Source organism: Heptranchias perlo, chromosome 22 (assembly GCF_035084215.1).
Source record: "Heptranchias perlo isolate sHepPer1 chromosome 22, sHepPer1.hap1, whole genome shotgun sequence".
Lineage (NCBI taxonomy): Eukaryota > Metazoa > Chordata > Chondrichthyes > Hexanchiformes > Hexanchidae > Heptranchias > Heptranchias perlo.
Genome location: NC_090346.1, coordinates 24,156,496 through 24,300,674, shown reverse-complemented (window position 1 = coordinate 24,300,674; position 144,179 = coordinate 24,156,496). Strand labels below are relative to the sequence as shown.

Sequence of the window (144,179 nt, the reverse complement as noted above, 5' to 3'; positions counted from 1 at the left end):
ACTCTACTTTTATGACATTGGGTCATATCAGCTGGCCGCTGGGGATCTCTGTAATACCAGCTAGGCTGCAGTACGGGCGTGTATTTGCCAGGTGATTGATGCCCTTTTCAGAAAAGCTGCCCAATTAATCAAGTTTGGCATCGCAGCAAGGCAGCAGTGTGATAGGGTGATCGAGTTTTCTGAGTTACTGGTTTTCCTAAGAGTCAAGGTGCAGTAGTTGGCAACCACATTGCTCTGCAAGCTCTTACAGTAACCCCCTCAACTTCCTCAACAGAAAGGAGTTCCACTCCCTGAAAGTCCAGCTTATGTGTGACAACATTCAAAGGATCACCCTGTTAAAGTGAAGGAAGGGGTTTTACAGTTTTGCACACAACTAAGTGCTGTTGGGGAAGATGGTGACACTTGCTGTAAGATCCCTAGTTAGTGCCCTCTTTAACTAGAGTAGTTCTTTTGCTGACCTTGTAAGTTCCTTAAATCTCATCCTGCATCAGAGAGGGGCTCTGGGAGTTAATGATTTGCCACTCACTAACTTCATTCCACATGCTCTTAACTGCTGTATTGGTGAGTCCTTTGCAACCCACACCCACTATTCCATCCCCACCCTCCATGCCTAATTCAGTTAGAATAATATTTATGTGACGCTCCAAGAAGCTTAATGCTCTCTTTATCCTAGTTCCTTTTCGATATATAGTTTCAAGTTGTTAGGTGCTGGTTCTGCTTTAAGAGCAGTCCAGCTTTAAATACAGCATACCTTAAGCATTTCTCCATGTCCCCCTGCCACATACTTTCCAGGCCATCCAGCAAAACTGGCCAATTGCTGGCAGCACATGCGCCTTTGTCCCACCCAGCCATGCTGAAATAGGCGAACCTCACGATTTCCAGTGAGGACAACGTCGGAGCAATTGGACAGACAGAAATCTTGTGTCACTGCACATATGGCGACGGATCGCAGGACTTGTAATTTTGGGGCCTTATGTTGGCAGGATCCCAGCTGAGTCTGACGCTCCCCTCATCTGACATACACATAGGCGAACTTCCAGCAGGAGTAACTGAACAGTGGTTAGGAGTGGGAACTCTGGTTGATTTTCCACCTCTCTAAGGGTGCCCAGCTGGAATCTATTAACTTATTGTGAACTGAGGATCAAACCTCCAACCTCTCTGGTCTGTTAGCTCAGCTACTCACAATGTCAACTGTTTGAGCCATCGGGGGCACTTTCTGAATTTGTTACAGATCTAACACTAGTGATGTTAATAGCAAGAACACTGTCAGTTAAAATATTCATTCATAACTTTCCTCTATAAATGCTTTCCTCTCTTAAGATTCCCGGGCAACATGATAAGCAGATAGCCTGCTCCCAATCCTCTGCCTAGGGCAGTCTTGAACCACACACTTGAAAGTGCACAGGTTGACCCGTGTTCAAGTTCTCTTTTCACTCCCATGGGGAAGCATTTCACCTCTACTCAGCAGCTGCCCCAGAAGGTGTAACTAAGATTAGGAGTTCACTGTGTGGGGAATCCAAACCCATGTACTGCCTGCCCAATCATCTCCCCCTATCCTCAGCACACCTTTTGTTACTATTATTTAAAATTCCTTTTCTGATTTTCAGTTTACCAGTTTCAACCAACCAGTGATCCCTCTACGCTGATGCGATCTTAATAAACTTCAGTAAAACATAACTTTTTTTAATAACGATGACAGAAATTTAAATTGGAACAGTACTGTTTTATTATTTGTTAAATAGTCATCTGCCCAGCAAAATGGGCTGCTCCATCTTTTGATAGATGCCACTTTGTAAAATCTTTTCTACATGCCAAAAAGCTCCCTTAGGTTATTCCCTCATCAGCAACAACAAGTCTTGTAAAAATATTCTATTGCTTCTGCTACAAACCTCAAAGGACATAATTAGAGATTTTTCACCCTTTTCATAGTAGACGTTCAACCTGGAAAATATTTTGTACATCACTTTTTATTAATGTGTTTTTTTAGCCTTTTTTTGGAGGGAGGGCATCTTATCTATTTCCAGCTGTAGTCTCATACCAGAGCCACACAATTATACGAGCAGACTCACAGACTGTACATTTCTCTGCAATATCTGCCATCTCCGGATCCTGCTGCTCGGGCATGTCAAAGGTTTGGTCCTTTCCAGCTATGGAAACTGCATGAAATTGCATTATCCCTTTTGCAACAATCTTTATAGTCAATTAAGTTTACTCCTATGTAATTCCTTATGGTGAATAACACAGACATAACTTACTTGTCTAGCTGCTTAGAGAAACGAGGCCCAGCCCTGAGAATCCATGATTCATGAACCAGGGGGCATAGATTTAAAGTAATTGGTAGAAAGATTAGAGGGGAGCTGAGGAGAAGTTTTTTCACCCGGAGGGTGGTAGGGGTCTGGAACTCACTGCCTGAAAGGGTTGCAGAGGTAGAAACCCTCAACTCATTTAAAAAGTACTTGGATGTGCACTTGAAGTGCCGTAACCTACAGGGCTACAGACCAAATGTTGGAAAGTGCGATTAAGCTGGATAGCTCTTTTTCGGCCAGTACGAACATGATGGGGCGAATGGCCTCCTTCTGTGCCATAGTTTTGTATGATTCTATGTGGTGGATTCAAAGTGCTATCAGGGCAAGTGGGGTGGATCTTGCATCTGTCCCCTTGTAGCCTAACGATATCCTAGAGGGTTCAAAGACTGAATCTATTTGGTTAGGGTTAAGGAACAGAAATGGAGCTGTTACATTGCTGGGTGTTTACTATAGACCTTCAAATAGTGAGAAGAAGATAGAGGAGAAAATCTGTCGGCAAATTTCAGAGAAATGTAAAAATAATAGAGCAGTATTAGTAGGGAACTTCAATTACCCTAATATAGACTGGCAAAAAAAGCAGTGTAAAGGGCAAGGAGAGGGAAGAATTCCAAAAATGTGTACAGGGGAACTTTCTTAATCAGTATGCTTCTAGCCTAACAAGGAAGGAAGCAGTGCTGGCTCTAGTTCTGGGGAATGAAGTAGGGCAAGTGGAGTGTGTTTCAGTGGGAGAACATCTGGATAATAGTGATCATAATATAATTAAGTTTAAAGTAGTTACAGAAAGGAACAAAGAAAAGTCAATGGTGAAAATACCCAACTAGAAGGGAGCCAATTTCAGTGATTTAAGAAGGGATCTAGCACAGGTGGACTGGAAATAAAGATTGGCCAAGAAAATAGAGCATGAGCAATGGCAGGCCTTCAAGGTGGAGATAGATCAGATACAAGCCAAGCATATTCCCATAAGGAGGAAAGATAGGGCATCCAAACCCAGAGCTCACTGGATGACAAAGGAAATAGAGGTTAAAATAAAACAGAAAAAGGTTTATGACAAATGTCAGGTACAGAATACAGTAGAAAACCAGGCAGAATACAGAGAGTGCAGGGGGAAAATTGAAAAACAATATAAGGACAGAGAGAGAGAATGGAAAAAGATTAGCGGAGAACATAAAAGGGAACCCAAAAATCTTTTATAAACGTATAAAAAGTAAAAGGATAGTTAAAGGAATGGGGGGCATTTAGGCACAAAGAAGGAAATCTTGTGGAGGCAGGGAGCATGACTGAGGCATTGAATAAGTACTTTGTATCTGTCTTCACAAAAGAAGAGGATGAAGTTAATCTCGCAGTAGAGGAGGAGGGAGTAGAGATATTGGATAGGATCAAAATAGATAGAAAGGAGGTGCTAAATAGGTTGGCATCACTCAAAGTTAACAAGTCATCCGGTCTAGATAGGATGCATCCTAGGTTGCTGAGGGAAGCAAGGGTGGAGATAGCAGAAGCTCTGACCACATTCTTTCAATCGTCCATGGATATGGGAGTGGTGCCAGAGGACTGGAGAATTACAAATGTTACATCCCTATTCAAAAAAGTGGAAAGGGATAAACCTGATAACTACAAGCCAACCAGGCTAATGTCAGTGGTGGGAAAACTTCTAGAAACCATTGTCAAGGACAAAATTAATTCTCACTTGGAGAAGCATAGGTTAATAAGGGATAGCCAGCACAGATTTGTTAAAGGCAAATCATGTCTGAATAACCTGAATGAGTTCTTTGATGAAGTATCAGAGAGGGTTGATGATTGTAGTGCAGTAAATGTTGTATATATGGACTTTCCAAAGGCATTTGATAAAGTACCACATAACAGACTTATTCAGAAAATAGAAGCACATAGTATTTAAGGGTCAGTGGTAACTTGGGTACGTAATTGGCTAAGGGATAGGAAGCAGAGAGTAGAGGCGAACAGATGTTTTTCTGACTGGAGAGAAGTATGCAGTGGGGTCCCCCAGGATCGGTATTAGGACCATTACTTTTCTTGTTATATATAAATGACCTGGACTATGGTATAGGGAGTACATTTTTGAAGTTTGCTGCGTTTCCTACATTACAACAGTGACTACACTTCAAAAGTACTTAATTAGCTGTAAAGCGCTTTGGGACATCCTGAGGTCGTGAAAGGTGGTATATAAATGCAAGTTCTTTCTTTTAGATAACTCAGCACAATCCAGTAATTGAACCTGGGACTTTTCTGATATGTATGATTCAGCTACTTGCTGCCTTTACTAATTGAATCTAAACTTGGCAATGTAGTAAATAGTGAGGAGGATAGTAGCAGACTTCAGGGGGACATAGACAGACTGCTGAAATGGGAAAACACATGGCAGATGCAATTTAATATTGATAAGTGGGAAGTGATGCATTTTGGGAGGAACAACATGGAGAGGCAGTATAATCTAAATGGTAATATTTTGAGGAGGGAGCAAGAGCAGAGAGACCTGGGGGTGCATATTCACAAATCTTTGAAGGTGGCAGGGCAAGTTGATAAGGCAGTTAAGAAAGCATATGAGATACATTGGCTTTGTAAATTGGTGCATTGAATACAAAAACAAGGAAGTTATGCTAAACCTTTATAAATCACTGGTTAGGCCTCAGCTGGAGTATTGTGTACAATTCTGGGCACCACAATTTAGGAAGGATGTCAAGACCTTGGAGAGGATACAGAAGTGGCTTACCAGCATGATACCAAGGATGAGGGACTTCAGTTATATGGAGAGATTGGAGAAGCTGGGAGTGTTCTCCTTAGAGAAGAGAAGGTTAAGAGGAGACCTAATAGAGGTATTCTAAATAATGAAGGGTTTTGATAGCGCAAATAGAGAGAAATTGTTTCCACTGGCAAGTGTGTCGGTAACCAGAGATCATAAATTTAAAATAATTGGCAAAAGAACTAGAGGGGAAATGAGGGGAAATTTTTTCAACAGAGAGTTGTTAAGATCTGAAACGCACTACCTGAAAGAGTAGTGGAAGCAGATTCCATAGGAACTTTCAAAAGGCAATTGGGTATGTACTTGAAGAGGACTAATTTGCAGGGTTATGGGGAAAAAGCTGGGGTGTGTGATTAAAATGGACATCTCTTCCAAAGAGCCGGCACAGGCATGACAAGCCAAATGGTCTCCTTCTGTGCTGTAAGATTCAATGCTTCTATTCTACGATTCTATGATGTCATAGATGGAGGTGGGATGACCTCACCTACTGGAACTTCCACTTGTCCTGCCTCCGGTGCCACAATGTACCCTATATGTGAGATGCAGGTGGGGAGTACTTTTATGTGGTGGAAATGGAGCACAGTAAAGTGGGAAAGGCTAGTTTCCTCACAGCAACTAGTAGTAAAACATTCGGCTGTTGTAAGGAAATTGAGTCCTTGGAAAGGGGCCTGTTTTTGTCAATTTCAGCAATCTTCTGTCAGATCTGTTGACTCTGTACCCAAGTGGATGCCCAAAGCCACAATTAGCTGCCCCCCCCCTTCACCCCACCCCACATAGTGAGTGCCTCAGCTGCACCAATACTGGAGCAGGTGCCCGCCCACTATGTGTTAATGGCCTGACTCTGGAATTTCAATCTAAGTCATTTTATTAACCACTGTACAACAGAGGAGGTTGAAGTAGGCAGGGTGTTACAACAGCCACCATATAGACATTGGCACTGTGGTGTGTGGCTGAGTTTTGTGTTCCATTGGCCTTTCAACCATAGATCCAAAACATGGCGCCTAACATGGCATGGAGCAGTAAGGTTTTGCATTGGCACAATAACCTTGTATGTCATGGCTCCTCACAGCATAGTTATCAGCAAGTATCCTGTTGCATAAAGTATACTTAATTATTTAAGGAAAAAATCTTCAAGAACGGTGCAGGAAAAGAAGCATCAACTTTAAATTCAATTCCGTCTTAGAAATCATTTTGTTTCTTAAAATTTGCGATTGTATTCTTAAACAGATTGAGGAAAAATAATAATCCAAGGCAAAAATATTTCATTGTAATATCTGATATGGCGTCAGTGTTATAATCCGGGAAATTCCTTGGAGCTGCCGGAAGTGGGGTGGACACCCTGTGTACACACTGCCGACGAAAGAGCACTGGTGGAACAGGAGCAGCTCTGAGAAATTTCCTGGCCCAAGATTTGTTAACGGGAGGCACACCTAGTACTCATCTCGTGTGTTGTTTTATTTCATATCTTGAGGCAACTATGAATTGTTGTTTTACTTCAGGTAAAGCATCATGTTGCAAGGGATTAAAGTCTGTGTCATGTGTGATTATTAAAAGCCCTCTTAACAGGTACAACCTTATAGGATTTTTTCACTTATGCCCAATGCACCAGTGAGACTTCTTAAATTAGACCAAATAATTATTAATTTGATTATTATATGCGCACAAAATAAATATTATCATGTTATTACATTAATCATATTAACTTGCTAGTAAAAGAGGATCCCAATGCCTGTTCTTGAATTGAATGAATCTGTGTGATCTGGACTGTTGATGCCTTTACACAATTATTTCCTACATTACAACAGCGACTAAACTATAACAGAGCACTTCATTGGCTGTAAAGTGCTCTAGGACGTCCTGAGGTCATGAAAGGCGCTATATAAATGAAAATCTTTTTTTCCTTTTATTTGAAGCACTGGCAACCAATGTCCCCATCTTCACCTTAGCACCTAATTTCGAAGCACTAATGCTACCATTGTGTTAATTCCCTGCTGATTTTTCTGATGTTTGTTGTCTGCCAGGCATGTTGTGTCTTTCTCTTCCACAAGTAGCCCAGTCTTAGCAATTTACCTACCAATAGTGCATAAGAGAAAGGTTACATTATTCATTTCAGTATGTTGTACACTTACGACATTATGTTTATATCTGGCTGTTTACCTCAATATGGAAATGCAGTCATATATCAAGGAAAGAATATTATTATAAATTATTCTGCTCTTCCTGAAGTATAAGGTCAGATTTCCACCTTGAGGTAAATTGTACCAACATAGGCCCAGAAATTCCTTATTTGTTTGGGAGATTAGGAGCGCAATGATAACCGAACAAAATTTTACAAGGTAACCATCTCTACCAATATTCCATCCATTTTTCTTTCCCCCTATATTTATGGCTTGGGTGTATGTCCCAATTGTTATGCCTGCCCCTTCACTGCCGCACACATGCAAATCACATGCATAACTCAAAGAGTCAGAGTTACCTTCGGTTATGCCCCTATTGAATATCATTTCTGTTGGGGTAACTTACACACAGGTAAATGAGGTGCAGTTTTCTCAGCAGTTGATCTGACTGCCACAAGTGAACCATTTAAAGCTCCTTAAAGCATGGAATATTTTTGCCTATATCTTACTTTTGCCTGCATCTTTTGAGAAAATTCTTTTCTGTTGTAGAGAGCTATTAAACTGCATTTCAAACTGCCAGAGTGAGACTCTCTATGGTCATCAGCACATTTTTAGCCCCACCCACTGGAGGGGATACCATACATCAGCATGGGATTCCCCATGGGGATACTCCTGTTTGTTACATTAAAGAAGGAGGATAAGAACTGGATGCAGCAAAGGAAAATGAGGCCAAACTGGATGGAACAAAGGAAAATGAGATAGCATCAAAGAAAAATGAGGCCAAATCACTATTATCCCCCACAATGAGTATGCAGGCTACATGGATCAGGACTGAGTGAGCAGCGCTGACGTTTGGTGACTTTGCTTCATTAATGTGGAGATGCCGGTGATGGACTGGGGTTGACAATTGTAAACAATTTTACAACACCAAGTTATAGTCCAGGAATTTAAAATAAAATTGCTGGACTATAACTTGGTGTTGTAAAATTGTTTACAATTGCTTCATTAAGGAAGAGCTAGACCACCTTCTGCTCGATGACCTGTAGCCTTGATCAAGTAACAGGACAGCTCTGTCTATGGCTGTCAAAGTCAGCACAGCTCTCAACTTTTATGCCATAGGAACTTTCCAAGCTGTGATCAGGGGCTTATGCAACATCAGTAAGGGTGCCAAGAGATCCTGCATATGCCAGGTCACCAATACCATCTTCCCGAGAGCTAGGGAATTCATCCATTTTGGGGTGACTCTTAGGCAGCTGCATGAAAAGGCTATTCAGTTCTATCAAGTTACTAGATTGCCCAGAGTACGGGGGACAATAGATGACACCCAGACTGTACTGCGGGCGCCTACTGTGGAGCCATTGGGGTAAATGATCAATTAAACAAAAATCAGATGGGTTCTTAAACCCTTAAAGCTAAACAAACAGTTTTAAGTAACTGTTAGGTAACATGGCAGGGCAGCTGGGGACTGTCGCATGCAGGTCCTGTGCCATGTGGGGACTCCAGAACACATCGTGCATCCTGGAAAGCCACTTCGACAGGGAGTGCCGCCAACTGCTTGAGCTCAGAGTTTCTGAGCTTGAGGGCCAGCTGGCATCACTTCAGTCCATACGGGAAGCTGAGAGTTTCGTGGATAGCACATTTCCGGAAGTGGTCACCCTGCAGCTACAGAGAGTTCAGGAGGAGAGGGTGTGGGTGACCACCAGGCAGACTAGGAGGAACAGGCAGGCAGTGCAGGAATCCCCTGGGAGTGTGGCACTCACAAACTGGTATTCAGTGTTGAATACCAGTGAGGGAGATGATACCTCGGGGGAAAGCATGTCAAAAGCAAATCCACGGCACCGTGGGGGATTCAACTGCACGGTGGGGGGGGCACAAGAAAGTGTAGAAATGCAGTTGTTATGGGGATTCGATAGTCGGGGGGATAGACAGGCATTTCTGCAACCGCAGAGGTAATCCCCGCATGGTGTGTTGCCTCCCTGATGCCAGGGTAAAGGACATCACTGAGAGGGTGCAGAACATTTTGAAGGGGGAAGGGGAACAGTCAGAAGTCGTGGACCATGTGGGAACCAATGACATAGGAAGGAAAAGGGTTGAGGACTGCGGTCAGAGTTTCAGGAGCTAGGGAGGCAGTTAAAAAGCAGGACCTCAAAGATAGTAATCTCTGGATCACTCCCAGTGCCAAACGCTAGTGATTATAGGAATAGTAGGATAAAACAGGTTAATACATGACTGGAGAAATGATGCAGGATGGAGGGCTTCAGATTTCTGGGGCATTGGGACCAGTTCTGGGGCAAGAGGGACCTATACAAGCCAGATGGGTTGCACCGCAACAAAGCTGGGACCAGTTTCCTCATGGAGAGGTTAACTAGTGCTGTGGGAGAGGGTTTAAACTAATTTGGCAGAGGAATGGGCACCAGGATGAAATATTAGAAAAGAGATACTAGGTGCACAGAGGAGTGAGAGAGACAAATAGCATTAGAGTAAAGAATAGTTCGGAAATAGGCTGGATCAAACAATGGGCAAATCTAAGATGAGATTGGAGTGCATGTGCATAAATGCACATAGCGGGGTAAATAAGGTTGGTGAGCTGCAGGCTCAAGTCGCCAAATGGGACAATGATATAATGGCAATAACAGAGAAGGGGAGGATTGGGTACTTAATGTTCCTGGCTACAAGGTATTCAGGAAAGATAGGGAAGGAAAGAAAGGCAGGGGGTGACAGTATTGATCAAAGAAATGATTATAGCACTGGAAAGGGATGATGTAGTTGAGGGTTTAAAGACAGAAACTACTTGGTTAGAATTAAGGAACAATAGAGGAGCTATTACACTACTGGGTGTAAACTTTGGCCACCAAATAGTGCGAAAGAGATAGAGGAGCAAATTTGCAGGAAAATTACAGAGAGATGCAAAAACTATAGAGTAGTAATAATGGGAGACTTCAATTATCCCAATATAGACTGGGATAGTAACAGTGTAAAGGGCAAAGAGAGGGAGGAATTCCTGAAATGTACACAATAGGACTTTCTTAATCAATGTGTTTTCAGCCCAACGAGGAAGGAAGCAGCGCTGGATCTAGTTCTGGGGAATGAAGTGGGGCAAGTGGAGCATGTTTCAGTGGGGGAGCATTTGGGGGACAGTGATTATGATATCATTAGGTTTAGAATAGTTGTGGAAAAGGACACGGTACAATCAAGTGTAAAAATACTTAACTGGAGGTCTAATTTCAGTGAGTTATAAAAGGATCTTGCCCTGGTGGATTGGAATCAAAAATTGGTGGGTGAAAGAGTAATTGAACAATGGGTGCCTTCAAGGAGGAGCTGGTTGTGGTACAGAGTAGACACATTCCCAAGAGGGGGAAAGGAAGGACATCCAAAGCTAGAGCTCCGTGGATGACTAAAGATATAGCGATTAAAATGAAACAGAAAAAGGAGGCTTATGACAAATGTAGGTTCATAATACAATAGAGGAGATCTGAAAAAAGGAATAAGAGGGGCAAAGAGAGAGTATGAGAATGGATTAGCGACTAACACAAAAGGAAACGAAAAAGTATTTTATAAACATATAAATAGTAAAGGGTAGTCAAAGGAAGCGTGGGGCCGATTAAGGACGAAAAAGAGGATATGCCTGAGGTACTAATTAATACTTTGCATCAGTCCCCACTAGAATGTAGCAATAAAGGAGGAGATGGAAGTGATATTGGATAGGATAAAAATAAAGAGGAGGTACTTATAAGGTTGTCAGTACTCAAAGTAGAAAAGTCAAGCGGTCCAGATGGGAAGCATCCTAGGTTACTGAGGGAAGAATCATTATCATAGTAGGTACAGCATAGGAGGAGGCCATTCAGCCCATTGTGTCTGTGCCAGCTCTTTGAAAGAGCTATCCAATTAGTCCCCTTACCCCGCTCTTTCCCCATAGCCCTGTAAATTTTTTCCCTTCAAGGTTTATCCAATTCCCTTATGAAAGTTACTATTGAATCTGCTTCCACCACCCTTTCAGGCATCATTACAACGTGCTGCATAAAAAAATGTTTCCTCATGTCGCCTCTGGCTCTTTTGCCAATCACCTTAAACCTGTGGCCTCTGGTTACCGACCGTTCTGCCACTGCAAACAGTTTCTCCTTATTTACACTGTCAAATCCGTTCATGATTTTGAACACCTCTATCAAATCTCCCCTTAACCTTCGCTGTTCTAAGGAGAACAACCCCAGCTTCTCCAGTCTCTCCACATAACTGAAGTCCCTCATCCCTGGCATCATTTTAGTGAATCTCTTCTGCACCCTCTCTAAGGCCTGGACATCCTTCCTAAAGTGTGGTGCCCAGAATTGAACATAGTACTCAAGTTGAGGCCTAACCAGTGTTTCATAAAGGTTTAGCATAATTTCCTTGCTTTTGTACTCTATGCCTCTTTCAATAAAGCCCAGGATCCCATATGTTTTTTTTTAACAGCCTTCTCGACTTGTCCTACCACCTTCAAATATTTGTGTACATAGACCCCCAGGTCTCCCTGTTCCCGCACCCCCTTTAAAATTGTATCATTTAGTTTATATTGCTTCTCCTAATTCTTCCTACCAAAATGTATCACTTCACACTTCTCTGCGGTAAATTTCATCTGCCATGTGTCTGCCCATTTCACCAGTCCGTCTATGTCCTCCTGAAGTCTGTTACTATCCTCCTCATTGTTTACTACATTTCCGAGATTTGTATCATCTGCAAACTTTGAAATTATACCCTCTATCTCTATACCCAAGTCCAGGTCATTAATATATATCAAAAAGAGCAGTGGTCCTAATACTGACCCCTGGGGGACACCACTGCACAGTTCCCCCAGTCTGAAAAACAAGCGTTCACCACTACTTTCTGCTTTCTGTCCCTTAGCCAGAGCAGAGGGCGTGGCTGAGGTACTAAATGAATACTTCGCATCCGTCTTCACTAGAGAAGAGGATGCTGTCATTGTAGCAGTAAAGGGAGAGGTAGTAGTGATATTGGATACAATAAAAATAGATAAAGAGGAGGTACTTAAAAGATTGGCAGTACTCAAAAGTAGAAAAGTCACCCGGTCCAGATGGGATACATCCTTGGTTACTGAGGGAAGTAAGGGTGGAAATTACGGAGGCTCTGACCACAATCTTCCAATCCTCTTTAGATATGGGAATAGCGACAGAGGACTGGAGGATTGCAAATGTTACATCCTGATTCAAGAAAGGAGAGGGGGGATAAACCCAGCCGTTACAGGACAGTCAGCCTAGCATCGGTGGTGCGGAAGCTTTTAGAGACAATAATCCAGGATAAAATTAATTGGCACTTGGAAAAGTTTGGGCTAATAAATGAAGGTCAGCACGGATTTGTTAAAGGAAAATTGTATTGGACTAACTTGATTCAGTTCTTTGATGAAACAACGGAGAGGGTTGATGAGGGTAGTGCAGTTGATGTTGTGTATATGGACTTTCAAAAGGGATTTGATAAAGTACAACATAATAGATTTGTTAGCAAAATTAAAGCTCATGGGATTAAAGGGACAGTGGCAGCATGGTTACAAAACTAGCTAAGGGAAAGAAAGCAGAGAGTAGTGATGAACAATTGTTTTTCAGATTGGAGGGAAGTACACAGTGGTGTCCCCAGGGGTCAGTATTAGGGCCACTGCTCTTTTTGCTATGTATTAATGACCTGGACTTGGGTATACGGGATATAATTTCAAAGTTTGTGGATGACACGAAACTCAGAAATGTAGTAAACAATGTGGTGGATAGTAACAGACTTCAGGAGGACATAGACAGACTGGTGAAATGGGCAAACACATGACAGATAAAATTTAACGCAGAGAAGTGTGAAGTGATACATTTTGGTAGGAAGAATGAGGAGAGGCAATATAAACAAAATAATACAATTTTAAAGAGGGTACAGGAACAGAGAAACCTGGGGGTATATGTACACAAATCAGTTATGTGGAGAGACTGGAGAAGCTGGGGCTGTTCTCCTTAGAGCAGAGAAAGTTAAGAGGAGATTTGATAGAGGTGTTCAAAATCATGAACGGTTTTGAAATAAATAAGGAGAAGCTGTTTCCATTGGCAGAAGGGTCAGTAACCAAAGGACACAAATTGAAGGTGATTGGCAAAAGAACCAGAGGCAACATGAGGAAACAGAGAGTTGTTATGATCTGGAATGCACTGCCTGAAAGAGTGGTAGAAGCAGATTCAAAAATAACTTTCAAAAGGGAATTGGATAAATACTTGAAGGGAAAAAATTTTAGAGGGCTATGGGGAATGAGTAGGGAAATGGGACTAATTGGATAGCTCTTTCAAAGAGCCGGCACAGGCACGATGGGACGAATGGCTCCCCCCGTGCTGTAACATACTATGATACCATGAAAGTGGGCAGATGATCCATTCCATCAGATTACTGCCCATGTGGTGCAGCTGAAAATTTACCTCATTGAATTTCCTCCCTCAATGTTCAAATAGTATGTGACAAACTATAACAAGTCCTGCAAGTTAATGCCAAATTTTCAGGGATTTGTTATAATGCATTCATTTTGAGGAACTCCAGCCTCCCAGCTTTATTCAGGGAAGACAGTGAAGTATCAGGATAAGCATCTGCAAAATCCTGGGCTTGCCTCCTTCTGCCTCCACTTGCCTGAGACCTTATACGAGCCACCGGATTGTGAAGTAGCAGCCAATACGAAGTCTCTTAAAATGTAGCAAGGAATCCTTTGATTAGAAATTACTGCCATTAAACATTCTGACAAAAGCTGGAGGAGACAACACACAACACTTAGCTGCCTCCAAAATCTGCTACCACTTTTAAAGCCTGGAGCAACAAGTTTCCTCCCACACCACCTCCCCTCCCAACCTCCAAATCATTTACCCGCGTGTTAACTGGGAGTGACCTGGCCTGTTATTGAATATTAAAATTAGAGGACCCCACAAATTCCTGCAGGGTCAACATTGCAAAACATCGGCTGGCAAGAGCCTCACCCTCTGGTGTAACTGGAGTGCAAATGTTAATGCAATTTTTTGGGGTCATAATGTTATAGGCCAGTGGATGCTTTCTCTTCTTTCAAGGGAAAAAAAGGCAAATCACTGCTGATAGCCATAGTCATACACTCCTGAATGCCTAACCTTCAGGTATTTACCCAAGCTGACAAATAATTCCTAACCAATATGTGAGAGAAGTCAGCAGTACTGTAAACAGAGTAGCATCTGTTGATCTGATGTATTTGAAGCTGCAAGTTGTGTCGTGGAAACATTACTATAGCTGAAGGGGCATTGTGGAAATAATTAGAATCATTTTAGGAAAGCAGGATGAAGTGCAACAAAGAAGATAATATACAAAACATTGAGGTTTGGTTTGACACAAAGCAAAATGCAGTAAATGTGACAAATGATCAGACACCGAGGGTGTCCTCATGTATCAACAGTTTGTCTGACTGAGGAATGGAGAAAAATTAAATGTTAACCATAAATAAAACTGAGAAATGTTCACACTGTTCCGGAAAATATGTATAAACACCGAAAAGTGAAAAGTGAAGTCCAGAGGGCACCAGGGTTTAGATGGAAACAGTGAAGAATTCAATTATTTTTTCCTTTTTCTCTCATTTTCCTTTAAGATAAATTTTACAGTGGGATGCCATAAAAGGCAGCGTGATGCATCAGGGGAGGTTTTCTTGGGTCAGCACGCAGATCCACTGGATTACCTGGCCACAGCAAATATTGAAAAACTAGGCAGGTCCAAGCGCACACCTGTAAAGGAACCCGCCCGATTTTACTCCCATTAAATTAATGGAAGGAAAATTGGGCAGGTTCCTTTGTAGACATGCACTCCAACCCACCCGATTATCTGACATTTCCTGCACCCAGATGAGCCGGTGAAAATCTCCCCATCATCTTTTTTTAAATTCACCCAAACCATATTTTTGTTGACAACAATAGCTGTAGTTTGAGAGACTTAAGCATATTGTTTATGGCTATGTCAAATATACTATTAGGGTTCAATTTATTTACACTCCTTAAAATCCTACATTCCTCAATCACAACTCCCCTGAGCCACCCTTTCTTCAGTGTAGCTCCTCCTTGTAGCTCCAGTGCCTAATCCAAGGTATCAATTACATTTCCCTTCACTGTGCTCTCTCCAATGCCAGGATGTCCCCACTGATGCCCAACATTGTCCATAGTATTCCAGGTGGTGAGGAAGGAATACTGGGATGAGTTGGTGGTTGTGCAAGTGGTAGGATGTGAGAAGAGAATGGTGTTAATGTGTGGTGTGAAGAGAACAAAGGAAGAAATGGGTGTGTTTGGAATGAGAAAGAGAGGTGTTGCAGTGTGCTTTTGTGATTGCATGCTGAAGGAGGTGATGGAGGGGAGGGAATTGTTGAGAGTGGTGGGGTAGGGGGTGAAAGGAGTGTTGTCAAGTACTTCAATTTATTTACATAAATTTTCAAGTGGTGTGGAAGTGCTTTCTCTGTTTGTTTTTGGATGTGATTGTTATTTCGGATTAATGCCTGATAACCGTGAGATTGATCGATCATGCCATATAGTTATAGAGCAATCAGAAAACCAGGAGGAAACTCTGCAGTCATTCACTCATACAGACGTATTATTACTAAGATGCAGAGTCCCACGAGGAAGTGAGATGGTACTTAACTGATCTGGTAATAGCAGCAACAGCAGATTTCAGCACATTTGAAAATGAGAAGGAATGAAAGACTTTAGATCCAAAAGGGTAAATTGTACCTTTATGCATTTCTGGCATGTTAAGTTTTGTTCTGGAAGCATTGAAGTTGACAATTTACCCCAACAAAACCAAATTAGGGTTCGGACATGAGAAAGTGAAGGAGTCCCCCTTTGAAAGAAACTTAGATACTACCATCAATCGATATGGTGTAGTGACTTTCACTGCAGTGTGTAAGGCTCACTTCCATTTAATTGAAATAATGAGTATGGAATGTAATATTTTGGCTCTCTTGCCATGATTTTTGAATTTTTTTAATATATTCATTTTCGGCATATGGGTGTCGCGGGCTAGGCCCGTCCCTAATTCCCCTTGAGAAGGTGGTTGTGGGCCTTCTTCTTGAACTGCTGCAGTCCATTTGGTGAAGATACTCCTACAATGCTGTTAGGTGGGGAGTTCCAGGATTTTGACCCAGCAATGATGAAGGAACAGCGATTTATGTCCAAGTCGGGATGGTGTGTGACTTGGAGGGGAACTTGGAGGCGATGGTGTTTCCAAGCAACTGCTGCCCTTGTCCACCTTCGTGGTGGAGGTTTCGAATTTGGGAGGTGCATAACATGGGAGGTCAGAGGTGACCAGATGGGAAAATTCTGTGATTTGGGTGTGTTGCTTACACCACAGACCTCCAGAGAAGCAAACTGGCCCAGAGACTAAGGATCAACAGTTTGTCTTTCTTGAAGACTAAAAGTAATAGCAGAACCCAGCTCATCTCTCAGTTCTGGTGCGGAGGCCGTTTGTAGCACCCTATTTGCATTCTGGCTGAAATCAGCTAACTCAACACAGGGCAGGAAAAAAACCCGAGACCTTCCTATTATGTATGGGTCAGGTGATGCGGATACCTACTGAGCCCTTCACTTATACTGATAATCAAACTGTTAGGGGATGAAATCTTGGCGAGGGTGCAGAGGAGATTTACTAGAATGGTACCAGGTATGAGGAATTTCAGTTATCTGGAGAGAAGGGAGAAGGTGGGGTTGTTCTCCTTGGGGCAGAGAAGGTTGAGGGGAGATTTAATAGAGCTGTTCAAAATTATGAGGGGTTTTGCTAGAGTAGATAGGGAGAAACTGTTTCCACTGGCCGGAGAGTCAAAGGACACATATTTAAAATAATTGGCAAAAAAGCAAGGGGGAGATGAGGAGATTTTTTTTTTACTCGGCAAGTTGTTATGATCTGGAATGCACTGCCTGAAAGGGTGGTAGAAGCAGATTCAATAATAACTTTCAAAAGGGAATTGGATCTCTACGTTAAAAGGAAAATTTTGCAGGGCTATGGGGAAAGAGCAGGACAGTGTTACATCGAGTTACATCGAAACTACAGCACAGAAACAGGCCATTTGGCCCAACTTCTCTATGCTGGCGTTTATGCTGCACACGAGCGTCCTCCTTCCATACTTGGAATCATAGAATCATAGAAAATTTACGGCACAGAAGGAGGCCATTCAGCCCATCGTGTCCACACCGGCCGAGAATGAGCCACCCAGCCTAATCCCACTTTCCAGCACTTGGTCCGTAGCCTTGTAGTTCACGGCACATCAGGTACATATCCAGGTACTTGATGAGATGAGGGTTTCTGCCTCTACCACCCTTTCAGACAGTGAGTCACTTTAAATCTATGCCCCCTGGTTATTGACCTCTCTGCTAAGGGAAATAGGTCCTTCCTATCCACTCTATCTCGGCTCCTCATAATTTTATACACCTCAATTAAATCTCCCCTCAGCCTCCTCGGTTCCAAAGAAAACAAACCCAACCTAACCAATCTTTCCTCATAGCTAAAATTCTCCAGTCCTGGCAACACACTTGTAAATCTCCTCTGTACCCTCTCTAGTGCAATTACATCCTTCCTGTAATGTGGTGACCAGAACTGTACGCAGTACTCAAGCTGTGATCTACCAAGTGTTTTCTACAGTTCTGGCATAACCTCTCTGCTCTTATATTCCATGCCTCGGCTAATAAAGGAAAGTATCCCGTATACCTTCTTAACTACCTTATCTATCTGTCCTGCTACCTTTAGGAATCTGTGGACATGCTCTCCAAGGTCCTCACTTCCTCTACACCTCTCAGTATCCTCCTATTTATTGTGTATTCCTTTGCCTTGTTTGCCCTCCCCAAATGCATTACCTCACACTTCTCCGGATTGAATTCCATTTGCCACTTTCCTGCCCACCTGACCAGTCCATTGATATCTTCCTGCAGTCTACAGCTTTCTTCCTCATTATTAACCACACTGCCAATTTTTGTATCATCTACAAACTTCGTAATCATGCCCCCTACATTTAAGTCCAAATCATTAATATATATCACAAAAAGCAAAGGACCTAGTTCTTCATCTAACCCTATCAGCATACCCTATTCCTATCTCCCTCATGTGCTTATCCAGCTTCCCTTTAAATGTATCGATGTTATTTGCCTCAACTACTCCTTGTGGTACCGCATTCCACATTCTTACCACTCTTAGGGTAAAGAAGTTTCTCCTGAATTCCCTATTGGATTTATTAGTGACCATTTTATATTTATGGCCTCTAGTTTTGGACTCCCCCACAAGTGGAAACATTTTCTCTACGTCTACCCTATCAAACCCTATTATTAACTTTAAAGACCTCTATCAGGCCACCCCTCAGCCTTTTCTTTTCTAGAGGAAAGAGCCCCAGCCTGTTCAGCCTTTTCTGGTAAGTACATACTCTCAGTTCTGGTATCATTCTGTGAATATTTGTTGCACCCTCTCTAATGTCTCTGCACCTTTTCTATAAAATGGATACCAGAATTGTGCACAATATTCCAGGTGTAGTCTAACCAAGGTTCTATACAATGGGACTAATTGGATAGCTCTTTCAGAGAGCTGGCACTTACACGATGGGCCGAATGGCCTCCTTCTGTGCTATTTGATTCTATGATTCTATTCTATTTCTGTGGAGGTTCTCATGTTTATCCACCATAACTTTGGCGAAAGATCCGCAGAGACCCCATTTTTCCCGAGGCTCTGCGACTCTTCCGATGAAGGTATGGTGGACATTTTTGGAAGTATAGTGATAGAACTGGACACCACACTCCATGTATGGTGCATGTATAAAAGTCTTTGTACAGTCTCCTAATTATATGTTTTGAATATGTTAATCTTAATTCAGCTACAGAAAGAAAATAACTTAGCCTCGACAATGCAGCCTATTTTCCTCCCCACGTACAGTTTCACATCAAGTGCACAAGTTGTAAAAAGAAGAGAATGCTTTAAGTTCAGCTACAGTTCATCAAAACAGTTTCAGGATCACAAATTTTCTATGAATGTGCAAAGTATTGACATACACACAGTCAGTTTCAGGAATGCCTTATAGTCTTTTCGTTAAACCATTAGTCAATAATGCTCAATCAATCAGCTACTGCTATGGTGAAGTGGAATGGGATAAAGATAACATTATTCCACTGTATTTGCAATCAGCCATCTGCTGCAATATCATATTGACTGTTAAAATTAGCTTGTTATTACCCTACTCCATTGAAACATGATTTTTTTTTAGACAGAAAAAATAGCAATGAAAATCGCCAGAAAGTATTTTGTTTTACAGTATTTGCATAAGCATACCTGAGCACCAAATCAGTGACATCTACAATGTTCACAGCTTATAAAATGCCACAGAAATTGTGCTATGGTACAATTGAAACTGGTGCCACCAACATAAACCAGTTCAGTAATTATATTCTGTGTATTAATGTGTATTTGCAACAATACAAAATAAAAATAAGTTTTCATTTCATAAACTGTAACAAGTATTATAAATCTCAACAATGTGTGTTTCTCTGTAAGGTGGACTTTTGTAATCCATTTACTTGTATTATTTTTACAATAATGTATTATTTATATATCCAACCTCTTTTTATCTTTGTTCATAAAAAAACAAAAGCTAATACAATAACTGAATGTGGCTAAAATTAAAATTAAATAATAGGAATCAACTGGAAATTGGAGCTGAATGCTTTTAAAACTAAAGCACTGAAAAGATAATCTTGTAGCAATGCAAAGACATGTCGCCCTGAGGCTGTCTGCTGTTGTGAGTATCTTCCTGATAATTTGTACTGAAGGGGAAGATTTTAAACAAATTAATCAGGGGAGTTATGTGATGCAGTGGTGGCTCCAGCATCATCAACTGGGTTAATGCAGTTCTTCCAAATGCTCTAATCTGAACAGCAATGTCAACTACAAAATTACTGGAATATATTTCTAAACATTTCTTAATCACAGACGAGGTTTAGATAGGAGGATAGATTTTCTGTGGGTTTAAAAAACCCTTTCAGCTGGGTTTATCTCCTGGCTTTCCCAAATTCAATACTAATTAAATATGCAGGCGAGCTCCCAACCCATATTGGGTCTTGCCCTGGGACCTTGCCAAAGGGAGTGGCAGGAAACTGTGGACAGCATCTGCCCCAAAAGGGCTCCTGGGAAAATTAAAGTGATGCAGCTACTTAAAGGTAATGCTGGTGTGGGGGTGGGGGCTAGGTTCTCAACCTTTCCCCCTCTCCATTCGCTCCTTATCGCCACTCCAAGTGATGCGCAGTGGCAATCTCTGGACTAGGGGCAGGAAGGCCCAGAGGTTTCTCAATGAAGGGAGAGGGGCTAGTACTGCCCTCCTCTCCCTCCGTTTCACCTCAATCTTGGTACCTACTGAAAGTCTCAGTCGAAGATTTACCACCATTGTCAAGGTTCTTCTGCCCCTTTAAGCATGCCCCCTCCCTCTTCAGGTGCTGCAGCATCAGCACCACCAGGATCTTCCATGGGGCCATGTTTGGTGGCAGCCATCCTGCCGTGAGCCTACCATGAACACATAATGACTCTCAACCCAGGAAACTGGACCAGGGCCATAGCAGAGTTGGGGCTGCAGGCAGAAGAGCCACCCCGACCCTGCAGGGGTGGAATAAGGAAAATTTTGCTTTATAAAATTTTGCTGTTGTACAGGATCTCAGTAAATACTTAGATTGCTGAGATCTAATTAAGCTTCAAAATAGTTTGATAATTGGCAATACATTGTTGCCACATGAAAGCTGCCTTACACATAGACGTAGCTCGTTGGAAACTGTTTAGCTATTAACCCTTACAATGCATAGAATATACCAATTGGGAACGTTTTACTGGCACAAGAAGAAACCATTATTTTACTGAGTGAGTAATTTTAACTTTGGGGCGATGGTGTAAAATAGGCAAAGAGAAAATCAGGAGCGGTGTAGAATGGAGAGCTAATTCGATATTGTCCACTTTACACCATTGGCCAAAGTTAAAATGACCCCCTGTTATCTTGTTCCTAAAAAATGCAGCCCTCACAAATGCACTCAAACTGAATTCCACTAAAACACAGGAAAGATCTGAGTTAACCTGAAGTGTACAAAGTTATATGACTACACAAGTTGCCATCTTATCAGATTGCTGCACTAACAAATAAGGACTATTGGCTAAGCATACTTTCAAAATGTCAAGCTATTTCATACTTTATCTATTCTCTAGAAAGTAACCTTACAAATTCTCTAAATGTGGCTTCTTGGTTACCCACAGCATTCCCTGCAATTCAGAGAATGATTTTTTACTTATCCTTAGAATATGAGCGTCGCTAGCAAGGCCGGCAATTATTGCTTATCCTTCTTGCCCTTGAGTTGGTGGTGATGGGTCTTCTTGAACTGCTGCAGTCCGTGTGGTGAAAGTGCTCCCAAAAATGTTGTTAGATAGGGAGTTCCAGGATTGTAACCCAGTGACAATGAAGGAACAGTGATATTTGTCCAGGTCAGGGTGGTGTGTGACTTGGAGGGGAACTTCGATGTGATGGTATTCCCATGCACCTGCTGCCCTTGTCCTTCTAGGTGGTGTAGGTCACGGGTTTGGGAGGTGCTGCCAAAGAAACCTTGATGAGTTGCTGCAGTGCATCCTGTAGATAGTACAAACTGCAGCCATTTTCACCGGTGTGGAGGGGGTGTTTCGGACCATGGGTGAAGTGATGACCAAGTGGACTGCTTAGTCCTGGATGGTGCCGAGCTTCTTGAGAATTGTGGTAGCTGCACCCACCCAGGCAAGTTGAGAATATTCGATCACACTCCTGATTTATGCTTTGTTGTTGGTGGAGAGGCTTAGGGGAGTCAGGAGGTGAGCCACCTACCGCAGAATACCCAGCCACAGTAGCCATGGCATATAGCTGGTTCAGTTGAATTTTTGATCAATGATGACCCCCAGGATTTTGATGGTGGAGAATTTGGCAATGGTAATAGCATTGAATGTCAAGAGGATGTGGTTAGGCTCCCTCTTGTTGGAGCTGGTCATTGCCTAGCATGTGTGTGGTGTGAATGTTACGTGCCACTTATCAGCCCAAGTCTGGATGAGTTCCAGATCTTGCTGCATACGGGCATGGACTGCTTCATTATCTGAGGAATTGCAAATGGAGCTGAACATTGTGCAATCATTAGCGAGCAGCCCCACTTCTGACCTTATAATGGAGGGAAGGTCATTGGTGAAGCAGCTGAAGATAGGCCTATTCATTTCTGTATTTAAAATATATTAGCAGTGCTAAAGTAACAATTAGACATCAGTCATTAGAAAGATTTTTTCAGTAGTTTATTTCATTTTCTTATTTTACAGACTTTTTTCATATCTAATCCTCCAATCAACCAATATTAGAATCATAGAATCATAGAATGATTACAGCACAGAAGGAGACCATTCAGCACGTTGAGCCTGTGCCAGCTCTCTGCAGGAGCAATCCAGCTAGTTCCACTCCCCCGTCCTTTCCACGTAACCCTACATAATTTTTCCCTTCAAGTACTTATCCAATTCCGTTTTGAAAGCCATGATTGAATCTGTCTCCACCGCCCTTTCAGGCATTGCATTCCAGATCACAACCACTCACTAAGTAAAAAAGTTTTTCCTCATGTCACCTTTGGTTCTTTTGCCAATCACCTTAAATCTGTGTCTTCTGGCTCTGGACCCTTCCGCCAATGGGAGCGATTTCTCTCTATCTACTCTGTCTAGACTCCTCATGATGTTCTATACCTCTATCTAATCTTCTCTCAACCTCCTCTGCTCTAAGGAGAACAACCACGTAACTGATGTCCCTCATCCCTGGAACCATTCCAGTAAATCTCTTCTGCACCCTCTCTAAGGCCTTCACATCCTTCCTAAAGTGCGGTGCCCAAAATTGGACACAATACTCCAGTTGTGGCCAAACCAGTGTTTTATAAAGGTTCAACATAACCTCCTTGCTTTTGTACTCTATGGGGGTGATTTTAACCCCCAGGAACAGGTGGGTTCGGGGGCAGGTGTGAGTTGAAAATAGTTGTTTTTTGGGCGGGGACCGCAACCCGGCTTTATTTCCAGGTTTAACTTGGGCGCGCAAAAGTACAGGCTTCCCACTGGGAATGCAAAGTCCGAAAATTTTGCAGTTGTGACCCAACAAAACAACTATTTTCATCTCCCACCCGCCCCCAACCCACCCATTCTTGGGGGTTGAAATCACCCCCTATGCCTCTATTTATAAAGCCCAGGATCCCGTATGCTTTTTTTAACAGCTTTCTCAACCTGTCCTGCCATCTTCATTGACCTGTGCACATATACCCTATTATTCTTAGGACTAAACATATAATACAATGTTTTAATATTAGTTATTCACCAACAGCTTTACCTCATAGTAATGCAAATAACCATTCGTCAGAGGTTGTGAGTACAAATTCAGCCTATACTGATGGGATGGAAGTGTCCTCTCATTGACTCCTCTAAGGGTCCTAAGTGAATTGAGTTCAGGAAGTCTCAACCTAGCTCTTAGTGGGCATATTTTTCATTTTGTTACTCAGGTGCGTTCCTAATCCATCGGGATCCATCATCTTCCAGATGTGCTAGAATGACAGATGTGATGATGTACATATTGTGTCTGTCATTCTCGCACCCAATATGGGTCAAACTGCAGGTTGGCAGTAGCACAGCTGTAGCCTGTAATAATAATAGTAAAAGACTATTACTATTACAATTAGTAAATATCTTCTATACCTTAATGAGACTGCGGTCCTTAATCATCTTCTTTCTAGATTGTAATGCTTTAAGCTTTTTTTAATCTATTCACAAAGCTCATCCCCTTTACATTTGGAATAATTATTGTTGCTTTTCTCTGCACACTTTCCAAAGCATGTACGTCCCTTTTGAAGTGCAGTGGCCAGGATTACACACAGTGAAGTCTGACCAGTGCATTATACTCAGCATAAACCTCTGTACATTTTACTTCACTGTTCTGGTTATGTATCTAACAAACTATTTGCCTTTTTAATTGCTTCTCCATATTGTCTCGACATGGAAAGCTACCGCCCTTTTCAAAGTCTCTCTGCGCTAATTCCTTCCCCCCATTGTATACCCACATTGTATTCTGATAGGCAATACTTTGCATTTGTCAGTATTAATTATATTAAAAAATCTATATCCTTATGTAAAGCCTTAACTGTAACTTTCATCCCTGCTGCATTCCCTATCTAATAATAAATAGGGTATAATAAATATAGCCTTTATGTAACTGATTCTCTATGATTACAATAAAACAGAGTCTGAATACCATCTGTAACTGTTACCATACCTCTTTTAAGATCTGTTCAGATGTGTTGGCACAACAGACACCACAACACAAGTGGAATTATACAGCACAAAATACATAAGATGTTTTTGCATAAAATAATTTTTCATCGTTGTTTCTTGATATTCATTTGGAATGATATTTAAATATATCAGTCCTGTCCTTCGTACAGGCCGCAATGTAAACTTATCATCAGTGCCTATTCCTATATGGTACGACGGTGGGGGTTCTTCCAAATAGCAAGAGATTTTACACATGGTGCATACTTCATGAAATATATATTTAAAATGAGGTAAATCCTAAAACAAGTGAATTTGTTGTTAATTTGATGAATTTTAACTTGTAGTCTGTTGACAAAACATTTTAGCACAAGACTAGAGATTTTATTTTAAACCTGTATGACAAATCCAGGACAAAATTAATAGTCACTTGGACAAGTGTGGATTAATAAAGGAAAGCCAGCATGGATTTGTTAAAGGAAAATTGTGTCTAACTAACATGATTGAGTTTTTTGATGAGGTAACAGAGAGGGTTGATGAGGGCAATGTGTTTGATGTTGTGTATATGGACTTTCAAAAGGCACTTGATAAAGTGCCACATAATAGGCTTGTCAATAAAATTGAAGCCCACGGAATAAAAGGATAAAACGGGCAGTGGCAGCATGGATACAAAATTGGCTAAGTGACAGGAAACAGAGAGTAGTGGTGAACGGTTGTTTTTCGGAAAGGAGGAAGATGTTCCCCAGAGGTCGGAACTAGGACCACTGCTTTTTTGATATATATTAATGACTTGGACTTGGGTGTACAGGGCACAATTTCAAAATTTGCAGATGACAAAGTGTAGTAAACAATGAGGAGGATAGTAAAAGACTTCAAGAGGAGATAGACGGACTGGTGGAATGAGCGGACGCATGGCAGATGATATTTAACGCAGAGAAGTGCAAAGTGATACATTTTGGTAGGAAGAATGTGGAGAGGCAAAATAATCTAAATGGTACAATTTTAAATGGGGTGCAGGAGCAGAGAGACCTGGGGGTATATATGCACAAATCTTTGAAGGTGGCAGGGCAGATTGAGAAAGCGGTTAAAAAAGCATACAAGATCCTGGGCTTTATAAATGGAGGCTTAGAGTACAAAAACAAGGAAGTTATGTTGAACCTTAATAAAACACTGGTTCGGCCAGAACTGGAGTATTGTGTCCAATTCTGGGCACCACACTTTAGGAAGGATATGAAGGCCTTAGAGAGGGTGCAGATAAGATTTACTAGAATGGTTCCAGGGATGAGGGACTTCAGTTACGTGGATAGACTGGAGAAGCTGGGGTTGTTCTCCTTAGAACAGAGAAGGTTGAGAGGAGATTTGATAGAAGTGTTCAAAATCATGAAGGGTTTAGATAACGTAAATAAAGAGAATCTGTTCCCATTGGCAGAAGGGTCGAGAACCAGAGGATGCAGATTTAAGGTGATTGGCAAAAGAACCAAAGGCGACATGAGGAAAAACTTTTTCATGCAGCGAGTAGGTATGATCTGGAATGGGTTGCCTGAAAGGGTGGTGGAGGCAGATTCAATCGTGGCTTTCAAAAAGGAATTGGATAAGTACTTGAAGGGAAAAAATTTGCAGGGCTACAGGGAAGAGCGGGGGAATGGGACTAACTGGATTGCTCTTACAAAGAGCCGGCACGGGCTCAATGGGCCGAATGGCCTCCTCCTGTACTGTAACCATTCTATGATTCTATGATTTAAATTATTTTTCCAAGCATCTCTAGCCACCTAGCATTCAATCTGTTCCATGCAACTTTAACAAGTTATTTAAATAAAGATATCCATAATTATTGCCATCAGTTAAGCTTTCCTAAAGGAAGTAGTTGTGAGTCATTCACACATGGTTCCATTGAGAGAGTATTCCCAGGAACAGGTGTTATTCTGCTGCATTTTTATGCCTGGAGGCTATGGTCTCAGTTCTTACTTTGTCTTGTAGTCAAGTGTAAATAATGCAGTGGCAGGTAAGGGAGAAACATGTGATATCTGAACACGATTTGCAATATTTATTCAAAAAGGAACACAACAGTTAAAGGCCCTTGGTATTGATCAGTCAATGGTCAAATCAAATTTATACTGAACCTTGGTGGCTCATTTACTTTTTGGAAAATATTTTTTATAGTTTTGTACTATCTGTACATTATGTGATATTTTAATGAAATTTCAGTGTATACATAATGAGCCACATTTTATTGTGAGGGGCGAACCGTTCGTTAGACTTGCACTTGCCCATTCACTTTCTATGGGGTTTTGCACGACAAGCTGCTTTTAGCCAAACATCCAAACAGTGCCGCACCCGCTACAGGGCATCTGGGACCTGTGTGAACAGGGCAAGCAACTGTGTATCTCCTTAACCAATCAGATTGAAGAATTGTTAATGAGCAGCACTGGGTTTGAACCAGGAAGTGTAAGTTGGAATAGTGAATTTATATCAATATGCAATCATATGTTGGGTTTTAAAAACAAAGTGCATTCACACAAATTTTTACAAAATAATATAATAGGAAATGTGGTTAAAATGCTATTGAGCGAGGCATTGAAGTTATCTCCCCAAAGACAGAAGTGCAGTGTCACTGAATTTGGCCTTGTATGTTCTCACAGTTAAATTGATATTTTAATTTTATTATTAACATACTGTATATAGCTCTCCTGGTGGCCTAGTGGGGAAAGGTACCACTCTGTATAGTAAACTGCACAAACCAGTAGGCCTCGAGTTTGATTGCTGCTCTATATCACCTTATTTGATGTTAGTTGGATACTACTTTTGGCCTCAGTGACTTAGGCTAGGAGAGTAAATTCAACTAAGAATCCTGACTGTCTAGGTTCACACATGAAGACTAGGCATTTGGGTGAGGCACCTAAATGATGTTTATGCTATTAGCAATGAATGTTTCTCAGAAAATGGATGTGTTCACTTTAACATTCACCAAAGAAGTACGTTTATGATAAATGAGGATAATGATTTGTCAAAAGTAATTTATTATAAAAGTTACAATCATAATTCCATTTAATAGCATGTTAAAGTGTGTTTTTTTATAAAACGGTTGAATTTGAGTGGATTAACTAGTTGTTTATTTACAGATTTTAGGTTCTGGAATGTATCCTTGGAAGGGCCAATAACAGAAGCATTCCATTGCCGATCAAATGTGTCTACCCAGACGCTGACATCAATTAAGCGGAAGCTGATTGCTGTGATACCATAAAGCAGACATATTTCTGCAGTATTCCATGAAAAAAATGTCCAAAGACGAGGTAACCTGCAAGTTTAGTGCAGTTTATAAACACAAGGAACGGAAGCCAAAGAAGCCTCATTATATTCCAAGACCATGGGGAAAACCATACAACTACAAATGCTTTCAATGTCCTTTTACCTGCATGGAGAAATCACACCTTTATAACCACATGAAGTACAGCTTATGTAAGAACTCCCTTTCACTGCTTATTGAATCTGATTGGCCATACAAGAAGAGCAACATTCTTAATTCCGATCTACGCTTGTTGCAAACTACGGCAGAGCGTGGACGAACTGGAAAAAATAGAGAAGAATTCGAAACCAGTGACACTGTTCCTGTTGTTGGGGATACGTCAATCAAAGTTACTGACAGGTGGGATGCCTGTAATACTAGTATTGAATTAAGCGCAGATGTGACCATTTTAGAAGGTTCCGATAAACAGACATGCTCTTTAAGAACAAGAGAGAAGTCGAGCTTTGCCACTGAAGAAGAAGTAATAGAGGACTGCGAGACAGTGCAGCTGCCAAGATGTTCACCTAACTCTGACATACAATCTCCCTCAAGAAGCAAAATGGCTAAACTAAGCAAAAAGGCTGAGACTGATTTCATTATAACTGATGTATTTTCCCTGAAGGATTCAGTCATGAAGAATAAGATCCTACCAGCTGCAGAACTGGAAGCCAAGCTGAAGCAGTACAAGCTTCCTAAAAACTGTGTGAGCAGCAATGGCATTCTCATGGAACAGTGGAGGCTGGTCACATCTGGGCAGAGAAAAAACACAGCTGACATTTCTCCACCATGTACAGATACAAATGTAATTCCATGCTATCCGCCACCAGCATATAGTGACTACCAAGAGCCGCAAGGACTAAATCTCTCTGTGCTTGGGGTTAATTACCCCATGAACCACAATCCGTTCTCTTACTTGAGTCCTGGAATCACTTCTAATGCAACAACACCTGCTCATATGGCTCAGCTGCCTTTTCTAGCCTCATCTGCTCAGCTAATTCACCCTCATTCTGGACATTTGCAATCTGCACATCTTCCAGAAAGAACTTCACTTCCATCTAGATTCTTCTACCCTCTGTTATTTGAACACACATTCAGCTCAGTAGAGAACAAAATGACAACAGGCAAGGAAGACCATGAACCAGCAAATTCAACAACTCCAAACATTCTTACATCAAGATCACTCGATGTTCCCAATAAAACACATTTACGTAAAGTTCCTGCCTTAAGGCCTCAAGTGAGCAACTGTTCTGGTCAGGTGGAAGTGTTTTTAGCTGATACCAATTACAAATCATTTTTATCACATGAAGAGCAAGAGAAACATTCAACACAATCCAGTGAAAATACCACAATAACTCACAAGAATAAGTTTGTCTATATGTCACCAACAGAAGCTTGTAAAAACTCAAGAGATACCAAAGATTTGTCCATTAAATCTCAAGCCATAAAAAGGCAAGAGCCGCACATGCCAATTTCTTCAGGAACAAACGATACTTCAATAAGCTTTGCAGAAAAAAAGACACAGTCATCAGTATTTTCACTGGACTCAAAAGCAAACCCGAGCGGATCAAAATTACTGTTAGGTCCTCTTTCAGCAGAAAAATTAAAGCGACCAAACAACAGGTTAGTTTCAACAATCTAATAAGATGTTCATCCTGGTGACAACTTGGGTGCCCCTGAGGTACTACTCTAACTGGATGGAATATGGTCCCTCCTATTCCTCATGTATACTCTATTTGGGTGGTGGAACCCATGCAATTAATAACTGACATTAAAGGGCTAAAACAAATTGGAGAACCAGCAGGTCATCAGGGCATGAGCTAAGATGAGTGAAAATCCCTGTTTCCCTCATTCTCCTTTACCCCAAAGTCAGAAGTAGTGAAGGCAGGAGGAAATGGAATCTGCCTAAAGAATGGTGGGAATAGAGGAAGATCTTAATTACAGTGGGGTTCTCTTGGAGCAGCAAGCAAATGAAAATTACAAGTGACATTTCTAAAGACCTCCTCACATATAACATCTCAAAGCACATCACAGGGTGGACACCAATGTGGACACCAAGCAGGAGAGGAGAGAAATGAGAAATTGGAGGAGGTGGAGCACAGTTGAAGAGAAGGATTTTTAGAAGGATTGTGATAGCAGAGAGGGAGGTGGCAAAGTGGAGGGATTTAGGGAAGCAGATCCAGAGGACAGAGATCCTCCATAAATGGAGCAAATGGAATGGGGAATGAAGAGCAGAGCAAATCATGAAATTTGCCAAGGAAAGGATATGTATGAAAGGTGGTTAACCAGCCTTATTTAAAAATTGTTCAATTTTAAATTAATTTTTAATGTTCTCTTGATAAATTGGATTCTGCTAGTGCAGCAAAAGTTACAGTATTTCAAAATGATTAATTCAGAACAACTATCTTTAATTACAAACATGGATGATAAAACTCACTTTGGGTGTGTGTATACTTATGCATTCAATATAAAATTGCCTTGATGAAAGTACAGACGTTTAAAGGTGGAAAAGCATTAAAAAATTAAAGCAGGAGAAGAAGGTAATCCTCACAACATTATGCCTATAGCCAGATTGATCAGGAATGATACAGCTTCTGGTACCAGGCACAATATGTGAGCAGGCAATTTCCTTCGGGGGGTTTCCCAATTGGCCACCACAGCTTCGGAAAATCAGAGCAAACCCGGGATATACTCCCAAAATAATTCCCAGTTCTTATGCTCGATGCTATTTATATTTTTAAAGTTAGGACTAGTCGATAATAATGTAAATAAATAATGTTCATAATAGTTTTTCATTGGTGAACTATGAAAATTGTTATAAGGTTGGTCATTTGCAAATGTAGCAGGCAGAATTTAATATTTTAGCATTTCTTTCTCTCTTCTTGAAATTTTTGAAATATTTTTTCAGCTATATGGGACGGGGAGAAAAAATCTCCAGAAAGGAGATTAGATCAAAAGACTGTGGGGTAGATTTTTGTCTTCACGGAATGGATAGTAATCTGGTGGGGAGGATTGTCCATCCTTTATAGAACCCACCTGATTTTAATTCCATTGAAATCAATTACTGCATGATGTATCATTTAAGATTTTTTTAGAAAAGTTTCATATGCACATTACAAGTTTAAGAAACATGCTGTAAGAAAGAACTTGCATTTATATAGCAATCATTCCCCATTCCATTTGCTCCATTTATGGAGGATCTCTGTCCTCTGGAACTGCTTCCCTAAATCCCTCCACCTTGCCACCTCCCTCTCTGCTATCACAATCCTTCTAAAAATCCTTCTCTTCAACTGTGCTCCACCTCCTCCAATTTCTCATTTCTCTCCTCTCCTGCTTGGTGTCCACATTGGTGTCCGCCCTGTGATGTAAGAACATAAGAACATAAGAAATAGGAGCAGGAGTAGGCCAATCAGCCCTACGAGCCTGCTCCGCCATTTAATAAGATCATGGCTGATCTGATCCTAACCTCAAATCTAAATTCATGTCCAATTTCCTGCCCGCTCCCCGTAACTCCTAATTCCCTTTACTTCTAGGAAACTGTCTATTTCTATTTGCTTTGAGATGTGCTTTGAGATGTAGGATATCCTTAGGATATCCCAAAGCATTTCACGGCCTATGAAGTATTTTTGAAGTGTAGTCACTGTTGTAATGCAAGCAAATGCTACAGCCAATTTGCACTCCAGGGGGTCCCACAAACAAAAATGAGAAAACTGACCAGATAATCTGTTTTAGTGACATTGGTTGAGGGATAAATAATAGCCAGTAGAAAACCCCCTACTCTTCTTCGAATAGTGCCATGGGATTGTTTACATCCACCTGAGAGGTCAGACAGGTCAGTTTAATGTCTAATCTTAAAGACGGCACCTCCACCAGCACAGCACTACTGTATTGTTGTGCCAGTCTAGGTTATATGCTCAAGTCTCTGGAGTGAGGCATGAATCCACAACCTTCCGACTTAGGGATAACAGTTCTACCACTGAGCAAAGGCTGACATTGAAGAATAATGTGAATCAGTTGAAACATTACCATTTTTGCAAAAACATTGGAAATTCTCTGGCTGGCTTAGTTCCTAAAGAACCGGGAATATTGTGCTTGGAAATGTTTGTGCTGCAGCCAAATCCACCTCTGTTGTAGCATGAGCTTTTCCATTGCACCCTTCCTATGCTTTTTATATTTAAATTTTTAGTGAAACCATAATCAAAATGTAATTATGGACACAATTTCCTCACCACATTACGCCAATGAGGGCAGTAGTGGATTGGCAGTCCGTTATACACCTCGCCTGATTTTTCTATCCATTAAAGGCAATTGAGATAAAAATGGTGGGAATTCTGACAGTTGGTGTTATCCTGCCAGACCTGCCTCTTTCCCTGTGTCCACTTGGAAGGGGGTTGATGGTAGAATTGCCCACCTCCACTTCCAGCAGAATTTTGAAATCGGCAGTAAAGGGGCTGAGACCCAGTGTAACCGGGTCCTGCTCCAAGTTCTGCTCCTGCCCACCCAGATACTGGCACTGATACATAACCATGGCCGGGATTTCATTCCTGAGGTTACTGATGAAGTGTGACTTTGAAGTAATACATTTTTTAATATGAATTAACAATATTGGGTATTCTCAGTGGAAGCTCTTGGCCAGCCTTACTGTAGAAATATGACTCTTTATAATAACTGTAACAGTGAAAGGCATGAATGGTTTAAGCAGTAGCTAAATTTGTAGAGCGATTTTATGAAGATGTGCAGTGCAGCTAAAATAATTCATAGTCATCTTACTCAGCAATGGGTTTTTATTAATAAGTGAATTACACTTACAAAGAAAATAATAATAAAAAATAAAGAGATGATGTCCATGTTGAAATTTCTATTGAACCAAAAATTTAATTTCTTTTGCATAACTATAATTCCAATTTTTCTTTCCAGTTTACAACCTTGCATTGAGAGTTTTTCTTCACCTCAGCAAAACACGTTTCCCCATTGGAACACAGAGCCTTGTGGGCTGCTGAAAGAAGATCAAAGAAACAGCCCAAAGTTTAGGCAATTATCCCCACCTGCATCTTCTCCAGGTAGTAACAGCATCGATATATCTGGTAAAATGTCGGACTGTCTTCAGGGAGGCGAAGAGAAAAATGACTCGACAGTGCTGATAGGTGATCTCTGTAAAGTGATATATGAATATCAAGACGTTGAAGAGCAACTTTGCCTCATGGACAATGAAGACACACCTGGGCAGAAACAATTGAGAGGTCAGCTCACAAAGATTAGAAAGGAACTGCTCCATATCCGGCAGGCATTGGAAGAGACATCCAAGCAGCATGAAGGACCCTTGGACCTCTCTGTCAAAAAGTCACTTGATGGGATTGTAAAAAATCATAAAAACAATGATGCCTCAGAAGAAATATTTGAAAATAATGGGGCACAGAATAAAAGCTTAGATGAAATGGAGCTAATGGATCACAAGTGTAAAGAAAGCAAGGTCAGTAAAGTCAGGGTATCACAAAACTGTTTTGCTGACACTGAAAACAAATCGTTAGATTTGTGTATGAAAGTACACAAGTTTGAAAGACTCAGAACCTGTACTGACATCGGCACAGGTACAACCAGTAAGGCAGATATTATTAAACCGAGCAGCCCTCAGCTGCCGAGAAGCATTTCAACAGAGATCACTTTTATAAACAGAACGACAAAATGTGAAGCTGACTCCAGTGTGCCTCTTAGCACTGATGGCAAATTTAATTCACAGCCAGGCCAGCTGCTTTCAGTGGCAGAGGACAGCAAAGGCAGGTGCGAGACCTTGAAAAGGTCACTATCTGATGATAGCCAGAATGAGGGGGAGAAACTGTGCACACTTAGCCCTTTTGTGGCGGAGAGGTTAGGATCGATAAAACAGAGCAAAATTATATGAACCCAGCGAGGTGAGAAAGAAAGCACTGTGAACAAGTTCTTGCTTAGACATATGAGACTAATTAATGCCCAGCACCGGAACAGATCTATACAATTTCTGACTGAATTGCAAATATTGTTGAAATTGGAATTTTATTAAAAAGGAAATGGTGGAGTCCTATTTGGTAATTAAAATAACAGCCTCAAGCTACTATATACTGCATGATTGGATATGTCCCATCCATCTCTTAACTCATCTACAATGTATATTCTACCTGTTAGTGTTGATACATCTACTTGCTCTGACCTTTTACTAAATACATAAATGTTTCTTATATACTATATCCAAGATATTTATCTCCAGTTTTTCCCAATTATTATAATAATAATTTGCAATGCTCTCACATCACAACATAAACATTTGTAATTTGCAATGCTCTCACATCACAACATAAACATTAGTTTCCCAAAATCTTCCCCGTCCAACATCTATTCTGTTGCACCTGTGATGTTGCACACTCATTGTTCTTTATTATTAACTGCCTCCTCATGTACGTAATCCACTTACTATAACAGCAGACCAGTCATATTTTAGGGGAAATGCATAGCAACATAGGAACAGGAGTAGGCCATTTAGCCCCTCAAGCCTGTTCTGCCATTCAACGAGATCATGGCTAATCTGTGACCTAACTCCATCTACCCGCCTTAGCCCCATATCCCTTAATACCTTTGGTTAACAAAAATCTATCATTATCAGATTTAAAATTAACAATTGAGCTAGCATCAACTGCCGTTTGCGGAAGAGAGTTCCAAATTTCTTCCATCCTTTGCGTGTAGAAATGTTTTCTAACTTCACTCCTGAAAGTCCTGGCTCTAATTTCCAGGCTATGTCCCCTAGTCCTAGGCTCCCCAAACAGCAGAAATAGTTTCTCTCTATCTACCCTATCAATTCCCCTTAATATCTTGAAAACTTCAATCAATTCACTCCTTAATCTTCTAAATTCCAGGGAATACAACCCTAGTTTGCGTAATCTCTCCTCATAATTTAACCTTTGGAGTCCAGGTATCATTCTAGTGAATCTACATTGCACTCCCTCCAAGGCCAATATATCCTTTCTAAGATGTGGTGCCCAGAACTGAACACAGTACTCCATGTGCGGTCTAACCAGGGCATTGTATAACTGTAGCATAACTATACAAAATAATAGATGATCAGGTGCTGAATGGAAGGTTGTTGATGGTGACTTGCAGCATATTAACTCAGAGCCACATAGTAGGCTGCAACCTACCCCAACAACCCATTATATAACAGTGTAGATAAGCTAATGTATTTCGTAAAAATTATATGGTAGAAATTGCAATGTGTCTCGCACGTTTTCGGGTTCCAAAACGGGCACCACAAAGTTGAATTCAGGAGCGCGACAGCAAAAGCACCAGAAGTGCATGCAACGCCATATTGGTCCAGGCGCTCGATAGGAGTCCCCGGCGGTTGCAGGCATCATTTAAATATTATAATCAAGGTCCACTGCCTGAATCAGGGCCCATTTCCTAAATTGATGTCCATGCGCCCCTGAAACGTTACTTCCTTAACCCGCCCAGCACATTATGGCGGGAACTGTCAGGAAGCAGTTTTCAGCCCTCCAGTAAGGTAAGTCTCTGGTTAGTTGTTTTAGGCTGCTAGCATGTTTTTGGGGCAGGTTTCTGGCTATATTGGCGACTGTTTGGTTGTTAAATAACTTTTAACAGAGTCCATTTGTGGAGGGCTACAACTGTTTTCCTGAATTTTCTTGTTCAGAATTGCTGAAAATGGGAATGCTGCTGGGCTTACACTTGATGCTCCCAAATGAGGAGGAGGAGGAGGAGCAGCAGCAAGGAAGGCAGCAAAAGCCTGCACCGACTGCAAGAAGAGGGTAAAGGAGGCAGGAGGCCTTACAGCATGAAGGTTTTCAGGAGCCGATCATCATACCTGAGCCTCACAGAGGAGCAGTGTTTAAGGTGGCTGCGTTTCAACAGCGAGACAGTCACGTACCTGGGCTGTCTGTTGGAGCAAGAATTGGAGGCCAACACCAGGGCATGCACTGCACTGCCTGTGGCAGTGAAGGTCACCACGGCTCTAAACTTTTATGCATCTGGCTCCTTCCATCTGGTTGCACCTTCTTTGAAATGTTTTCTTTAGATTTATTGTCAGGACCTATTAATGTTACATTAATAGGTCCTGACAATAAATCTAAATGGAGAAAATGATGGTTACGAACCCTGCAGGACTTGCCCTCCAGCCTCACCAGATGCCAAGCTCCTGTTACACCCCCCCCATCCATGATGTCAATGACCTGCTCGTCAAGTGGGGACAGCACATGATTGCCTATGGCTGCCTGCTCCCTGTTATATTGTGCAATGTACAAGTGAGGGTAGAATAGTGTTGCTGGTGTGTGCAAGATGGCAGAGGTGTGAGGCGATGAAGGAAGTAATAGTGAGGAGTTGCAGGTGCAGAGTGCTACAGTAGAAGCTGAAGGAGGCCGAGTGAAGTGTGCTGCAGTGATTGGAGGAGAATGCTGGTAATTGAGGGTGGGAAGGGTAGTGAGTGCTGGGGCAAGAGGTAGTGCAAGGCTAATCATAGAGTAGTGATTGATATGAGTTAGTAGGCTTATCTTAGCTATCCTCGTGAGGTCACTTAACTTCATCCTGCATTGCAGCCATATCCTAGGGGCGATCCTCCTCACACTGACGCGCTCTGCCACCTGTGCCCACTCGTGCCAGGCAGCTTGCTTGGAAATCTTCCTGCCACTTGATGGATAGAAGATGCCCCTTCTCCTGCCGACCTCCACCATCAAACCTCCAAAGCAGTGTCTGAAAATCGGGGGGGTGGGGCGGGAGGGCCTTGTAGCATCTCCTGCATCTTCCATTGTCCACAATCCTCTGTGAAAGATGTCTGCAGCCAAACTGCACCTCCCCTTTAAGAGGTGCAGGCTGTCTTTAGATCGTGTCAGGTTTGCACAAAATTGACGCCCTCCATCAGGCGAGCTGCCAATCAACAACGCGAGTAGCACTGGCAACCCGCCTATTTTATTTTAATTACACAAATTTGGGGTCTTTTTTGCAGTCACATGATTGGGCAGACGTCCAGTCTGAGCACGAAAATGCACTCAAAGCAATTTCTACGTGTTGGCATTAAAACATTCTGATTGTTTTTCTGTAATTTTCAACCTCCAGTATTTAACATATATTAAGATGTTGAAACTCTGATAGCCCACAGTGAACATATATCATTGTGAGCTAAGTAGTTGAGCCATCCCACAGCAAAGTTGGCCATTTCTCCACATGGCAGTTGTTCTGAAATCAACCTTCACAGCTATTACCTTTCATGCCAGTAGTGCAAAATAAACTAATGGAGAAGTTCATTGTGGGCCAGCGGTAACAAAAACCACATGGCTGCCTGTACAGTGGTGAGGGAGAGTGCTTGTAGTAGTCATGTTTTTGACTCCATCTGTCTCCAATGACAGCAAGCCTTGACGTTTACATTGGAGACATGGCTAAAAATCACTAGTTTTATTCTTAGGTACCACCCCGGATGTCAGCTCCGCTGCTGTATTTACATTAAGTGTACGTTGCTGGCATTAAACTCATTTTGTAAATGGGATACAAGACAGTTTCTGGACTGTAAGCAACTATTAAGATGCCCAATGATCAACTATTTAAATCAAACTAACCTATTTATTTGCATAAGGGGACAGTGGGAGCAGTACAATGGATTTGAACACTATCGTTTCACTATAGGGACCTAGGTTTGAAACATCTCTAGACTTATAGGATGAAAGTCCCCTATCTGACAGTAGTAAGGGTCCCAAGTTAAAAAGATTTGAACAGTCTAAACCAAGTTCCTTGTGGCCATGAAGCCACAATATGAAACCATCCATAATTCCATATTGGAAGATAATAAACTGGTTTTACCCTGCATCTAGCTCATGATATACCTGGTGCATCTTGCTGTGAAATCTGGATACAAAGGGTGGAAAATATTCCATTGTCCAGCTTAGACATTCCTCAACTCGATGAGCACACAAATCACCCAAAAATTAAATTGAAAATAATAAACTCAAACCTTCATATAATATGCCTAAATGCATTTAATGATGATAAGTTTATGACATGTCCCACACTGATCAAACATAGCGGAGTGATAATTAAGCAATTATGAGAACATAGAAGACCGCCACTGCCTAACTCCCAGCTAATAGGAGCGATATGGGGAATGGAATCACTTCCAACAGAAATAAAATAGCCACTTGGTGTGTGAGTGATGTTGCAATAGTTTTTTATATATGCTGTATTTTATAATGCTTCTGAATTTCATTCACTGATATGCTAATGGTGTAAAATATGGTTCTAATTGTATGTAAGATCTCATTTTTATGATCACCTCTTTTCCCACTAGTGTAGTCTTATAATTTAAATTATTTATTCTGTCCATAACCATTTATCATTTGGATAGTGCTAATGTTACATAAAAAACACCCTACTGTGATATAATAAAGAATATTCAAAACTGAACAGATTACAGGGACATAGTTTATGCTCCTTCTATATAAATTATTAGGATGTATCTCATACAGTATGTCATTGCAGAAACCAAAAAGGCACTTTAAGATTAAAATGTATAAAATGTTATTTATTCATGTAGTGTGTATTAAATTTGATGATTACAGGTTAATTTTGATTGATTAAGCATGCTCTAGACCTGTGTGATATAAGAATCTCAGTTCCTTTTGTCTCCTTTCACTTCTTTGATCAGTAGCAATTGTTCCGTGTGTCTTATTTAATGGATAGTTACTTCTTAATTTTGTGACTTTAGCATTGGTAAATAAATATGAGAAATGATGACAGCCCTAAACATTGGATGACGGTGCTTTAATCTTTGTACTTTTCAATAAGTGCATGTATTAAGTGATAACGGCCAGATCCCCATGGGAAGCTCAAGGAATATATCCGTAAATTCCACACACACATATCATGGAATCAGGAAGAAGCCCCAAGTGCTCTAAATTTGGCGATCCATAAATGTTTTAGTATTTTGGAGGCTGTGTAAGTGGGTTATTATGCCCCCTGATTTTGCTCAATCACATTTAATTCCACTTGATGAAGTCCATGAGTTTTTTTCACTCCTGCAGCACTTCTGGGCTGCCATGCTGTTCGCCTGAGAAATTGAATTCTTGGAAGCGCAGTTTCTGTATTATTGTTCTCACATTACTTTCTTCTGCTGTTTGCTGCTACATTGTTGCCACACAAACCTGTTGCTACTGCAGCAGCTGCAAACCTTAGCTGTGGCCACATTACTCAGCATCGATATTGCATTGGGCCATCCAGTGGATGATAAGGACTTGGAAGAGGAAGAGGATTTAGCTAGGATGAAGAAAGGCATGTGTGCTTGCACCTCAGGCACCTGGTGCCCACTAGGATTTGGGCACCCAAGTATCCAGGCACACCTACTTAACCAAGTCTGAGAAGAACTGCCTTCACCATCTATGCTTCACAAGGGAGGTTTTCACTGAGTTATACCACTTACTGGGGCCCAACCTGCAGATAAGATCTACCCATTGCTGTAAATGTCACAATAGCATTGAACTTGTACATGACTGTATTGCTTAAAGCAACCACTGGTGACATTTGCCACATTGATCGGACTTCAGTCCACCGATACGTCAAGCAGGAGTTAGGGGCCTTGTTTGTCCAGGGAAACACTTTTGTCCATTTCCCCGTGAAAAGGAGACAACAACAGGACAGGGCTTAGTACTTTTACCAGGTGGAAGCTCCCTTATAGTGCAGGCCTCATCGATGGTACACAAATAGCTATCAAGACCCCTAACAACAACCCATGTCATATAGGAAAGGCTTTTATTCCATCTACATATAGGTGGTGTCAGACTATAAGAACAGAATAATGCAGGTGAAATTGCAATACTCTGGCAGCAGTCTGTTGTGCCAAGCAGTATTTCAAAGAATGGGCAGACTGGGTGGATGATTGCTAGGACACCACAGCTACTCCCTGAAGCCCTGGATAGTAACACCAGTGAGGAACCTCCAAGTGGCTGTAAGTAAATACAATGAGGCTCATGCCTCCACCTGAATTCTGGTGGAACAAATTCTGCTGTCCAGACAGATCAGGTAGAGTACTGTGCTACAGTCCTGAGAAGGTGTTGAAAATTATCTGCGTCCGCAGTATCTTGCATAATTTTGCGATAGAGAGAGGGGAAACCCTTCAGCCAGAGGACTAGGAGGATCAGATTGCTTGTCCGACATCCAGTCCTGGAAGAGCAAAATTTCCTCCGATTAAACATTGGGAAAACCGAAGCCATTGTCTTCGGCCCTCACCACAAACTCCATTCTCTAGCCACCGATTCCATCTCCCTTCCTGGCCACTGTCTCAGGCTGAACCGTACTGTTCGCAGCCTCAGTATCCTATTTGACCCTGAGCTGAGCTTCAGACCCCACATCCTTTCCATAACCAAGACCGCCTATTTCCACCTCCATAATATTGCCTGTCTCCATCCCTGCCTCAGCTCCTCTGCTGCTGAAAGCCTCATCCATCCTTTTGTTACCTCCAGACTCGACTATTCCAATGCTTTCCTGGACTTTCATCTACCAACCTCATAAACTTGAGCTCACCCAAAGCTCTGCTGCCCGTATCCTAACTTGCACCAAGTCCCATTCACCCATCACCCCCATGATCGCTGATCTATATCGGCTCCCAGTCCCAAAACACCTCCATTTTAATATTGTCATCCTCATGTTCAAATCCTTCCGTGGCCTTGCCCCTCCCTATCTCTGTAACCTCCTCCAGCCCTACAACCCTCCAAGAACTCTGAGTTCCTCCAACTCTGGCCTCTTGTCCATCCCCCACTCTCTTCACCCCACCATTGGTGGTCGTGCCTTCAGCCATCTAGGCTTTAAACTCTGGAACTCCATCCCTAAACCTTTCCACCTCTCTTTCCTCCTTTAAGGCCCTCCTTAAAACTTAATTCTTTCACCTGTCCTAACGTCTACTTCTTTGGATTGGTGTCAGTTTTTGTTTGATTATGCTCCTGTGTAGTGCCTTGGGCATTTTACTGCATTACAGGTGCTATACCAATGCACGTTGTTGTTGCAATGTGCGATCAGTGGAAGCCTAAATAGGGGGGAAAAGAAAATAACATAAAAAGAGGATGTATTATACCCCCGTGGATAAAAAACTAAATGGATCAGTGAGAAAGGCAATGGCATTGTCAGTCATTTAAAATTATAAAATGCCAAGATTCATATTCTCAAAGACTGCCTTAACCAGTGAGAGTGCAAAGGTAGCTCACCTGAGCACCATGCCAGCACAATGAGTCCTAAATGATATTGTGAAGTTTAAATAATTAGGAAAAGTTCATTAGAATGTGTTTCCCCTGAACTATCTACAAAGTGTTATAATGCACATTTCCTAATTGTTTGAACTTCATATCAGTTAAGGCATGAAATTAATTATATTTTTCAGGCAAATATTTGAGACTTCAGCTGTCATACTGAGACACACAGATAAGAATTAATAACAAAGACAAAAGACAAGACAAAAGAATTCGCAAGTTCAGTGAAAACATCTGTCCACATTTCAAGCATAATGTCAGTGTTTACGGAAATTAAAGTGATTTATTGAAGGAATTATGTGATTTTACTTGTAATTGGGTGATCTCGTGGATGATATCATGTAAAACATTATCAATACACATTACAATATGGCAAAATAACAGGGGTTCTTCACTCCAGAAGGACATTTCATGGTCTCCAATCCATCAAAAATACTTCAGACACGAGCATATAAAGATTCAGACTGTTGTTCTTTAAAAAGTTTTAACACAAACTACCATAACACATAATAGGATCTACCAGTCCTGTAGTCAGGACATACCTCAGATATTTGGGGCTTTGTTTTCTTCTATCCACTATTTTTAACTAAGAAAGACACAAAAAGGGAAACAATTTTATAGTTGCGTCCATTATATGCTCCTCTACTTGTTTTACTAAAATTAATAAGGGATTCGGGTGCAGTGCTGGACTAGGTTTAAAAAATATCAGAATAACAAATGTGCAGTTTTCTTAATCCGCCCTGCAGCTTAAACACATTATTTCTATTATTTTAGATAAATTGGGCATGAAGATGGGAGGGAAGGGAGCATCAGCTCCGCCTGGCAATTGGGAGGGCCGGGAGGAGGTCGGTGATCGGGAGGGCTGGGGGGAAGTCGGCGATCGGGAGGGATGGGGGGAGGTCGGCGATCGGGAGGGATGGGGGGAGGTCGGCGATCGGGAGGGATGGGGGGAGGTCGGCGATCGGGAGGGATGGGGGGAGGTCGACGATCGGGAGGGATGGGGGGAGGTCGGCGATCGGGAGGAATGGGGGGAGGTCGACGATCGGGAGGGATGGGGGGAGGTCGGCGATCGGGAGGGACGGGGGGAGGTCGGCGATCGGGAGGGATGGGGGGAAGTCGGCGATCGGGAGGGACGGGGGGAGGTCGGCGATCGGGAGGGATGGGGGGAAGTCGGCGATCGGGAGGGACGGGGGGAGGTCGGCGATCGGGAGGGACGGGGGGAGGTCGGCGATCAGGAGGGACGGGGGGAGGTCGTGATTGGGAGGGATGGGGGGAAGTTGGCCATCGGGAGGGCTGGGGGGAGGTCGTGATTGGGAGGGCTGGGGGCAGGGACGAGGCCGAAAGGGGCTGAAGGCTTCCTTGAGGGGTCTGGGGGGAGCACTCTTGCTCCTCCTGGCCCACAGGGAGTGCTAGAAGAACCATTTACCTTGGGGAACCGGCAGCTCCTGCCTTGGATCAGATGCTGGGAATCCCACAGGAGGGGCCTCCCCCTCACTTACTATTAAATTAAAGTCGCGGCGCTAATGATGTCAACAGGCCACGACATTGATATGTTAACTAGGCCGCCACCTGCCTTAGGCGAGAGCCTCATCCAGGGCCTGATTTCTGCACTTTAAAATTTGAAGAGCCGGGAATGGTGTCGGGTTGGGCTCGGGTTTCCCAGTTTCGATATTTAAACCACACCCGCACCCCGACCCTCTCCCGCCCGTCGAGGGGGAGGGTTAAAATCGAGTCTGAGATATTGTATGCTCAAGACACCGTATGCCGGAGACACCGTATGCTTGAGACACCGTATGCTGGAGACACCGTATGCTTGAGACACCATATGCTCGAGACACTCAATGCCCGAGACACCGTATGCCCGAGACACCGTATGCCCGAGACACTGTATGCCCGAGACACCGTATGCCCGAGACACTCAATGCCCAAGACACTGTATGTCCGAGATACTGTATGCCCAAGACACCGTATGCCCAAGACACTCAATGCCCGAGATGCTGTATGACCGAAACACTCTATTCCCGAGACACACCGTTCCCGAGACACTCAATGCCCGGGACACACTATTCCCGAGACACTCTATGCGTCAGACACTGTACACCTGAGACACTCTATGCCCAAGACACTCTTCTTGAGAAACTCTATTCCCTAGACATTTATTGCACGAGACACTCTATGCACGAGACAATGTATGCCTGAGACACATAATGCACGAGACACTCCATTCCCGAGACATTCCATTCCCGAGACACTCCATTCCCGAGACACTCCATTCCCGAGACAATCTATTCCCGAAACACTCAATGCCCGGGATACTCTATTCCCAAGACACTCTATGCCTGAGACACTGTATGCCTGAGACACTGTATGTCCGAGACACTGTATGTCTGAGACACTGCATGCCTGAGACACTCTATGCATGAGTCACTTTATGCCCGGGACAGTCAATGCCCAAGGCACTGTATGCCTGAGACACTGAATGCCAGGACACTCAATGCCCGAGACACTGTATGCCCGAGACACTGTATGCCCGAGACACTGAATGCCAGGACACTCAATGCCCGAGACACTGTATGCCCGAGACACTGTATGCCTGAGACACTGAATGCCAGGACACTCAATGCCTGAGACACTGTATGCCTGAGACACTGTATGCCCGAGACACTGAATGCCAGGACACTCAATGCCCGAGACACTGTATGCCCGAGACACTGTATGCCTGAGACACTGTATGCCAGGACACTCAATGCCCGAGACACTGTATGCCCGAGACACTGTATGCCCGAGACACTGTATGCCTGAGACACTGTATGCCAGGACACTCAATGCCCGAGACACTGTATGCCCGAGACACTGTATGCCCGAGACACTGTATGCCTGAGACACTGAATGCCAGGACACTCAATGCCCGAGACACTGTATGCCCGAGACACTGTATGCCCGAGACACTGTATGCCTGAGACACTGTATGCCTGAGACACTGTATGCCTGAGACACTGAATGCCAGGACACTCAATGCCCGAGACACTGTATGCCCGAGACACTGTATGCCCGAGACACTGTATGCCTGAGACACTGAATGCCAGGACACTCAATGCCCGAGACACTGTATGCCCGAGACACTGTATGCCCGAGACACTGTATGACCGAGACACTGTATGCCTGAGACACTGTATGCCAGGACACTCAATGCCCGAGACACTCTATTCACGAGACACTCAATGCCTGAGACACTGTATGACCGAGACACTGTATGCCTGGGACACTGAACGCCCGAGACGCTGTGGCCCCGATATTTACAGGGAGGCTTGGAGGGAGTGGAGAGCGCAGGAGGCGGGAAATGCAGAAATGGGGAAGGCGGATGTCCTGCTGAATTTAACAGAAGGACCTCATTTGAATTTATTTTCTCTGTTTCCCGGCTGGCAGCCAGCTAGATTGAGATCTGGCTGGCCGTCAGGCGGGAAGGCCAGCGCTGGAGGGCCACAGCCGGGGACCGGAGAGGATGGAGGGATCGTGGTAGTGGTGGGAGTGGGGGGGAGACATCGCAGGTCGTGGGAGATCGCAAGGGACTTCGGATCATGGATCAAGGGGAAGATCATGGTTCGGCATAGAGATCGGGGGGGACCAGGTCCTGGGAGTGGTCAGCAGATCTGCGGGTTCAGCAGATTGTGGCAGGTTTGCTTGAGAGGCCGGAGGGGTCACTCCTGGTCCACAAGCAGTGCTGGAAAAGTATTTACCTGCTGGGTCCGGCCACTCTCACATCCCTTCAGTTGCCGGGTTCCAATTCCGGGAAACTAGCTGTTAAATGTACAAGTCTGTTAAAATCTGAGGCGTGTAGCCTCATAAACATAATTAAATTACTGACCCGCCTCTCAAAGCAGGTTACTCGCCCATGCCCCCAACCGCCTCCATTAATAGTGCATAGTGAGTACATTCCAGGTGGGTTGAAGTCGGGTTTCAGATTTTTCAGAATTTAACACCCTCCGCCTGTCCTGAGGGTTAAAACTCCCCCCTGTATGCCCGAGAGACTGAATGCACTGCTTTCGAAATGTATTACATGTGGTACATGATTGGCAATTAGCATTCACTCATCAATCATACTATCATCATAGAATCATAGTAGGTACAGCACAGGAGGAGGCCATTCAGCCCATCGTGCCTGTGCCGGCTCTTTGAAAGAGCTATCCATTTAGTCCCATAGCCCTGTAATTTTTTCCCTTCAAGTATTTATCCAATTCCCTTTTGAAAGTTACTATTGAATCTGCTTCCACCACCTTTTCAGGCAGCGCATTCCAGATCATTACAACTCGCTGCCTCTGGCTCTTTTGCCAATCACCTTAAATCTGTGTCCTCTGGTCACCGACCCGTCTGCCACTGGATACAGTTTCTCCTTATTTACTCTGTCAAAACGGTTCATGATTTTGAACACCTCTATTAAATCTCCCCTTAACCTTCTCTGTTCTAAGGAGAACAACCCCAACTTCTCCAGTCTCTCCACATAACTGAAGTCCCTCATCCCTGGTACCATTCTAGTAAATTTCTTCTGCACCCTCGCTAAAGCCTTGACATCCTTCCTAAAGTGTGGTGCCCAGAATTGAACACAATACTCCAGCTGAGACCTAATCAGTGTTTTATAAAGGTTTAGCATAACTTCCTTGTCTTTGCACTATGCCTCTATTTATAAAGCCCAGGGTTCCATATGCTTTTTTAACAGCCTTCCCAGCTTGTCCTACCACCTTCAAATATTTGTGTACGTGCACCCCTCTAAAATTGCACCATTTAGTTTATATTGCTTCTCCTCATTCTTCCTACCAAAATGTATCACTTCACACTTCTCTGCGTTAAATTTCATCTGCCATGTGTCTGCCCATTTCACCAGTCTGTCTATGTCCTCCTGAAATCTGTTACTATCCTCCACATTGTTTACTACATTTCCGAGTTTCATGTCATCTGCAAACTTTGAAATTATACCCTGTGTACCCAAGTCCAGGTCATTAATTTATATCAAAAATCAATCAAATCCGATTATTTTAATCAACATTTGACTGATATGAAATAGAGGTAAGTTACACATGCCTTTCTGGACTTTGCCTTCTAAAATTTTCCAGTCAATACATTATCCAATGTACAATCAGATTAAAGTTCAAGCTAAAAAGTTTAAGAGAAAATAAAAATTCAGAAGGCTCAAACAGTTACCTCACCATTTAATTAAATATATGGAAATTGAAATATTTAGACAGTTATCTCTCTCAGCCAATCTGACCGAAGGGTCAGATATAGAGCAGTTTATTTTATACAGTAATTTAACTGACCAAAAAAAAGTCAGCAGTCAGTGATTATTGCAGTTTTTGTTCGTGATAAGGATTATGATAGTCACAACCGGCTGATTTAGATGCTGAACTTAAACTTTCCCAGTGTTTATGAGAGGCTGCATGCCAAGGCAAATTCTTGCCTGCATTATCTGACTTTCATTAATCCAAAGGCACACATAGAGACTTCTCCTAACTTGTTTTTACGTTCAGACCTATGCGGTGGTAACTAATAAGGTGCATCAACCAGCGCTGAAACATCGGGACTGTGAAAGACTTTGGTCCCCAAAACCTACGATCTCGCTGCACTGCTGTAATAATGGCGGAGAAGACTTCCAATGCGCCAGAGAGTAAATTGCCTGACCCTGTTGGATTCCCCACGGTCAGGAAATTTGCATATTGTTGATGGGTAAAGCTGGGGCACCTGCTAGCTGGGGTGGGGGGTGGGGTGGGGGGGTTGGGGGTGGGTGCAGAAAAATGCAACACTGACCAGACGCTTGGGGGAACAGCCAGCAGATCGAGCTGAAGATTTAAGTCATTTGAAGGAATCGGCCACTTTGTAGAAAGACTGCTTATCAATGGGCCCCACTTCAGTCTTGTGTACCCCACTGCTGCCCTGTGAAGTGCTGTATGCCTGCTTCTTGAAGGCAGGCGTTGGGTGCATTGGCGGCGGGACTAGTGGGAATTATGGTAGGAGTTGACATTCCCCCCCGCCCAAGTTCTGCCTCCATTTCTGATATCAAGCTACTAGGGGATGGATGCAAGGACCATCTGCTGCCACCCCAACGCAATAGGACCAGATTATATTATAGTATTTGAGAGCCACCAAATTCTTGATGTAACAAAGAGGACTTCATAGCTCACAATCATTTTTAAGTGCCATGCTAGTTTGGTACTGTTCTTCCTCCCACTTATCTGACGGGCCCATCTCAGCTGAAAACTACCGCTCATGTCTGATCTTCAGAGAGTTAAGATCCCTCTCCTAATAAAGTGTTGAGGTCCTGCAGTCAGAGTTTCGGGAGCTAGGGAGGAAGATAAAAAGCAGGACCCCAAAGGTAATAATCTCTGGATTACTCCCAGTGCCATGCGCTAGTGAGTATAGGATTAGTAGGATAAGGCAGGTTAATGTGTGGCTGGAGAAATGGTGCAGGAGGGACGGCTTCAGATTCCTGGGGCATTGGGACCAGTTCTAGGCAGGAGGGATCTGTTCCAGATGGACGGGTTGCATCTCAACGGAGCTGGGACCAATGTCCTCGTGGGGAGGCTTTAAATTAATTTGGCAGGGGGATGGGCACCAGGATGAAGCGTTAGAGAGGAGAAACAAGGTTCACAGAGGACAGGGAGAGGCAAATAGCATTTAGTGTGGTAAATAAGGTTGATGAACTGCAGGCTCAAGTCACCACATGGGATTATGATATAGTGGCAATAACAGAGACCTGGCTCAAAGAAGGGGAAAATTAGGAATTTAATATTCCTGGCTATAAGGTATTCAGGAAAGATAGGGAAGGAAAGAAAGGAGAGAGGCGGTATTATTAATCAAAGAAACTATTGTGGCATTGGAGAGGGATGATGTAGTTGAACAAAGACAGGATCTATTTGGTTACAATTAAGGAATAATAGAGGAGCTATTACGCTACTGGGTGTATACTATAGGCCACCAAATAGTGGGAAGGAGATAGAGGAGCAAATTTGCAGGCAAATTATAGAAAGATGCAAGAACTATAAAGCAGTGATAAGGGGGTCTTCAATTATCCCAAAATAGACTGGGACAGTAACAGTGTAAAGGGCAAAGAGGGGGAGGAATTCCTAAAATGTGTACAAGAGAACTTTCTTGATTAGTGTGTTTCCAGCCTAACAAGGAAGGAAGCAGTGCTGGATCTAGTTCTGGGGAATGAAATGGGGCAAGTGGAGCATGATTCGGTGGGGGAGCATTTGAGGAAGTTATCATAATATCATCAGATTTAGAATAGTTATAGAAAAGGACAAGGAACAATCAAGCATAAAAATACTTAACTGGAGGAGGGCAAATTTCAGTGAGTTAAAAAGGTATCTTGCCCAGGTGGATTGGAATCACAAATTGTTAGGCAAAACAGTTATTGAACAATGGGAGGCCTTCAAGGAGGAGATGGTTTGGGTACAGAGTAGACACATTCCCACAAGGGGGAAAGGAAGGGCATCCACAGCTAGATCTTCCTGGATATCTAAAGATATACAGATTGAAATGCAACAGAAAAAGGAGGCATATGATAAATGTAAGATTCATAATATAGTAGAGAACCAAGCTAAATACAGAAAGTACAGAGGAGATCTGAAAAAGAAAATAAGAGGAGCAAAGATAGAGTGTGAGAATAGATTAGCAGCCAACATAAAAGGGAACCTAACAGTCTTTTATAAACATATAAATAGTAAAAGTAGTCAAAGGAAGGGTGGGGCCGATTGGGGACAAAAAAGGAGATCTTCTTCTGGAGGCAGAGGGTCTGGCTGAGGTAATAAATGAATACTTCGCAACGGTCCCCATTAGAGAAGAGGATGCTGCCAATGTAGCAATAAAGGAGGAAGTAGAAGCAATATTGGATATGATAAAAATAGATAAAGAGGAGGTACTTAAAAGGTTGGCAGTACTCAAAGTAGAAAAGTCACCCGGTCCAGATGGGATGCATCCTGAGGGAAGTAAGGGTGAAAATTACCGAGGCTCTGGCCACAATCTTCCAATCCTCCTTAGATATGGGCGTGGTGCCAGAGGACTGGAGGATTGCAAATGGCACACCTCTGTTCAAAAAAGGGGAGAGAGATAAATCTGGCAAATACAGGCCAGTCAGACTAATGTCGGTGGTGGGGAATCTTTTAGAGACAATAATCCTGGACAAAATTAATTGGAACTTGGAAAAGTTTGGGCTAATAAATGAAAGTCAGCACGGATTTAAGACCATAAGACCATAAGAAGTAGGAGCAGGAGTAGGCCATTTGGCCCTTTGAACCTGCTCTGCCATTTAATGAGATCATGGCTGATCTGATTTTTACCTCAACTCCACTTTCCCGCCTTTTCCCCATATCCTTTGACTCCTTTGCTGATTTGTTAAAGGAAAATCATGTTTGACTAACTTGATTGAGTTCCTTGATGAAGTAACGGAGAGGGTTGATGAGGGTAGAACGGTTGATGTTGTGTATATGGACTTTCAAAAGGCATTTGATAAAGTACCATGTAATAGACTTGTTAGCAAAATTAAAGCCCATGGGATTAAAGGGACAGTGGCAGCATGGATACAAAATTAGCTAAGGGAAAGAAAGCAGAGAGTAGTGGTGAATGGTTGTTTTTCAGACTGGAGGGAAGTATACAGTGGTGTTCCCCAGGGTTCGGTTTTAGGACCACTGCTCTTTTTGATATATATTAATGACCTAGATTTGAGTATAAAGGGCATAACTTCAAAATTTGCAGATGACAGGAAACTCAGAAATATAGTAAGCAGAGAGGAGGATAGTAGCAGACATCAGAAGACAGAGACAGACTAGTGAAATGGGCAGACACATGGTAGATGAAATTTAATGCAGAGAAGTGTGAAGTGGTGCATTTTGAAAGGAAGAATGAGGAGAGACAATATAAACTAAATGGTGCAATTTTAAAGGGGGTGCAGGAACAGAGAGACCCGGGGGTGTAGAATCATAGAATCATAGAAAGATTGCAGCACAGAAGGAGGCCATTCAACCCATTGAGCCTGTGCCGGTGCTTTGTAAGAGTAATCCAGTTAGTCCCATTCCCCCGCTCTTCCCCTGTAGCCCTGCAAATTTTTCCCTTCAAGTACTTTTCCAATTCGTTCTTAACAGCCATGATTGAATCTGCTTCCACCACCCTTTCAGTCAATGCATCCCAGATCATAACTAACTGCGTAAAAAAGTTTATCCTCGTGTCGCCTTTGGTTCTTTTGCCAATCACATTAAATCTATGTCCTCTGGTTCTAGACTCTTCCACCAATGGGAACAATTTCTTTTTATTTACTTTATCTAAACCCTTCATGATTTTGAACACTTCTATCAAATCTCCTCTCAACCTTCTCTGCTCTAAGGAGAACAACCCCACCTTCTCCAGTTTATCCACATAACTGAAGTCCCTCATCCCTGGAACCATCCTAGTAAATCTTTTCTGGACCTTCTCTAATGCCTTCACATCCTTCCTAAAGTGCAGTGCCCAGAATGGGACACAATACTCCAGTTGTGGCCGAACCAGTGTTTTATAAAGATTCATCATAACTTCCATGCTTTTGTACTCTGTGCCTCCATTTATAAAGCCCAGGATCCCGTATGTTTTTTTAACCGCTTTCTCAACCTGCCCTGCCACCGTCAAAGATTTGTGCACATATACCCCCAGGTCTCTCTGTTCCTGCAACCCCTTTAGAATTGTACCATTTAGTTTATATTGCCTCTCCTCATTCTTCCTGCCAAAATCATTCCGCAGTTCCCTGCGTTAAATTTCATCTGCCATGTGTCCGCCCATTCCACCAGCCTGTCGCTGTCCTCTTGGAGTCTATTACTATCCTCCTCACTGTTTACTACACTTCCAAGTTTTGTGTCATCTGCAAATTTTGAAATTGTGCCCTGTACACCCAAGTCCAAGTCATTAATATGTATCAAAAAAAGCAATGGTCCCAGTACCCTGGGGAACACCACTGTATACCTTCCTCCAGTCCGAAAAACAACTGTTCACCACTACTCTCTGTTTCCTGTCACTTAGCCAATTTCGTATCCATGTTGCCACTGCCCTTTTTATTCCATGGGCTTCAATTTTGCTGACAAGCCTATTGTACACAAATCTTCTGAAGGTGGCAGAACAAGTTGATATGCTATTTAAAGAAAGCATACGTGATCCTGGGATTTATAAATAGAGGCATAGAGTACAAAAGCAAGGAAGTTACGCTAAACCTTTATAAATCACTGGTTATGCTGCAGCTGGAGTATTGTGTCCAATTCGGGCCACTTTAGGAAAGATGTCAAGGCCTTGGAGAGGGTGCGGTGGAGATTTACTAGAATGATTGATTTCAGTCATGTGGAGAGACTAGAGAAGCTGCACTTGTTCTCCTTAGAGCGGAGAAGGTTATGGGGAGATTTAATAGAGGCGTTCAAAATTATGACAGGTTTTGACAGAGTAAGTGCGGCAAACTGTTTCTACCAGCTGGAGAATCGGTAACCAGAGGACACAGATTTAAGGTATTTGGCAAAAGAACCAGAAGGGAGATGAGAATTTTTTTTATGCAGCGTGTTATGATCCGGAATGCACTGCCTGAAAGAATGGTGGAAGCAGATTCAATAGTAACTTTCATAGGGAAATTAAGGTATATTTAAAAAGCAAAAAAATTGCTATGGGAAAAGAACAGGGGAATAGAACTAATTGAATAGTTCATTCAAAGATCTGTCCCAGGCATGATGGGCTGAATGGCCTCCTTCTGTGCTATTTCTTTGTGATCATAAAACCCAGCTTCAACTCCTGTGGATCGCAAAGTCCCCTTGACAAAATTATGTTGCATTTTCATAGTATGATACCATAGTAGTAGTATCATAGTATGGTAGAGCATAAAAGGAGGTTGTACATAGAAATCATAGAAATTTTCGGCACGGAAGAAGGCCATTTGGCCCGTCGTGTCTGTGCCAGCCAAAAAAGAGGTATCCAGCCTAATCCCACTTTCCATCATTTGGTCCATAGCCTTGTAGGTTATGGCTCTTCAAGTGCATATCCAAGTACTTTTTAAATGCGATGAGGGCTTCTGCCTCTACCACCCTTTCAGGCAGTGAGTTCCAGACCCCCACCACCCTCTGGGTGAAAATATTTCTCCTCAGGTCCCCTCTAATCCTTCTACTAATTACTTTAAATCTATGCCACCTGATTATTGACCTCTCTGCTAATGGAAATAGGTCCTTCCTATCCATTCTATCTAGGCCCCTCATAATTTTATACACCTCAATTATATCTCCCCTCAGCCTCCTCTGTTCCAAAGAAAACAACCCCAGCCTATCCAATCTTTCCTCATAACTAAAATTCTCCAGTCCTGGCAACAACCTCGTAAATCTCCTCTTTACCCTCTCTAGTGCAATCACATCTTTCCTGTAATGTGGTGACCAGAACTGTACGCTGTACTCCAGCTGTGGCCTAACTAATGCTTTATACAGTACTAGCATGACCTCCCTGCTCTTATATTGTATGCCTCGGCTAATAAAGGAAAGTATCCCATATGCCTTCATAACCACCTTATCTATCTGACCTGATACCTTCAGGGATCTGTGGACATGCACTCCTAGGTCCCTTTGTTCCTCTAGACCTCTCAGTATCCTCTCATTTATTGTGTATTCCTTTGTCTTGTTTGCCCTCCCTAAATGCATTACCTCATACTTCTCCAGATTGAATTCCATTTGCCACTTTTCTGCCCACCTGACCAGTCCATTGATATCTTCCTGCAGTCTACAGCTTTCCTCACTATCAATCACACGGCCAATTTTTGTATCGTCTGCAAACTTCTTAATCATGCCCCCTACATTTAAGTCTAAATCATTAATATATACCTCAAAAAGCAAGGGACCTAGTAATAAGTCCTGTGGAACCCCACTGGAAACAGCCTTCCAGTCACAAAAATATCCTTCAACCATTACCTTTTGCTTCCAGCCACTGAGCCAATTTTGGATCCAACTTGCCACTTTCCTTTGGATCCCATGGGCTTTTACTTTTTTGACAGTCTGCCATGTGGCACCTTGTCAAAAGCCTTGCTAAAATCTATGGAGATGACATCAAACATGCTCCACTCATCGACCCTCAAGTTAGTCAGATACGACATTCCCTTAACAAATCCATGCTGTCTGTCCTTGATTAATCCGTGCCTTTCTAAATGACGATTTATACTGTCCCTCAAAATTGTTTCCAATAATTTACCCACCACCAAGGTTAGGCTAACTGGCCTGTAATTACTCAGTCTATCCCTTTCTCCCTCTTTAAACAATGGAGCAACATTAGCAGTCCCCCAATCCTCCGGCACCATGCCTGTAGCCAGGGAGGATTGGAAAATGATGGCCAAAGCTTCCGCTATTTTCTCCATTCAACCCATCGTGCCTGTGGCGGCTCTTTGAGAAAACTATCCAATTAATCCTATTCCCCTGCTCTTTCCCCATAACCCTGCAAATTTTTTCCCTTCAAGTATTTATCCAATTCCTCTTTGAAAGTTACTACTGAATCTGTTTCCACCATTCTTTCAAGCAGTGCATTCCAGGTCATAACAACTCGCTGCGTAAAAATTCTTTTCCACGTGTTGCCTCTGGTTCTTGCCAATCACCTTAAATCTGTGTTCTCTGGTTACCACCCCTTCTTAATTTACTCTATCAAAGCCGTTCATGATTTTGAATACCTCTATTAAATCTCCTCTTAACTTTCTCTGCTCTAAGAAGAACAATCCCAGCTTCTCCAGTCTCTCCACATAACTGAAGTCTCTCATCCCTGGTACCATTCTAGTAAATCTCTTCTGCACCCTCTCTAAGGCTCTCCATCTAGAACTCAGCTGCACAGATTCTATCCCACACAAAACTCTTGTAACCCCAATCCTTGGTGATCTCCACTGGCGTCCTGTCCCTCAGTGCACCAATTTTAAAGTCTTTATTCTTGTCTTCAATTCCCTGCACAGCCTCACTCCTTCCTGTGTACTGTCCCCGAGCTTCACTCTGCCACTGGTGCCAGGGCCTTCAGCCATCTTGCTCCCACACTCTGGGACTTCCTTTTATCCTACCGACCACAACTTTGGCCATCTTCCCTAACTTCCCTACTTGGGTTAGACTCCTAACTGTGAAATGCCTTGGGCTGTTGTGCAAGATATATAAAAGCAAGTTGTTTTGTTGAACAAAAGTAGCCGAGCCAAATTAAATTTCCTAATATACAATAGTCAATTGAGCTTGTTTTAATTAAAACCTTACAGTTGTATATAATTTTCAAGAATAACAATCATAAAAATGACTGCTAAAAACATGTTGGAGTCCATGATGTTCCCAAGTTGAAGCCAAATGCTATATTACAGAGGGTAATAGTGGCATATCCCCCCTTTGACAGAGGATGCAAAGGTACTTATCTGTGAGGAAGCTCATTTTGTATCTTTAACCTGCAACCTTTAACTTTTATCATAGTTTTAAAATATTTGTATGGAAAGGGACAGTCAGTTATCATTTTAAAATAGCAATGAAACAGTAGATTTTAATATGTAAATTAAGGGCTGGATGTCCCTCTGTGATCCTGCCTGAAATGAGAAGGAAATAATGGTAAAATGGGGCTGTGAGGTTTATTGCTGCCTCTTTGCCCTGACCTGGATTTCCCTCCCCTCACCCAGAAGTGTGCCCCACCCCAATTATCAACTGCTGGCTGGCTATTATTCTGGTGAGAATCGGATGGTCATCAGTTGAAAATCACCCGTCCCAAGTCACATCTTGATGCTATGCAGTACACTAAATGAGCCCTCTGCTGTTGCAATACTGTGCATTGTAGGGAAGATGCATAAGACTATGATAATGTCCATATTGAAAAATGGGTTCACTGCTGAATGGTTTTTAGGTGTTCTTCATGTGACAGAGCTGTTTATTTTGCAATCTGTCCCTGGACTTCTGTCTTGAAGTTTCATGGGGAAATAGGTCAACCTTCTAAATATCACACAAAACAGTCACCAGTTCATGACTTTGGAGCAGTTGGACTTCATTTGAAATGAGGTTCTGAGCAAGTAAACAGGGAGAGCACTCAATGAATTGGTCCTGTAGTTCTGGTACCACATGGTCCAAAAGTGGATGAAGATATTTGTCCTACTGTAATCTGGTGGATTAGATCTAGTGATTTGCTGTGATGCATTTATCTGCTCATAGCACAGATTCTTTGCTGAATGAAGAATCTGCTAATTGTTTTACATCTACATGTATCAAAGCAAATTTTGGGCCGGCATCCTCCTTTATGTTTCTGAGAGCCTGGACAAATCCTGAATCAGGTTGACCTCCACACATTGTAGGTATAGATGGAGAGGCTTTGTCGATGCAAGAATGTGTTCCACCCATGCTAGAGCCACAGCAAAATTGAAGCCGGTGAGGAAACATAAAGAACTCTGCCTCAGTGCCAACTTTTGTGATTTTCTCCAATAAGCTGATAACAACAACATATTTGGCCTTGAGTGTGTGTAGTGAGTCTGCCTGCTTCACCCAGGGGGGCCGATTTTAAGTGCCTCCGCATGGCGTAAATGGGGTAGTAGCAGCCTAAAAATGGCGACGGTTCACTTACCACCCCATTTACGCTGGTGCTCCGGCTGCCGCCATTTTGGGTAGAATCCTGAAGGCAGCCGGACATAGGCAATTTTGTGGTACAAATGGCCAAAGTGTATGCTGTGGATGCTTCGCCCATTTGTGCTGTGGATGCTCCGCCTGTTTGTACTAATATTGAGCAGCTTATCCAGCCATATTTAAAGGGACCATTCAAAAAACAGCCAAACATGTTTTTAACTTTTATTTTGGTGGGACAAAGAGTAGCAAGAGTCCAATGTCCTGACCTCCCAACCAACGGGTTGCCTCAGAGCACCAATTTGGTGCCTGAAATTCGCTGACAGCATGCAAATGACGCCCAGGTCTCAAAATGACTCGAGCCTTATGGCATTGGGCTGGCAGGTGCACTCCACTCACTAGCTGCCCATTGTACACCTAAAATTAAAATCAGCCCAACCTAGTGTTTCCTGTTAAAAGTATTCCTGTCTTCTACCTCATCTTCATGGGATGTTTCGTGAGGCCTTTCAGTTCTACAAGATAAGCACTGTAGTTCACAGGGGAAGATGTAGGTGTTTCTATAAGCTTTCTAGAGCTGTCAAACATTTTTGACTCCTGCCACAATACACATGAATGCCACAATTGTAGGTACAGGATACAGCTTCAGGAACAACTGCATAGATTTATGCCTCAATTACATTGAACCTACTGCTCATATTGCAGCCTCTATCATAGGCTCATCCTCGCATAAATTGTTTGGCAATGCCCCATGCTGTCAATTGCTGCAGGAAAAGGTCTGTAAGGCTTCTCTCTGCTGTATTAACAGCTTCTTTAAAATCAATAAAGCCTTTATAAGTTTCTGCCTGTCCATTTTTATTCTGCTGTACATGTTGCACAGCAAGTATAATTTGTTTTTTATTGGCAACATCTCTTGCACCATCAGCTTTTTAACTGAAGAACTTTGCAGCTCGTTTCTTCGTATTTTTCCATTGAATCTGTTGTTCTATCAGCTTAATTAGCTAATTTTGGATCTGTGATCATGCGCACTTTGAATTACATCGTGCCAATTACATATGCTGCACCAATAAAGGATCCAAATTAACAGTACATTGAAGAAACAAACTGACATTGCCACTATTCGAAGCCTTCCTCTGAGTGCAAAGTTCTATTTGCCACAAAGGGTAATTACCAAAGGATCATTTTTCTCAATGCAAGCCTACGACTTTCTGTAAGCTATTCGACTCAGATGATGCCGAGTATATTGGCTACCTTTTTCCTTTATAGACATACTGGGGTAGATTGTCAGCTTCACCTTCTGGATGGTAAACTGCTAGAGCAGATTACCTGCCTTTAATAAAACCCATCTAATTTGAATTCCATTGAAATCAATGGAATAAAAATCAGACGGTTCCTATAAAGCACGGGTGATCCACTCCACCAGATTACTGCCCAGGTGATGAAGACGTAAATCTATCCTGTTCTTTCAATTTGCAGTATCTCTCAAGGATCTTTTTGGCATTTGACCAATCTGTCATAGGCACTAATACCAGAACAAGTTCTTTGCTATGATTGAAAATAAAACGAGGCATAAAAAATATCACATTCGGGCATTTAGAATACTGTGTAAACTTACATTGCACAAGAAGAGCTGGATTGAGTTAACTATTTATTTGGTTCTCTCGTGTTTGCATCTGTCTTCCAGGAATTTGAAAATCTGTTTTGCTAAAATCTCACATTTCTGCACATCAGAAGGATTGTGGCAATCATAGAAACCAATGTCACTTTCAACTAGGAGTTGCATGTTTTGCTTCAGGGGTATTTTTTCATTTGCAGTCGTTGGTCTCTGCTCTACAGCTGGTTCATTGACTTCTAATGATTCTTCTCAGTTGTATTGGCGAGTAAGATCTCAATAGATTCGATAGCATAAAATACCACCAAAGTAAACACTAGTTATAATGCAATGTTTTTTATTATTATTATTATAAACATGAAGCATTACTCAATAATCACACAGAAATAAAATAAGATTACCTTTTAAAAGTTATTGGCCCAGAATTTGCTGGAGTGGAGCATTGCCTGGTGAGCGCCTTGAGTTGGATATTTTTGGTGAATGACAGGACTAATAGTCTATCTCTTTAACCAATGAAATTTAAGGATACAGAAAGAAACAGCGGAACGACGGAGAAGGAAATAGGTTGAATTAGAGTCAAATTAGATACAGAAAGAGAAATAAAGAGAGAGAAAGAAAGATTGGATTAAAAGAAAGAGAAAAAATAGACAGAAAGGAAATGTCAAAAAAAATTAAAACATTTTAAATTTTAAATTTTAAAAACATCTAGGAATAATTTACTATCTGCAGGAATGAGACTCCACAGTTTCAATTGTTCCCTTTCTAGGCCGAAGAGGTTGAGTGGCATTGCAGGAACATAAATCTCATCATTAAAGGGGTCCTTATATCAAGATGTCCCCCATGGTAGCCAGGATGGATCTAGAGGCATAAAATTTGAGGGCGGTGGTTACTTCCATTGCCACTGGCATGGCATGGCCGCTCGGTCCAGCAGGCAGCAGGTCTTCTTCCAGGAGGCTGCATAGGTCCCCGATTACCTGCCTTGACAATCTCAGCCCAGAGGCACTGCTCCACAGACAGGTCATGGAACATTACCCTTGACCTATATACCCTGTGAGGTGGGTAAGGCCTTCTGCAGGTCCCATCACCTGCTGTCTTCTCTGAGGTTCCTCCTGCAGCCCCTACTTCTTGAGTCCTCTGCTGCTGCTGCACTTGCTGCTGCTCTTCTTACACCTCCTCCTCCTCCAACCAGTGTAGCCAAAGCAGCGTCCATGCTTAGTTTTTCTGGCTGCAGTTGGGTAGGGATGCAGAAAAAAGCACAAAAATCCAACAAAATGCAGAATAACAACAAGCTAACAGCCCAAAATGACCAGTCACAGCACCTGCAACTAATCTGAGTTGGTGGCGGTCGAGGTCCCTTTAAATCCGATAGCCTGTTAAGTGGAGAGCCAATCCCACCAGAGTTTCCCTGGCGGTCTTGACAATGGGCGGGAATTCTTTGTTCTGCAAGTTAAAATTACATCGGGGAGTAAACTGCATCATAGGACCCCGACTTACATAGTATTCATGAGGCTCCTGTCTGCCTGCAGCAAAAGCCTCATACCTGAAGACATTAAAATGCCATCGGATGGGAACAGAGCAAATTCGGGCTGCTAAGTACACTGGCCCCATTTTAACCCCTTTCCCAGCCGGCGGGGGTTTAAAAATGGGGCAATTGTTTCAGTAAGCAAGTGATAAAAATATGGAACTGAAAGTGTTGCATTCAAATGCAAATTGGATAGATTTCTTTAAGAAAATACTATTTTGGGATGCAGTACATGAGTAATTTGAGACATGACATGTGGTAAGTGCAGCATGCTTGGCAGGAACAAGTAACTTTGTACCTATGAGCCTAGAAATTAGATTGCGCCCGAAGTGGGACTCGATCTGGGTACCACCCACGCCGCATACACCTAAAATGGCTGGCGGCAGGAATACGGTTAATTGGGCCACTTGGCCTCATTTATATGTTACTGGTGAGTTGCAGGCGCCATTGTGGTCCCGGAAACTAGCACCAGTCGTTATCAAGATGTTCCAGACCTCCTAATCATTTATCTAACATGGTCCCAAAGGTGAACAGAAAATATTGGTGTTTAGGGTTAGCAAGACTGGTCCAGAAGGCTAGCAAGGTATAAAGGGCTATACTGCTATAACATGGATAACTAAGTCTCCACATAAAAACAATGATAAAGTTTAACCTAAATGTAAGCATGTGTAACCTGACCGAGAAACAAGACTGCTTCTGACCTCTACACTGACATGCACTCAGCTACATTTGCAGGATTTTAGTTTTAGACTTTTAACTATTGAGCTTAATATAAAATGGAACCTAATATTACATAGAATTGCATATAATGTAGAATTTACAGCACAGAAATAGGCCATTCACCTAACTGGTCGATGTTGGTGTTTATGCTCCATACGGGCCTCCTCCCACCCTACTTCATCTAACCCTATCAGCATATCCTTCTATTCCTTTTTCCCTCGTGTGTTTTTCTAGCTTCCCCTTAAATACTTCTACGCTATTCACCTCAACTACTCCATGTGGCAGCAAGTTCCACATTCTAACCACTCTCTGGGTAAAGAAGTTTCTCCTGAATTCCTTATTGGATTTATGAGTGACTACTTTATTTTTGTGACCCCTAGTTTTGGATTCCTGCACAAGTGGAATCATCTCCTCTGCGTCTACCCTATCAAACCACTTCATAATTTTAAAGACCTTTATAATTATATTTTAATATAAATGGATTCTTTTACTAGCTCTCGATTGTGATCTCTAACAGATCCACAATGCCAGTTTTACGCCAGGCTGCAAATTGAAAATCTGCCCCAGTGGCCCTTGTGTGTTCCTGCCATATATGTAGAGGTCTGGCTTAAGGGCTAACAAGTTTTGTGGTACTGCTCCATTCACAATCTTGCAATGGATTTACAGCCTCGCCATATTTCTTTGAGTTGAAGAGAATGGTGTCTGGCATGGAGTGGGCCATTTTCATCAAATGGTGAAGAATGGTGTCTGGCTTGGTGTCTGGCATGGAGTGGGCCATTTTCATCAAGTTGATTGACCTTCATGGCTTTTGAACTGGACTAAGTCCAGGAACAACAGGTCAATTTTCTGTGTAGCCTGCTAAGCAGCATCACACTATTCCTTCACTGGCCATATGTAGGTTTTGTACCACATTGAAGATGTTATCAGTGAGAAGGAACTTAAATCTAATGCCAAGTGATAAGTAAGTTTGCCTTGAGTAACTGAATAACAGTCACACCTCATCTGCAGGGCATCAAGTGTCTAAGTAATGTGGACAAAATTAGTTATTTCAAAGTGAGCCGCATAGATCCATGCCCCATTAAGCACAGTTCCCTTAAAGCAAGAATGCAATGTATTTGGTATCTGCCTACATATAAACAGTGTATCCATGAGCATTCTAGTCAAAATTGCCTTTTAACATCTTTTCACTCAGCTTCTTGTCACAAATGTGTGGGCTTGCTTGCTACATTTTTAATTGAAGAGCAGATGTTGTCTTTTGATTTTAAGGGCAAAATGATTTGTTTCAATGATTGATTGGTGGGGATTTGGTAAGTAATGTGAATCCTGCCCAATTTGCGTACTGTATTTATTTGTATATTTGTATGTAGTATTGTCAATTATATATCAGAATATAATATTAAGTTCATCTGAAAATCCTTAGTTCAAGATAATTAAGACATTATAAGCTGGAGTTTCAAACAGTTCAGGAACTCTTTTGGAGTTTTGTTACATGATCAAAGCATAGTGTTTCTTACTTTCCTCGAGTTGCTGTATTTCAATATGTATGATTTGATATCAATACCAAAGTGATTTGAGGAGATGAAATCTATTAAATTTTCCTTGCCAGAAGCTAGGAGTTTGATTTTGAATCGTCAGAATTTGTCATATTTCTTTAGTCTTACAAAGGGCAATTGACCCATTGCAGACTTTCCCACTATACCTTGCCCATTGCCAGCAAGAATTGAAAAATCATGAGCAGTATGTCTACAATTTTACACTGTGCGTTGGTGGCAGGCGAGACAGAACCAGAAAACCATGGAAGTTTACAGCACAGAAAGAGGTCATTCAGCTCATTGTGTCTATGTCAACTTTTTGCTACAACAATCCAAACTAATCCCACCAACCTACTCTCTTCCCAAAGCTGTGTATTGTCCTCTGCTTCAAATGTTTATTAAATTTTCCCTTAAAAGATGCAATGGTCGATGCCTCAACCATTCCCTGTGGCAAACCATTCCATGTTTCAACAAGCCATCAGCACAAACAGAAAAGTTAGCCCTCTACACATGTTCAAATAGATTGTAATTTTAGTATTTGCTGAACTTGTGTGCTTCATATTTCTATTTAATAATTATAAATAAATATATTAGTTACTTTGGTCTGCAGTCTATAAAACCTGGTCTATATTTATATCCACTATTCCAAAGTCACTGGAAACACAGCATAAGACCACATTAAATCCCATATTAGGTTTATTGTTGATGCTCAGGATAGGCACCTCAGCAGATAGGAAATTATCAAAAAGGTCAAGTTTCCAAATCATTGGAGAAAGGTCCATTTGCGGGAAGTGCTGTTAAACCATTCAGAAAAAAAATAGTTCTGTAAAAAGCCCAAAATGTTAACCCTTATCAATGTCTACAATAAATAGATTGATTTCTAATTACACAAAAATTATTTTTGTTTTATGAGTGATGCTCATTTATTGCTGTATTGGTGCCTGCTCAGCAATCTCTGAGGACCTACCATATTAGACACCGCAGCAAGTCTGTCCCACAGTGAGGCTATGGGACAGATTTTCCAGTTATTGAACCTGGATAGCTTGGGTGCAGCACATAGAGGCAAATCGGCTGCGGAGGATCACACAGCCATAAAGAAGCCCACCCAATGTTCCATCCATTAATTTAAATGGACAGAAAATCAGGCAGGCTCCATTACAGACATGACATCCTCTTTGCCCAGTTTTCCTCTATTCACTGCGTCCAGCCTATCCAATATGCCCAGAGGCAATAATGGGACATTCTGCCTCGATATTTGATATGGCACAAGCCTTTTCAATATGAAAAAGTTTTTAATCTCAACACTATAAGGTTCCAAAACTTCAAAGATGTAGAACTCTTTATTCTCTCAATATTTCCTTTCTCCTATAATATTTAGAGTTTTAGAACTCAAGCTTGGCATCATCATCATCATCATCATCGTCATCATCATCATCAACAACAACTTGCATTTATATAGTGCCTTTAACATAGTAAAACGTCCCAAGGCTCTTCATGGGAACGATTATCAAACAAAATTTTGACACCGAGCCACGTAAAGAGATATTAGGACAAGTGGCCACAGAAGTAGGTTTTAAGAAGTGTCTTAAAGGAGGAGAGGTAGAGAAGCAGAGAGGTTTAGGGAGGGAATTCCAGAGCTTTGGACCTTGGCAACTGAAGGCACGGCCACCAATGGCAGAGTGAAGAAAATCAGGGATACGCAAGAGGTCAGAATTGGAGGAGCGCAGAGGTCTTGGAGGGTTGTAGGACAGGAGGAGGTTACAGAGATAGGGAGGGGCGAGGATATGGAGAGATTTGAAAACAAGGATGAGAATTTTAAAATTGAGGCATTGCCAGACTGAGAGCCAATGTAGGTCACGAGCACAGGGGTGATGGGTGAACGGGACTTGGTGTGAGTTAGGATACGGGCTGCAGAATTTTGGAAGAGCTCAAGTTTACGGAGGGTGCAAGGTGGGAGGTCAGCCAGGAGAGCATTGGAATAGTTGATTCTGGTTCAATCTCAGATATGGCCAGGGATAGGGACGGAATCGGTGGCTAGGGAATGGAGTTTGTGGAGGAAATTTCTGCGTATCAAATGCTAGATGTCGAACAAGCAGCGTGACACATCAGAGGCAGTGGAGCAGTCAAGAGAGGTGTTGATGAGGTAGAGCTGGGTGTTGTCAGCGTACATGTGGAACCTGACGTTATGTTTTCCAATGATGTCGCCGAGGGGCAGCATGTAGATGAGAAATAGGAGGGAGCGAAGGCTAGATCCTTGGGGAACTCCAGAGGCACTGGTGTAGGAGCGGGAAGAGAAGCCATTGCAGGTGATTCTCTGGCTATGACTGGGTAGATAGGAATGGAACCAGCAGTCCCACCCAGCTGGACAATGGAGAAGAGGCGTTGGAGGAAGATGGTGAGGTCAAGCGTGTCAAAGGCTGCAGACAGGTCGAGAAGGATGAGGAGGGGTAGTTTACCATGGTCACAGTCACTTAGGATGTCATTTGTGACTTTGATAAGGGCTGTTTCAGTGCTGTGGCGGGCACAGAAACCTGATTGGAGGGGTTCAAACATGGAGTTGCGGGAAAGATGGGCACAGATTTGGAAGGCGACAACACATTCAAGGACTTTGGAGAGGAAAGTGAGGTTGGAGATGGGGCAGTAATTTGCAAGGACAGAGGGGTCAAGGGTGGGTTTTTTGAGGAGGGGGGTGATGACGGCAGATTTGAATGGGAGGGGGACAGTACTTGAGGAGAGGGAACCGTTTACAATGTTAGCTAACATGGTGGCCAGGAAGGGAAGTTGGATGATCAGCAGTTTGTTGGGAATAAGGTTGAAATAGCAGGAGGTAGGTCTCATGGACAAGACGAGGTTGGAGGAGGCATGAGGGGAGATAGGAGAGAAACTAGAGAAAGGTTCAAGTTCAATGTAATAAACTGGATAGCCAGGTGAAAGATAGAATACTAGAGCCCGGTCTTCAGTTGCTTCCAAGCCTTTATTTACAGAGATCCACATTACACCCACACCACACTCTAGATCAGCTCTCTTATAAATGGATACGAGAGTTCCCAATTGATACGCACCACCGAAATACAATTAACACAAATTAATATAAATCACATGGATACAATTAATATTCAGGGCTAGGACAGGGGCATCACCTACTTACTACATCCTGATTTACTTAGTCTGCTCATTTCACCCTTGGTGGTGTCCTGAGCTCAGGACTTTGGTCCTCCACCTATGTTTTGCAATAAAGAAGGGAGTGATAGTAACATCAGTACAGATATTGTAGATGTATATTGTTTGTAGTGCTGGATGGGAGTTGAATTGCTGGAAAAATGGGTGATTCCACTCCCATTTGCTATTATAAATATCTTGGCCCTTTAATTTGTGCAGGGCCATTCTGCAGGCAGGTGTAGATCCTATCCCAATTTCTGGGTATTGGGTGATTTTCATGGACATGGCAGACTGCTGGCACCTGCACAAGACATCAGCAGTGCCCAGTGTAGGTTAGTGTACCATGACAGGCTAAATGGCTTGGCATAGGCATAAAGCATGATAGGACTGTTAACATATAATGTGAAGGAACAAAGAGTGTACGTTAGTTGAACTCAGTTGACAGGGAGGCTGAGATAAAAGAGAACAAGACAGTTAGTGTAAAGTGTAGTGCAGATAATGATTGGGGAATGATTCAGCAGCATTGAGGACTGGTAAAGATAAGCATTGGGGCCCAACATATCACACAGTTTTGCTCCAAAACCAGTCACATGATATCTGCTGAGTCAGTATGATCGACAGTTGAAGACAAAGGAACAATACAAGTAGGTGTGTGTCAAGAAAAGGTATAAATATGTAATGAAAGCCTCTGTTAAGTGAACTCTGTATTAGGAACAGCTTGGATTGGATATGCTCCTAGCCCCCGATGAGAGTCTTATGGGTGAGTGTATAGATGTATCACTTGCTTGTATTACTTATGTGCTGTTCAATAAAATCTCTGTCAAGTTGAACTGACTCATGAGTTTCGAACCCTTATTCACGGAGTGCCAATCACTCCGACAAACTCTATCCCGATATCACCCTGAAAAATTGGAGCGGTGCCATTCCATTCCAACATTCAGAAGAGGAGGCCTGGAAAGGGCCCAACAACCAGGTAAGTTTCTTGCTCTTCAGATTAATTGGAGGCAACAGAGTAGTTTTTAAAGGTAATTGATCTCCTCTGGGATTGATTACCTTTGCTTGGTGAGGATTTTGGGCCTTTCAAAAGGCAATCAGTGGAACTCACATCAACTCTAAGCTGGCAAGAGTTCTGCTGAGGCCCTTTAAGGAATTACTGGACACAATTCTTGTAATAGCCTGGGAGCCCCCCAAAAACACTCCCTTGACATGGGGTGGTAGGCAGAAGATCGAATCACACCCTCCCTGCTGTAAAATGGTTGCATTGGCAAGTAGAACAAGCTGGAAAAAAGGGCAAAGTAAAGCTTAAGAAAAAATTACATGGGGATATTTAATTCCAGGGCGGAAAGCTGACAGGGCTCCCGCTTGGGAGCTGCATTGGGAGTCCCGATCCATTTTAATGGCTGGATCTCATTAAGATTCCTGGTCAGTTGCCTGTCTGAAATGGGCATTCGGAGGCAGCTTGCTGGCTTTGGGCCTGTGAACATCGGGCAGCCAGATGACACCAAGCCGGCAGTTAGGAAATCACAGAGAGAAGGAGGTTTCCATGGTTCAGATGGGGAGGGGGATCTTACGGCCCAGAGGTGCACTCTTGCACCTCCTGGGCCCACAAAGATAAGTTTCAAACTTATTTGACAAGCCCTCCACTGGGTGTCCATCAGGTTTTACTGAGCGGAGTATCCATGGTGGACGGTCTGCTCAGTCGACCGTTAAAATTGCATAGGGGTCCTAATGACATTATAGGAGCCCGATGTACATGTGTTCCTAAGGCTCCTGTCTGTGTTAGTGGCTGCCTCAAACACCCAAGAAAACAGCAGCTTTAAATGGCCAGGTGACAGGAAAAGAGAGGTAAATCCATCACTTGGATTTTAATTCCCTTTTCCCCCAGTTTCCATTGGGTGGATGGAGTTAAAATTTTCGCTTACATGATTCATCATGCACCTTGCATAGTAGAGCACACACGAAGGGTTGAATTCAATGTTGGCGAGGTTGGTATCTGAATGGAAGTCAATGAAAAGGAAATCGGGCAGGGTACATAACGAGCAGCCAATCCGCTACCACCTGTTTTGCACCTCCATCAAAGTTGAATTTCACCCACTGAGTTTTAAAAAACTCATTTTTGCCACATTCTTCATCGGCCTATTAAATTCCATCTAAAGTTCCCACAAAAAGTGCTGATTTTATAAAAACTGAGCTTGTTAAACATGATATGAAGAGAGCTTTACTATAATGCTCAGGAGCTTTCCCAATCGATTAGCTCCACTCTCTTGTCAAAGAAGGGGAAAATCACCTTTCTAAAAAAGAAAAATCTTTAATTAGACATTAAAAAATAATTGATTCATTTATCCTTAGAATAAAATGAATCTCAAAATATAAAGCACAAACACAGAAATAGTGAAATCATTTTAATAAACTTCATTTTCATTTTGGTCACTAAATATTCACAGACTCTATCAGCAATCTCCTAAGAAAAATGTGTTGGTGGAAAACTACAGTAATAGCTGGGGAAAAAAACAATATAATTTTTAACTGTTTGTTAACTTCAAAAACATCCAAGTAATTGTCAGGCTGATTAAAAATAGTCTCCCCAGTAAAAAGAGAGTTAATCATTTAATGTGTCTATAGCTAAGATGGGTGCCTTAAAATCTATAGTTGTGGGTAGTATACTTTAGAGTCTTATTATTATTTAAAGCAGTGTTGCTTTGCTGTACAAATACTCAACAGCATAAGCCAGTCTATACCTGTGAACTCTAAAGCGCTGCAGAGAAAAAAAATCAGATTCAAAAGATCGATCAGCTGAAGAAGTACAGAATAAAGAGATAAGAATATTTCCACCAGACATAGCCTGATTTCACAGGATAAGACACCCATGAACCACACTATCAAAACTCACATCAAATGCACAAAGGAATTTTTAGACCTCCCCGAAGCCAACCTCACATCACTGATAAGACTATGAAGTGCATTCACCTTTCAAGCCTGAGGCAATGTAATTTGCAGCCAGTTATACAAAACTCGCTTAGCAAAGAGCTACTTTGTACATATAATTAATGTATTGTAACCCTTAAAACACAATTAAATATGGTGAGATGATTGTTTAGAGTTTTTGAGCAGCATTTACATTTGATTTTTGTTCTTGACAAAATTAATTTTAATAAAAATCTGGAAATGTTTGCTGATACAAAAAATGCTAAAGTTTACACAATCAATAAACGCCTTTGAAACGGAACAGTTTTAAAGGAACAGATGCTCGAATGATGCTCGAGACTTATTGTGGATTTTGTGGTAACACCATTAGATCCCCAGTACCTCTGAAAATTTAAAACATCAAATTTTCTTTCATCTGCCATTATTATACACAAAATCTCCATCAGTAATAGCAGCCATGAGTGACCAAGTTGACCGGGAGGGCAATTATTGTTACGAAGTGACTATTCACATATTTCCTGGATCAGTTTGTTTCTAGTCACATAAGGAACGAAGCATAGCTTGATTTAGGAAATTAAGTAGGACAAATGATTGATATGAAAGTATAACAGTTGGGAAATGATGACCATGGCACAGTTAGGTTCAATGTAAGTACAGAAAAGAATAATGAAGAGTCAAAGATAAAGATGCTGACAAGTTATTAAAATAGGCAGACGAGTGGTAGATGCAATTTAAAATGGAAAAATGTGAAACATAATGTATTTTTGGACAAAAAACAATGAAAGGGAGTATACACTTAATGGAAAGTCACTGAAGGACATGGATGAACAGAAACCTTAGGGTTCAAATAAATAACTCCCTGAAAGTGAAAGTGCAGGTACATAAAGCCATAAAAAAGGTCAACAGAATTCTTGCTTTTATAAATAGGGACATAAATTATATACACTTTGACCTTGTCCAACAGGTACGAGGTACTTGCTACCTGTGTGGATGAGAACAAAGACTGCAGGGAGGATGGGCAATTTGACTGCGACACCATGGTACGGGAGGCCATTCAAGTGGGGGGAGTAAAGAGGAATGTGGTAGTGGTAGGAGATACTATAGTCAGGGGATATACACTGTTCTCTGCAGCTGTGACCAGGAGTCCCAAAGACTGCCCGGTGACAGGGTTAAGGATATCTCAGTGTGGCTGGAGAAGAACTTGGAGCATGAGGGGAAGGACCAGTTGTCATGGTCCAGGTAGGAACCAACGACAAAGGCAGAACTAGGAATGAGGTTCTGCTGAGGGAGTTTCAGGAGCTTGGGTCCAAATTAACAAGCAGAACCTCAAAGGTAACAATCTCTGGATTACTACCTGAGCCACATGCAAATTGGCACAGGGTCAAACAGATCAGAGAATTAAATGCGTGGCTCAATGAGTGGTGTGGGAGACAGAGATTTCAATTCATGGGGCACTGGCACCAGTACTGGGAAAAGAGGGAGCTGTTCCATTGGGACGGGCTCCACTTAAATCGGGCTAGGTGAATCGAATAACTAAGGCAGAAGTTAGGGCTTTAAAATAAAAAGCTGGTGGTGGGGGGGGTTGAGGTAAGGGTAAATTTATAAATCTAAAGAGAAAAGTCAAGGCCGTGGAGCAGTGTTGTGATAAGCAGAGTGTGTCAGGAAGAGACAGAGAGTTTAACGGTAATAGTACATCAGTGAGTAAGGCCAAATCAGGGAAAAATAGTAAAAAGTTAAAATTAAAGGCGCTTTGTCTCAATGCATGAAGCATTCATAACAAGACAGATGAATTAATGGCACAAGTAGAGATAAATGGGTTTGATGTAGTAGCCATTACTGAGATTTCAGGGTGACCAAGGTTCAGAACTAAATATTCCAGGGTACTTGACTTTTTGAAAAGACAGACAAAATGGAAAAGGAGGGAAGGGGGGGAGGGGTAGCCCTGATAATAAAGGATGACATAAAGACAATAGTGAGAAAGGCTCTTGGCTCAGAAGATCAGGAAATAGAAACTGTATGGGTGGAGATAAGAAATAACAAGGGGCAGAAAACATTGGTGGGAGTAATTTAAAGGCCCCCTAGCAATAGTTATACTGTTGGACAGAGTATTATTCAAGAAATAAGAAGAGCTTGTAACAAAGGTAATGCAATAATCATGGGACACTTTGATCTTCATATAGACTGGGCAAATCAAATTGTCAAAAGTAGTTTGGAGGACAAGTTCATGGAATGCATTTGAGATAGTTTCCTTGGACATTACATCGTGGAACCAATCATAGTAAGGGATCCTGTGGGGGAGAGTGATCATAATATGATAGAATTTCATATTGAGTTCAAGAGTGATGTACTTAAGTCCAAAACTAGATTCTTAAATTTAAACAAAGCCAATTGCTTAGGTATGAGGAGTGAGTTGGCTACAGTAGATTGGAAAATTAGATTAAAAGATATGATTGTAGATAAGCAATGGCGAACATTTAAAGAAATATTTTATAATGCTCAACAAATATTTTGTATCTGTCTTCACCGAAGAAGACACAAAAAACACACCAGAGATAGCAGAGAACCAAAGGTCTAATGAGAGTGAGGAACTTAAAGTACTTAAGATTGGTAAAGAAAAAGTACTGGAGAAATTAATGGGACTAAAAGCCGACAAATCCCCTGCACCAGGTGGCTACATCCTAAAAGAGGTGGCTACAGAGATAGTGGATCCATTGGTTGTGATCTTCCAAAGTTCCCTAGATTCTAGAACAGTCCCAGTGGTTTGGAAGGTAGCAAATGTAACACCGCTATTCAAGAAAGAGGGGAGAGAGAAAACAGGGAACTACAGGCCAGTTAGCCTGACATCGGTAGTCAGGAAAATGCTGGAATCCATTATTAAGGACATGGTAATGAGGCACTTAGGAAATCATATTAATGCCAATAAGGCAGAGTCAACATGGTTTTATGAAAGGGAAATCGTGTTTGACAAATCTAGTGGAGTTTTTTGAGGATGTAACTAGCAAGGTAGATAAAGGGGAACAAGTGGATTTTCAAAAAGCATTCGATAAGGTGCTCCACAAAAGGTTGTTACACAAGATAAGGGCTCATGGATTTGGGGGTAATATATTAGCATGGATAGAGAATTAGTTAAAGGACAGAAAACAGAGAGTAGGAATAAATGGATCATTTTCAGGTTGGCAGGCTGTAACTAGTGGGGTGCCACAAGGATCAGTTCTTGGGCCTCAACTATTTACAATCTATATTAATGACTTAGATGAAGGGGTCGAGTGTAATGTATCCAAATTTGCTGACAATACAAAGCTAGGTGGGAAAGTAAGCAGTAAGGAGGACAAAAAGAGTCTGCAAAGGGATATAGATAGGTTAGGAGAGTGGGCAAGAAGGTGGCAGATGAAGTATAATGTGGGGAAATGTGAGGTTATTCACTTTGGTGGGAAGAATAGAAAAACAGAATATTTTTTAAATGGTGAGAAACTATTAAATGTTGGTGTTCAGAGGGATTTGGGTGTCCTTGTACACGAAACACAGAAAGTTAACATGCAGGTATAGCAAGCAATTAGGAAGGCAAATGATATGTTAGCCTTTATTGAAGGGGGTTGGAGTCCAAAAGTAAAGAAGTCTTGCTGCAATTGTACAGGGCTTTGGTGAGACCACACCTGGAGTACTGTGTACAGTTTTGGCCTCTTTAGCTAAGGAAGGATATACTTGTCCAATGAAGGTTCACTAGATTGATTCCTGGGATGAGAGGGTTGTCCTATGAGGAGAGACTGAGTAGAATGGGCCTATGCTGTCTGGAGTTTAGAAAAATGAGAGGTGGTCTCATTGAAAAATATAAGGTTCTGAGAGAGCATGACAGGTTAAATGCTGAGAGGCTGTTTCCCCTGGCTGGAGAGTCTAGAACTAGGGGACATTTAGGACTAAGATGAGAAAGAATTTCTTCACTTAGAGGGTTGTGAATCTTTGGAATTCAGTACCCCAGAGGGCTGTGGATGCTCAGTCGTTGAATATATTCAAGAATGAGATGGATACATTTTTGGACTCTAAGGGAATCATGGGATATGGGGATTGGGCGGGAAAGTGGAATTGAGGTTGAAGATCAGCCATGATCTTATTCAATGGCGGAGCAGGCTCGAGGGGCCATATGGCCTACTCCTGGTCCCATTTCTTATATTCTTATGTTTTTAGACTATGGAGTAAAGAAGTATTGATGAATTTCTAGTAAACTTTGGTCAGGCCATAGTTAGAGTATTGTGTGCAGTTTTGGCACCCCCATTATAGAAAGGACATTAAAGCCATAGATAGGGTACAGCATAGATTCATGAGTATGATGCCAGGGAAGGGGAAAAAATTGTTATGAGGAGAAACTTGAGATACTGGGACTATTTCCACTGTAGCCGAGAAGGCTGAAGAGATTCAATGGAGATTTTTTAAATTATGAAGATAGAGTGAATAAGGAAAGACTATTTCCTCTGGTTGGGGAATTAGTAACAAGGGGTCACCAATTTTAAATTATCAAGAAGAGAGTAAGGAGAGAGGTTAGGAGTAATTTCTTTACACCGAGGATTGATGGAGCATGGAATGCTTTGTCACAGGGAGTGATTGAGGCAGACAGCATTTAAGGGAAAATTGGATAAATATTTGAAGCAGATGAAGATACAAGGGCTATGGATAGAATGGAGCAGTAGTTCTGGATTACACAAGCAATGAGCCAGTACAGACACGATGGGCTGAATGGCCTCCTTCTGTGCTATAAACTTTAATGATTCTATGATTCGATCTATGAAAAAATAGAATGGTGTAAGGAGAGTGAAAGGGATAAACAATTACAATTAGGTAGCAGTAACAACCAGGACATTGGGAATTCATTCAATAAATGTGTATCATTTGGCAGAGACTCATAATAAAATGTTACTTATAATAAAAACAAATGTTTCCCTTTAACTGAACAAGGTTCTTAATCAAATAACTTAAAAATCTGTTCACTGATCACCTTTGGTAACAATAAATGGTAGATTCCAGAATTAGTTCCCTAACTTGTCTCTAACAGTAACATTAAAGGGGGAATTTTATCTCCCTCTGCCTGGCAGAAACTGGAATGGGAGCTAAAATCTAAGCGGTGGACTTACCGCACTTTTCCCGCCCCACAATCATTTAACACCACTGTTTTTCTTGGGCGGTTGAGACGCCCACCTGACACAGGCAGGAGTCTCATGAATAAATGTAAATCAGGGTCCTACGATATTACTAGGACCCCAATACAATTTTAACCGCCTACTGACCAGAACATCCACTACGGACACCCAGCGGAGATCCTGTCAGGTAAATTTAAAGTTTATCTTTATGGGGCCAAATGTAAGGAATCTTACAACACCAAGTTATAGTCCAACAGTTGGACTATAACCTGGTGTTGTAAGATTCCTTACATTTATCCACCCCAGTCCATCACCGGCATCTCCACTTTATGGGGCCAGACAGAGCAGGAGTGAAAGTTTGCACCAGCACTGTGCTGTTCTGGGCACCCACTCTTCCCACCACCACCCAACTCCTGAAAACGTCCCGAACCCTGACTTGCCTGACTGGTGGCCTTCAGGCCGCTTGATCGTCAGAGGCCTCTGGATGCCCATTTTGGGTGGACAGCTGACCGGCAGACTGTTAATGGGCCCTGGCTGTTAAATGGACCTTTCTCCCACTGCAGCTCCAGGTGGGCGCGACCTGTGTGTCCAGCTTTCCGCCCAGGTGTTAAAATTTCCCCTTATATGCTAAAGGGACTTTAAACTAATCCATTGAGTTCTAGAGGACTAGGTGCATTGTAAAGCAGTAAGGATAGGTTATGCAAAATCAGGTGCTCATGCAGAAAAGACTTAATTAGGTACTTTCATAAACAAATTAGACTCAGTAGAAAGAATTGCATCACGTTTAGTTAACTACATACAAATTAAATTTTGATATGTCTAGATTATATTCATTTGCATTTCAAACAGAAGATAATTGTGGTAGATTATCCTGCTTCTGTGCCTTGGTGGATTGAATCACCTGGGCACAGCAAATCGAGGAAAATCGGGTTGAGAAGATTGCATGCCCGCGAGGGAGCCCACCCAAATTTCCATTCATTAACTTAAATGGATAGAAAATTAGACGGACTCCATTACAGGCGTGCAATCCTCCTTATCTGATTTTGCACCATTCTCTGCACCCAGGAGATCCAATACACCAAGGTGCAAAAACAGGACGATCTACCTGATATGTTTGCATGATAATGTGGTCAGATTTAATATCCATTTTAGAAACTAACCTTTGCAAATTCCTGAATTCTGAGGTAGCCCAAACTCACCGCTGATCTTGTATGCTACCTGGACTAATTTCGATTACAAATTGGGCTTCAGAGCTTAATCCTACAAAAAACAATGCCTCCTCCTCTCATTCACTCCCATTCTGCTGAAGGTGAAGGAAACTTGAATCAAAATAAAAGATTTTTTAAAAATACTGCATATATTTGCTTGCAGATGCACAGTTTGGGGATTTTTTTTAACTACTTAATTTATTTGAGATTTATTCAGGTAGCTCAAGTGAGGTAAGGGAAAAGCACTGCTTGAATTAGCATGCTGAGCATGGGGCGGCAGATGCGGTCATAGGCCAGAATAGCTGCCTGGCAGCCATGAAACCATGACAAGAACAAATGAGACATAAATAAGTAAAATCCAGAAGTTTCCCATTAGAATGTACAGAACATGAACCTGTGTCTGAGCAATTGTTCTATTTAACTGAATGTTCCCATTAAGTGGGTGTCCATTCATAGTCACATGGATGTCTACTCTTTAAATTTCATCATTACATATTACATAAAAGGACTAAATTACAGCATTAAAGGGAAACTTCAGAAATATCTTCAAAGACTTTAATAGCATCCAGCTGCTTACATTTTATTTTGCTTTCCAAAACATCTGTCATTTTCTGTGCATCAGACTCCATGCCAGGCATGAATGTCCAGATTGATTTAGAGATTGAAGGAAAAAATACATTATTGGTGCACAAGTTCAACAGCAGGAGTCTTACTAACCATCAGGAGTCTGGGTCACCTCACCCTACCCACAAAAAAAATGAGATACCTTAGTCATCAAACCCCCAAAGAATCTATTACAAAAATAGATATCACCCCTTGAACCATAGCACAAACAGAAATCCAGGACATTAACTACCGCCACCCCCCCTCAAACCATGACAGAAACAAATACCCCCGCTATCATCCTGAAACCATTGCAGAATCAGAAATCCAGGACATTAACCCCCAACCATGACAGAAACTAATACCTCAGATATTACCCCCAAACCATTGCAGAAACAGAAATCCAGGACTTTACCTCCCAAACCATGGCAGAAACAAATACCCCAAATAGTACTCCCAAGCTACTATAGAAACAGATAGCCCACGTGACATTGCCCAAAGCACCATGGAAACGGATGCTCCAGATGCCCACCACAGACATATAATCCCCGACAGCATGCAACCCCAAGCCACCACAGAAAAAGATATCCCAGTTATCACTCCAATCACTAAGGAATAGGGAATATGACACAGTGGATAAATGATTCTATTAGACCAGTATCGGAATGGTTGCCTGAGACACTAGAATGTTGTAACCATTCAAAGGATCTGACAATCTGAATGGTAACAATGCAAAATAAAACATATGAAAAACACACATACTTGACAGTTACTCCCTGCTGATGACTCTAAAATCGAGTGAAATGTAGAAACACACACATATTTTAGTTGCACTGTGAATCATCTAATGCCAAAGTGTGCTCAAGGTGCACTGTTCTAATGTAGCATAGATTGCAACTATGTTAGTGCAGCATCTAGTGTCAAATTGCTGCACTGCAACAACATACTGTATCGGTTTATTTTGTTGGCTCATTCATTTGATTCGGGTCTGGGTTGTGGTAGATACACAGGCCTTCCAACTTGAGAAAAATCTGATCAGGGGAAGACTTAGCCTGATGTCAAAGGCAGGATGTGTAGTCCAATATGATAGATATTCAGAGGCTGCTTTAAGCCCTTAAAAGTTGTTGGTTACCACAAGCCCTAATCTCTGGAATTCCCTCCCTAAACCTCTCCACCTCTCTACCTCACCCTCCTCCTTTATTTAACACGCTCACCTGACCTAATATCTCCTTATGTGGTTCAGTGTCAAATTTTGTTTGATAACGCTCCTGTGAAGCGCGTGGGACGTTTTACTACGTTAAAGGTGCTATATAAATGCACGTTGTAGTTGTGATACAAAATATACCAGTAAACCAAGCAACTGTGCATGCATATTAAAAATTGCAGGTGATTATTTAGAAATGAGGATGTTACCCTCCAAAACAGGGTGTGCTGGAAGATCTGAGAGCACCAACAAACACTGTGAGCAGCAGTTAATAAGGCTTGGTGTGCTCACTTAATTCTCACCCATTGAGATAGATTTTCATTTTTATCGCCTGGTTGTTAATCTAGCAGAGTTGATCGCCTGCAGTTTATAGATCCCAATCAATTTTCACTCCATTTATTTCAATATAACCTGAAATTAATGGACTGAAAATCGGATAGGTTCTATAAAGGGTGGGCGATCCGTTCCGCTAGATTACCACCCGGGCAGCGAAAGCAAAAATTTACCCCATGCACTACAAGGGAAACAAAACAGAAACTACATGATTCTGGGGGTAATTTTTAAGCTAACCCACTGGACGAGAAACTGATGAGATCAGATCATCTGCCTGTTTTATAGTCCATCCGAATTTACTCTCCATTGACTTCAGGGGAAAGTAAAATCAGGTGGGGTGTAAAACGGGCGGCCGATCTGATCGCCTATTTCCTGTCGGCTGGGTTAAGTTAAAATGGCCCTTCTGTTTGTTTCCAAATTAGAGACATCTGCGTTTATAAAAAAATTCCATTAATTAAACATTTTCCAATGCATAACTACTTTTTTATTACAGGAAACTTTATTTTTTTTGGACTATCAGCTTTTTGTGTTTATGATATCCTACTACATAGAATGTACAGCACAGAAACTGGCCATTCGGCCCAAGAGGTCCATGCCGGTCTTTATGCTCCACTCGAGCCTCTTCCCTCCCTATTTCTAAACCTATCAGCATATCCTTCTATTCCTTTCTCCCGCATGTGTTTATCTATCTTCCCCTTAAATGCATCAATGCTAGTCGCCTCAACTACTCCTTGTGGTAGCGAGTTCCACATTCTAATCACTCTCTGGGTAAAAAAGTTTCTCCTGAATTCCCTATTGGATTTATTAGTGACTACCTTATATTTGTGGCCCCTAGTTTAGGTCTCCCCCGCAAGTGGAAACATCTTCTCTACGTCTACCCTATCAAACCCTTTCATAATCTTAAAGACCTCTATCAGGTCACCTTTCAGTCTTCTCTTTTCTACAGAAAAGAGCCCCAGCCAGCTCAATCTTTCCTGACAGGTAAAACCTCTTAGTTCTGGTATCATCCTGGTAAATCTTTTTTGCACCTTCTCCATTGTTTCTATATCGTTTTTATAATATGGATACCAGAACTGTTCACAGTACTCCAAGTGTGGGTTAACCAAGGTTCTATACAAGTTTAACATAACTTCTCTGCTTTTCAATTCTATCCCTCCACCAATGAACCCCAATGCTTGGTTTGCTGTTTTTATGGCCTTATTAACCTACGTCGCTACTTTTAGTGATTTGTGTATCTGTACCCCCAGATCCCTTTCTCCTCTAACCCATTTGGACTCTTATTATCCAAGCAGTATGTGGCCCCCTTATTCTTCCTACCAAAATGTAATACCTCACACTAATCTATATTGAAATTCATTTGCCAATTACATGCCCATTCTGCAAGTTTATTAGTGTCTTCCTCCTTAGAAAACTGAGGTGATGGAGGCTATGGTTAAGTGGGATTGTGTGTCGGTCTAACAATGTACTAGGAAAATTGAGCCTCACAACATTGATTCCACACACGGTTCTGATCTTAATCAGGATTTTGCAATAGGTGAGAGAAAAGCAACAAATTGCTTCATTACAGGAAGGAGAGAGAGAGAGAGAAGAAATAGGGGAACAAGCCAACTTGCGCCACATGTACGCTCTTTTTCATGGCCAATTACATAGGATTATTGGTTGAAATGTTTGAGAAGGCTGCCTGCCCATTGCCTCATCTGGGAATGCTTTGCAGCATATGGGAACCAAAAGAATGAGTTTTCACTGACTTCTCAATCTCCGTTATGTTACCGTAGAGATTTGTTGCATGAAGGGCAGGTGTTTTCCATTGGGAAGAAAGATAAACTGGAGCAGGTCAGTTACCGGAAGTAGTCCTTGTGCACCTCCTAATGCCTGTAGATGGAGCCACATTTGCAAAAGTCTGGGGATGGGTCTGAACCTGATCTCTGGTTCAGGGGAACAGTATAATGATTGGAAATAGATCAGGAAATTAATATTAAAACCAAGTTAAATGCACACTTGCAACATATGAATTGGGAATATAACATCCCTGTCCTCGACATGTTCCCTGGCCGTCTTCGGCCTCCCCCACATCCCCATAAATATCGGGGCCATTATGTTGCAAGTTAGTGATTTATAGTCAAAATAGTTCCTAAAATAAATACACATCTGGTTGAATAGATGACATCATTATGAAATAGGTCTCTGGAGGGACAACAGAAATGAGAGTGCACTTTTTCCTCCACTTTTTCCTCTGGCTTTAGAAATTGTAGAAAAGTCGGGGTTGAAAATATGTTGCTATTTAAAATCCATTGCAAGAAGCAGTAGTGCAAAAAAAGAGAAGCCATGATTGTATTTGAAAACGAACATCTCAGTAATAAGAAACGTTAAGGAGGTCTACTGGACCAGTCCACAATAAATTGTTGTTGTAACTGGTTTAACAGTCATATTGTTCAACTCTAATGCCTAAAGTAAAAACTGAATTTCCTCAGCATTAAAACGAAACCAGTCTTCCATTTTTTCAACAAAGTGACAGATTCTTAAAGAGCCTTTGAATAAGTTGTGACACAAGCAAATCCAATAAAAGGTGAAGATCTCCCGTGAGCTAGGAATCTGCATATGTTTTTACCTGTACTCACATATTGCAGTAAAGGTCATTGCCTGCAGCAATATTCTATGACTATTGTCTTGTCTCGTCAAACACAGTCATTTCCAGTTGATAGAAAACCATGGGGTGAATGGGAAATTTCTTTAGTTCAAACTCAAGTGTATGCTCAGGTCACCACTGCAAATCATAGAATCATAGAAAGGTTACAGCACGGAAGGAGGCCATTTGGCCCAGCGAGTCCGTGCCAGCTCTATGCAAGAGCAATCCAGCTAGTCCCACTCCCCCGCTCTATCCCCGTAGCCCTGCAAATAAGAGATAAAAATAAATTGAATAAGGTTAAAAATGTTCATTTGAAGTATAAACACAGGAAGAATGTGCCAAAGTAAATTAAATAAGGTTAAAAATGTTCATTTAAAGTATAAACACAGAAAAAATGTACCAATTGAAAATTCAGCCCCTTGCATTATCCTGCGGAGAAATATAGGCAAGATGATGGGCAGTGAAACAGTAACTCGTTAACATGAGACAAACTTTTCTTGAGTAGAATTTCTCCCATTCATTACAAATAGATAGTCTATCACCCCAGTAATTATGATCAGTGCTTTGAGTGACTTTTCTTGATAAACAATGGTTTGATGATGTGCATTTTATTTATTTCTCATTGAGGCACCTCATAGACGGAAGCTAAAGAAACTATTTGTTAAAAAAAAATTGCTTGCCAAAGAAGCACAGTGGTCCAGCACATTGGAGCTTTATTTCACCTTTGCAGAAGATGGAAGTTATTTCTGCAGGAGCCCTACTTACAAATAAATAAAAATACAAGTTTGTGGAATTTGTTTGTAAGAAGAATTTGGTCACATTTACAAGAGACTGAGCATTAATTTTCCTCATAAGTGGCCAACATGGCACCTGGGAACTCAGCTTGTCAGTAAAGGAACAATTTTGTTGTGTTTAGTGCCCAAATAGTGCCTGGAAAATGGGTGCTATGAACAGGAAAAATGGGTACAGTCCTTTGCCCGATTTTGCACCTGAATAGCCCTGGCTTCTCAGGTGGTTACACATGACTGCATAAGTACTGGGTGCTCCCAAAGAAACTGGCACTTTAGCTTCCAGAGCTGAAATTGCTGCAGAATGCTGTAACTCTTTTTCGCTCACTGATGGATGCCGTGATTGGTACAATGATTCCCTCGCCCCTCTCCCACCCTTCCCCCCCCGCTTTTGCGAGATGCCATATTTGGAGTCAAAAGAGGAGCAACAGCCAAAAATTCCCCAGAGTCACTACCACCTGCTTTAATAGCAAAGGCAGGAATGCTGCTTCTACCTTTCCATACAATAACTCCATCGTACAAGCAATAAAAGGAGAATCCGCCCAGTCAAACCTGCACTCTTCTCCTATTCCCAAATCGTCACTGTGCACACCTACACTTGTTTTCCCTGTTCATCAACAGAAAAATGTACAAATAGAACAGTGATCGAGTTCCAACAGTGATTTGTTAAAAATAACGGTAGGTATATTCCTATCTACATTTTAGCACCACGATGCTTCCTTCTTACCCACTATTTGCGTTGTGGTGTTGCGGTTGCCTATCCTAATGCTTCTTCCAAGTAAACTCCCACTGGCAGGAGATTGCAGCTAGATGGTGTCTCTGGTATGTGGCTGGGTCCTATTACAGACTGTGAACTTTGCAGGGTTCATTTAATATATTTGTCCTTGGGATGTAGGTGACTGTATTCATTGCCCATCACTAGGTGCCCTGAGGGCATTAAGAGTAGTGTGGGACGGAAGTCAGGTAAGCCAGACCAGATAGGGGTAGCATGTCCCTTCCCTGAAGGACATTTGTGAACCATTTGAGTTTTACAACAGCGCAGCAGCTTTCATGATAACATTTTTTCTGATGCCAGCCTACAAATTAGTACTCCTAGAAAAACTGCGTAACAGTCCTTCTGTTAGGGTGTTATATTACATTGTCCTGGAAGGAGCCTTGAGATACTAACCCCTTGCTAGGACTTGCCCTTCAGCTTCTCCATCTCCCACAATTTTGCAGGATTCAGTGTCCTTTGATGGAGATGCCCTGCTCCTCCAATGTAGACTTCCCCACCTCCCATATCAGAGCACGGCCTTCTGTCGTGGCCTGCTTTCTCTGTAAAAAATAAAAAAAGGGATAAGGTTTATAAGATGCTGAGCACTGACATTAAAAAGCTCATGTCAGAGGAAGGCTGGTAAGAAGAAAATGTGTTTCATGCAGAAGAGGAGCCACAGAAGCTTGGTTCCTGTTAGCAATGGGCACGCTTGTGCTGTGAGAATGAGTGGTGCTGAAAGAAAATTTAGAGGAATAAAGACAGGACGCTCTCAGTAAAATGTGAAAAAGAAGAGATTGCAAGGGACAGAATGTATTGAGGTGCCCTAACACTAACCCTAACCCTAGCCCTAATGCACCCTAATGCAATCACCTTCTCCTTGGTGATAAGCTTCGCCATCCAGTGCCCTATCTTGCTCCTTCTGAAATGGCCAGTGAGCTTGCAGCACTGCCACTATGTGAGCCACTGTTTAGTTCCTCTGCTATCTATTGCTGCACATTGTACCCCGGTACTTTTGAGACTTTTTTGCTTGATGTGGGGTACAGCACTGTCCTCTGCCTCTCCATGGCCTGGAGCAACATTTCTGTGTTCAGCTCATCAAACTATGGAGCCTTCTGCCGTGTTACTTGTGCTGCCGCCACCCTATCCTGCCAGTGAAGCTGTAATATATTATCAAGGGATGGAATTTTAAAACCAGAAAAGTGCACTTACATTCCAAGGCAGTTTTTCCTGGAGACAGTGCTGGTCGGGACAATCGGTTGTGTGATTGAGGATGAGGACTATGCAGGACTATAAAGAATTGGCTGGATTTTTTTTCTGGGTTTGTGCAGCAGTACATGGAAAGCAAAGTCAGAAGAGCTAAGAATTCTGATCAGCATTAAGTCAAATTAGAAATCAAGACCTTAAAAACAAATGCAGTAGAAAAAACCTTGGAAAAGTGGGATTGTACAAATAAACAGCAGGAACTGTTTCTGACTACCATCATAATATTGGGCCCCTGAAGTCCTTATCTCTGCTCAGCAGAGCTGGGAGTGGACCTCAGCCTCCAACAAGCTCTCTCCTGGGCTATCCCTGCCACCATTTACCTGATGCTGCTCACTCGTGCTAGGTGTTTCTCTACGTGCAGGCCCCTCTGGCTCACTATCTAACCCACACAGAGTGCCAATGTTTGTGCTGGTCCTTTGGAGGGATGGAGTGCATGAAGGTGCATCCTCAGGAAGATTGTCCTTCTCCGAGGTGTCTTGTGCAGGAAGCTCGCTGCTGAGAAGGACTTAGAGGAAAAAGAAAAGGGACAAGAGTTAAGATGGCACCGAAAGGCTGGAGAATGCAGAATGAAGTTGTGAGGCTTGCTGAATATTTGCTGAGGTAACTGAAGGGTTACAAGTAATTTGCAGACTCCCTGCTCAGATAAGCCACCAGCTTCGCCTTCCCCACTGCTCATGGCATTACCCAGGCCACTAATCTCCAGGACTTGATTCTCCACTTGGGTTAGAGCTATGATGTTAGGTACTCCTCCTCTGGTCTTGCTTCTCTCCCTGGCATTAAATGCTGTCTTGTCCTGCAAAAAGAGAGGGTGAGAGTTAGTGAGTGGCTTTTGAAAAGGTAAATGGAGATGTGTAGCGCCTGTGCATATGGTGCATGTGCTGGGAGCTGGAGAAGAAGCAAGGTGGAATGAGGAGGGGGAGGTAATGAATGTAAAGCCAAGTGTGAGGAAGGAGTACTGGGAGGAGTTGGTGGTTGTGCAAGTCCTAGGATGTGAGAAGAGAATGGTGTTAGTGTGTGGTGTGAATGGAGCAAAGAGGTGAGTGTGTTTGAAATGAGAGAGGTGTTGCAGTGTGCACTTGTGAATATATGTTGAAAGATGTGTTGGAGGGGAGGAATTTTTTTTTTACAGTGCTGGGAGAGGGGGTGAAAGGAGTGTAGTCGGGTGTTGTTGAGAGAGATGGAGAGGTGAAGAGCTCTACTCACCCTTACTGTTCTTGTGAGGTCATTGAGCTTCTTCCTACACTGAAGACAGGTCCTGGAGGTGATGCTTCTGATATTAAACCAGTCAGCCACCTCTGTACAGGCCTGCTGGATTGTTGCTCTGGAGATGTTCCTGTGGTTCTGAGAAACTGCACATCTGTCCTCTCCCTGACTTCCTCCACCAGAATCTCCAGGGAGGCAGCAGAAATCCTGGGTGAAGATCTGCGACTCATTACCGCAAAGATAATTCTCTCCACACTGTTGCAAAAAAATCTGGCATCAGGGAATGCAACCTTAGTTTAAATAGGCCTCGGGAAACCCACTGGAAATTACATGGAGAAAATGGGTGGGCTGGCCATTTCCCGACATTGTCAGGTGAGCAGCCCATCAATCATATTAAAATGAGGGCCAGGAGTTAAAATCACCCAGGCCCCTTGCTGGTGATACTGCTCGCCCTGCCTCTTGATTCCCGGCCTGAGTTAAAATCTGGGCTTATGTATCCAATGTGTTCAGCTGTATATTAATTGAGAAATGAAACACATAATTATTATTCTAATTAGAACAATAATCATCAGTTTTGTTTATTTAGTCTTTTACAAACTGGAATAGGATGGTTCATTAAACATTGGTTTAAAAAGTGGGCAAACAGTGTGACCTGGACTTGTGCTGGGATGAGCATTAGAGGGATATGGGTTGACTCCTGCTCTGATTATTTTTTTCTTCATTCACTGTGGTAGAAATGCTGGCCTTGACTTTCTGCTTGAGTAAAATGGACTTCTCAGGCATAACTCAAACGCAGCATGCCAGGAAATTCTTTGTGAGCTCCTACACATTGTCCACCAGGAGTGACACTGGATGTAAAATACATCCATCCAACAAATGGGCAGCAATATTATAATTAAATGGAAACACTGGTGCATACCTAGCATCCAGTGCTGCTCGGACTGGTGGTGTTGGCAGGTTGGGGGGGGACGGGGTTTAAAAATGAAAGGGCTGGACAGCCGCTTTTTTTCAATCAAAATAACATATTATTACTTTGCCCTCTCCCCCCAGACTGCCAAACAGATTACACTGTGGCAGAAGGCAGAGACTTGCCACAGGCTTTCTGTTCACTTAAAGGCTCCCAGTCAAGGTCCTGGGCAGTGGACTGAAGAGACCGGCAAAATTATTTAAATTACCCTGACCCTGGCCAACCAGAAGATCACGGCTGTTTTTCTACTCAGTGCCTGCTCTGTCAGCCTTGATGTGATCAGGAACTTCTCACATGGGGAGTCATAAACGCACTCCCCTTTCGTAGAGCTGCTTCATTCAGTAACTCAGTGGGCCACTGTTCCTTCCGGGTTTCTGATGTTTGGTAGCCTGCAGCTACCAGATTGTCTCCATGGTGTTGCATATTCATTTATGTTATGTAATGGGTGTTGTTGTTATTTTATAGATCATATATATGACTAGTGTGTCTGCATATGATTGAAAGTATTGTAGCACACAAAACAATTTTCACATGAGTTATCAGTTACTCGGAAGTTCATTTTCATGTTTCAGCAAATTGCACATCTGTGTTCTCTTTGGGTAACACTTGGCATCAACTCTTCTATTTTCTTTTTGCGATCTCCTCCCCTTTAATACTTAATGAAGTTCTTATGTGCTCATAGTAAGCCAAGTGATTTATCATCCCATGACAAATCTCGGTGAATTTCTACATGTAGTACAATTTGCTGCACAATTCTGTATTAAGAAGTCCTGGAGGCAGTGAAAATGCTGATTTCTGATCGGATTGGAATGAAAGGCCACTTGCCACAACAAGTCAGCTTCCATACTGATAAGCAATGGAAAGAAGATTGCTCAGTTCCCTAATGTAGCATATTATGCTGCTTCCTTTAACAAATGAACAGCTTTTCTGGACCTTTAAGTAAGCATATAGACCCCGTCTCATTCTGCTGGTGGGAAACCCAGTGAAACCCGAAGGAAGCGGAGTAAACAGCTGAAAATAGCTGCTTACACCAATTCCTTGGGGGTCTTGATGGTTTCCAGCTGAAGTTACAGCACAAAACCAGTCGGACCCCTGCAGAAATTCAGGCCCATAAACAAGAACAATTATCTGAACCACACAGTACTTTATTAGATCTGTACAGAAGGTTACTCAGAGTAACAAATTAAGCTCTTTCCCCTTTATAGAAACAAATTGTAGTGCTATGTTAGTTTACCTTGTAACCAAAGGAACAGCTTAAGCAGCTAGCTGCTGTGTTCGCTTTGAACCGTAGTGATATGCAGTGTATGCTGCTGATGTAAATCAGTTTGAAAGCACTTTGGCAACTGTTGTTCTATCACTAACAACAAAAAACCAAAACTGCTCTCACTGACTGCTTCATTAGAACACATTAGTCGCAACATACCTGGATACTGGCCATTGCACTGAGAAACACCGATCAGGTAACACTTCTGGAGCTTCATATTGTAAGTACTACCTTTTGTGATGTTACCTTTTTGTTGAGTCAAATGTGAAGGCATTTAAAGAGTAAGGTCTGGATTTTCCTTAGCAAAACCATCCATTTTGGGTAGTTTGGAGGCAGTAAAAAGAGTAAAATCGAATGTTTGGGCTTATTGCCGCAATCCTGCCCCAAAAAATGGCGGACAAAATTTTCCTCCGAGAAAGCTGCCAGTTCCAATTGCTACCCGCCCCGCTGCATATAATCAGGGGCAGTTGGGCCTTGCCAAGTTATCCATATGATTTCCGCGTCTCTAACCCACTAACACATCAACGTCACTATAAAGGTGCTAGTATCAGCAGGAAGGTGGTATCCCAGAGGTGGATACTGTGTAGAGGAGACTGTTTTTGATGAACTTTGTGCATCTTTCTGGAACTTTCCCAAGACAGTAATTTTTGGTCCCTGCAGCTTCAGTGAAGAGTTTTTCTGCCATTTAAAGTGTGCTCCTAACAAAATTAAATGTTTTAGTGGGCAGATGAATTTCCCTTTGGGAATTTCCTTCTTTCTATGTTATAAAGAAGGGGAGGATGCGGACCGGGAAAAATAGAATTGAGGACATTGGAGTCAACACAGAAAAATGATTATCCCCATCCATAGATATCCACACCACAGTGATTACAGACCTTGAAGGTCTTCTTTAGAGTTCTTGGCCCATAGATGGCTCAGAAGGCTGAATTTCTCCCTGGAGGCTACTGGGGAGTTATGCCAGGTGCTGGCTGAAGTCCTGTAGCCCATGTCTACAAGGAGCACAGTGTTGTCTGTAGCAATGAAAGTAACCACTGCCTTGAATTTTTTTGCCACTGGATCTATCCAGGCAGCTTTAGGTCACTTTTGTCACATTAGTCAGTCTGCAGCTCACCACTATATAAAGCAAGTCATTGATACTCTTTTCAGGTGAGCCTCCTAATTTATTAATGGAACCCGCAAAACAAAGAGAGCAAGCAGTGCAATCCTGCACACTAGCAATGTTTCCACAGGTTCAGAGAGCAATTGACTGCATGTATGTGGCCTTGAAAGTTCCCTATGACAATCCCCTCAACTTCATTAATAGAAAGGGATTTTATTTGATTAACATCCACATAATATGTGAGTCCAATCACTATATCTTACTTTTTAACGCCCACCTCCCAGGAAGCTGGTGTGACATTTTTATTATGCGACAACCCACGATGCCAACCTTGATGAATCAAGTACACATATCGAGGTGGCTGATCAGTGATCAGGAATATCCTCTGCAGTCATGGCTGATGATTCCTGTACAGTATCCACAGTCAGAGGGGACAATAGATATAACATGACTTATGGGAATACAAGAGTTGTGACAAGTCAAACCACAGGCATACTAAAGTCTTGTTTCAAGTGCCTGGACAAATTTGGTGCAGCCCTACAGTACACCCTACCAAGAATTTTTGCTTGCCGCGTGTTGCATAATGTCATTATGAAGAAAGGTCTAATACTTCCCAAGCAGAAGACGATGAAGAATAAGGATAGGGTGAAGCCCCTCCATCCCCACATCATGAGGTTGCCCAAGAGAGAGAGGTGACAAAAGAAAGTAACTAGCCTGCAGCCAGAGAAAGGAGGCAGCAATGTATTTCTGACTGCTTTCAATGAATAAACCATGCGTGCCAAAATAAGAATCCCTGTCTCAGCTTGCTCCATCCTACCAATGGCTTCAATAAGATCTATGTTCCCAAAGGCTGCTGAATCTTGTATCAATAATAATTCTCACAGTTGAGGTATTTAGTCCACTAACTTGCTTACATACAGAAAAATGAACTGTGAAGTTCATTGTGGTGAAACAATTTTTACTTTCTTTAAAAATCCTTTCCAAATGGCACCATCAATTTCAAACAATCAAACTACATTTACTTCTTGCAACTGTGTCTGCCCCTTGTGCCTGCTAACTTAAATATTCATGCTACAAGGCATTCCTTGTGTGAAAAGAAGTTGTCCCTCAGAGACAGCAGCTTGACTGAGACGAGAGTTATCAGTGGAACTGTCCCAGCCACCGACCTCTCAACCTCAAAGTATACTGAAAATAATTTTTGCACAGTAACAAAATGCCTTGGTGTTCTTATTTGTATTCCTACATGATGAGTTCCCAGTTTCACAATGTCAGGCAAGGTGCCACTTGGAGATGGGGAGCTTTACCAGAGAAAGGAAAATCAAATGGAAGGTGGCATCAATATGGACCACTCTCACACATTATCCATCAGCCAGTCTTAGAATGTATCAACAGAGGCCTAGCAGCAGATTGCCTGAAAATACCCTTAGAAAGAATAGGAAATACAGGGAGAAATCACTTTTGTCGATATTATATTAAATAAAATGTGTACTTTTAAAGCCCTAAGTTGGCATAGCATGTGAACAATTTACTTGATTATTATAACCATTCTTACCCGAGCCTTGTGAAATATTAAAACAGATCCTTTTTATTTTTCAGGTATGAAAAAACTCAATTATAATGGACTATTCCTTAGAAACCTCAAAACGCAAAGAAAAGCTATTGCGAACAATGCACAACCTTCAAGTTAAGTCAGGGAACACTTTGCAAAAGACAAGTCCATTACTAAACTGTCACAGAGGAATGGGTATGGTAACAGTACAGCATGTGAATCATCTGTCACAAAAAGCGTCACAGATCTGTCAGGATCTTGAGAATATTGAAAATCTTGTTCGTTTTCGTCAGAATGAGCTCATGCATAAAATCGCAAACCCACATGGTGATAGTTCAAATGGTTTGAGTGGTATTCATTGTTGTCTAGATGGCACCACTTATATTGTCAGTGTCAGCTCTCCATGGGTCCACATATTAAATCGATCTGGTCAGGTATTCCAATCACTGCACTGTGTTCAGAACCAGGGACGAAGCAAAGAGCCCTTTCTACCAGAAGATGTAACTCTGACTAGGACTGGAATGGTGGCAGTTACTGATATGGTGGGTGGAGTCATTCGGATCTTCAATCCCCATTCCAAGTTCTCAGACGGTGAATGGATAAATGTTGGGAAAATTGATTGCCCCAAAGGCATTGGAGTAGACACTTCTGGGAAGCTCCTGGTGACTGATTATACAGTAGGCAAAGTTCATATTTTTGCCATAGACCACACCTTCAAGCTGCTGAATGTTCAAACCATCACAGGCCTAACAGGGCCCAGATATATATGTTCAACATATGATGGTGGAATAGTTGTAAGTGAAGAATGTGATGATGTGAAGGTATACGGAAGCAACCTAAAACTCATGTACTCACTCGGCACAAAATATTGCTACCAATTTGGTAATCCTGCTGGGATGTGCGTCGATACAGAAGGGAATATCATGGTAGTGGACGAACAGAAAAGAAATGTTGTGCTGTTTCCAAAGATTGGATCTCCTGTCTGCATTGTGTCTGCAGGTCTCAAGAAGCCTACAACTTTGGCTTGCTCTAGCAATGGTATAGTGTTTGTTATGGACACCGGAGACAACTGCATAAAAGTCTTCAAATACAGAGTAACTCCATATTATGGTTCATCGAAAAATGGACCATCTAGCCACAGTCCTCATATATCGCCAAAGGAAAAGGATGGGTAGACATCAGGAAGTTTTGGAAACTTTCAGAAACATATGAAATAAAATATTTCAGAGCTGGTTCCTGGAACTGTTTATTCCAGGCCAATATTAAAAGCCAACTGCGCCATTTAAAAAAAACTAATTTGAGATACAAATTAAAATACGAAACCAAATCTTATGTAAAACAAATATCAGTGAAAGTCTAGCAATCAACAAATCAATCAATCTTTGATAAAGTATTTTTTTTCCATATGAAGGGCTGCCTTTTCTTGATTTGCAAACTATGATCCTTGTGACACTTCGAACAACCTTTCTTGAAATGCCCATAGGCACATTACTTTCTCCAATTCTCAGGCCGCATTCAGTTAAATCACAAAGATAATTAGGTTCTTAGGTCAGTGTATGTTGATCTACAATCACACTTTAGGATGGTCTTTGTTGTACCATGAATATAAAATATTAATAGAATTCCCCACTGTTGCCTAAGAAAATAATATCACATATTACAAAAACTGGCAAGTCAGCTCCATAGTAATAATAGTATATCTCAAAAGAATTGACATACTGCACTGGATTCTGGACAGTCTTTTGATACACCATTATTGCCATGGAAAGAGCCTTTCATATGTGCCAGCATTTAATATTAGGTGATCAGGGTTAACCTTATTGTGTGGTCCATTAGTAAAGAAGCCTTACCATCGTATATCAAAGATTCACGATATCTCAACAATGCTTATCAATGGAGTATGTGAACAGCTCACCTGATGCCTTAGTTGGTTACGCTAGCAAGTAGCTGAGATATACAGACCAAGAAGGTCCCAAGTTCGATCCTAGTCTGCTATATTAATATCATCCAAAGCAGTGCAACTGTGCTACAATTATCATCAAAGCTCCTGATTTAGGGAGAGAAACATCAGCCAGTGTTCCAGTGCTCATCACTATCCAGTGACCTGCTGGAAGTGTATGTGGATATCAGGTGAGGACACATCAGGCTGGGCTGTGAAGCCTTCAGTCAAATGGCTTGATTCATTCTCAATGTACACACATGAACACCAGAGGGCAATCAGCACCTTGAGCTGTATCCAGTAAGGAGTCAACACCTTCAGGAAAGAAGGAGAAGGGAGAAAATTATCAACAAAAAGAAATTAAATAAAAACTACGAACACTGGAACAAAAACAGAAATGCTGGAACTGCACATCAGATCATCGAGCATCAGAAAAACAAAAAGATTTTAACATTTGAGTGGAGACCCTTCACTGCTTAGATTCACACATGAAGAATGGCCACTTGGATGAGGAGAAGAGTACCTGGTGGAATCCTACCCTAGAAAGGAGTCAACCCTCTTAGGAAAGGAAGAAGACAAGGGCAAAAGTTTTCTGAAAAAGTAAATAAATCCTAAATATAGTTGGATATAGTTAGCAGTGAATCAGTCACCTTATGAATGTAAATGTTGTTTGGTAAGGCAGGTTACTGGATAAACATATATTTATTAAAAAATTGGCACAAATGATTTTTATTCTCATACTGGATTGTCATGGCGACAAATTACTATTGTGCTGTTCAAAAAAGTCCATTGCAATTATTTACTGATGCAAGTTTGTAAATCATTATAATACAATAATAAACTCAGAATAAAGTAAAAGGGGTTCTTATTATGTGGCTGATTCTAGCAATTCTCTATATTTATTTACAATATGTTGGTCTACAAGGCAATTTTCTGGAACTAATAAAGTAAGAAAGAACTTGTATTTACATAGCGTCAATCACATCCTCAGGAAGTCCCAAAGTGCTTCACAGCTAGTGATTTACTTACTTTGACGTGTAGTCACTGTTGCATTTTAGGAAAATGCAGCAACCAACTGCACACTACAAGGTCCCACAAATCGCAATGAGATGAATGACCAATTAATCTATTTTGGTGGTGTTGGTTGAGGGATGGATGTTGTTCCAGGACACTGGAAGAATGCATTGCTATTCTTTAAAAAATGCCAAGGGATCTTTTACATCCTCCTGGAGAGACAGTTTGACGTCTCCCCAAAATACGGCATCTCCGACAATTCAGCGTTCCCTCAGTACTGCAATAAAGTGTCAGCCTAGATTAAGTTCTTTGGGACTGGACCCCACAACCTGCTGTCAACTTGGCTCACTCTCACCTTTGTGGTGAGTTCACATAATGTATGCTAATGGTTCCATGAGGTACTGAGAGAGTACTGCATTTGTTGGAGTTGCCATTTTTTGGCCTCATCTACCTAGTCAGATGGACATGAAAGATCCCATTGCGAAGTTTGAAGATGAGCAGGAGAGTCCTCCTGATGTTCTGGCCAACATTTATCCCTCAACCAACCACAGCAAAAGCAGATTTACTGGTCATTTATTTCATTGCAATTTGTGGGATCTTGCTGTGTACAAATTGGCTGTCATATTTGCCCACATAATAACAGGGACTGCACTTCAAAAGTAATTTATTGGCTGTGAAGCACTTTGGGATGTCCTGAGGACATGAAAGACACTATATAAACCCAAGTTCGTTCTTTCTGACAGAGGCAAGCTAACATTTACAAATAGTAATCAAAGCATACCACAGTAATAAGCATTTTCAAACTAAAATACATTTATATCAATAAATGATGCTATAAAAGTAATGTATAAAAAAGTAATGATATCTCAGCACCATCACGACCTGCCAGGATGTGAACAACAAAAACTGCGTGCTACAATGTGATAAACATTCCATTAGGTGGCAGTATTGATTTGCAAACATTAATGGGCCCAATCCACTTCTAATTTTATTAGGAGAGCAAAGTTTCTTTAATTCCCATTGTACAGGTAGAGAAAGTGTTCCAGCTCTGTTTACTCTTTTCTAGCTTCGAACATGATGCATTTCCTGGAATAGAAGGATTTTTCAGCATTTTGAAACTCTTGAACATCTTTTAAGGAACATGATTATTCATAATTTCCAATTAAATTTTCATTAAAACGTCTGCATTGAACGAATAAAGGCGTTTGTGATTTGTCCTGACTCATGCTAACATAGCAATGAGCATCTATATAAGTGAGTGGCACTGAAAGCTAATATTATCAGTTTGACCTTCTTGTTGTCCACACCCACAAACACCAGAAGAACATTCACATTAACTACAGCACCAAATAACCAGCTCAAAAGGTCAACTTAAAAATCTGCAAGAGGTTTTCATCTAAGTCAGTGGAGTTACATGGAAAGCATGTAAAATACAGTTAAACTTAAGTTAATATGTGGAGTTTTGGAAAGCTCAAGAATATGATAATACAACTTTGACAATCCTACCACTCCCTATTGTATCTTTTTACCATTTGCTGTTCGCCACGCAGTATCACACCCATCCTATCTACAGCCATCACTAACTGCACAATCATCGTAACTCTAAAGTTGTATACAAATGCAGAAATAATTTCCTGACAAGAAGACGCAGTGTGCTTGGTAAGTACAACTCTCTTTTCAAGCTGAGCTTCCTTCATTCACTAAAGATAATTGTACACTGCGATTTCTTTAGATTAAAGTCTTTTGGAAATGTATCAGAAACAAATGTTTGTGCAGCAGGAATGTTCTTTAAAATGTAAGTTTAAATTTGCCTCTGTTCATAATTAGATATTTTTCTTGAACTAACGACTGTACCAGGATCTGTGCAACGATTGGAGTCTTCTCACACTCACTTTTAGAGAACTATAAGGCACAAGCGATGACGTTGAATGATGAGTCCCTGAGTCAACTGCTGAATTAAAATAAAATCTCACTTTAACAGTATATTGCCTTCCCACAACAAGTTAGCGACACTGAAAAACTCAGTGTTGAAATTAGGGGAGCGGTGACATAATATCCAGCACAGTGCAGCATAACTTTCCAGCCCATGGCATTCCGAAAATGGCCACAGGAAAATTTCAACAGCAGCACAAATCTTGATACAGCAGACTGCCGTTGGTACTGGAATAAAAGCTAATTACAAACAGCCATAGGTTTAAATTCACATTTTTCTTCAGAAAAGGAACTTACAAGTGCTAGGATTAGGTTGGTGAACTTTGCCTGAAGTGATTCTTTAACTAGCAACGCATGTTAGATGGACTCTTCATTACTATTTAATTCTCTGATTTCATATTGGCCCAGAATTTGCTGAGCTGGGGCATACCAGTTAGTTGGACATTTTTCCTCACACTTCAGCTTGAATAATTTTTGTGCCGCAAATTGCTGGAAGTGCAAGCTGATAACGGTGCATCTGGGACCTCGGTGAACGACGGAACCAATAATCTATCACCTTAACCAATGAGATTTAAGGATTGAGAATGAAACAGAGGAACGAAAGAGAAGGAAATAGGGTGAATTAGAGTCAAATCAGGTACAAAAAGAGAAATAAAGAGAGGGAAAGAAAGATTGGATTAAGAGAGGGAGAAAAGACAGAAAGGAAAAGTAAGAAAAAAAATAAAACATTTTACATTTTAAAAATCTGTAAGAACAATTTACTACCAGCAGGAATGAGACTCCACAATCTCAATTGTTCCTTTTCTGGACCGGCAAGGTTGAGCGGCATTCAAGGAACATAAATCTCATCATTAAAAGCATCCTTATGCTGTTAGGTACCAGCCCTTTCTGCGGCGAGTTTAATTGGTAATTAATGCACAAATGCAGCAATTTCTTGAAACTCATGGGGAGATTGATGGCGACCTGCCATTTTCGCCAGGCTAACGTGGAGTGATGCAAATTGTCCAGAAATTTGTGGCGATTCGCAACTCGTGCGGTATCTCTTCCTCGCCACAAATTGCTGGTCGATTTACACATTAGTAGTGGCAAGTGCATTAAACGTGCTATTATTTTGCCAGCAAATTCTGGCCCATTACATTTATGGCAAATGCAGTTCAGCTGTTTTCTTATATATTTTGCATTGAAATATCTTTTTAGCTTGAAATATCAAATTATCTTGTGCACAAAGTAATGGCTTGAAGAAAGAAGAATTCCTCTTGGGGACCCCAGAAAGGAGAATGGAAAGATCCTATTCAGAGTAGGGGAGTGGAATACCGTCCTTTTGAGTGGCATGAGAATTCATGGATACTTTGTTGTGAGCATGCAGAGAGAGCCTTTTGAGGGTAGAAAATTGTGCTGAAGAAGGGGGAAGCACCCTGTAGATGAGGGAAGTACAGGACCTGCCCTGTTCTGTAAGGCATGAGGGAGGGATCTCTGACTCTGCTGATCGGGAGAGAGATTGTTGCTGTTGCAGCTTAATGGGTCCACATGATAAAACACAACCTCCTACGAGTAACCTCACCAGATCCACCATACAAATAGATTAATTCCACCAGAGATGGACATTCATTACATTCAACAGACTACCTTAGGAGCCAATACTGTGTTTCTTTAAATGTTAGATGCCCTTAATCAAATCACAAATAGAAATTCATTTCAAAGCAATAAAATTAATATAATTCAATATTAACAATAGTCAAAATAATGGTAAAAGGTAGGGAAAATCTTGAAATGTTGAAATGCTAAATAATAATAAAAGCTTTTCCAAATTGAAAACCAGTTACTCCATCCGCAATATCGCATATTCTAAACATGCTGTGTACCATAATGAATTAATGGATATTTGATTTATCATCTTAAAATCTAAGTGTACATACTAAATCAAGAATTATATTTATTCTCTGTTAGACCAAAATAATCGAGATATTGAAATGCAAATTTGGAAAGCTACAGTTTAAAAGTAACTGTATGTTTAGGCACATTTTGACGGTTTCCTCGGAATCTGTCGATTGCATAACTCGCAAACCAGCAGTAAATAAACTGTGTGCGAACCCGCCCAGTTACTCCGCCTGCAATTTCAGGGCGCATCTCAGCACATGCGCTAAATTGCTCGGGCCCCGTGTTTTCGGTCGGCTGTGCAGCCGGGCTCATTTGGAGGTTGCACCGTTTTTCCGCTCGGTGACACTTTTACCGGGGCCCCCGCGGGTGTTGTGTGACCGGGGTTCGGGGATTTAGTCGCCAAGAGTGTCCGTACACGGGTCGGTCCCGGCGTTCGGCATCTTTGTAACGAAAGCCCGTCGTGGGCCCGAGGGCAGGTTTGGTGTTTCCGTGCGTCATGCGGCATCGCGATCCGGCCTGGGCCGCTCCGTCTCCATAACAACCGGCCCATCCGCGACAAGGGCGGAGAGGGCAGAGCAGGCCCTTCACTCCGTAACCCGGGCCGCCGGGTCTCGGTTCACTGATCCCACTGAGTGCTGCACCGTAAACCTCACAGGACGCAGGACACATTTTACGCTGAGGTTTGAACCGATGCTGACAACGAAGTAACCCGGAGAAAGGAATGTGCCCGCACTGCAATAAAGTGACAGTGTCCTTGTAAGTTGATACCAGTTTGAACTAGTTGCAAGGAATGGCTAAGCTAGAAGTGTATATAGGTTTGTGCCTGTGTGTATTTTTGCTGTTGCCATTAGGATCAGCGGAAATAACGCTGATTTGAACATGCAGAACTTTTGTTTTTAAGTTTTTGTTTTTGTATTTAAGAGAGGGGGCAGTTCTGGATTTAGTTTTAGGGAATGAAGCTGACCAGGTCCATCACCATCCCTGGCTATGTCCTGTCCCACCAGCAGGACAGACTGACCAGAGGTGGTGGTACAGTGATATACAGTCAGGAGGGAGTGGCCTGGGAGCCCTCCACATAGAGTCCGGACCCCATGAAATCTAATGGCACAGGTCAAACATGGGCAAGGAAACCTCCTGCTAATTACCACCTACAGCCCTCCCTCAGCTGATGAATCAGTCCTCCTCCATGTTGAGCACCACTTGGAGGAAGCACTGAGGGTAGCAAGGGCACAGAATGTACTCTGGATGGGGGACTTCAATGTCCATCACCAAGAGTGGCTCGGTAGCACCACTACTGACCGAGCTGGCCGAGTCCTGAAGGACATAGCTGCCAGACTGGGCTTGCGGCAGGTGGTGAGTGAACCAACACGAGGGAAAAACTTACTTGACCTCGTCCTCGCTGATCTACCTGTCACAAATGCATATGTACATGACAGTATTGGTAGGAGTGACCACCGCACAGTCCTCGTGGAAACGAAGTCCCGTCTTTGCACTGAGGACACGATCCAACGTGTTGTGTGGCACTACCACCGTGCTAAATGGGATAGATTCAGAACAGATCTAGCAGCTCAAAACTGGGCATCCATGAGGCGCTGTGGGCCATAAGCTGCGGCAGAATTGTGTTCCAGCACAATCTGTAACCTCATGGCCCGGCATATTCCTCACTCGACCATCACCAACAAGCCAAGAAATCAACCCTGGTTTAATGAGGAGTGTAGAAGAGCATGCCTCCTTCCAATATCCCCACCATCACAGAAGCCAGTCTTCAGCCAATTCGATTCACTCCACGTGATATCAAGAAATGGTTGAGTGCACTGGATACAGCAAAGGCTATGGACCCCGATGACTTGTGCTCCAGAACTAGCTGTGCCTCTAGCCAAGCTGTTCCAGTACAGTTACAACACTGGCATCTACCCAACAATGTGGAAAATTGCTCAGGTATGTCCTGTCCACAAAAAGCAGGACAAATCCAATCCGGCCCATCAGTCTACTCTCAATCATCAGCAAAGTGATGGAAGGTGTCATCGACAGTGCTATCAAATGGCACTTACTCACCAATAACCTGCTCACCGATGCTCAGTTTGGGTTCCGCCAGGACCACTCGGCTCCAGACCTCATTACAGCCTTGGACCAAACATGGACAAAAGAGCTGAATTCCAGAGGTGAGGTGAGAGTGACTGCCCTTGACATCAAGGCAGCATTTGACCGAGTGTGGCACCAAGGAGCCCTAGTAAAATTGAAGTCAATGGGAATCGGGGAAAACTCTCCAGTGGCTGGAGTCATACCTAGCACAAAGGAAGATGGTAGTGGTTGTTGGAGGCCAATCATCTCAGCCCCAGGACATTGCTGCAGGAGTTCCTCAAGGCAGTGTCTGAGGCCCAACCATCTTCAGCTGCTTCATCAATGACCTTCCCTCCATCATAAGATCAGAAATGGGGATGTTTGCTGATGATTGCACAGTGTTCAGTTCCATTCGCAACCCCTCAGATAATGAAGCAGTCCGAGCCCGCATGCAGCAAGACCTGAACAACATCCAGGCTTGGGCTGATAAGTGGCAAGTAACATTCGCGCCAGACAAGTGCCAGGCAATGACCATCTCCAACAAGAGAGAGCCTAACCACCTCCCCTTGACATTCAACGGCATTATCATCGCCGAATCCCCCACCATCAACATCCTGGGTGTCACCATTGACCAGAAACTTAACTGGACAAGCCACATAAATACAGTGGCTAAAAGAGCAGGTCGGAGGCTGTGTATTCTGTGGCGAGTGACTCACCTCCTGACTCCCCAAAGCCTTTCCACTATCTACAAGGCACAAGTCAGGAGTGTGATGGAATACTCTCCACTTGCCTGGATGAGTGCAGCTGCAACAACACTCAAGAAGCTCGACACCATCCAGGACAAAGCAGCACGCTTGATTGGCACCCCATCCACCACCTTAAACATTCACTCCCTTCACCACCAGCACACAGTGGCTGCAGTGTGTACCATCCACAGGATGCACTGCAGCAACTCGCCAAGGCTTCTTCGACAGCAGCTCCCAAACCCGCAACCTCTACCACCTAGAAGGACAAGAGCAGCAGGTACATGGGAACAACACCACCTGCACGTTCCCCTCCACTCACACACCATCCCGACTTGGAAATATATCGCTGTTCCTTCATCGTCGCTGGGTCAAAATCCTGAAACTCCCTTCCTAACAGTACTGTGGGAGAATCTTCACCACACGGACTGCAGCGGTTCAAGTAGGCAGCTCACCACCACCACCTCAAGGGCAATTAGGGATGGGCAAGAAATGCCAGCCTCACCAGCGACGCCCACATCCCATGAACGAATAAAAAAAAAAGTTGAAGTATCAGTGGGAGAGCATTTTGGTGGTAGTGATCATAATTCAATTAGATTTAGCATAGTTATGGAAAAGGACAGATAGAACAGGAGTAAAAGTTCTCAACTGGGGAAAGGCAAAATTTTACTAAGTGATTTAGCAAAAGTGGACTGGAAACAGCTACTTGAAGGTAAATGAGTGTAAGAACAGTGGGAGGCATTCAATGGGGAGATAGTGAGGGTTCAGAGCAAATATGTTCCCACAAAGAAAAAGGGTGGGAATGCCAAATCTAAAGCCCTCTGGATGTCAAGGAGCATACAGAGTAAGATAAGGCAAAAAGGGGAAGTTTATGTCAGATATCGAGAGCTCAACACTGCAGAAAGCCGAGAGGAGTATTGAAAGTGCAGGGGTGAAATTAAAAAGATTAGGAAAGCAAAGTGAGGACATGAAAAAATACTGACAAGTAAAACTGAGGAAAACCCAAAGATATTTTATAAATACATAAAGAGTAAGAGGATAACTAAGGAAAGAGTAGGGCCTATTAGGTTACCTTTTTGGTCTCTGTGTGGAGGCGGAAGATGTGGGTATGGTTCTTAACGAATGCTTTGTGTCTGTCTTCACAAAAGAGAGGGACGATGCAGATATTGTAGTTGAGGAGGAGTGTGAAATATTGGATGGGATAAACGTAGTGAAGGAGGAAATATTAAGGGGATTAGCATCTTTGAAAGTAGATAAATCGCCAGGCCCTGATGAAATGTATCCCAGGCTGTTAAGAGAAGCAAGGGAGGAAATAACGGAGGGTCTGACCATCATTTTCCAATCTTCTCTGGCTACAGGCACGGTGCCGGAGGATTGGAGGACTGCTAATGTTGTATCGTTGTTTAAAAAGGGAGAAAAGGACAGACCAAGTAATTACAGGCAGTCAGCCGTACCTCGGGCAAATTATTGGAAACAATTCTGAGGGATGGTGTAAATCGTCATTTTAGAAAGGCACAGATTAATCAAGGACAGTCAGCATGGATTTGTTAAGGGAAGGTCAAGTCTGACTAACTTGATTGAATTTTTTGAGGAGGTAACGAGGAGGGTTGATGAGTAGTGTGAATGATGTAGCCTACGTGGATTTTAGCAAGGCTTTTGACGAGGTCCCACATGGCAGACTGGCCAAAAAAGTACAAGCCCATGGGATCCAAGGGAAAGTGACAAGTTGGATCCAAAATTAGCTCAGTGGCAGGAAGCAAAGGGTAATGGTCGACGGGTGTTTTTGTGACTGGTAGGTTGTTTCCAGTGGGGTTCCACGGGTTCAGCACTAGGTCCCTTGCTTTTTGTGGTATACATTAATGATTTGGACTTAAATGTAAGAGGCATGATTAAGAAGTTTGCACATGGTACAAAAATTGGCCATGTGGTTGATAGGAGGAAAGCTGTAGACTGCAGGGAGTTATCAATGGACTGGCCAGGTGGGCAGAAAAGTGGCAAATGGAATTCAATCCGGAGAAGTGTGAGGTAATGCATTTGAGGAGGGCAAACGAGGCAAGGGGATAGACAATAAATGGGAGGATACTGAGGTGTAGAGGAACAGAGGGACCTCGGAGTGCATGTCCACAGATCCCTGAAGGTAGCAGGACAGGTGGATAAGGTAGTTAAGAAGACATACAGGATACTTTCCTTTATTAGCCGAGGCATAGAATATAAGAGCAGAGAGGTTATGCTAGAACTGTATAAAACACTAGTTAGGCCACAGCTTGAGTACTGCGTACAGTTCTGGTCACCACATTACAGGAACAATGTGATTGCACTAGAAAGGGTACAGAACAGATTTACGAGGATGTTGCCAGGACTGGAAAATTTTTGCTTTGAGGAAAGATTGGATAGGCTGAGGTTGTTTTCATTGGAACAGAGGAGGCTAAGGGGTGATTTAATTGAGGTGTATAAAATGCAGGGCCTAGATAGAGTGGATAAGAAGGTCCTGTTTCCCTTAGCAAAGGGGTCAGTGACCAGGGGGCATAGATTTAAAGTAATTGGTAGAAGGATTAGAGGGGAGCTGAGAATAATTTTTTTCACCCAGATGGTGGTGGGAGTCTGGAACTCACTGCCTGAAAGGGTGTAGAGGCAGAAACCCTCAACTCACTTAAAAAGTACTTGGATGTGCACGTGAAGGGCTATGGACCAAGTGCTGGAAAGTGGGATTAGGCTGGATAGCTCCTTTTCGGCCAGCACATACACGATGGGCCGATTGGCCTCCTTCCGTGCCATAACTTTCTATGATTCTATTCTTAGCATGACATACGGCAGTAGGGCAGAATTTTAAATCGAAATGACTTGCGAGCCTGATAAATGGTACCTCGTAGATCTGCCATACTAAAATAAAGAAACGGTACTCCAAATAATGCCATTTTAGTCTTTATTTTTGCCTGATATCTCCAATGTTGTTGCTGCTTTCTCTCATGAAGATATAGAATCATACTAAAGTGTGATGCTATTCTTGTGTGCATTTATATATATTTATGTATATCTGTTTATATGCATTTTATAGCACATTTTAACATAACAACTCCAAAATGCTTCACATAGAGTGGACAGCAAACAGTAGTGCAAGAGTTGAAATGAACAAAGGCATGGTTAAAGAAAAGTTTTGAGGGAGAGAAGCTTTGGGAGGGAGTTCCAAAGAGTAAGGCTGAGGTGCTTGAAGCCACTGCAACTGATGGAGGAGTGGCAGGATGGAAGTTTGCATCAGAGCCCAGAGTTGGTGGATTGGTGAGATATAGGGCTGGATGAGATTGCAGAGGTAAGTTGAGCTGAAGCTATGAAGAGAATTGTAACCAAATATTTTTTGAATTCAGTAGATTGGAGGAAGGAGATCCAGTAGAGGTTGGTGATGGGACAGAATGTGAACATTGTAGTTTTGACTAGTTGGAATTTGCATAGTTCAGTGCCAGCAAGGAGGGCATTAGAGAAGTCATCTTAAAGTAATGAAAGCATGGATAAGGATTTCAGAGATTGTGAGGCAAGGGAGCAATGTTAGAGATGAGAGTAAGGGTTCTTGGTGATGGATAGGAAGGTCAACTCAGGGTCAGACATGACGTTGAGGTTGCGTACCATTGGTTTCATTCTGAATGAGCAGCCAAGAAGTGGGGTGCAAGAGTACAGAATTTACGGTGGGAGCAAACTAAGGTAGATTCAGTTTTCCCAATGTTCAATTGGAGAAAGTTCTGACTTATCCAGAACTTAAGGTCAGATAAGTAGTCTGAGAAAACAAAGATGACTATGGAATGGTGGGTGGTGGTGAAGGTAAATCTGCTATCATCACCATTTAAGTTAGAACTAACCTCATGCTGGCATATAATGCCTCCAAGGGGCAGCATGTAAATGAGGAAAAAGGAAAGTGCCAAAGATGGAACCTTTGGGTATTCTAATGGTCACTGTATGGGGGTGGGAGAAGAAGCTATTGCTGTTGATGAGCTGACTACACTGGGACAGTTAGGAGTGGAATAAAGCAAGGGTAGCCCCTGGGGCTGAACTGCAATGAAGAGGTAGTGAAAGATAATGAAATGGTTGACTGTTTAAGATGCTATGGAGAGGTTAGGGGGAATAATGAACCACAGTTGTTGCAGAGAATGCAGTTGGTGACTTTGACAAGGGCAGTCTTGATGCTGCAGGCAGGACGGATGCTGGATAGGAGATTGCAAAGTGCAGATTCACCAGGATGATACCAGGGATAGAAACTGTAGCAATGAGGCGATACTTGAGATATTGGGACTATTTCCACTGGAACAGAGAAGAGATTTAGCAGTGTTTTTCTTAAATTATGAAGTGTTTTAATAGGGTGAATAAGAAAAACTATTTCCTCTGTTTGGCGAGCGGTGAGGGGTCATCAATTTAAACTTGTCACTGAGAGTGAGGAGAGGTTAAGAGGAATTCCTTATGTAATATTGTTAAAGCATGGATTGCTTTGCCACATGGAATAATTGAGGCAGAGAATATTGCATTTTTTAAGGAAAGAGTAGATAAACATTTGAAACAGAGGAGGATATTGAGCTACAGGGAGAGAACGGGGCAATAGGATTTGTTTTTGATTGCTTTAGCAAAGAGTAGTTACAAATGCAGTGGGAGGATTAGCTTCTTTCTGAATTGTAAACTTATCGTTCTATGAAGTGATTTGAAAAGGTAATTTTGGGAGAGGTGAGTATGGAGCTAGATTGCAATGACTCGTGCAAGCACCTTGGAGATGAAAAGATTAGATATGGGAAGATATTTGGGGAGGATGGAAGGATCAAGGGTGTTATTTTTGAGGAGGGGGGTTGATGACAGTTGTGAAGGGGAAGGGAACGGTGCCATGCTTAGGGAGTTGTTACAATTGTTGGGGCATGAAGAGGAAGTTCAGTCATAAGGAGTTTGGGATAGGAATTGAAAGGTAAGTTTCATGGAGGAAATGAGTCTGGTGAAGGCTAAGAGGGAGATGGGAAAGAATTTGAAGGCAATTTGGAGTAGGGAAAAAGCTGCTAGGGGCAGGGAAAATGGAGGGAGGGAGGAGAGGACTTTGGTGGAGGAGAGGACTTTGGTGAATGAGGCAACTGCACGGATAATAGTCTTTGAAACAAAGAAGTCCATAAGCTCTTTGCATTTGGCATTTCAGGTGGGATAGGGGCTGGAGGAGACACTTGATCATTAAGGAAAAGAATCTGAAATTGTCTTTCCCCTCCAGGATGAACTTAGGAGTATATTTGTAAGAGTGGAGTATGGAGTGAAATTGGCAGATTATTTGACATGGGATGGAGAGTGCAGAAATCACAGCCAAGCCTATTTCTGCCCATAAATGTGCACCAACCAGGGATTATTGAGTAGCAATCAGGAGCAATGACCCTAGCTGATTTACGCCTCCCTAACCCAGGGCACTGAGGTCAATTGTGTAACACCATTGCTGCCACCCTGGCTAAGATCAGTCTCTATGGATTGGCTGCACACTGTGTTGACAAATTAAGCCATTGGCGAAATGTGCCATTTTAATTGTAGTGATTGTTATAGATACTGTAGCATGAACTTTATTCAACAAAAAGTGATTGTTAAAACACTCAGAATTTTCTTAAACATCAGTGTTTCAGGTACAGCAGCTTCAGTAACCATATCTCTGATTTTTGTTTTTACAGACACAAAGCCAAGAAATTGTGAAGTTGTAACATGGTTATCAAGGTGTTTTTTCCAAGTTGCTGCCCTGAAGCAGAAAGTGGACTACTGATAGGCCGCTGGATTCCAGAGCAGAATGCTGCAGTTGTCCTGGCAGTTATTCACTATCCTTTCATCCCTGGCCAAGTGAAGCAGTATCTTGAACAGATTAGGGATGTGACTACGGTAAATGTTTCTGTGCTTGGGTCCTGGAGCAGCCATAACTCCCAGGCAAAGGAAGACCTCAGCCAATTTCTGGAAGATCTGAGTTCCATCTTTCCACGTGATCTCTGGTTCCAGTTAACGCAGGAGAAAGAAAACAAATCAGTTTTCAACTGTCATGTGGTTCACCAAGATAATAAAAACAACAAGGAAAATGTTATCTTAATTCACTACGATCAACGCAAGGTTATGCTGTCAAAGTTACATGGTCTGGACACTAAAATCACAGAGGACAACTGTAATGCTGGAGTCGAGTCAGAAGCTATTACCTCAGATTTTGCCACAATATTTGATACCGTTGCTAAATGCAAGCTATTATTTATGATTGATAAATACGATGATACTCCAATTAAATTTACTCACTGGCAGTCAGAAGGACGAGAGGCTAGTATTATTGTGGAACTTGTGAAGCAAGCATCAGTGCCTGTGTGTGTGACACTTTTGTTCCTGCTGTCTTTTGTATCTAGTATCTGCAAAAGCAGGTAATTGATATTGGAGGAAACTGAAAAATCTGCTCTAATTTTACTTCAGCTTGTAACAAGTTGGTCAAAAATTAGGCCTTTCATAGCCTAGGGTAAAAGTTGCCATTGCTTTTTAAGAAATTATTTTTAAGTGCAAGTTAAGAGAGTTTGTATTGCAGACTTTGCGGGAACTAGGTGTAGACTGCTTGAACTCTTGCACTTCGGAATTTTTTTAGTAGCTGTCCAGCAAGGTGCTTATCTGCCAAGGTTTGATTGCATGAAGCTCCTGGAAGTGAAGGGTGTGCTGGCAGTCTACTATCCGTACTCCATTTTAACTCTTAATGCACAGAAGGTTAATTGTCGCTTCATTATTAATGTCACCAGTGAAACTGGAATAATCAGTGTAGTTTATAGTCAGCATGAAGATTTCACAAAACATGGAACCTCTTAAAACATCTTTCGAACAGTATTTTAGTCTAAAGTAACCATGAATGCAAATATAGTCTACTTTACGAAAACAATTGTTACTATATTTCAATATTTTATTTTAAGCAAAGGGCACTGAGTAGGAAATTAGTAGGAGGGAGAAACTTAAGGCTCATTGTTGTGGCAGATTGATGAGAGAGATTTATTTTGCATTTAACCTGTGCTCTACCTAAGCAGTGGCTGTTGTTGACAAAAATAGAAAACTGTTACTAAAACAAGTCCAAAGTTTTAAAAAAAAGTTCAAGAAGTCTCACCCTACGTCCCAGCGAACAACATCTGCAATACAAACTCTCCATCTTAGCTTATACTTAAAAATAAATAAGTTGAAAAGACTCAAGAAGGTTGATCTGTAAAGTACCAAACCAAGACCAGCTATAGCAGAACAATGTGTCCATTTGTGGTGCTGGCAGCCTGATTGCACCCAGATGAAACAACTTGCTCTTGGCCCAAAGTTCCCTGGGTGCTGTCTTCAGACTGGTCCAACTAATGTCAAGTAGGACTCTTAAGCCAGTAAGTAGGAAAATTGTATCCCATAAATGTAAGGAAGATATATTAATGCACTATGCCATGCTTTTCAAATATTACAATAGAAAATTTGCTAAGTTGAAGTAAAGTTAAATGATTTTTATTTCTGTGTTTTCTGTGTCTGTCAGTTCTGTGGTTACACTGTTATTAAGGGATTGGAACTAAAGAGAGTAAGAATACCTGTTTAAAGGTCATTGGCCCCCAATTATAAAAGGGGGAGGAGGGGTGCGCGCGAGCCCCAAAGTGGGTGGCACACTGAGAGTCCAGGGACGTAGAGGCCCTGCCTATCTTAGTGGCTGGGCCTAATTTACATAAATATTCCAAGAGTCCCGTCTGAGCCTGGCCAGATCCTCTACCTGGCTGATGGGCAGGGGGCATAAATTTGGTGGCAGAAGGCCACAGCCGGGGACCCATGGGAACAGTCCCCGGCAGTCAGTGGGGGGAGGGATGAGAAGCGATTGCTGATCAAAGGGGTGATGCAGAGATGATCTGAGATCGGGGGCAGTGGTTCCACTGCGACCAGTGGGAAGCAGGTCCGAGGAGGCCCAAGGTCTCCTTTCAGAGCCTGGGGGCAGCACTCCTGCTCCTCCTGGCTCACAAGGAGTTCTGACAAAAGTAATTTTTTAAACATTGGCCGCTTCTGGCTAGTTGGCACCTCCCATCGTGGCTGTGCAGATAGTGTGGAACTCCCCCGGACTTTTTATTAAGGTCACATCGTGGTGCCAATGATGTCACTAGGCTGCAACTTCTGAATTTAAAGTGGCCCCTGCCTGCCTGTAGCGAGAGCCTCAGCCGACTTGAAAATTGGTGAAGATGAAATAGTGACAGGTGGGAACAGAGCGACACCAGGCCGAAAAGTCGACTTGACCTAATTTTAATCCCTCCTTGCTGGGCGAGGGGGTTTAAAATCAAGGCCATTCTGTGGGTTGGGCAGAATTCTTTTTTTTGCCATTTGTTCAAAATAAAGTGGTGAATTGAAGAAAAAACTTTTTTAAAAGCAACAGAATTGTAGTTTATATTCTTTTAAACTTGAAGATGTAAGCATAATGATTTGGACATAATGCAATTTTATGTCTCATATTAATAAGTGAATAAAACCAATGTAGATACATACATTTTTCTGATGCCTGGAAAAAAGACTGCAAAAAGCAACCTTGCTTCCAAAGGGCCAAGCCCATGCTTCAGCTGAACAGATGAGATTCGAGCTTTGAGCTGAGATGAAGTTTTGATATATTGAAGGTCATGGAGACTAGCAAACATTGATACTGAGCATATAATGACACTGGGTTGGTCCCACTTTTCTAACTGCAGCAATCTCCCTCTCTCTCTCAATATTACTAAAGATGTACCTGCACTGTGAAAACTGACTCAATGCTGCTGGTGTACTGTAAATGGTTTGGTGGTAGTACCCCTGCATTTTCATGAAGTGTTGGTTTGTTGTTCTGCTCTCTTACTCCTGGTCAGCATGTGGAACAGTCAGCACAAGACCAGATAACAAAACAGTCAGTGCTGTTGCTCTAGTGTGGGCTAGAAATAGGTGCGATAGTTGAGTGGAACCACAAAATTACTTTGATATATTGGCATTTTAATAAGTATATTGAAGTAAATGTCAATACCATTTAATGCAAGGGACTAAGATAAAACTTCGAAGTTTGATGTATCAAGTATCCACTGTATGACAATAACTGTATAATCTTGGTATGGTACAAACATAACCTTTGTCCTTCTTTTATTGTTGTGAATAATTAATTCAGTAGCAAAAGACATTGTTGAGCACAAGCTATTTAAAGAGCACAATATAGTTCATTGCTTTTTTAAAATATAGCTACAAATTTCACACCTGTAGTAAATCGTAAAGTTAACATCCTTCCAACTTTTGACATTTCAAGGACAGATAAACATCTTAATGCAGAATTTACTGAACTGTATTTACATTAGGGATGTGAGATTAAAGAATGTTATTTTTGTCCTTTTGCTATAGAGTATTAAACATGTGGCCTCTGCATTTTTTATGGAGCAAGCTCTCGACCTGTGTGCAGCTTTCACATCGCTTGGATCACTTGCAGACAATCGCAAGTACTACAAAAGCACAGAATCACTCTGAGTTTATGAGGTACAGTGGTCTGCTATTTTTTTAAGGAAAAACCTGATCCCTAGCAACAATCTTAAAAAAAAAAATTGACAACTGGTCACTTAGATTTATTTAGCCAAGGTGCCAACTATATTCAGTTAAGTTGCTACGTTGGGATAGAACAGCAAATAGAATCCAAGGGGGTGATTTTAACATCCAAGGACGGGTAGGTTAGGAGTGGGTGGGCAGTAGAAATGGTTTTTGGAGCGGGACTGCATCCCGGCTCCAACGTGCCCAGGTTTAACCCAGGTAAGTTTGGATGCGTGCGCATCAGAAACCTGGATGTCCCGTTCCCACTGAAAACTGGCGGGCTGATACTTAAAGGGACAATGTACCTTATTGCGATAGTTGAAGCACTTAATTTTTTGTGTGTTATATTTGTTTTACATTTGTAACCTTACCTGTTCGGGTTTCCCATCGCTTCCAATTCACGTCAAGTGAAAGGAGGCGGGAAGGGCCGGATTCATGAGGTGAGTGCCTTTAATGCACTGCTTGTGGGCCCGGAGGAGTAGGAGTGCTTCATTCGGGCCCAGCAAGCTCACCTGGCGCGATCGGACCCCTGTGATCAGCCGACCCCTCTCTTTCCCCCCACCCCCGATGCTAGAACACCTTCCCCGATGCTGGACAGGGTTCCCCACGCGAATATCTGCAGACGCACTTGGTTCCCAGCTCCGAGCTAAAATAATGGGCTCAATTTTGAAATGGTGGCAGGTTGGCAGCGGGAGGGTGAAGGTGCACGTGGCAAACCCGCATTAAAAAAACTTAGTATTTCGAACGCGATCACATGGTGATTGCTGATGATTAACGTGCTCTCCGGGTCAGGAGCTGCAATGAAGGTGGGGGGTGCGAGAGAGCGAGTCGTCATCCAGCGCTGGAACGGAATGTCGGGGTGGGGGGGGAGGATCGCGGGGTGGGGGGGGAGGATTGGGGGGTGGGGAGGAGATCGGGGGATGGGGTGGCAGGAGTGGTGGGTTGGCAGGTGGGGCGGGGGGGTAGGGTGGCGGGGGTTGGGGTGGGGGGCACTTTGAATAATTTTCAAAGTACTGGTAACCAAACATAATCATTTGGCATTATATTATGAACTTGTCACTAAACTTCTCCATTTTATATTTGAATAGGAGAACATTTTTAAAATGCAGAAAATGTTTTTTTTCTTCTAGAAAAGCCAACCTCGTTGTTTCATTCCTAATTGATGTGGGCCTTGGAATGTTGCTGATCTCTTGGCTTTATCAGAAAAATCGTATTGGCCAATTAGCGGATGCCCTCATTCCAGTTGCTGATGTAAGATATTTTGTAATATCTGTTAAGGGTGTGAAAAATGTGAACTGTAGAGAGAAACTTTGATGCCACTTCTATATCTTTTTACAGGTTTTAATTTTTAAACATTTTCTGAGTGACCCACGATGGCTCAGCATGGTGATCGGTGAGTGGCTGAGCCATACAGAGCAGGAAGGGTCCAGATTTAATATCTGATCTTTGCTAGGTTAACTGTCCTCATGCTGCACAGAAGATGACTTTTGAACTATTAAAGATAGTAATCCTGCTCCAGCTTACTATCCAGCAACCCTTGCTGCAAAGTATGTGTATGGACACTTGTATGGGATTAGGTTTGATGTGATGTCCACCCTATTTCTATGGCCAAGTAGCCTGCAGACACTCACTGTAAAAGTTTATACATAAATAGTAGCCACTTGGGTAAGATACTTGTGGGTGTCTGGAATCTTTGGAACACTACATCAGCATAGAGTCTTTGCTAGCAAGAGAAGAAGGGAGATAGCGGGAAAAAATTCTAGACAATTTGGCTAGGTTCAGAAAAAATGGGCAATTGGGTCCTCCACTAATGAACAAGAGTTTAGTTCCTAGTTCCTAATCTCTAATCACAGTTGCACACAGGATTTATTTGGAATTTTTCCTGTGTGAATTGCTTGAGTGCTGCTCAGGTAGTGAGTGTCAAGATTGCTCCTTGGCTATCAGTCTGTAGGCTGTATCTAGCCACCCTCCTGATCAAGTTAAGTAGTTTGAATTTGAGGAGCTCGCCTGTTTTTTGGGAAATGGAGGAAGAAACACAATGATTGGCTATTTTTTTGAAAAAAAATTAGTGACCATTGCAATCACTCCCAGTGATTTGTAAGGAGGGGAAAAGGCATGTGGGGTAACAATTACAGTATGGAAATCATCCTGCAGTTTGGGTTCAGCCCATGTTTGTTCCCAGGAGCTGAATGTAGGACAGAGCAGCTCCGACTCAATGTTATGGAGTGCAGGGTATACGTAGATAGCGTTGGTTGTTCATCTATGTTTGCAATTTTGGCCATATGACCAGAGCGAGAGAAGATTCAGCAGGAGAGTTGCCCTGGGCTGCTTTCATGCATACTCATATGGCATTTAGCAGTGAAGGATAACTGGTAAAGAGACCATACACATGGAAGAAGACTTTAAATTGGGCTACATTTAAACTAAAACTGAAGTGCTGGTGTGAAACCAAATTGTATTGCAAATGCAACTACAGTTACTGGTCTCGGACAGTACCAGTGAAGTGCAATCTGTAACTAGTAGCTGTGGCAAGGGACTATTCCCCAACCAGTTAATTTTTAATGTTAGAAGAGCATAGGCAGAAACTTTGGTGCTCTGCTAACAGTAAAAGCATTGAAAATAAGTTAAGTGCTCACGCTATCCAGTTGATCACCTGGGCATTTTTAAAATATGGCTTCACCAGGCTGGAGTTATACTACACGTAATGTGAAATCCAAGCCTCATAAGCTTCTCATGCCAAAAATCTGTGAAGATTTAATATTAAGTAACTTAAAAAATATATATTTTTTGTGAGAACAGCATATTGCCAAGGAGTTGCAAGAACTGCTGGAGTGGCTAATGGGAGCTCCTGCTGGTTTGAAGATGAACAAAGCACTAGACGAAGTACTGGGACGTTTCTTCCTTTATCACATCCATCTTTGGATAAGTAAGTCATTCTGTGTACCTCTGAAACTGCCACCTTGCCTAAATAACAGTGACTGAACTTCAAAAGTGGTTTGGGATGTGCTGGTTTGTTCTTTGTGTCTAAAGACAAAGATGATTTAGTTTTTTAACAAAATACAAATTACCTTGAACAAAAAAGCAAAAACACTGTAAATCTGAAACAAAAACAGAAAATGCTGGAAACCCCCAGCAGGTGAGGCAGCATCTGTGGAGAGGATACCTTTGTCAAAACTTTTTGTTATCTCCACAGATGCTGCCTGACCTGTTGAGGGTTTTTGTTACATTTTCCCTGATATAATTTGAAGTTCCTTCCTTCTTAGTGTTTTAAAGTTCTAAACAAGTACTATTTCATTTGACCAAACCCATTAGAACCAGTGTAATTTTAATTGCACAAAAGAATTTTTGTTTTAATTACTAGTGTTTTTATATCTAATACTTGCTGTTTTTCCCCCTCCACATATCATTTTGGTTACTGTATTGGCAATTTTAGTTATAGTTTAAAAATAAAAATCACACTGATATGGAGCCCCCCTCCCCCCAACATATGTATGGTGATAAACTAGCTGTTTCATTAGAAACACAGAAAAAATTACGGCACAGGAGGCTGCCATTCAGCCCATCGTATCTGTGCTGGTCGAAAAAGAGCTACCCAGCCTAATCCCACTTTCCAGCACTTGGTCCGTAGCCCTGTAGGTTACGACACTTCAAGTGTACATCCAAGTACTTTTTTAAATGTGTTGAGGGTTTCTGCCTCTACCACCCTTTCAGGTAGTGAGTTTCAGACCCCTACCACCCTTTGGGAGAAAACATCCTTCTACCAATTACTTTTAATCTCCGCCCCCTGTTCACTGACCTCTCTGCTAAGGAAAATAGGTCCTTCCTGTCCACTTTATCTAGGCCCCTCATAATTTTATACACCTCAATTAAATCACCCCTAAGCCTTCTCTGTTCCAAAGAAAACAACCCCAGCCTATCCAATCTTTCCTCATAGCTAAAATTCTCCAGTCCTGGCAACATCCTCATAAATCTCCTCTACCCTCTCTAGTGCATTCGCATCTTTCCTGCAATGTGGTGACCAGCACTGTCGCGGTACTCAAGCTGTGGCCTAACAATTCTACCTGCTCTTATATTCTATGCTTCGGCTAATAAAGAAGACAAAATGTCAAGAAACTGCTAGTCTTAAAATAGCAAATTTACCATGGCTCCAGAATTTTGAAAGCTATGTTGGTAGCAGGGATAGCCTTACCAGGTGCAACATTACTGTATTTGCGAGATTACTAAATTTCATGACGTTTACATATGATATTCTACATTTGTTGCAATTTAAGGTTAAAATGACTTTTGAACAAGTAGCAAGGTAAAGAGTTAATGCTTCTTATGACATCAGGAAGACGAGAGGCTATTCAGTTTGTTCATGGTGAGCTCAAAGGGAAGCAAAAAACTTTATTGAAAATTTTAATTTAGTTTAAAAATTCCCTTCAATTTTTGTTTCCCTGTGAAGCACTGTTTCTGCCAGGAGGTGCATATAAATCACAGTCTTTATTGTCTGTGGTTAAGTTGTATCCAAAGTAACTTTTTCTGGGAAGGATATGATAAATAGCAATTTTAGTTGCAGACAAGTGGGATATCGAACCAGGATCTGTATGTACAGAAAATGGTGAGAGAGAAGATTTTGATGCCCTTGAGAATTCTGATTCACAATTGTCATCCAATGTTTGCTTGTTTGTTAAGCGGTGTTAGTTCAGAACTTTTGCCAAAGTTTCTTTGATCAATGTAACGACACCAGTTCAGCATGTATTTATTCTATAGGTTATATCCATCTGATGTCTCCATTTATTGAGATGATCCTGTGGTACGTGGGACTATCAGCATGTCTAGGGTTGACTGTCGCCTTGTCCATTGTTTCAGACATCATTGCTCTCCTAACTTTTCACATCTACTGCTTTTATGTATATGGAGCCAGGTAAGGTGTCAACCTTTTACCAAGGTCTTGGAAAAGATTAAGGGCTAGTAACATAGTAATTGAAGGTGAAGGACAAGAAAAATTGAACTGAGAAAACAAGTGTATTTTGCTGTGATCAGGGATGGTGATTAGTCTTTTACAGCCCAGGTAGATGACAGGCATTGTACGAGTACAAGAATCAATAGCCTTGCTATGTCTGTATTTTTCCAAGTAAAACAGCTAAGAGTACCTCCTAAGGTGTCAGCCATGGCTCAGTTAGTAGCATTCTCGCCTGTGAGTCAGAAGGTTGTGGGTTCAACTCCAGGGACTTGAGCACAAAATCTAGGCTGACACTCCAGTGCAGTACTGAGGAAGCGCTGCACTGTTTTGGATGACACATTTAAACCAAGGCCCCGTAAACGATCCCATGGCACTATTTCAAAGAAGAGCATGGGAGTTCTCCCCGGTGTCCTAGCCGATACTTATCCCTCAACCAACACCTAAAAACAGATTATCTGGTCATTATCACGTTGCTGTGGGATCTTTGCTGTGTGCAAGTTGGCTGCTGCATTTTCTACATTACTACAGTGACCACACTTCAAAAGTGCTTCATTGGCTGTAAAGCGTTTTGGGACGTCAAGAGGGCGTGAAAGGCGCTGAATAAATCTTACTAATGTTTAGGTCAATTAAGATCAAATACAAACTCAAATACCAAGTATATGTCAGTACAAATGACAAGCAGTATGGTCTATTACAGTGAACTCAGTTTGTTTCATGTACATTTTTTTAAGAAAGGCTTACATTTTCTCTGAGAAGAGGGTTTTGCCAAAGAGTTTTGTTTTTACTCGATAAACAATAATGACCAAATTATTGGAAATCCCTCCAGTGGCTGGAGCCATACCTGACAAAAGGAGATGTGGGTACTCAGCAATGAGTGGCTCACCTCCTGACCCCTCAATCCTTTTTACTGTCTACAAGGTTCAAATTTAAGGAATCTTACAACACCAGGTTATAGTCCAACTGTTTTATTTGAAAAGCTTTCGGAGGCTTTCTCCTTCGTCAGGTGGATTATAACCTGGTGTTGTAAGATTCCTTATATTTGTCGACCCCAGTCCATCACCGGCATCTCCACTACAAGGTTCAAGTAAGGAGTACGATGGAACACCAATTACTCGCTTGGCTTGGTGCAGTCAAACAACACTCAAAGCTCAACACCATCCAGGGCAGGGCAGATCACTTGATTGGTGTCCCTGCCACTCCACCCCCCTCCATCACTGTGGCTGCAGTATCTACAAGATAACACTGCAGCAACTCACTAAGATTACTTCGACAGCACCTCCATCCTCTGCGTTCTTTGCCATCAAGAAGGACAAGAACAGCAATGCCATGGGAACACCACCACCAAGCTCCCCTCCAAGTCATACACCATCCTGACTTTGGCCCCATTCCTTCATTGTCGCTGTGTCAGTACCTGGAATTCCCTACTTAACACCATTGTAGGGAGCACCTTCATCACAAGGAGAAGGCAGCTGCCACCACCACCTCAGGGTAACTAGGGATGGGCAATAAACATGGTCTTGCTAGCATCGTCCATACCCCAAGAACAAATTTTATAAAATACTATCTTTTAAAATCATTTACATTCTTTCTCCTTTTCTAATAACAATCATGGGCTACACATCATCTGTGACTGAGTAGGTAGCTGACCTCCTCACAGACCTCTCAAGGTCACTGTAAAACTCCTGGGAGGTGCAGTTGAGCAACATGGGGAAACTCTCTGATTATTTTTTGAAGTTTTACTGTTGCAAAGTGCCAGTTCTTTCCTCAGCACCTTTCTCTGGTGTGTTCAGATGAGATCAGCGATCATAGCACTCCATAACATAACATATGAGCTATGAAAATGCCTGAGTATTTTAATTTTAAAATCTGTAGTTTATGGATGATTTGTCTCTGCAATATGTTCACAATTATGGGTTTAGCCTTAGTTGGATACTTTTTATATTTAGTTTAAAATTTGTTTCTAACGTCTTCCCATTCCTCCAAACAAATCTAAAGCAACAAAATGTTTCTTTTTTTGTTCTAACATTGTAAATCCTATACCAAAATTCCAAATATTTCTAATTGGAATTTACAAGCATTTTGAAGTAGGAAATACTGCAGTGTTGAAGATTGTATATTATAATTTATAATTAATTTAAATAATGCACCAGCAGTAGAATTGGAACTATCTATTGTTTTCTTTCTAGGAGCAGATTACTTGCTGTTTTCTGAGTTAAATTTTAAAATCACCATTCCATATAACTAGTTATCTTTTTGCTCACCAGGTGGTGCTAAAGCTTTTCATTTTCTCTCCATACTATGTCTGGAGCGGCATTTTCCTCAAAACGAATACTTTCAATTTATGTGTTTTTAGAAAGAATATAACTTTTTAAGTGGTTTGTGATGTTTTCATTTTCTGCTTTTACTACTTGGTAATTCAGCTGTGTAAATGAAAGTTAATTACATCTAAGTGAGGGTGTATTTGTTTTGCATCTATAAAAATGTGAAGGTTTTCCCTGTCAGAAAAGTTATCTGAAAACTGATGCTGACTATTTTGAAGTAAAATAATGGAAAATTGTATAAACTACAAAACAGATTTTTTTCATTTCGGGTGTGGGTGATGTTACTGAACTGACTTAGGCTCTGGATACATTTACTTTAACTCTACTTGCACCCTATCTAAACATTTGTAGCATTTCCTCAAAGAATAGTGTAAACTAAGAAATACTCTGTGACTGAACATTAGCTTGGAAATCTGCATTGGGAGGCAAGAATTATTAGTTTAGGCCTCTAAAATAATTAACTGGTACAGTCAATGTGGAACAAGTCTAAATTTCACTCTTGTGTAAATGGATCTTCAGTTAATGTAGTTATAAGTCCTTTATTGCTTTTGATCTGTACTTCACCTGACACAGAATACTTAATGCTGCCATTAAGTGCTAAGTACAAAAAAGTTTCACTGTAAAGCCATGATCATTTGATTGGTAAGTGCATATACACAGGAAAAACTAAAATGAAAGATTACCATATCCACCACTGCATCTGCATTCGTCTGGCAGTGACATTTGTTCAGAACAGTAGTTTTGTGGCAAATATAAGATTCTAAGAGGGCTTGTCAGGGTAGATGCTGAGAGGATGTCTCCCCTGGCTGGACAGTCTAGAACTAGGGGACATAGTCTCAGGATAAGAGGTCGGACATTTAGGATTGAGATGAGGTGGAATTTCTTCACTCGGAGGGCCGTGAATATTTGGAATTCTCTACCTCAGAGAGCTGTGGATGCTCAGTCGTTGAATATATTCAAGACTGAGATCGATTACATTTTTGGATCCGAAGGGAATCGAAATATGGGGATCAGGCAGGAAAGCGGAGCTGAGGTAGAAGATCAGCCATGATCTTATTGAATGGCGGAGCAGGCTTATCATAGAATCATAGAATCATAGAAGTTACAACATGGAAACAGGCCCTTCGGCCCAACATGTCCATGTCGCCCAGTTTATACCACTAAGCTAGTCCCAATTGCCTGCACTTGGCCCATATCCCTCTATACCCATCTTACCCATGTAACTGTCCAAATGCTTTTTAAAAGACAAAATTGTACCCGCCTCTACTATTGCCTCTGGCAGCTCGTTCCAGACACTCACCACCCTTTGAGTGAAAAAAATTGCCCCTCTGGACCCTTTTGTATCTCTCCCCTCTCACCTTAAATCTATGCCCCCTCGTTATAGACTCCCCTACCTTTGGGAAAAGATTTTGACTATCTACCTTATCTATGCCCCTCATTATTTTATAGACTTCTATAAGATCACCCCTTAACCTCCTACTCTCCAGGGAAAAAAAGTCCCAGTCTGTCTAACCTCTCCCTATAAGTCAAACCATCAAGTCCCGGTAGCATCCTAGTAAATCTTTTCTGCACTCTTTCTAGTTTAATAATATCCTTTCTATAATAGGGTGACCAGAACTGTACACAGTACTCCAAGTGTGGCCTCACCAATGCCCTGTACAACTTCAACAAGACATCCCAACTCCTGCATTCAATGTTCTGACCAATGAAACCAAGCATGCCGAATGCCTTCTTCACCACCCTATCCACCTGTGACTCCACTTTCAAGGAGCTATGAATCTGTACTCCTAGATCTCTTTGTTCTATAACTCTCCCCAACGCCCTACCATTAACGGAGTAGGTCCTGGCCTGATTCGATCTACCAAAATGCATCACCTCACATTTATCTAAATTAAACTCCATCTGCCATTCATCGGCCCACTGGCCCAATTGATCAAGATCCCGTTGCAATCTTAGATAACCTTCTTCACTGTCCACAATTCCACCAATCTTGGTGTCATCTGCAAACTTACTAACCATGCCTCCTAAATTCTCATCCAAATCATTAATATAAATAACAAATAACAGCGGACCCAGCACCGATCCCTGAGGCACACCGCTGGACACAGGCATCCAGTTTGAAAAACAACCCTCTACAACCACCCTCTGTCTTCTGTCGTCAAGCCAATTTTGTATCCAATTGGCTACCTCACCTTGGATCCCATGAGATTTAACCTTATGTAACAACCTACCATGCGGTACCTTGTCAAATGCTTTGCTGAAGTCCATGTAGACCACGCTTGAGGGGCAGTATGGTCTACACCTGCTCCTATTTCTTATGTTCTTAAATGCAGTGAGAGGAGAATGTCTATACATAGCTCTATTTATAAATAATACACTGTTGAAGAAGACAACTGCAGTAAATTACTTGGCCCTTGATATGGTTCATGTATTTTTTAAATGCATTTTCTTAGAAATAGTTAAACGTTTTTATTTATGAAAAAGCTAAGTCGACTACATTGCATTGACATCAGGAAAGGATCTCTGGAGTGAATCTACTATTCATTGTCAAGATATGTGGCATTTGATATGTTTCTGGATCAGTTGGAAGTTTTAAAACAAATTTCCACCAAATTTAAAATCTCGTAAGAATGCAAGTCGGGAAAAACAGGAGACCTTTCAGTCCTAATAGTTCACCTTATTTCGGTTTATACTTGAGATTAGAAACACTTGAGTGCTCCCAAGTATGGTCTCTCCAGTGCTTTTTAAAGTGCCAGTATAATTCCTTAGATGTCTTCTGTGGGTCTACTTCTAAACCCTAAAATTGTCTGTCTTGACAATGTCTGCTGTACAGCATGATAACGCTTGCGCAGAGGATTGCCTCCATCCAGTTTTTGAGTTGGCTGTCCAGAAATTTTAAAAATGATGAAACCAGGTACCTGGGACATGATTTTAGCTCGGAGCCGGGAACTCAGCCTGTGCATTGATAATCGCATGGAGAATCTGCAATTGCAACTCAATTGAAGCTTTTTGTGCTTCTGGGTTTCCCACGCACCCGGCAGCCAGATTTACAGGGAGGGAAAAGAAAGGAGCCGCAAATTGGAGAGGAGGGAGAGAGGAATCCTGGCCCATGGAAGAAATCGGGAACTGGGGGGGAGGGGCCCCACAAGCAGTGCAATAAAAGCACTCAACTCATGGATCTGGCCCTTCACCTGACGTGAATCAGAAGTGATGGGAAACCCAAAGAGGTAAAGTAAAATTCGTTTGACATTTCTAATGCACAAAATATTAAGTGCCCCAACTATCGCAATGAGATACATTGCCCCATTTTAAAGCCGGTGGGCCGATATTTCGGGACTTCCAGGTTTCTGTTGCGCGTGAGCATCCAAACGCACCTGGGTTAAACCCGGAAATCGGCGCGTTGGAGCCAGGATACGGTCCTGCTCCAAAAACAAATTATTTTTACTGCTCACCTGCCCCCAAACCACCCATTCTTGGGGGTTAAAATTACCCCCCTGAAGTCTGGTTTTAAAAACAGATCCATTTTGCCTACTTCTGTGTCTTATGATGTGAAGCAATTTTATAAGTTTTTTTTTAAAATCTTCATCACAGAAGTAAACCATGAATCCTTTTATCCCTGTCCAGTTTTGGACTTGACAAAAGCCAACAACAGTATTTGCATGATAATTGGTGAACTAGCACACATACCTGAATCTCTTTCAGACTGCACTAATGTCCTAGTGCAAGAAAATCAAAAAGTTAGTATGCAGGTGCAGCAGGTGATCAAGAAGGCCAACGGAATGTTGGCGTTTATTGCTAGGGGGATAGAATATAAAAACAGGGAGGTATTGCTGCAGTTATATAAGGTATTGGTGAGACCGCACCTGGAATACTGCATACAGTTTTGGTGTCCATACTTAAGAAAAGACATACTTGCTCTCGAGGCAGTACAAAGAAGGTTCACTCGGTTAATCCCGGGGATAAGGGGGCGGACGTATGAGGAGAGGTTGAGTAGATTGGGACTCTACTCATTGGAGTTCAGAAGAATGAGAGGCGATCTTATTGAAACATATAAGATTGTGAAGGGGCTTGATCGGGTGGATGCGGTAAAGATGTTCCCAAGGATGGGTGAAACTAGAACTAGGGGGCATAATCTTAGAATAAGGGGCTGCTCTTTCAAAACTGAGATGAGGAGAAACTTCTTCACTCAGGGTAGTAGGTCTGTGGAATTTGCTGCCCCAGGAAGCTGTGGAAGCTACATCATTAAATAAATTTAAAACAGAAATAGACAGTTTCCTAGAAGTAAAGGGAATTAGGGGTTACGGGGAGCGGGCAGGAAATTGGACATGCATTTAGATTTGAGGTGAGGATCAGATCAGCCATGATCTTATTGAATGGCGGAGCAGGCTCGAGGGGCCGAATGGCCTACTCCTGCTCCTATTTCTTATGTTCTTATGCACCTAATGTAATATACCTTCTTAAAAAGTACTGATATTTGTACTAACCTACATTACTGCATATTTCTCTATTAAAAGCCCTTTGGTATCCATCTGCCCAGTTGCTAAAACCCCAGCATTTTGTAGGCTATTTTTCCTTGCTAATCACCAAAATGACAGATTCGTGCTGAGGTATAGTTGCAGAAATGTCAGCAACCCTCCAGTGCCTCGTTCAAGCGGCCATTCTTCAGTTGTGAGTCTAGACAATGAATATTGACAAGCTGCTGAACCATAGAGAGCATCACAGCAGAACCTGTCCTTCCCTTCCCCCAAATATTGAACTACATTTCAGAAGAAGTGGCTACATAGCAATGAGGAGTAGGAAGCTGGCTGAGGCTGAGTTGTAGCGCCACAATTGCAAACGCAGCAGAAATCCACTAATTCAACACAAACCATGAATGGCTTTTACGCACAAGGTCATCGGGAAGAAGGAGCTATCCTGTGCTGCTGAATATGGAGATCTGAGAACAGCACCATCCTATCAGGCTAGATTGTAGAACCTCACTCGATCCCATTTACTGAAATTACCACAATGCTGTCAAATTGATTTTAGGAGAATGGCTGTCTTCCAGGCTCTCTGGAGGAACCTTTCAATTACCTTTTTAAGGAAATACATTGAGTCAATAAAAAAATAACCACAATGAACTAATTGAACAGCAAGTATCTTTTATATTCAAACTGCTTACTGGTAGAGTTTACATTCCTCGACATTGTCAATAAAACTACTCATTACTAATGGAAGATGCAATTGTATCAAGAGGAGTGCTTTTTTTTTGCATGTCCTTAAAGATTAAATTATCAATGTTAAACAAATACTGCAATGAAAGCTTGAAATCCTTCTTTGGAAGCTGTCTGTGCTGCGTTACTTGATACAATCCAAGGTGGCTAGAAATGGCCTCAGCATTTGAGCTAGAAAAAATTTTCAGAGCTCCTGCACCGATTGCTATCCTGTAACTGCTGTTGGAATGTCCATATGTGGACAGGATCAGGCTATGCTGCAATTTGATTTTTTTTGTCCCCTACCCCCCCCCCCCGCCCATTCTCCTTGCTGTTTGTCTTTGTAGCGCCTTTGACTTCCCAAGGCGCTTCACAGGAGTGTTACCAAAAAAATTTGACACCGAGCCACGTGAGCTATTAGGACAGGTGACCAGAAGCTTGGTCAAAGAGTTAGGTTTTAAAGAGCGCCTTAAAGGAGGAGAGAGGTGGAGAGGGTTAGGGAGGGAATTCCAGAGCATAGGGCCTAGGCATCTGAAGGCACGGCTGCGAATGATTGAGCGATTTAAAAATTGGGGATGCGCAAGAGGCCAGAAACATAGAAAATAGGAGCAGGAGCCTGCTCCGCCATTCAGTGTGATCATGGCTGATCCTCTATCTCAATGCCATATTCCCGCTCTCTCCCCATACCCCTTGATGCCTTTTGTGTCTAGAAATCTATCTAGCTCTTTCTTAAATATCAGTGACTTGGCCTCCACAGCCTTCTGTGGTAGAGAATTCCACCATCCTCTGAGTGAAGAAATTTCTCCTCATCTCAGTCCTAAATGTCCTACCCCGTATCCTGAGACTGTGACCCCTCGTTCTGGACACCCTAGCCAGGGGAAACATCCTCTCTGCATCCAGTCTGTCTTGCCCTGTCAGAATTTTATATGGTTCAATGAAATCCCCTCTCATTCTTCTAAACTTAAATGAATACAGGCCGAGTCGACCCAATCTCTCCTCATGAGACAGTCCTCTCATCCCAGGAATCAGTCTGGTGAACCTTCGCTGCACTCCCTCTATGGCAAGTATATCCTTTCTTAGGTAAGGAGACCAAAACTGCACACAATACTCAAAATGTGGTCTCACCAAGGCCCTGTATAACTGCAGTAAGACATCCTTGCTCCTGTACTCAAATCCTCTTGCAATGAAGGCCAACATACCATTTGCCTTCCTAACTGCTTGCTGCACCTGCATGTTTGCTTTCAGTGACTGGTGTACAAGGACACCTAGATCCCTTTGTACATCAACATTTCCCAATCTACCACCATTTAAATAATAGTCTGCCTTTCTGTTTTTCCTTCCGAAGTGGATAACTTCACATTTATCCACATTACACTGCATCTGCCATGTATTCGTGCCAGGCAATGACCATCTCCAACAAGAGAGAGTCTAACCACCTCCCCTTGACATTCAACAACATTACCATCGCTGAATCCCTCACCATCTACATCCTGGGGGTCACCATTGACCAGAAACTTAACTGGACAAGCCACATAAATACAGTGGCTACAAGAGCAGGTCAGAGGCTGGGTATTCTGCGGGGAGTGACTCACCTCCTGACTCCCCAAAGCCTTTCCACCATCTACAAGGCACAAGTCAGGAATGTGATGGAATACTTTCCACTTGCCTGGATGAGTGCAGTTCCAACAACACTCAAGAAGCTCAACACCATCCAGGATAAAGCAGCCCGCTTGATTGGCACCCCATCCACCACCCTAAACATTCACTCCCTTCACCACCGGCGCACAGCGGCTGCAGTGTGTACCATCCACAGGATGCACTGCAGCAACTCGCCATGGCTTCTTCGACAGCACCTCCCAAACCCGTGACTTCTACCACCTAGAAGGACAAGAGCAGCAGGTACATGGGAACAACGCCACCTGCACATTCCCCTCCAAGTCACACACTATCCCAACTTGGAAATATATCGCTGTTCCTTCATCGTCGCTGGGTCAAAATCCTGGAACTCCCTTCCTAACAGCACTGTGGGAGAACCTTCACCACACGGACTGCAGCGGTTCAAGAAGGCGGCTCACCACCACCTTCTCAAGGGCAATTAGGGATGGGCAATAAATGCCGGCCTCGCCAGCGACGCCCACATCCCATGAACGAATTTTAACAAGAAATTTGCCCACTCACACAACTTGTCTAAATCGCCTTGAAGCCTCTTTGCATCCTCCTCACAACTCACAATCCCACAACTCCTCCTCACAACTCACAATCCCACAACTCCTCCTCACAACTCACAATCCCACAACTCCTCCTCACAACTCACAATCCCACAACTCCTCCTCACAACTCACAATCCCACAACTCCTCCTCACAACTCACAATCCCACAACTCCTCCTCACAACTCACAATCCCACAACTCCTCCTCACAACTCACAATCCCACAACTCCTCCTCACAACTCACAATCCCACAACTCCTCCTCACAACTCACAATCCCACAACTCCTCCTCACAACTCACAATCCCACAACTCCTCCTCACAACTCACAATCCCACAACTCCTCCTCACAACTCACAATCCCACAACTCCTCCTCACAACTCACAATCCCACAACTCCTCCTCACAACTCACAATTTGTGCTGTCAGCAAACATGGAAATATTACATTTGGTTCCCTCATCCAAATCATTAATATATATTGTGAATAGCTGGGGCCCAAGCACTGATCCCTGCGGTACCCCACTAGTCACTGCCTGCCACCAAGAAAAAAAACCATTTATTCCTACTCTCTGTTTCCTGTCTGTTAACCAATTTTCAATCCATGTCAGTATATTACCCTCAATCCCATGTGCTTTAATTTTGCACACTAACCTCTTATGTGGGACTTTATCAAAGGCCTTCTGAAAGTCCAAATAAACCACATCCACTGGTTCTCCCTTATCTATTCTACCAGTTACATCCTCAAAAAAACTCCAGTAGGTTTGTCAAACATGATTTCCCTTTCATAAATCCATGTTGACTTTGTCTAATCCCGTTGATATTTTCTCAGTGTCCTGTTATCACATCCTTTATAATAGACTCTAACATTTTCCCTACTACTGATGTTAGGCTAACCGGTTTGTAGTTCTCTGTTTTCTCTCCCTCCTTTTTTTAAATAGTGGGATTACATTTGCCACCCTCCAATCAGAATTGGAGGAGCGCAGAGATCTCGGAGGGTTGTAGGGCAGGAGGATAGGGCTACAGAGATAGGGAGGGGCGAGGTCTTGGAGGGATTTGAAAACAGGGATGAAAATTTTAAAATCGTGGCGTTCCTGGATCGGGACCCAATGTAGGTCACCGAGTATTTAAAAGGGTTACTGATGGTTAGATTACCTCTTCTGCTGGTGCTGTCTTTTTAGGTAGAATTGTCCACATTGGTTGGTGCCTGTAATACTCTTAACTAAAACTGTTCTTGCTATGTTGACCTTGATTTTAAAGGGGTTGGGGGTGGGGTGGGGGGGTTGCGGGTATGGTGCAGTCGAGCCCCTAAGTGCACGGCACACCCAGGAGTTTGTGGACCTGTAGGCCCGGTCGCTCATTTACCTACATTCTCTCTGACTCCCGACTGAACCCGGCCAGATCCACTACCTGGCCGGCGGGCAGGAGCAGGAATTTAGCTGCAGCAGTCAGTTTGGGGGGAGCCCGGGGCAAGGGAGGCCCAGCCTTCCTTGTCAGGCCTGGAGGACCACTCCTGCCCACAAGATAACCTGAAATAAAAATTTTCACACTTAACTACTGGGCCTCTTCTCGTCCACGATCCGACTTCCAGCAGGTCTGGACTGCTCAGGCCTCTGGATTAGATTTCAAATTGGGACACGGTAGGAAGGCAGTGGGATCAGAGGGGGTAAGTGAAGCCTCATTTTAGCTGCTTCCTCACCCACTGCCCAGTTTCCACCAGGTGGAGTCAGTTAAAATTGGGGCAATTATATCTATTTTGAATAGTGACTGTACTAATGTTAGCTATAGTCAATAAGTCTTTACATCTGTTGCATTGTTTTGCTATCGGGTTGTGCATGTTCTAAAATACTGCTCATGTTATTGCCAACCCAGTTTGTTCATATTTGTAAATGCAGCATTTGCAGCTTGAACAATGTGGCTTTTTGTAATTGCAGCCACAAATTAGTGATAACATCAGCCATCATGCTCTATACAATATTACTATCTTTGTTTTCAGTATTAACATTTCTTTTGAAAGCAATCATTGTCTTTCTTTAGCCTGACCTGGGAGGCCTGCTCTGAAGAGCAGAAGGCCATTGTTATTTGCACAGGCTTTCAACCAGTGTGTACTAGTAGTTAGGGTTTTTATTTCTTAAACAAAGGTACTTTTCAGTCAACTGTTTCCAGAAAGAAAACATATTCATCACAAACATTTCTCCCATTGCATAAAATGGCACTGTTTGTCAGCTGGAGCAATGTTATAAACTTGTGTGTGTGTTGAATATTAAAGTGCTGTTTGTCACTTTCTGTTTTCCCATGCTGCCATTGCTTATGGAATTGCAGTGGATGTGAATATTGAGGATGTGTAAATGTCACACTGTTCAATTTGATGAATGGTTTACTAAAATTTGGCTTATGCCAACTAGTTCCTTCCATTCTACCTAATGTATCTTTGCCTTAGATTTTCTGATTGTGACACAAACAGTAACCTGTTGAAAATGATTGGATTGCTGACACTAACCAATCAGAAAATCTAGGCCTTCTAGTTCTTCAAAATCAATGTGTTTTGGGGTTTTCTCCTAAATAGTAAAAACTCAGTTTCTTTTTATTATGGTTTCATTTTTTAAGTTTCTTGTTAATTTTCGTGATCTTTGAGAAAGATTAAATTATCTGGTTTTGTACTGCATAGAAAGCAGTCGAAGCACAGAACAACAGAATACATCATCTGATAATCCTGAATAATCATCAATCCATTAAGAACTGAAAGACGTTTTAGTTCCTTAAAAAAAATGAGCTTGCCATCTGTCATCCTATCAAATTTAAGGAAAGAAATATAGATATGGATGATTTATTTTGTCTTTGCAGTTTCTCCTTTTTTTAAAAAAAAGTGAAAAATTGCAGAAGATTAATAAACTAGGAACTTGATCCAGCTCATGACTAATTGCAGTCTGCCTCCAACGTGGGTGTATTATGAGCATGAAGAGTGATCAACACAAATATTTTCTTCCACTTTGTGTACTTTTGAGCAAAACTAGGAAGAATGTATTTAGTTCCTTTAAGTTACTCCTTTCTGCTATTGTTGCTCTTCATAGAATTCGCTGCTTCCGTGCATTTTCAAATACAACTTGCCCTTTTGAGTTTAAAATGGGTGAAAGGTACAACATTCGGATCACATACCCTGAAGAACTGACAATTTTCAGCTTGACAAACCTCATACCACCATTCTATCACATGCCGAACCTACTCAAGAATTTGCAAAAAATCTATTGAATAAATCTGCTAGACCTAACCCTTTAAGGGCTAGAGTAACATTTTAGCACAAAATAAAACATAATGGGGACAATTTTAACTTCATTCGGACGCTGGACAGACGATGGGTGGTGACGCTGGACAGACGATGGGTGAAGTGATTGCGCTGCCCGCTCAATGTCCTCGCTGAGACTCCCAATCCATTTTAATAGTCGGGACTCATTTACATGGGATTGGCAGACCAAGCACTGAACCATTGATCACAGGCAGCTCATCAATCGAGGGGGAGGGAAATCCAGCGGTTGCTCCGTGTAACCAAAGCAGAAGTTGGAGGTTAAAAGGGTAGGGGAGGCAATTTTAGAGGTGGATGGGGGGGCACAAAAGAACCATCAGCAGACCAGAAGATTTTTGTGGCTCCAGGAGGAACATTCGTGCTCCTCAGCACCACAAAAATTAGTTGCACAGCTTCTTTTCTGGGTCCTTCTGAGCAGCCTGCAGCGACCCCTTTGGGGACCACTGGTTAAGCCTCTCCAGTGGGAACAGCGCATGCAGCATCACTTTGCCCATTGGTACCTGAAAATTGCGTTGGAATCCAATGTGCATCATAGAACCCCAATTTACGTACCTTAATGAGGTGTCCACCTGAAATGCATGGGCACTATGCTCACTCGCTCTCTCTCTCTCTCTCTCTCCTCTCTGCCCCCAACAAAATGGTAGGGCAGTAAGTTTAGTGCTGCAATTTTCAGAGGGGGTAGTGAAAATTGGTCATTATTTTATTGATCTCTTGTGGCATTGCTTGTGAATAATATTTTTTAAAAGAAAACTCTCTTGTAACTATCTCCCTCTGCTCCTTTCCCATTTTCACTCTTTCTCTTGCTCTCCCTGTCTTTTTCTGACTCACATATTTTTGTGTGTCTCGTGATCATTTCGGTTTCTGTCTGTAACTCTCTTTTTGTGTAAGTCTCACTGTACATCTTACTCTTTGTAGGGCCAATTTTCTTGCATTCCTCCCCCTGTCCCCTGCCCAGGCACTGGGCAGTCAGAGCACATCCAAAGTGAGGAGGCAGAGTACAGGCACACAGCTGACACAATAAATTTCATTATAAAGTTTGAGAAAATATTCTGAATTAAGAATTTTTTTATCATTCTTGCCAGCTATTCTTTGAAGGATTCAAAAGGCAAAGTTCTTGATTCTGCATATATTTTGAAAGTTATAAAGGCCATGTAGTACTCTGCTGTAACAGAATAATATATGGACATTTTATTTTACTGAGGTCTAAATAGACTCTTTGAAACCTTCACAAGCATAGTAACTGACATGTAATTAAGTGAAGAACTGACTTGAAACCTTATCGCTGTATAGGGAATATGAAGTGTTTTGAGACTTGCTAAATTAGTCACCTATAATCTCTTTTTTAAAAAATATTGAAAATAAAGTTTACAGTAAGTATAGTAGTGTTTTAGGTGGAAGTGGCATCAGCTGAATAGAGCCAGAAACCAACAAATCTTGGAGATTCCAGGGATAAAAAAACTGCAAGAAAGGAAAGAAAATAAGAAATAAAAACACAAAATGCTGGAAACACTCAGCAGGACAGGCAGCATCTGTGGAGAGAGAAACAGAATTAACTTTTCAGGTCAATGACCTTACATCAGAACTGATTCAGCAGAAAGAAAATGAGAGTTAAGTGAGAAAGAGTGAGTTAAGGGGAAAAAATGGAAAAATATTAAAACCAAGAAAGCAGATTTTAACATTAAATGATTTTTGTGTTTTCCAAGAGAAAAACAGGCCGCCTTGCAAACTGGCACAGTTCCAGCTCGTTTCTTTAATCTTGCAGCCTGTATAGTCCATCAAAAGGGAAGTTGAATATTTAAAGGCTTTGAATAGAATTCTCACAAGGCAGGTGTTTCCTTTTCATGACAATTTCAGAATACATTTTGTGTGTAAACTATGGATATTTGGTGCCTGAGTGGCAACATTTGTAGAGTTGGTAAATAGATTTTTAAAAACTGCCTGCATTCCATGAAGATATACTGTAAAGTCTGTATTTGTAAGACATAACATTTCAATGCATTCATTGTTATACAGACTCTATTGTTTGAAGATCTATGGCTTATCATCTCTTTGGCGATTGTTCAGAGGAAAGAAGTGGAATGTTCTGAGACAGCGTGTGGACTCCTGCTCATATGACTTGGATCAGGTGGAGTGTTTTATCTGGTGTCTGAAATTCTGGAGTAATAGAGCCACCAGAGAATTATGTTTGTATTTTTTTAAATTATCATCCGCAAGGTTTGTGTATCTACTAGGTATGTCATGGTACAGCCCTTACCTGGGTGCGTTATGGCGCATATCATTCATGGGACATGTAGAATCACATGACATTCACATACATAGAAACAAGTGTACAGATAGTTGTGCACAGTTACACAGCAGTATAAACAGGTGCAGCCAAATGGAGGAGATAGGGTTGAGGTGAAATGATGGGGGAGTAGGATGGAATGAGCCTATAAGGGCACCACTTATATTTTGGTGCTTTCCCATTTTCAGGTCAGCCATGTATTGCTTTTCAGATTACCCCACAGATGTCTTGTCTACATACTTGTGGGGCAGGTTGAGTGGCTCCATCATTGGAGTACGAGTCTTCTCATTGAACAGTGAGAACTGCACAAATCTGCATGCCAGGTAGCAAGCCACTCTTGTCTGACTGGTCTAGTGGGATGATTAATCATGGCCTTGGTCCAGGAGGCAGGGTCATTGACCTAAAAATATGTGGTGGTGAATGCTTTGACGATATCCCTGCAGCACATGTTTGGTAGAATGGGATGAAATTCTTTTGGAGTAAAATGGTTAGTTGCTGATTTTTGAGCTAAGATATCTCATTTTCCTATAGTTTGAAGTTGTCAAACTTCATCCTTTTTTGAAGTCCGTTTCCATGAGTGGTGGGTGAAGGCAGATGAAGTCTTGTTCCCTTGCACTTCATAAATTTCAATGTGACCTGCCTCCTAGAAGCTAACATAGAAACATAGAAATTAGGAGCAGGAGTAGGCCTTCGAGCCTGCTCTGCCATTCAATATGATCATGGCTGATCCTCTATCTCAATACCAGATTCCCGCTCTCTTCCCCATACCCCTTGATGCCTTTTGTGTCTAGAAATCTATCTAGCTCCTTCTTAAATATATTCAGTGACTTGGCCTCCACAGCCTTCTGTGGTAGAGAATTCCACAGGTTCGCCACCCTCTGAGTGAAGAAATTTCTACTCATCACAGTCCTAAATGTCCTACCCCGTATCATGCAACTGTGACTGCTCGTTCTGGACCCCCCAGATAGGGGAAACATCCTCCATGCGTCCAGTCCGTCTAGCCTTGTCAGAATTTTATATGTTTCAATGTGATCCCCTCTCATTCTTCTAAACTCGAGTGAATACAGGCCGAGTCGACCCAATCTCTCCTCTTGTGATAGTCCTGCCATCCCAGGGATCAGTCTGGTGAACCTGCGCTGCACTCCCTCTATGGCAAGTATATCCTTTCTTAGGTAAGGAGACCAAAACTGCACACAATACTCCTGGTGTGGTCTCACCAAGGCCCTGTGTAACTGCAGAAAGACATCCTTGCTCACTTACTCAAATCCTCTTACAATGAAGGCCAACTTACCATTTGCCTTCCTAACTGCTTGTTGCACCTGCATGTTTGCTTTCAGTGACTGGTGTTCAAGGACACCCAGGTCCCTTTTTTACATCAACATTCCCAATCCATCACCATTTAAGTAATACTCTGCCTTTCTGTTTTTTCTTCCGAAGTGGATAACTTCACATTTATCCACATTATACTGCATCTGCCATGTTTCTGCCCACTCATTCAACTTGTCTAAATCTCCTTGCAGCCTCTTTGCATCCTCCTCACAACCCACGATCCAACCTAGTTTTGTGTTGTCAGCAAACTTGGAAATATTACATTTGGTTCCCTCATCCAAATCATTGATATATATTGTGAATAGCTGGGGCCTAAGCACTGATCCCTGCGGTACCCCACTAGTCACTGCCTGCCACCCCAAAAAAGACCCATTTATTCCTACTCTCTGTTTCCTGTCTGTTAACCAATTTTAAATCCATGCCAATATAGTACCCCCAATCCCATGTGCTTTAATTTTGCACACTAACCTCTTATGTGGGACTTTATCAAAGGCCTTCTGAAAATCCAAATAAACCACATCCACTGGTTCTCCCTTGTCTATTCTACCAGTTACATCCTCAATATGGAGTAGAGACCAGGAGATGTCTATGGCTCCTCCAAATTCTCGAGGCTCAGTTCTAAGATCATCAGTTTCTACTGAACTTTTCCACTATAGTGGAGTACTATGGTGCAAAAAGTCCTGCTTGAAAAATGTGGAACCTGTTGTCCAGCTGCTCAAAAGTTGTGGCTGGGCCTGGAGGCAAGTGCTGCCTTACAAACCTCTCTGCAAACCTTTTCAAACCTCTGGAAAAGACCAGTGGGTCTCCAGACAGACCCAGTCATCGTCTACTATGGCTTATTTTTGTCCTCAAACACTCACTGCAAGTAGATTCAGGACTTGATCCCCAAATGGGTAAATTGCTCCCCAAGGTGTGTGTCTTTTTTGGATTAGCTACGGATGGCTCTTTTTTAGAATCTGGAAATTATTCCGTTATTAAACTATGCAATACTTTATCTCATTCTTTTCATATTGTCTGCTTGGGAAGTGATCCTTCTTGTGGTTACTACCCTTCATAGAATCATAGAATCATACAGCACAGAAGGAGGCCATTCAGCCCATCATGCCTGTGCCAACTCTTTCAAAGAACTATTTAATTAGTGCTTTCCCCGTAGCCCTGCAAATTTTTGCCCTTCAAGTATTTATCCAATTCCCTTTTGAAAGTTATTATCGAATCTGCCTCCACCACCGTTTCAGGTAGTGCATTCTAGATCATAACAACTTGCTGCGTAAAAAAAAAAATGTCTCCTCATCTCACCTCTGGTTCTTTTGCCAATTACCTTAAATCTGTGTCCTCTAGTTACTGACCCTTCTGCCACTGGAAACAGCTTCTCCTTTTTTACTCTGTCAAAACCCTTCATGATTTTGAACACCTCTATTAAATCTCCCCTTAACCTTCTCTGCCCTCTAAGGAGAACAACTCCAGCTTTTCTAGTCTCTCCATGTAACTAAAGTCCTGCATCCCTGGTACCATTTTAGTAAATTTCCTCTGCACCCTCTCTAAGGCCTTGACATCCTTCCCAAAATGTGGTGCCCAGAATTTAACACAATACTCCAGCTGGGGCCTAACCAGTGATTTATAAAGGTTTAACATAATTTCCTTGCTTTTGTACTCTACGCCCCTTTTGATAAAGCCAAGGATCCCGTTTGCTTTTTTAACATACTTATCAACTTATCCTGCCACCTTCAAAGATTTGTGTACGTTCACCCCCAGGTGTCTCTTGTTCAATGCCTATGCCAAGTTCAAAATGTAGGAAAATCTTTGGTGTGACAAATTCTTTATTAACCCCTTCAGAAGCCCATCATCATCTATGTATTTCTTTTTGTTTAGTTTAAAATTTTTGACATATGTTACAGGCTTTTTCTTTTACATGGAATGACACAGAATTTACAGCACAGAAATTGGCCATTCAGCCCAACGTGTCTATCCCGGAGTTTCTGCTCCGCATGTGCCTCCTCTAGTCTTACTTCATCCCATCCTATCACCATATCCTTCTATTCCTTTCTCCCTCACATACTTATCTAGCTTCCCCTTAAATGCACCTATGCCATTCGCCTCAACCTCTCCATGTGGTAGTAAGTGCCACATTCTTGCCACTCTTCAGTAAAGAAATTTCTCCTGAATTCCTTATTGGATTTATTAATGACTATCTTATATTTATGGCCCCTAGTTTTGGACTCGCCCACAAGTAGAAACATCTTCTCTACATCTACCCTATTGAACCCCTTCATAATTTTGAAGACCTCTATCAGGTCACCCAGCCCGTTCAGTCTTCCCTGATAGTTGTACCCTCTCCATTCTGGTATCAACCTTGTAAATCTTTTTTGCACTTACTCCAGTGCACTTTATCTTTTTTATAATATGGAGACTAGAACTGTGCACAGTACTAAGTGTGACCTAATTAAGGTTCTATATAAGTTTAACATAACTGCTCTGCTTTTGAATTCCATTCCTCTAGAATTGAATGCCAGTGTTTTGATTGCATTTTTTATGGCTTTGTTAAACTCCGTTGCTACTTTTAATGATTTGTGACTCTGTACCCCTAGATCCCTTTGTGCCTCTACCCCATTTAGACTCTTATTCGCCAAGGAGTAGGTGGCCTCCTTATTCCTCCTACCAAAATGTATCACCTCACACTTACCCATATTGAAATTCATTTGCCATTTACATTCCTATTCTGCAAGTTTGTTAACGTCGTCTTGTATTTTGATGGAATTTTCCTCAGTATTAACTATACCCCCCAACTTGGTGCCGTCGGCAAATTTTGATATAGTACTTCCGATTCCTGAGTCCAAATCATTTATGTAAATAGTGAACAAAAGTGATCCCAGCACTGATGCCTGTAGAACACCGCTTCCCACCTTCCGCCAGTCTGCGTAACTATCTTTAACCTCTACTCTCTGTTTTCTGTTTTGTAGTCAGTTTGCTATCCATTCTGCTACTTGTCCCCAACTCCACATGCTCTGACCTTAGTCATGAGTACCATACAGTACCTTATTGAAGGCCTTTTGAAAGTCCATGTATATTACATCCACTGCATTACCCTTGCCTACCCTTTCTGTTACTTCAAAGAATTCAGTAAGGTTGGTCAAGCATGACCTTCCCTTTTGAAATTCATGCTGACTATTCTTTATTATACTCTTGTTTTCTAGATGTTTTTCTGTTAAATCTTTGAGTAAAGATTCCAATATCTTTCCTACTTAAGCTAATTGATCTGTTCTATCTCCCTTTTTTAAATATCCCTTTGCCTGTCTTCTTTGGTTAATTTGCTTGGATTATTTTACTGAATTATGTCTCTTCAATGTGCTTTTAATTCATTCACAGATGAAAAAGTAAGTTACTGCACCAAAATGGGAAGCTTGCGAGTATTTAAATATGGGACGTAGAATTCAATCAACTGCAGGTTATTAATTGATTTTCAAACCAGCAGTAATTTTATCACGGGCCGTTAGCTGCAAGTACACCGTCAGCTTTGCCAGAAAGAGGCCAGAACTTCCACGTGCAATTTAAATAATGTTAGGTGCAGAAAAATTGTAATATGGTCTCCTCATTCCATAGTAATCCCATTCAGAAGATTAATCTGTGAAAAGTTGAATTTTCTGTGAAACACCTTTGGTACAGAATATGTAAATTACTGCAATAAACAATTCCCTATATTACACAGGAAGAGGTTATACCTATCAGGAAAGATTGAATAGGCTGGGGTTCTTTTCTCGAGAGAACACTGAGGGGGTGACCTGATAGAGGTTTTTAAGATTATGAAAGGGTTTATAGGGTAGACATAGAGATGTTTCCACTTGCAGGGGAGACCAGAACTAGGGGCCATAAATATAAGATAAATCCAATAGGGAATTCAGGAGAAACTTCTTTATCCAGAGAGTGGTTAGAATATGGATCTCGCTATTACAAGGAGTAGTTGAGGCGACTAGCATAGATGCATTTAAGGGGAAGCTAGATAAACATATGCGGGAGAAAGGAATAGAAGGATATGTTGATGGGGTTAGATGAAGTAAGATGGGAGGAGGCTCTTGTGGAGCATAAACACTGGCATAGACCTGTTGGGCTGAATGGAATGTTTCTGTGCTATATTCTTTGTAATATATCAGTAAATGTGTATTTTTATATACTTTTTTGTTTTGTTTAAAAGGCTAGAAAATCCAGGTTTTTATGTAACAGTCACGTCTTCTATTTTTGCTTACAGCTGTTTATTGGAACCCTGCTGTTCACCATTCTCCTGTTCCTCTTGCCAACTACAGCACTCTACTACCTCGTATTTACACTGGTAATGAGCTTTGGTTGTACTTCAGTGAACATGAACGAGATGCACATCATTAGTGCATAATCTGTGATAAATTTTCTTCCATGCTGTTACACAGTGGGCCTGGCCTCTTAAGCTGCTGTAGTACATGGTTCACTGTATTTCTGTAGATTAGAGCACGGTTAGAAATTAAATTATAATGCTGTTTTTCTACTTGATTTTTTTAAATATTTATAGGGTAGGTGTTACTCTAATCACAATGTAATGTAAATTGGTCAATTCTTTGTACGTTAGTTTTTGTTGGGGTCTGTGGCTGAACATAGGATCCCATGTTTTTATTTTCACCCTTCAACAGTTACGATTGGTCGTGGTTGTCGTGCAGGGTCTCATTCACTTGCTCGTGGACTTCATTAACTCTCTCCCGTTATATGCATTAGGACTCAGACTGTGCCGACCTTATGTCCTTGCAGGTAACACTGTAAAAGCTGAATTAATTTGGTTTTGTTCTTTTGGACACAGTGGTTCATTTGGTTTTATATTTTGGATGCTTGCATGAACAACCAGTTATCACTAATGCTGTAAATATAGGTCCTTTAGTACTTCTGTAGACATAATTTTACATATCTCTATTGTTTCCAGATCTTTGTGTAGAAATGCGTTTCCATTTCCAGCATGATATTGTGATTAATGCTTAACTCTCCTAGACGTTGTTTATTTGAAGTCTGATATTATTGCTGGGGACCAGAAAATCTCCACCCACAGACTTTCAACCAAGCGCATTGGATCAGTCCATTATAAAGTGCTAATGGTTTTATAATATGTAACTGGATTGATAATTGATAAAACCAAATGAACTTTGCCTTTACAGATGCTAGTTATGGTGTTCATAATTTGGCTATCATTGTGCTGTAGTTAAATTTTACTATAAAACTTAAAAATACCACATCAAAATACTTGCTGTATCCTTTTATGGTCTATAATTAAAAATTTGTAATCCAGAAGTTGATCTCGGTATGGTTTTATATTTCTATGCTTTATCTACAGCTGGTGTTAAATTCCAAGTTTTTCAGAAGGTTGCTGGCAAACCTCTTCATTTGTTAATGCAGGTACAGATACCGGTATTTTCACTAAACTTTATTCAGATTGGCCATCTTAATTTGACTGTCAGCAAACAATCTGACTTGATTTTTCTTTTAGGATTGTAGTAATGATACAGCGCTTTTTTTTAGTTCCATGAATTTTATATACTCGGTAATGATCTGTTTTGTACATTTTTCTAATTTGATTTCACCAAGATCGCCCATTTCCCCATCTGCCTCTTCCATTACTTCATCCCCACTGCTGCTGAAATGCTTATCCTTTGTCACCTCCAAACTTGATTACTTCAATGTTCTCCTTCCGACTTTCACTCGTCACAAGTATTAACTCATCGAAAACTCTACTGCCCGCACTAAGTCCCACACCTCCGTATCAGCTTTAACCTCACCAATTTGCTTTGGCTCCCTGTCCTCCAGTGCATTGATTGCTGTTGTTGTCCTCCCCTACTAGCCCTCCATGGACTTGCCTGTCCATACCTCTGCAACTTGCTTCAGCCGATATTCCTGCGCACGGCCTCCGTTCTCCTAAATCTGGCCTTTTTATTGAACCCCCTCCCCCCACTGCACCTTCAGCCACAGAGGTTTCAGCTGTCTCAGCCCCTCACTAGTGCTCACCCCAAACTGTCTGGCTTGTTACCTCTCCCTCCTCCTTCAAAATTATTTTCAAAACATACCCCTTTCATAATGCCTTCAGTCATAATCACTAACCCTTCTCTGGCCAGTGTTCGGTCAACTTTGCCTCGGTGAAGCACTTTAGAACATCTTATTACATTAAGGGTACAATGTAAGTGTAAATTGTTGTTTAGTAGCTTTTTTTGTAGTGCATGCTACAACAGTTGCCAAGAAATGTCAAGTATTGCAGGTTAAAGTGACCGTTCGGTGGTGTTATCTAGGTAACTTAGCAATAGTTTTTATTAAGATCTTGAAAGCTCATTAATCATCGAACAACCGCTTTGGACAGGTATGTACCCTCTGAAACAATAGATGTGATAGCTTCTGCACCAAATTGTTTGTATTTTATTTACCCACAGAAGGCAGTATCATTTATGCCTAAGTGGATATGAAATAATTGGATAGTTTTTGATCTTATCATTGGATACTTTTATTTTTACACGCTCCAAAGCTTCAAGTGTTAAAGGGCAGGAAAATAGACTTTGCAAAAAGCTCTTTTTTTTTCAGTAATCACTGCTGTTCTCATGACAGATTAATCCCCTGACCTGTGGGATGATAATCAGGCATTACAAACTGCCAACCTACAGCTGTTATCCAAAGGACTCATGGTCAGCACTGTGTAAGAAACTGTTCCTTGGAGAACTGATTTATCCCTGGAAACGCAAAACTGAGAAACAAGACTGAGAAGATACAGCCTGAAAGCAGCACTCCTAATGAGTATGTCTGTGTCTAATTTCCCGCATTATGTCTGCATTGCTATTTGTTTTAAAGATGGAAAAAGTTTTTGTTTAAAACTGGTGTGAATCACTATGATTTAAGCTGGTAAAATGTTAAACTATTAATTGTCTTGTTTAAAAAAAATATATAACTTTAAAATAAGTGATTTTTACTATTACCAAAATTATGCTGTAAAATTATCAGTAGATTGACATAGTACTACAAAGTTTCTAAAATTAGAATTATAATAAAATTGAGAGAGGTTAAAATGTCCTTTGGGATATTAAAGTATCCATGTCTGAAAGTACAATTTCACACTTTACCTCTTCTAATGCAGCAAATGCACTTTTCCATATATTGAGTGCAGTGTACGAGTTCTGTAAGAATGCACTTCAATTTGCTGCAAACTTGAAACATTATTGCACTGTTTTTAGACAAATCACTTTTTATACTTTAAAGCCAAGCATTTCCTTTTTGTATTTAGTGACATCTTCCATATATATTGGTACTTGAATAGTAATTGCCCAATAAATGAAAATGAGCATTCTATCATTTTTAGATCTAGTCAAATTGACACAATCATCTCTAAATTGAAGGAATACTATTCTTCTATTGATTTCAGAGAAATTTAAAAGGGAAACCTTTTTTAAAAAAAAAAATCTGATTTCTATCAAATGTTCAGAACCCTGTGTTGCCCTGTAATGGAACAACCTGGCTAATTATTTTGCATTTTGTTCACTGCCACGGTGACAGTATTGTTTTGCATAGATTCAGGGAAGGGTGATCTCAGTGATTTGTATTCAATAACTGTTGCAATGCTTCTAAACCATGTTTCTGTCTTTTTTTAAAGACGATATTTGAGTAGTGCATTTGTACCGCACAAGCCTGTGACCGTATTATTCTTTCTAGAATGCATTGTACAGAGGGGGAACAATGGGATATCCATATTTTATAGAACATTTGTCTGAGAGCTGTGTTCGTGGGCAAATTATTGAAGTGTTCTAAATAGGGCAAGATCCCCTTATGATCTTATGGGGTATCCAACAAATCGCAATACTAAGTTACATTGGCCCAGAATTTCCTGAAAACTTATGCTGAAACAACGTCATAATGCTGATTTTTTTTTGGGGGGGATGCAAAAGATATGCCTGAATTTCCTTACTCTTTTATGCCAATTCTGCGAAACGTCTGCTGAAACCCTCTGCGACTCATTAACATAGCATACATAATGAGGGACTTGAAGAAGGAATGTGGTGTAAGATCGTCTCTTTCCACGGACCCCGATTGTTTACGCTGATTTCCACTTGATACATGCCTGTTTTTAACAATCTGGCGTATGCTAATAAGATTCTCAGGAAATTTCGGCGAACTCTCCATTGGGAAGATCAGCGTAAATTGCGCTGTTTCAGAAAATTCCGGGCCATATCTGTGATCGGAAAAGTTCTGTTTTTCTTCTACTCATAACATTGTTACTTTGACATTGTTACTTTGACAGGTTTTACGTGGAGGGCCAAATGTGTTGATATGTATAAAAGTTGATTAGTATAATGAATAAAATCTCTACTGATGCCATTTGTGTATTTGTTTATCTGCAGGAATATTTGCATGCACAATTTTATTCGTAGTTTCAAGTGAAACCCAAGCAATCTCAATTACTTTAGCATGCCAGTATTAACTCATTATTTAATTGCCAAGACAACAGTAAAGTATGGTGATCACAGTGCCATGATTTCCATTTTAGAGAACTCTAGTCAACTGCTCTTGATTATATATGCAATTCTGATACTTAACCAGTCTTACATTATACGTTCATGACATCTTAAATATATCTTTCAGATTGTAAACTTATTGCTGGCTGTATTTATTTGCCCATCAAGTGGTTTTATTTCAGTTTGTAGCATAAAGTATTTCATATCTCAAATTCTCATACATTTTAATGAACAATTGGTGCAGCTACAAGGGAATTGTTCAGTCTAACCAGAGCAGCTTCTGCACCTTAATTGGAATCGAGCTTTTTTCACTGAAATATTTTTTTGATAATGCAAATGGTTTGAATATTATAATAGATTTAAAGAAATCACTGCTTATTTTTGCCCTCTTCTAGTCTCTCTACCATTTTTTAATTACTTTTTATTTATATCTAATCTACCTATATTTTTAAATGTTGTAAACATGTTACTTGCTTTTCACTTAACATCTCCCAGATCCCATCCTGCAGTTTGAAGGGAGGAGCTATATTGTATAAATGTGCCTCTAAGCTGCTCTGAAGCTGTTTTTTCAGGTACCATGAACAGCACGCTGAAGGTGTTTTTATATTACTGGATTTTCTTGCTCCTGTCTAGGGAGAATTATGCCATGCACTATTATCTCCCTTTCATACATTCAGCACTGGGAGTCAGACTTCACCGTACAATCACACAGGACCTGCTCCCCACATTTAGCTTTGTGGAACAGGCTGATTTAACCCAACAAATAAGTCATAGGCCCGGACTTGTGTGGTCTTTGCTGCTGTTGGTTCCCTGCTACTTGTACGAGAGAAGGGCAGACCTGTGTGCCTGCAGTCTGCGGCAGAATCATTGAGTAAAAGAGCCTTGACCTGATTACATCACAGGCCAGTTTCACAATTTTCTCATTTCAAATGGAGACCTGCTACCACTGGATCAATTTTCTCACTTACGGCACTGGTAGACCAAGTGTGCCTAAATTAGATAACAGCCCTGTGGCATTAGAGTTTTTTTAATTGCTTTAACACTTTCCTCTGGAATGGAAGTTGCTGAGGGTGCTGCTACTCTTAAAAATTACAGGTGTCATTAAACGTTTTTTTGCTGTTCTGTTTGACTAAGCAAACATTCTATAGTATGAAAATATGCTTCCATTTGAAGAATGCTGACAGGACTAATCTAAAAGTAAGGAATTTACCCATCTTCTTTTCAGAATCTTCCTTTTACTAACTAGAAATGGATAAATTGAAGATACAAATTCTCATGCTTCTGTAATGTATATTGCACAGCTTTATGTCTAGTATTTTATGTCACAGCTTCTCAACAAACACAAAGTGTAATTTGCATGTTTTTTGTACAATTCATGTGTGTGTAAAAAGTGTGATGTTGGTAATGTGGTCCGGAAATAATGCTTTGAACTTTGCAAATCGGTCTGAACAAAGAAACTCCATCCATGGCTTCATCACTCCCCTACAAGAAGCAACAGGATATAATACTTAAATTCCTATGAGATATCCACCCGGAAGAGTTCATTATTATATACAATGGCTATTAAAATGGATGTTGTTTCGTTAATTCATAAATTTGCACAATGGTCATGCAAAATGCTATCAAGTAATCTATTTTTATATATATAAATATATAGGATATATATATATATATATATAGTGTTTACTCCTGTTTCTGGCCTCAACCATTTAATCTTATAATGTGTCAGGAATGCACCGTTGATCTATTTGAGTAGTAATTTTATTTAATCTCTTAAAAAAAAATCTTTAATACAGCAAATTATATAAAGTTGCCATCTAAAATGCCAAGCAGATTATCCATAATCATTGTTTGATTATTTGTAGGTAAAGCTTTATATCCCTGAATGATTTATATATTAACTTTCAAAAGTTTCCTCTGCACCCGAAGATTGCATAATGCTGAGGAAATTATTTAGGATGAGAGGGAAGAGAGAGCAGCTTTTTTAATCTGCAAAGCTGTGTTTGCAATAAATTTCAACTTGTATTTGTATGATATATTCTGCTTTCTTATAGATCATTTGTTTATGAAAATCCATTAACGATTTAGTAATGTCTGAATTATGAAGATCACAGTTTTTTAAACCCAACAAAGGCAATTTCATTACATTATAAAATTGTACAGAAATGTTTGCAGGATAGCTGAATGATCGGTGGATCTAATTTTGTTATAATGTAACTGAGCGTGCACAATACTGTGTAAACTGGAGAGCATTTGCTGCCCTGTACAGAGTGGTTTTCAAAAGTCATTTATAATAGAAATGGAATTGGACCTAATCACCTTTTTTATCAGAGGGGTTGATAAACCAAGAACAGGAGTAGGCCATTTAGCCCCTCGAGCCTGTTCTGCCATTCAGTGAGATCATGGCTGATCTGTGACCCATATCCCTTAATATCTTTCGTTAACAAAAATCTATCAATCTCAGATTTTAAATCTAACAATTGAGCTAGCATCAACTGCCATTTACGGAAGAGGGTTCCAAATTTCTACCACCCTCTGCATGTAGAAATGTTTCCTAAGTTCACTCCTGAAAGTCCTGGCTCTAATTTTTAGGCTATGTCCCCTAATCCTAGACTCCCCAACCAGTGGACATAGTTTCTCTCTATCTACCCCACAAGTTCCCCTTAATATCTTGAAAACTTCAATCAAATCACTCTTAATCTTATAAATTCCAAGGAATACAACCCTAGTTTGTGTAATCTCTCCTTGTAATCTAACCTTTGGAGTCCAGGTATTATTCTAGTGAATCTATGCTGCACTCCCTCCAAAGCCAAAATATCCTTCCGAAGGTATGGAGCCCAGAACTGAACACCGTACTCCAGGTGTAGTCTAACCGGGGCTTTGTATAGCTGTAGCATAACTTCTACCCTCTTGTATTCTAGGCCTCTAGATTCGTTTCTATACCTGTCCATGCATTTTAATGATCTATGTACAGGGACCCCTAAATCTCTTTGGACCTCCTCTGTTTTGAGCTTTTCATCATTTAGAAAATATTCTGACCTATCCTTTTTAGGTCCAAAGTGGATGACCTCACACTTGCCAACACTGAAATCCATTTGCCACAGTTTTGCCCATTCACTTAATCTATTAATATCTCTAATTTTATGCTTCTATCTACACTGCTTACAATGTTGCCTATCTTTGTGTCATCGACAAACTTGGATATGTGGCTCTCTATCCTGTCATCTAAGTCGTTAATAAAGACAGTTAATAGTTGAGGCCCCAACACACACCCCTGTGCGACTCCACTAGTCACATCCTGCCAATTTGGGTACCTGCCCATTATCCCTACTCTGTCTCCTGCCACTCAGCCAATTTCCTAACCAGGTCAATAATTTGCCTTCAATTCCATGAGCTTCACCTTTAGCTAACAGTCTTTTATGAGGGACTTTATCGAATGTCTTCTGGAAGTCCATGTAAACAGCATACATAGACATTCCCCTGTCCACTACTTTAGTCACCTCTTCAAAAATTCAATCAGGTTCACCAGGCATAACCTACCCTTTTCAAATCCATGCTGGCTTTCTCTGATCAGCTGAAAATTTTCAAGGTGTTCAGTCACTCTATCCTTAATTATAGACTCTAGTAATTTCCCGACAACAGACGTTAGGCTAACTGATCTGTAATTACCTGGTTTCCCTCTCTCACCTTTCTTAAATAGCGGAGTGACGTGCAATTTTCCAATCTAAAGGAACGGTTCCTAAAACGAGAGAACTTTGGAAGATTGTAGCTAAGGCATCTGCAATGTTCTCACCTACTTCCTTTAAAACCCTGGGATGGAAACCATCTGGTTCTGGGGATTTGTCACACTTTAGTGCCATGATTTCTTCACTACTGTTAATTTGCTTATGTTAATTATGTTGAGTCCCCTTCCCTGATTCAAAATTAGTTTCCTTAGGGTGTCTGGCATGCCATCATCTTCCTCTACTGTAAATACTGATGCAAAATAATTATTTAACGTCCACCATTTCCTTATTTTAATTTACAATATCACCATTATCAGTTTTTAAGGGGTCCATGTTACTCTTGAGCACCCTCATTTTCCTAATATAATTGGAAAAAAATTTTTGTGATAATTTTGACAGGAGTATAAGAAATAGGTGCAGGAGTAGGCCATCTGACCCCACTATTGAGCCTGCTCCGCTATTCAATAAGATCATGGCTGATCTTCAACCTCAACTCCACTTTCCTGTCCAATCCCCCTATCCCTTGATTCCCTTAGAGTTCAAAATTCTGTCTATCTCAGTCTTGAATATACTCAACGACTGACCATCCACAGCTCTCTGAGGTAGAGAATTCCAAAGATTCGTTAACGGACAGAGAATAGGAATAAACGGGTCATTTTCGCGTTGGCAGGTTATAACTAGTGAGGTGCCGCAAGGATCAGTGCTTGGGCCTCAGCCGTTTACAATATATATTGATGACTTAGATGAGGGGACCGAGTGTAATGTATCCAAGCTTGCTGTCGATACAAAGCTAGGTGGGAAAGTAAGCTGTGAGGAGGACGCAAAGAGGCTGCAAAGAGATATAGACAGGTTAAGTGAGTGGGTGAGAGGGTGGCAGATGGAGTATAATGTGGGGAAATGTGAAATTATCCACTTTGGTAGGAAGAAAAGAAAAGCAGAATATTTTTTAAAAGGTGAGAGACTAAGAAAGGTTAGTATTCAGAGGGAATTGGGTGTCCTTGTACATGAATCACAGAAAGTTAACATGCGAGTATAGCAAGCAATTAGGAAGGCAAGTGGTATGTTAGCCTTTATTGCAAGGGGGTTGGAGTATAAGAGTAAGGAGGTCTTGCTGCAATTATATAGAGCTCTGGTGAGACCACACCTGGAGTACTGTGTACAGTTTTGGTCCCCTTATCTAAGGAAGGATATACTTGCCTTAGAGGAGGTGCAACGAAGGTTCACTAGATTGATTCCTGGGATGAGAGGGTTGTCCTATGAGGAGAGATTAAGTAGAATGGGCTTATATTCTCTGGAGTTTAGAAGAATGAGAGGTGATCTCATTGAAACATATAAAATTCTTAGAGGGCTTGACAGGGTCGATGCTGAGAGGCTGTTGCCCCTGGCTGGAGCATCTAGAACTAGGGGTCATAGACTCAAGATAAGAGGTCGGCCAGTTAGGACCGAGATGAGGAAAAATTTCTTCTCAGCGGGTTGTGAATCTTTGGAATTTTCCACTCCAGAGGGATGTGGATTTTCAGTCGTTGAGTATATTCAAGGTTAAGATCGATAGATTTTTTGGACACTAAGGGAATCGAGGGATATGGGGATAGGGCAGGAAAGTGGAGTTGAGGTAGAAGATCAGCCATGATCTTATTGAATGGCAGAGCAGGCTCAAGAGACCATATGGCCTACTCCTGCTCCTATTTCTTATGTTCCTATGTAATATGGGTTTGGCTATTTGTTGAAATAATGTAGGGTCAGACAGAACTGGTGTTGACTTATAATCTTATAACCTGAGTGGTTCTGTCAACAAGTGGAACTTGTGAGCACTTTACAAATATTTGCAGAACCACAAAATTGAATTATATCCTAATTTTTTGTCAGGTGCTTGTTTCAGGAATAATAAATATAAAATTAATTTGGCTTGAGTGTTGAATGCCAAAACAGTGGTTAATGTGGTAAAGCTCCTGATGAACACACATATCGTAATACACTATTGCTGCTGGTTCACAAGTTAAATTTGAGTATGTATTAGCATTTAAAGAGGAAACGTTGAAAAGAATAAAATAAACTGCTACAAGAAATAACTAACGGACAATTAGGATTCGCTACGCAGACTGGCAAAAGATAGGAAGTGGTGTTGCACAGGGATCGGTGCAAGAACCACTGTTCACAATTTACATTAACAATTTGGACTCGGGATTCTAAAGTACAATTTCAAAATTTGCCAACGATACCAAATTGGGGGGTGTAGTTAATACAAAGGAAGAATGTGTTAAAATGCAAGATGATATTAATAAAGTTACGGGATGGACATGTAATTGGCAAATAAATTTTTTATAGGTTTGAGGTGGTGCATTTTGGTAGGAAGAATAAGGAGGCCACATACTGCTTCGATAAGAAGAGTCTAACTGGGGTTGAAGAGCAAAGGGATCTCGGGTACAGATACACAAATCACTAAAAGTAGTGACGCAGGTTAATAAGGCCATAAAAAAGGCAAACCAAGCACTGGGGTTTATTTCCAGAGGGATAAAATTGAAAGGCAGAGAAGTTATGTTAAACTTGTATTGCACAGTTCTGGTCTCCATATTATAAAAAGGATATAGAGACATTAGAGAAGGTGCAAAAAAGATTCACAAGGATGATACCAGAACTGAGAGGATATATTTATCAGGAAAGGCTGAACAGGGTGGGGCTCATTTCTTTAGAAAGAGAAGAGTGACCTGATAGATGTCTTTAAGATAATGAAAGAGTTTGATAGGGTAGACGTAGAGAAAATGTTTCCACTTGTGGGGGAGTCCAAAACTAGAGGTCATAAATATAAGATGGTCACTAATAAATCCAATAGGGAATTCAGGAGAAGCTTCTTTACCCAAAGAATGGTAAGAATGTGGAATGTGGTACCACAAGGAGTAGTTGAGGCAAATAACATAGTTGCATTTAAAGGGAAGGTAGATAAGCATATGAGGGAGAAAGGAATAGAAGGATATGCTGATAGGGTTAGATGAAGTAGGGAGGGAGGAGGCTCATGTGGAGCATAAACGCCAGCACAGACCAGTTGGGCCCAATGGCCTGTATCTGTGCTGTAGACTCGACCTAACTCAATGAACATTTTGCAAGCATATACTTGGTTTACAAGCCTGTGATCTAATATTTCATATGGAATCAAAGAATTTTACAGCACAGGCTATGTGGCTCACTGTGCTTGTGCCAGCTCTCAAAAAGTGCTTTCCATTTAGTTCCATTACTTTGCCTTTTCCTTGCACATTTCTAATTTTTCATTTTCAAATATTTATCCACTTGCCTTTTAAAAGCTATTATGGATTTTGCTTCTTTCGCTGTTTCTGGTTGGGCAATCCATGTTGGAAGAAGACTGCATTAAAAAAATCTCCTCACCTCTCCCTTTGTTCTTTTGGTGATAATCTTAAATTTAAGCCATCTAGTTAACGACTCACTGACCAGTGGAAATAGTTTTTCCTGAATTACCTTATCAAACCCCTCAGAATTTTGAGCACCTCTATCAAATCTCCTAATCTTTGTTCTAATGAAAAGACTTTGCTTTCTCTAGTCTCTCTGGGTGTTGTTGCACAATTTCCTTATTGTTGTTTAGCCTCTACTCAGCACTTCCCTCCAACAATAGTGAGATTGGTAAACTCAATGTATGGGACATAAGCCTAATGTTGCAGTATGTTGGTACTCCAACATATTTTTGCACCAAATTCTAACCTCATATACACAATTGAATTAGCCATATGTTCAAAATTAATACATCGTTTGCGGTTAAAATATAACTCATTTATCCTTAATCCCATAGGGACCATTTCCTGCAGTTAATTGTGTGAGCAAAAATTTAGGAATGCACAAAGTTGTACAGCAGCTAAGAATGGAGCTAATCAATTGTTATGACCTCTGAAAGATTTATAATTCAGCTACATTAGTATTGGGAAACAGGTTCCTTAGTGTTGCAGTAGAAGATTTAAAATACATTCTGAAGATTAGTAGTACTTTAGCCTTTGTTTGATCACCACCATTGTTCTATTGTGTATTACTACCATACAGCACTATATGCATTTGTCAAAAGCAATGATTTTACAGGGTGTGGCATAACAGGTCTGTGGACTTCATTTTAGATTCTATCTGGAAGACTGAAGCTCAATACTTTTGTGTGCTCAGTGATAACAAATGCTTTCTCTCTGGTGGCCTTACCACAGTGACCTACAGCACATGGGAAGCTTGATATGTTCCTGGC

General features: G+C 41.7%; 2 protein-coding genes across 4 annotated transcripts; both read left to right on the top strand.

Moving 5' to 3' along the window:
* The first annotated feature begins 81,317 nt into the window (after positions 1–81,317).
* LOC137340601 (tripartite motif-containing protein 3-like) lies at positions 81,318–89,909 on the top strand. Of its 2 annotated transcripts, none has more exons than XM_068003160.1 (2): positions 81,318–81,566; positions 87,096–89,909. In XM_068003160.1, exon 2 carries the CDS (start codon positions 87,117–87,119, stop codon positions 88,221–88,223), a length of 1,107 nt encoding a protein of 368 aa, XP_067859261.1. In that variant the 5' UTR covers positions 81,318–81,566; positions 87,096–87,116; the 3' UTR covers positions 88,224–89,909. The 2 variants fall into 2 exon arrangements, with proteins under 2 accessions (XP_067859261.1, XP_067859262.1); XM_068003161.1 differs by lacking the exon at positions 81,318–81,566 and adding an exon at positions 84,584–84,620.
* A 1,496-nt stretch (positions 89,910–91,405) lies between these two features.
* Positions 91,406–136,086, top strand: pigq (phosphatidylinositol glycan anchor biosynthesis, class Q). Of its 2 annotated transcripts, none has more exons than XM_068003159.1 (11): positions 91,406–91,660; positions 102,282–103,001; positions 105,973–106,104; positions 107,283–107,403; positions 108,952–109,078; positions 110,905–111,058; positions 126,132–126,243; positions 131,972–132,052; positions 132,384–132,498; positions 133,073–133,134; positions 134,329–136,086. In XM_068003159.1, exons 2-11 carry the CDS (start codon positions 102,313–102,315, stop codon positions 134,479–134,481), a joined length of 1,746 nt encoding a protein of 581 aa, XP_067859260.1. In that variant the 5' UTR covers positions 91,406–91,660; positions 102,282–102,312; the 3' UTR covers positions 134,482–136,086. The 2 variants fall into 2 exon arrangements, with proteins under 2 accessions (XP_067859260.1, XP_067859259.1); XM_068003158.1 differs by lacking the exon at positions 91,406–91,660 and adding an exon at positions 94,083–94,567.
* Positions 136,087–144,179: the final 8,093 nt, after the last annotated feature.

Coding starts and splice junctions, on each gene's coding strand:
- pigq (XM_068003159.1), top strand. CDS start 102,313: ATGGTTATCAAGGTGTTTTTTCCAAGTTGCTGCCCTGAAGCAGAAAGT. Junction 106,105..107,282: donor AATCACTCTGAGTTTATGAG/GTACAGTGGTCT, acceptor TTTTTCTTCTAG/AAAAGCCAACCTCGTTGTTT. Junction 132,053..132,383: donor ACTACCTCGTATTTACACTG/GTAATGAGCTTT, acceptor ACCCTTCAACAG/TTACGATTGGTCGTGGTTGT.
- LOC137340601 (XM_068003160.1), top strand. CDS start 87,117: ATGGACTATTCCTTAGAAACCTCAAAACGCAAAGAAAAGCTATTGCGA.